The 126,107-nt window shown below is 42.9% G+C and overlaps 3 protein-coding genes and 1 pseudogene across 7 annotated transcripts; 3 read left to right on the top strand and 1 right to left on the bottom strand.

Annotated features, from left to right (window-relative positions):
* Window positions 1-8,917: 8,917 nt before the first annotated feature.
* LOC129857838 (E3 ubiquitin-protein transferase MAEA-like) lies at window positions 8,918-39,150 on the bottom strand. 4 transcript variants are annotated; one of them, XM_055926473.1, is made up of 10 exons: window positions 28,549-28,671; window positions 28,206-28,320; window positions 26,940-27,122; window positions 26,467-26,601; window positions 26,083-26,205; window positions 25,909-25,985; window positions 25,701-25,809; window positions 18,054-18,187; window positions 10,342-10,537; window positions 8,918-10,237 (listed from the first exon to the last, which is right to left on the bottom strand). In XM_055926473.1, the coding sequence occupies exons 2-10, from the start codon at window positions 28,272-28,274 to the stop codon at window positions 10,142-10,144; spliced, it is 1,122 nt and encodes a 373-aa protein (XP_055782448.1). In that variant the 5' UTR covers window positions 28,275-28,320; window positions 28,549-28,671; the 3' UTR covers window positions 8,918-10,141. The 4 variants fall into 4 exon arrangements, with proteins under 4 accessions (XP_055782448.1, XP_055782446.1, XP_055782447.1 ...); XM_055926471.1 differs by having other exon boundaries at window positions 26,398-26,601; window positions 28,549-28,668; XM_055926472.1 differs by having other exon boundaries at window positions 26,398-26,601; window positions 28,499-28,668.
* Window positions 39,151-65,213: 26,063 nt separating this feature from the next.
* On the top strand, window positions 65,214-105,460 carry LOC129857840 (C-terminal-binding protein 1-like). 2 transcript variants are annotated; one of them, XM_055926476.1, is made up of 10 exons: window positions 65,214-65,502; window positions 74,969-75,057; window positions 86,192-86,346; window positions 86,894-87,038; window positions 87,273-87,479; window positions 87,751-87,965; window positions 96,292-96,422; window positions 96,535-96,662; window positions 96,833-96,947; window positions 97,040-105,460. In XM_055926476.1, exons 3-10 carry the CDS (start codon window positions 86,209-86,211, stop codon window positions 97,227-97,229), a joined length of 1,269 nt encoding a protein of 422 aa, XP_055782451.1. In that variant the 5' UTR covers window positions 65,214-65,502; window positions 74,969-75,057; window positions 86,192-86,208; the 3' UTR covers window positions 97,230-105,460. The 2 variants fall into 2 exon arrangements, with proteins under 2 accessions (XP_055782451.1, XP_055782450.1); XM_055926475.1 differs by lacking the exon at window positions 74,969-75,057.
* Window positions 105,461-110,593: 5,133 nt separating this feature from the next.
* On the top strand, window positions 110,594-115,824 carry LOC129858616 (spondin-2-like; annotated as a pseudogene).
* Window positions 115,825-116,952: 1,128 nt separating this feature from the next.
* On the top strand, window positions 116,953-121,541 carry LOC129856713 (transmembrane emp24 domain-containing protein 11-like). The gene is made up of 5 exons (XM_055924443.1): window positions 116,953-117,466; window positions 117,797-117,888; window positions 118,027-118,152; window positions 120,882-121,028; window positions 121,270-121,541. The coding sequence occupies exons 1-5, from the start codon at window positions 117,337-117,339 to the stop codon at window positions 121,417-121,419; spliced, it is 645 nt and encodes a 214-aa protein (XP_055780418.1). The 5' UTR covers window positions 116,953-117,336; the 3' UTR covers window positions 121,420-121,541.
* Window positions 121,542-126,107: the final 4,566 nt, after the last annotated feature.

Raw genomic sequence — 126,107 nt, forward strand, 5'->3', positions numbered from 1 at the left:
AAATTTGAAATACTACAGTATATCCAATAATTGTATATATACAATTGTATTGTTTACTTCAGTCAACAGCTGCAGCTCCCGTCCTTCGGCAACTTCCAGTGAATTTGGAGGGCGCGCATTTCAAATAACTAATCATATAAATTATGGATATTAAACATTTAGGTACATACAAGTGTCGTATATCAGTTAATAGCTTACAGACTTGTTCATCTAACTGCACTGTCTGATTTACAACAGGCTTTACAGCGAAAGCATGCCATGCGATTGTTTGAGGACGGCGCCCGTCCAAGTCCAAAAAACACACAGACATTTTCCCAGCCAAAGATAACAGTCACAAAAAGCAAAAGTAGAGATAAAATTACTCACTAACCTTTGATGATCTTCATCAGATGACACTCATAGGACATCATGTTATAGTTCTGTTATACTCACAGACATAATTCAAACAGTTTTAGAAACTTCAGAGTGTTTTCTATCCAATGGTAATAATAATATGAAGTTGATGAAGATGTTTGTTGGTTAGTTTGGTTGGTTCTTGGTTAGTTAGGTTGGCTTTGTGCATGCTACCTGTGCTGTGAAAAATGTCCTTTTTTGTATTTGGTGGAGAGCTAACATAAATATACGTGCTGTTTTCGCTGTAAAACATTTAAAAAATCGGACATGTTGGCTGGATTCACAAGATGTGTACCCTTCATTTGCTGTATTGGACTTGTTAACCTGTCTAGGATCAGCGTGGCGCTAGCGGCACCCCCCCCACCCCCCCACTGAAAAACCAGTGCCGCGAAATTCAAAAAAAATATTTTTTTTAAATATTTAACTTTCACACATTAAAGTCCAATACAGCTAATGAAAGACACAGATCTTATGAATCCAGTCAACATTTCCGATTTTTAAAATGTTTTACAGGGAAGACACAATATGTAAAGATGTACATCTATTACCTAAAAACACATTAGCATAATCCACCATCTTTTATTTGTCCACCAACACCAGTAGCCATCACCAATTCGGCTAAACTAAGATATTTATAGCCCCTAACCAACAAAAAAACTCATTAGATGACAGTCTGATAACATATTTATGGTATGGGATAGGTTTTGTTAGAAAAAAGTGCATATTTCAGGTATATGGCATAGTTTACAATTGCACCCACCATCACAAATGGACTAGAATAATTACAATGAGCAACGTGTTTACCTAACTACTAATCATCAAACATTTCGTAAAAATACACAGCATACACGAATCGAAAGACACAGATCCTGTGAATACAGACAATATTTCAGATTTTCTAAGTGTCTTACAGCGAAAACACAATAAATCGTTATATTAGCTTAGCACATAGCAATTAGCAGCCCAGCATTGATTCTAGCCAAAGTGAGCGATAAAAGTCAACATCGCCAAAAGATATTAATTTTTTCACTAACCTTCTCAGAATTCTTCCGATGACACTCCTGTAACATCACATTACAACATGCATATACAGTTTGATCGAAAATGTTTATATTTAGCCACCAAAATCATGGTTAGACAATGTGAAATGTAGACAAGCTGGTAAAGAAAACGTCCTTGCGCCACTTAGACAGTGATCTACTCTTATACATAAATACTCATAAACGTGACTAAAAAATATAGGGTGGACAGGGATTGATAGACAATTTAATTCTTAATACAATTGCGTTATTACATTTTTTAATTTATCCTTACTTTTCAATACAGTTTGCGCCAAGCGAAGCTACGTCAAAAAACATGGCGTCCTAAGCCACTAAAATGTTTCGACAGAAACACGATTTATCATAATAAAAATGTCCTACCTTGAGCTGTTCTTCCATCAGTATCTTGGGCAAAGGATCCTTTCTTGGGAGAAATCGTCTTTTGGTGGAAAGCTGTCCTCTTGCCATGTGGAAATGTCAACTACGTTCGGGATGAACTGAAAAGCGTGCCCAACATTTCACATCGTTGCAAAAATAAATGTCCCAAAATCGCACTAAACGGATATAAATTGCTATAAAACGCTTTAAATTAACTACCTTATGATGTTTTTAACTCCTATAACGAGTGAAAAGATGACCGGAGAAATATAACAGGCTAAACTAACGCTTGGAACAGGTGCGCGCCGGTGTCCTCTAGGCTCATGACGCAGCTCCCAAAGAATGACTAGCTTCAGGGTTTTTTCATTTGTAGGGCCTGTGAACGCGCAATCGACCCCGTTGGAATCGTCATCACGTAAAGGCATCCAGGGGAAGACGTAAGAAGTGTCCGTATAGTCATAGCAACGACAGTGCCCTTTTAACTGACTTCAGAAGAGTGGCCAACATTTCTCAAATCTGACTCCATGTCAGGGAAATTGCTGTAGAATGGGCTCTGTTCCACTTAGAGACAAAATTTCAACTCCTATAGAAACTATAGACTGTTTTCTATCCAATAATAATAATAATATGCATATTGTACGATCAATGATTTTGTGGGAAGCCGTTTAAAAAATTAGCCAAATTAGCATAAATAGTCTAAACAGCGCCCCCATCCCCAACAGGTTAATGTGTGAAAGTTAAATATTTCAAAAAAATATATTTTGAATTTCGCGCTCTGCCTTTTCAGTGGAATGTGGCAGGAGTTCCGCTGGTGGAACGCCAGAGCAGTACAGGTTAATGGTACCAATTATATGCAAATCTTGGCTTCTGGGCCTGAGTAACAGGCAGTTTACTTTGGGCACGTCAGTCAGACAGGAAGTGGAGAAAAATAGACCCTAGCCTGAAGAAGTTATCTTCTTACGGCTGAGATCCTGTTAACGTTAACAGCCAGTGAAAGTGCAGGGCGCCAAATTCAAACAACAGAAATCTCATAATTAAAATTCCTCAAACATACAAGTATTTTACACCATTTTAAAGCTAAACTTTTTGTTAATCCCACCACAGTGTCCGATTTCAAAAAGGCTTTACGATGAAAGCACACCATCTGATTATGTTAGGTCAGTACCTAGTCACAAAAAACACAGCCCTTTTTCCAGTTAAAGAGAGGAGTCAAAAAAGCAGAAATAGAGATAAAATGTATCACTAACCTTTGCTGATCTTCATCAGATGACACTCATAGGACTACATGTTACACAATACATGTATGTTTTGTTCGATAAAGTTCATATTTATATCCAAAAATCTGAGTTTAAATTTGCGCGTTATGTTCAGTAATGTTTTGCCTCCAAAACATCCGGTGATTTTGCAGAGAGCCACATCAATTTACAGAAATACTCATAATAAACATTGATAAAAGATACAAGTGTTTAACATGGAACTTTAGATAAACTTCTACTTAATGCAACTGCTGTGCCAGATTTCAAAAAACTTTACGGAAAATGCACACCATGCAATAATCTGAGTACGGTGCTCAGACAGAAAAACAGGCCATACCCGCCATTTTGTGGAGTCAACAGAAGTCAGAAATAGCATTATAAATATTCACTTACCTTTGATGATCTTCATCAGAATGCACTCCCAGGAATCCCAGTTACAAAATAAATGTATTTTTTTTTCGATAAAGTCCATAATTTATATCCAAATACCTCCTTTTTGTTCGCGCGTTTAGTTCAAAAATCCAAATTCATGATGCACGGGCCAGACGAAAAGTCAAAAAATTCCATTACAGTTCTTAGAAACATGTCAAACGATATATAGAATCAATCTTTAGGATGCTTTTAACATAAATCTTCAATAATGATTCAACAGGAGAATTCCTTTGTCTTTAGAAACAAAAAGGAACGCAGCTACCTCTCACTCAGGCGCACCCCCTTTTTGTTGACATTCTAATGGAAGCCTTAGGAAGTGCAAAATGACCCCATAGTCACTGTATATTGGATAGGCAAACCTACAAACCTCAGATTTCCCACTTCCTGGTTGGATTTTTTCTCAGGTTTTTGCCTGTCATATGAATTCTGTTATACTCACAGACATCATTCAAACAGTTTTAGAAACTTCAGAGTGTTTTCTATCCAAATCTACTAATAATATGCATATCTTAGCTTCTGGGCCTGAGTAGCAGGCATTTTACTCTGGGCACCTTATTCATCCAAGCTACTCAATACTGCTCCCAGCCATAAGAAGTTAACCCACACAAGGTTATTTTTTCTTTGTTCCCCTTTCTCCCCAATTTCATAGTATCCAATTGGTAGTTACAGTCTCGTCCAATCGCTGCAACTCCCATACGGCCTCGGGAGAGGCGAAGGTCGAGAGTCGTGCGTCCTCGAGCCTGGACTCAAACCAGAATTTCTAGTGGCACAGCTATCACTCCAGTGCAGTGCCTTAGACCACTGCACTACTCGGGAGGCACCTTTGCATTAAAGTCTTAACTAGTCCACACAGGTCTAGTTTCCATCCGTTCCACACAGGTTTGGATGTTCATCCGGCACACAGGTTTGGATGCTAATTAGTTTTCATCTGCTAGATTTGGGTGTTAACGTTAGATGGCATCTCCCTCGGACCGCCACTGAAAAAAATAATAATAATGTTTTCAAGAAATGTCAGTCTCACCCTATTCATCTGTCTCTGTTCGGAACACCATAACCACCCGCCTGACTCCCTTCTTCAGATCTTAGGCAGATCCCTGGCTTCTCCTTCAGTGGAGCGCAGGTTTGCCTTGAGCCAGTTAGTGTGTCCCCCCGTGGACGGTTAAACCTAGGTCCTCAAGAGCAGTCAGCAGATGGCGTTTGGTGTCCCATCTGGATCGCCAAATATTGTGGTGGAATATTCTAATCAGGTGAGAGACACTTTGTCATTTCTTCAAACAATCATCTTTATTCAATATTGATTCATTATTGCAATAATGAGGCTGGTCAACCTAACACCCTTGAGTCCAAGAGTCTAACCTTTACAGGTTCTATAGGCTTGGCTCTCCCCACTGGAGTGCCAGGTTTAGCCAATCAGAGTTCGTTTTCCCAACAAAAGGGCTTTATTACAGACAGAAATACTCCTCAGTTGTTGTTTTTTTGTTTGTTAGTTTTTTTACCCCTTTTTCGTGACATCCAATTGGTAGTTATTGTCCCATCACTCAACTCCCGTACGTACTCGGGAGCGAAGAAGGTCGAGCTACATGTGTCCTACAAAACACAACCCTACCAAGCCGCACTGCGTCTTGACACACTGCCCGCTTATCCCAGAAGCCAGCCGCACCAATGTGTCAGAGGAAACACCGTACAACTGGTGACCGTGTCAGGGCATGGCCCGCCACAGGAGTAGCTAGAGCGCGATGGGATAAGGACATCCCGGCCGGCTAAACCCTCCCCTAACCTGGGCCAATTGCATCCCGCCTCATGGGTCTCCCGGTCGAGGACGGATGCAACACAGCCCGGGATCGAACCCGGGTCTGTAGTGACGCCTCAAGCACTGCGATGCATTGCCTTAGACCGCTGCGCCACTCGGGAGGCAAAATACTTCACAGTTTCATCAGCTGTCCAGGTGGCTGGTCTCAGACGATCCCACAGGTAGGTCCTGGACTGGCGTGGTTACAAGTGGTCTGCGGTTGTGGGGCCAGTTGGACGTGCTGTCAAATTCTATAAAACGAAGTTGGAGGTGGTTTATGGTAGAGAAATTAACATTCAATTCTCTGGCAACAACTCTGGTGGACATTCCTGCAGTCAGCATGCCAATGGCACGCTCCCTCAAAACTTGAGAAATCTGTGGAATTGTGCTGTGTGACAAAACTGCACATTTTATAGTGGCCTTTATTGTCCCCAGCACAAGGTGCATGTTACGTTCCCCAGTTTCTGTGTTGTTGTGGGTTTGTATGTGTTTATGTGTGTATTTCAGGAAATGACTTTCTGAAGTCTTAAGGAGCTGATTGGTCAGCCCCATTGATGATTGGAGCTCTGACCCCGCCCTCTCGTCAGGAGATACAGCTGTTTTCAATTACCGACTCCTGCAGCTTTAAAAGCCAGTGTTGCTTTGTTAGGAGGAGAGAGAGCTTCTTGGTATGTCCTGTGGTTTGTTGGTCTGTATGAATATTTGTAAAGTATTTTGTTGCCGGTCCTGCTGAAGTTTGTGTATGCCATAGGACTGTGTTTTTGATTAGGGAAATTGTTCACTTTAAGTTTGTATTAGTCTGTTTCATTTGTTCCCGAAGGGGAAGGCACCTTGGGAGTGCTTAGGCAAGAGGCCTGCGGCATACATATACATGTAGTACATACTATGTCTATGCACACTAGGTAAGACCTGGGTGGACAATCCCCTGTATTTTGGTTAGTGGGCCAGTTGTGGCTAGGTAGGTTAGGAGAGGGGGGCTCTTTAACTTTTACTTTCTTTGCTTTGGTTCCATCCAGCCCCTTTTCCACAAATTACCGTGACAATTAAATAAATTCCCTGTAAATGGTAATATATTCTGCCTCTGTCATCCTTACTCGCACCTGCAGTCACATACGTCTTTCACTCCACGGTGAGTTGAGTGTAGCAGGGTGTGATTAGATGTTAAAATGGTGCTGGAATAGTGGAGGCAGCTCCTGTTTTCTTTGATTTGCGATAACTCTCTGTGGTTCTAAATCAATAGTTTAGTAGTGAAAAAATGTTAAACATTACCTTGCTTAACCATGCTGTAGGTCTTGTAACTGTTTGTTACATGCGATATGTTTTGTGGACTTGACCGGACAGATGTTGCTCTGGTTTTGTAATGAAACATTTGTGGTTGACTTTATTCTGCCACTGTCTTCTTACTGTCTCAGCCTTAGGCCTATATATGACGTGTCAAGGCATATGAACTAACTGTTTTATAGAGCAAACACAATTATTACAACACGTAGGTTGTAATATGGCTTTTTTCTGGATTGGCTTTCCCGGTGATTTTACACATGCACCGTAACTACCCTTAAAACGAACCCAGTACTTTTGATAAACATGCTTTATCTGGCTTGGAAAATTCAAACATTTATTTTATAGAAAAGAGATGTTTGTATGTTTCTGGACGATAAACCATGCTCCCTTACTGACATGAACCAGCACTCCTCCCTCTCCGCTTTTGCCCGTTCACATCACAGTGCAGGGGAGAATGTCGGCCCCCTCTCATTGATGCCATGGAAGTTCAAGGCTTATTTGTGAACTTATATTAGTACACTCGTAACCACAAAGATTACAAAACTTCCGTTTGATCAAATAAGCCTAACGTATCAAAAGAGCAATACATTTTTATCTTGACTAAATTTGACTCATTGCGCCCAATAGAAAAACTCCTCACGTAATTACGGATCTGATTAACGTGGAACAATTTTGGGCGGAGTAAACCTTCTCGCTTCGCCTCTTCCGCTTTTATACTGACGATTTGTCGCCACAGATTGTTTACGTTTCTACTGTTGTGGCTAGATGGAGAAGGCCTACAACTCCATCTAGTGTTCACGTTGGGTACCAGTTGACAATTGGGGACCACGGTTAACAATTGTAGCTAAGCCTAAACCGTTTCCTAATGTTAACTTAATTCTCCAAACCTGCAATGTTTATTATCCTAACCTGATATGTAAACAAACCATGTGTGCTGACATATCATCAGTATCACCACACTGGTCAGGATTTTCTGCAATATAAATCAGGTTTCAAGTTAAGCTCAGTGGATTAAGTGCTCATGTTCAAAATTGTATTACTAGTAAAACACAACCCTGAAGAAGGAACTGCGTTGCGGAAACGTTGGTTATATTCACATAGTGTAGTATAGTCTGTCTACAGATACTTTTGTGTATATATAGTGTATGTACTCCTTCAAATTGGTGGATTCGGCTATTTCAGCCACACCCGTTGCTGACGGGTGTATATAATTACGCACACAGCCATACTGTGTAGCCTTACTGAACAGGTGTGACTTTCAATGTGGCATCGTCATAGGATGCCACCTTTCCAACAAGTCAGTTCGTCAAAATTCTACCCTGTAAGTACTGCTATTGTGAAGTGGAAATGTTGAGGAGCAACAAAGGCTCAGCTGCCAAGTGGTAGGCCACACAAGCTCACAGAACGGGACTGTTGACTGTTGAAACGCGTAGCGTGTAAAAATCGCCGGTCAACACTCACTACAGAGTTCCAAACTGCCTCTGGAAGCAACATCGGCACAATAACTGTTCGTCGGGAACTTCATGAAATGGGTTTCCATGGCTGAGTGGCCGCATACCAGACTAATATCCCCATGCGCAATGCCAAGCGTCAGAGTGGTGTGAAGTTCACCGCCATTAGACACTGGAGCAGTGGAAAGGCATTCTCTGGAGTAATGAATCACGCTTCACCATCTGGCAGTCCGACGGATGAATCTGGGTTTGGCGGATTCCAGGAGAACTCTACCTGCCCCAATGCATAGTGCCAACAGTAGTGTGGAAGATGAATAATGTTCTTGGGCTGTTTTTCAAGGTTCATGCAAGCCCCATTAGTTCCAGTGAAGGGAAATCTTAACACTACAGCATACAATGTGCTTCCAACTTGTGGCAACAGTTTGGGGAATGCCCTTTCCTGTTTCAGCATGACAATGCACCCCGTGCATGGAAATGGTTTGTCGAGATCGGTGTGGAAGAACTTGACTGGCTTGCACAGAGCCCTGACCTCAACCACATTGAACATCTTTGGGCTGAATTGGAATGCCGACTGCGAGCCAGGCCTAATCACCCAACATCAATGTTCAAGTCCCCACAGCAATGTTCCAACATTTGGTTCTAGGGAAAGCCTTCCCAGGAAGAGTGGAGGTTGTTATAGCAGAGAAAGGGAGGACTAACTCCATATTAATGCCCATGATTTTGGAATGAGATATTCAAGAGCAGGTGTCCATATACTTTTGGTCATGTAGTGTATGTTGCCAATTGGCATTGATTTAATCTGGGTATGCATAACTCGCTGTCATATTAAATCGGATAAAGCAGCACTTTAACTTCTATGGAGATATTGGGTGGATAGAAGGAAAGACAGGACCCAAATGTAGTAAAACAATTTTATAGTCAATAATTAATCTATCCTACCAATATAAACATGCATGATCAGTTTCTAAACAGTCTCTCTACAATAACAGTACTAAACAGTTCAGAAGCAACCAACCAAGATGGGGGGGAAAGGTGGGAGAGATGGTAGGTACTGAAACATATGTTAAGGTGACCCTTGCTCATTTCAAGGAACTCCTTGGACCAACTATAGCCCCTTGAGAAATCTGCAGCAATTTGTGTTAGTCATACAAAATGTCTTAAAATCTGCAATAGAAAACGAAGAGCAAAAAATATAATCAAAATTCTCTTTAATTACAATGCAATGTTCATCGTTGAAAGATATGTATGAAATTAAAAGTCAATCAGTAGTTTGACTATGTCAGAGTTGTTTAACTAAATATCAAATGTACACTGAATTAACCCATCCGTCTGAAAAAAGTTTATTTTTTCACCATTCGTCAAGGTCCACTTCGGGTGGTGATCAGACCTGGCATGTTCCCTTGTAAGACACAAATCCACAATGATACTCTCAAGTGTAGTAGAGTTTACATTAGGTCTGTGTACAAGGTTGCCATACCATATTTCAAGCAACAACAGTGAGACTGTTCAAGCCTGACCAGTGGAAGGTCTAGGGGGAGTTTTCTTTAAATGTTTCTTAAAACATTTTGAAAGACCTGAATCTGCACACAAATGATCAACGCGCTAGTATTTATATTATCAAGTGTATGGTCCCAGATCTGCAATCACAGGAGGGGACAAACACAATATTACCAATTTCAAGGTATTTCTATATATCCCCCACACGGCTACACAGAAATTATGTAAATGGTGCGCATCATGAAATGAGTGCCATCATGTAGCAAACACCAAGGTGATCAGCCTGTGATTCTGATTGAAGTAAGTCTGATTTATCTAAGGTAAAAAGGCAAAAGATAAGCTCCTATTATCATATTGGAGCAACACCGAGTTATAATGCGCCACACTGCTGGTTGAACTACAAGTTAAATAAAAGTCAGAACATCAACACTTTAAATATAAAAGTCTGTTAATTAGTCCAGTTTCACAAATCTACCCAAGGTGATTTTGGCCCTGTTCTCCATAGTGGGAGGCAAGTTTGGCAAGTCAGGGGGGGGGGGGGGGGGGGGTTTGGCTGAGTCACATGGGGGCTGGGGGATCCACTGCAGAGGTGTATGCATCACATGAGATCCAGTATCCACCCCATCACATGATGTACACCTTCTCAGCCTGAGAGAAGTTGAAGACTTCTTTGGTTCTGGGGCAGATCACCTTGTCATCTTGGCGAATGGATAGAAGAGACTAGAAAAGGAAGGACAAATTATTAACATCAATAATAAATGAAAACAATGAATATTATTCCATTACCATTGTAAATAAAAAATGTGTGGGATGTAGAGACTCACATTGTATCCATACACATAGCCGTTGGGCAGCATCATGGGTGGGTTGTTCTCGTTCATCACCTCCCCAGAGATTTTGCACACCAGACGGGAGTTGGCACAGTGTGCCATGGGCAGGGGCTGGGCCAGTTTGTTCAGGGACTTGCTGCACACGGGGCAGTCAGGGTTTATAGAGGTGCTATCTTCCTTATAGCACTGACTGGGAGCAGAAAGGTTAAGGGTTGAAATTTGATCATTTTGCTTTACATTCCATTACTTCACAGCTGGAGGTCTGTGGAAGAACACATTGAGACATATTAAGACTTATGTACCCTGATGTGCGGTTTTGGATAAGGTCTGCCATCACAACCAAAAGGAGACAGAAAGCACATCAGCAAAAAAAGCAGACGACAGACCACTGCTGCCAAGTGGCGCAGCGGTCTAAGGCACTGCATCTCAGTGCTTGAGGCCACTACAGACACCCTGATTCGAATTCAGACTCTATCACAACAGGCCGTGATTGGGAGTCCCATAGGGCGGCGCACAATTGGCTCAGCGTCGTCCAGGTTTGGCCGGTGTAGGCCGTCATTCTAAATAAGAATTTGTTCTTAACTGCATTGCCTAGTCAAATAAATAACTTGTGGACTTGTTTACGTGCTGGTGTGCGTTTTGTTGCTAGCGTTACTTTGCTACCTGCCAACATTACGGTTTTTACATTTTAATTACCGTTTTATATTTGAATTTGTTTCCCTCATTTGACTTGTTTCATTCAACTTTTTCACCCCGGACGCTTTATCTGTACATGGTTCTACAGGACCTCCACCAGCCGAAGCTAAGTAGTAATATTAACATTATGCCTTCTAATTGCAGTTGCTGTACTCATAATATATAGGAACAATCACCTTATGGTGCTGCAAGCCCAGCTTCAGACGCAATTGTTAGGCAAGGGTACTTTAAGTGTAGGAAAGGATGAAACAGCGTCTGTGCCACCAGTAAGTACAGATAGTAGTATAAATCCCCCCGCACAGTCCCCTCAACCGGACAACTTTCTCATGGCTTCTGGAAGGAAATGCTGTAGGAATGCTCAACTGGTGTCGCTCATTCAGCCGACAGAAACTTTCAACCGGTTCTCCCCATTAACTTCTCTAGGGTAGGGGGCAGCATTCGGAATTTTGGATGAAAAGCATGCCCAAATTAAACTGCCAGCTACTCATCCCCAGAAGATAAGATATGCATATTGTGCTGCCATCCTGTTAACAGATTATTTTATTACAATGGTTAAGATGGATTTTTATTGTGTTCCATGGTGTTATTTGCCCCCTAGTGGAGCTTTCTGGCAAACAGGAAGTAGAGAATTCGTTCTGCACGCATAGAAGCAGCTAAAAACAACGCTACGGTGCAGGTCTTTCAGTGTAGTTATTTCTTGTCACGCTTCAGCCTTGGAAAATATTTGTTTGTAAGTTCGATTCAAGCATTTAGCTAGTGATAATAATCTTGTTATTGATAGAGTTGTTTACATATCAATGTTGGTTGGTTCCATTTACTCACACAAATTGCAATGCCTTTCATGTATGCCGTTAGCTGTATTACTGTGCTCGTGCGCCATGCAAACGAATTGTAAAATATACAATACTGTAGTTTTGTTACCGATTCTAGTGTAATATGCTTTGTTATTCTACATAGATGGTTGTACATTATTAGAGTAATGAGAGGAGTTAGTCAATTACCATATGAGTAACAATTAGCTATATGGTTTGGCATCATGCCAGATGCATGGTACCTTAGCACGTGCTTTGTATTCATGCAACTTCAAATGTATAATGTACAGCTACAGTATGTCGGTCTGAATTGAATACTAAAGTATATTCTTTTCTGTATTTTGCAGTTTTACAACATAAACATTTTAAATATATTCATTCAAGAAAAGTCACGCCTTGGGAGTTTTATTGAAGACTTAGTTGTTAGCTATCTGTCTAGTTTTGCATGGGAACGCAACTCAAGGGCAGAATACATATTATTAGTGTATTTGGATTGAAAACACTCGGAAGTTTCTAAAACTGTTTGAATCATGTCTGTGTATAACAGAACTTATTTAGCAGGAGAAACCCCAAGGACAAACCATTCAGATTTTTGTTTTGTTTTGAGGTCACTCTTTTCAATGGTTTTCATTGGGAAACCAGATTTCGAAGGGACATGCTTGCAGTTCCTACCGCTTCCACTGGATGTCAACAGTCTAGAGAAATTGGTTGAGGTTATTCCTTTGTGTAATGAAGAAGTACGGCCATCTTGAACGAGAGTCACATTAAGTTTCCTTTTAGATAGAAGTGCGTAACCAGAAAGCTTGCTATAGTTGGTTTTAATCCTGTATTGAACACAGATCATCTCGTCTTCAATTTTATCGATTATTAACGTAAAAAAAGACCTAAAGACCAAAAGTAGTTTGACATTTTTGGGCAAAGTTTACAGGTCACCTTTGAGATATTTTGTCGTCACGTTTGAGCAAGTTGGAACGTGTTTTTCTGGATCAAACGCGCCAAATAAATAGACATTTTGGATATATATTGACGGAATTAATCGAACAAAAGGACCATTTGTGATGTTTATGGGACATATTGGAGTGCCAACAACAGAAGCTTGTAAGGCATGAATTTTATTTTTATTTCTGCGTTTTGTGTTAGCGCCTGCAGGGTTGAAAAATGCTTATCTCTTTTTGTTTACAATGGTGCTACCTTCAGATAATAGCACCGTATGCTTTCGCCGAAAAGCCTATTTGAATTCTGACATGTTGGCTGGATTCACAACCAGTGTAGCTTTAATTTGGTTTCATGTGTGATTTAATGAAAGTTTGATTTTATAGTAATTTTCATAGTAATGAATTTTATTTTGGCGCTCGGCATTTTCTCAGGCTTTTTGCCAAGTGAGACAGTAGCGTCCCGCCTAAACTCTGTTTTTTGGAAATAAATATGAACTTTACCGAACAAAACATACATGAAGTCCTATGAGTGTCATCTGATGAAGATCATCAAAGGTTAGTGATTAATTTTATTTCTATTTCTGCTTTTTGTTACTGCTCTCTTTGGCTGGAAAAATGGCTGTCTTTTTCTGTGACTTGGCTCATACCTAACAATCGTTTGGTGTGCTTTCATCGTAAAACCTTTTTGAAATCGGACACTTTGACTGGATTTACAACAAGTGTAGCTTTAAAATTGTGTAAAATACTTGTATGTTTAAGGAATTTAAATTATGGGATTTCTGTTGTTTTGGCACCCTGCAGTTTCACTGGCTGTTGACAAGGTGGGACGCTACCGTCCCACATACCCTAGAGAAGTTAAGCAACGAGTCGGAGTCAGAGGCTGAGCCTTTTCTGGTCTCTCTTCCACCTGTTATGGGGTCTGAGACACCGAAGCCTCCCACCATTAGCTCTGACAAATTGAAAACCCTAGTCATTGGCGACTCCATTACACACAGTATTAGACTTAAAAAGAATCATCCAGCGGTCATACACTGTTTACCAGGGAGCAGGGCTACTGACGTTAAGGCTAATCTGAAGATGGTGGTGGCTAAAACTGGCGAGTGTAGAGTATAGGGATATTGTTATCCACGTCGGCACCAACGATGTTAGGATAAAACAGTCAGAGGTCACCAAGCACAACATAGCCTCAGCTCGTAAATCAGCTAGAAAGATGTCGGCATCGAGTAATTGTCTCTGGCCCCCTCCCAGTTAGGGGGAGTCATGAGCTCTACAGCAGTCTCACAACTCAATCGCTGGTTGAAAACTGTTTTCTGCCCCACCCAATAGATAGAATGTGTAGATAATTGGCCCTCTTTCTGGGACTCACCCACAAACAGGACCAAGCCTGGCCTGCTGAGGAGTGACGGACTCCATCCTAGCTGGAGGGGTGCTCTCATCTTATCTATGAAAATAGACAGGGCTCTAACTCTTCTAGCTCCACAATGAGATAGACAGCCTGCCAGCTTAGTGGATTCTGCCACTAGCAGTCAGCTCAGCTATCCCCATTGAGACCGTGTCCGTGCCTCGATCTAGGTTGGGCAAACCTAAACATGGCAGTGATCGCATTAGCAATCTCACTGGAATAAAGACCTCCTTCATTCCTGTCATTATTGAAAGAGATTGTGATATCTCAAATCTCAAAATAGGGCTACTTAATGTTAGATCCCTCACTTCCAAGGCGGTTATAGTCAATGAACTAATTACTGATCATAATCTTGATGTGATTGGCCTGACTGAAACATGGCTTAAGCCTGGTGAATTTACTGTGATAAATGAGGACTCTCCTCCTGGTTACACTAGTGACCATATCCCGCAAAGGCGGAGTTGTTGCTAACATTTACGATACCAAATTTCAATTTAACCCCCAAAAATGACTGTTTTCGTCTTTTGATCTTGTAGTCATGAAATCTATGCAACCTACTCAATCACTTTTTATAGCTACTGTTTACAGGCCTCCTGGACAATATACAGCGTTCCTCACTGAGTTCCCTGAATTCCTATCGGAATTTGTAGTCATGGCAGATAATATTCACATTTCTGGTGACTTTAATATTCACATGTCAAAGTCCACAGACCCACTCCAAAAGGCTTTCGGAGACATCATCGACTCAGTGGGTTTTGTTCAACATGTCTCCGGACCTACCCACTAGCACAGTCATACTCTAGATCGTGTTTTGTTCCGTGGAATAAATACTGTGGATCTTAATGTTTTTCCTCGTAATCCTGGACTATCGGACCACCATTTTATTACGTTTGCAATCGCAACAAATAATCTGCTCGGACCCCAACCAAAGCTCATCAAAAGCCGTGTTATAAATTCTCTGACAACCCAAATATTCCTAGATGCCCTTCCAGACTCCCTCCACCTACCCAAGGACGTCAGAATACAACAATCGGTTAACCACCTAACTGAGGAACTTAATTTAAACCTTGCGTATTACTCTAGATGCAGTCGCACCTCTAAAAACAAAAAACATTTGTCATAAGAAACTAGCTCCCTGGTATACAGAAAATACCCGAGCCCTGAAGCCAGCTTCCAGACATTTGGAACGGGAATGGTGCTACACCAAACTGGAAATCTTCCGATTTGCTTGGAAAGACAGTACCGTGCAGTATCGAAGAGCCCTCACTGCTGCTCGATCATCCTATTTTTCCAACTTAATTGAGGAGAATAAGAACAATCCTACATTTCTTTTTGACACTGTCGCATAGCTAACTAAAACGCAGCATTCCCCAGGAGAGGATGGCTTTCACTTCAGCAGTGATTAATTCATGAACTTCTTTGACAAAAAGATCATGATCATTAGAAAGCAAATTACGGACTCCTCTTTAAATCTGCGTATTTCTCCAAAGCTCAGTTGTCCTGAGTCTGCACAACACTGCCAGGACCTAGGATCAAGGGAGACACTCAAGTCTTTTAATACTATATCTCTTGACACATTGATGAAAATAGTAATGGCCTCTAAACCTTCAAGCTGCACACTGGAACCTATTCCAACTAAACCAATTAAAGAGCTGCTTCCTGTGCTTGGCCCAACTATGTTGAACATAATAAACGGCTCCCTATCCACCAGATGTGAACCAAACTCACTAAAAGTGGCAGTAATAAAGCCTCTCTTGAAAAAGCCAAACCTTGACCCAGAAAATATAAAAAACTATCGGCCTATATCAAATCTGCCATTCCTCTCAAAACATTTTGAAAAAGCTGTTGCGCAGAAACTCACTGGCTTCCTGAAGACAAACAATGTATACGGTATACGAAACGCTTCGGTTTAGACCCCATCATAGCACTGAGACTGCACTCGTGAAGGTGGTAAATTAACTTTTAATGGCGTCAGACCAAGGCTCTGCATCTGTCCCCGTGCTCCTAGACCTTAGTGCTGCTTTTGATACCATCAATCACCACATTCTTTTGAAGAGATCGGAAACCCAAATTTGTAAATTTCGGTGTTCCTCAAGGTTCCGTTTTAGGACTTCCTATTGTTTTCACTATATAGTTTACCTCTTGGTGATGTCATTCGGAAACACAATGTTAACTTTCACTGCTATGCGAACGATACACAGCTGTACATTTCGAAGAAACATGGTGAAGCCCCAAAATAGCCCTCTGTGGAAGCCAGTGTTTCAGACATAAGGTAGATGGCAGCAAATGTTTTACTTTTAAACTTGGACAAAACAGAGATGCTAGTTCTAGGTCCCAATAAACAAAGAGATCTTCTGTTGGACCTGACAATTAATCTAGATGGTTGTACAGTCATCTCAAATAAAACTGTAAAGGACCTCAGCGTTACTCTGGACCCTGATCTCTCTTTTGACGAATATATCAAGACTGTTTCAAGGACAGCTTTTTCCATCTACGTAACATTGCAAAAATCCGAAACTTTCTGTCCAAAAATGTATCCCTGTCACTTCTAGATTAGACTACTGCAATGATCTACTTTCCAGCTACCCGGATAAAGCACTAAATAAACGTAATTTAGTTCTAAACACGGAAGCAAGAATCTTGACTAGAACCCCAAAAAATGATCATATTACTCCACTGCTAGCCTCTCTACACTGGCTTCCTGTTAAGTTGGTCATATGATTGAGTGTAGTCTGGCCCAGGGGTGTGAAGGTGAACGGAAAGGCACTGGAGCGACGAACCACCCTTGCTGTCTCCGCCTGGCCGTTTTCCCTCTCTCCACTGGGATTCTCTGCCTCTAACCCTATTACGGGGGCTGAGTCCCTGGCTTACTGGTGCTCTTCCATGCCGTCCCTAGGAGGGGTGTGTCACTTGAGTGGGTTGAGTCTCTGACGTAATCTTCCTGTTTGGGTTGGCGCCCCCCTTGGCTTCGTGCCGTGGGGAAGATCTTCGTGGGCTATACTCGGCCTTGTCTCAGGGTAGTAAGTTGGTGGTTGAAGATATCCCTCCAGTGGTGTGGGGGCTGTGCTTTGGCAAAGTGGGTGGGGATATATCCTGCCTGGTTGGCTCTGTCCGGGGGTATAGTCGGACGGGGCCATAGTGTCTTCCGACCCCTCCTGTCTGAGCCTCCAGTAATTATGCTGCAATAGTTTGTGTCGGGGGGCTAGGGTCAGTCTGTTACATCTGGAGTATTTCTCCTGTCTTATCCAGTGTCCTGTGTGAATTTAAGTATGCTCCCTCTCTTTCTCTCAGAGGCCATGAGCCCTAGGACCATGTCTCAGGGCTACCTGGCCTGATGACTCCTTGCTGTCCCCAGTCCACTTGGTCGTACTACTACTCCAGCTTCAACTGTTCTGCCTGCTATGGAACCCTGACCTGTCCACCGGACGTGCTACCTTGTTCCGGACCTGCTGTTTTCAACTCTGAATGATTGGCTATGAAAAGCCAACTGCCATTTACTCCTGAGGTGCTGACATGTTGCACCCTCTACAACCACTGTGATTATTATTATTTGACCCTGCTGGCCATCTATGAACATTTGAACATCTTGGCCATGTACTGTTATAATCTCCACCCGGCACAGCCAGAAGAGGACTGGCCACCCCTCAGAGCCTGGGGAGTTTTTCCTAGCCACCGTGCTCCTACATCTGCATCGTTGCTGTTTGGGGTTTTTGGCTGGGTTTCTGTATAGCACTTTGTGACATCGGCTGATGTAAAAAGAGCTTCATAAATACATTTGATTCATTGATTAAAAAAAATACAAATAATGATGTTCCTGCCCGGCAAAACTAAGGAGCACAGAGCGGTGACCAGAAAGGATACGGAGTTTTGATAGCAGACAAGCCGGCCTGGAGTGTGATGGTAAACACAGAGTTGTTGCCCAGCTGATGTAATCTGTAGTTGTCGTATCTGAACTGTTGGATCAGCATTTTCCAGCGGGCTGGATCCAGGAGATCCTGTGAGGGTTGATTGACAAAGAGATAATCAGACCATTTTTAAAAATTTTATTTCACCTTTATTTAACCAGGTAGGCAAGTGGAGAACAAGTTCTCATTCACAAATGCGACCTGGCCAAGATAAAGCAAAGCAGTGCGACAAAAACAACAACACAGAGTTTCACATAAACGTACAGTCAATAACACAATAGAAAAATCTATTTGCAAATGTAGAAGATTAGTGAGGTAAGGCAATAAATAAGCCATAGAGATGAAATAATTACAATTTAGCATTGACACTGGAGTGATAGATGTGCAGATGATAATGTGCAAGTAGAGATACTGGGGTGCAAAAAAGCAAAACGATAAATAAAAATATGGGGATGAGGTAGTTGGGTGTGCTATTTACAGGTACAGTGATCAGTAAGCGTTCTGACAGCTGATGCTTAAAGTTAGAGAGGGAGATATAAGTCTCCAGCATCAGTGATTTTTGCAATTCGTTCCAGTCATTGGCAGCAGAGAACTGGAAAGAAAGGCGGCCAAAGCAGGTTTTGGCCTTGGGGATGACCGGTGAAATATACCTGCTGGAGCGCGTGCTACGGGTGCCTGTTGCTATGGTGAACAGTAAGCTGAGATAAGGTGGGGCTTTACCTAGCAAAGACTTATAGATGACCTGGAGCCAGTGGGTTTGGCGACGAATATGTAGCAAGGGCCAGCCAACGAGAGCATACAGGTCGCAGTGCTGGGTAGTATATGGGGCTTTGGTGACAAATGGATGGCACTGTGATAGACTGCATCCTGTTTGCTGAGTAGAGTGTTGGAGGCTATTTTGTAAATGACATCGCCAAAGTCAAGGATCAGTAGGATAGTCAGTTTTACGAGGGTATGTTTAGCAGCATGAGTGAAGGAGGCTTTGTTGCGAAATAGGATGTCGATTCTAGATTTAATTTTGGATTGGAGATGCTTAATGATGTGAGTCTGGAAGGAGAGTTTACAGTCTAACCAGACACCTAGGTATTTGTAGTTGTCCACATATTCTAAGTCAGAACCTTCCAGAGTAGTGATGCTAGTCGGGCGGGCGGGTAGCAATCGGTTGAAGAGCATGCATTTAGTTTTACTAGCGTATAAAAGCAGTTGGAGGCAATGGAAGGAATGTTGTATGGCATTGAAGCTAGTTTGGAGGTTTGTTAACAGTGTCCAAAGAAGGGCCAGATGTATACAGATCATAGGTCTACAGTATGTTGACATACACAAATTAGGGATTTAACGATTCACAGATACGGATCGGTCCCGATCCAAATTAAGCATGCATCGGTAAGAAAACCTACTTTTTTCTGTCTTATTCCGAAAATAACTAATATTTTCTGACTGAATTTATGCATTCTCTCCTTCAGCCTATTAAACTTTTATGCATGAAACTGCGTATGACATTGACCTACAACTCAGATAACAACTGTGCTCACAGTGCAGGAGACGCACCTTCAGATGTTTGTAAATTGGTTTTTCGCAATATTAAGTCATAGGCGTTATTAATTGAGGGACAACTAATGTAATTTCCTGGGTCATTGTTTCCAAATGCACTGTAGAAAATTGTGTTTTACCAGCAGAGCTGTGGTAGGCAACCGGAGTGGCCACAACTCACACCCTGCTGAGTGTACATCTTAACTGCTGATTGGGACTTTTCTATTGCCAGGTTCCCCATACAAAATATATATTTTTTTGCAAATGTATAAAACATTTAAAACATAAATACCTTATTTACATAAGCATTAAGACTCTTTGCTATGAGACTCGAAATTGAGCTCAGGTGCATCCTGTTTCCATTGATCATCCTTGAGATCATTCTACAACTTGATTGGAGTCCACCTGTGCTTAATTCAACTGATTGGACATGATTTGGAGAGGCCTGTCTATATAAGGTCCCAAGGTTAACAGCGCATATCAGATCAAAAACCAAGCCATGAGGTCGAAGGAATTGTCCATATAGAGCTCTGAGACAGGATGGTGTCGAGGCACAGATCTGGGGAAGTGTACCAAAACATGTCTGCAGCATTGAAGGTCCCCAAGAATACAATGGCCTCCATCATTCTTAAATGTAAGAAATTTAGAACCACCAAGACTCTTCCTAGAGCTGGCCGCCCAGCCAAACTGAGCAAACGGGGGAGAAGGGCCTTGGTCAGAGAGGTGACCAAGAACCCAATGGTCACTCTGACAGAGCTCCAGAGTTTCTCTGTGGAGATGGGAAAACCTTCCGGGAGGACAACCATCTCTGCAGGACTCCACCAACCAGCCTTTATGGTAGAGTGGACAAACAGAAGCCACTCCTCATTAAAAGGCACATGACAGCCCGCTTAGCACCTAAAGGACTCAGAACATGGGAAACAAGATTCTCTGGTCTGATGAAACCAAGATTGAACTCTTTGGCCTGAATGCCAAGCGCCACGTCTGGAGGAAACCTGGCACCATACCAAAGTAAAGAGAGGTCCTTGGTGAAGCACGGTGGCGGCAGCATCATCCTGTGGGGACTGGGAGACTAGTCAGGATCCAGGGAACGATGAACGGAGCAAAGTACAGAGAGATCCTTGATGAAATCCTACTGGTGGTGTGGTGTGATGGTGTGGGGATGCTCTGCTGGTGACACTGTCAGTGATTTCAAGGCACACTTAAACAGCATGGCTACCACAGCATTCTGCAGCGATACGGCATCCCATCTGATTTGCACTTAGTGGGACTATCATTTGTTTTTCAACAGGACAATGACCCAACACACCTCCTGGCTGTGTAAGAGCTATTTTACCAAGGCGAGTGATGGAGTGCTACATCAGATGACCTGGCCTCCACAATCAACCAACCTCAACCCAATTGAGATGGTTTGGGATGAGTTGGACTGCAGAGTGAAGGAAAAGCAGCCAACAAGTGCTCAGCATATGTGGGAACTCCTTCAAGACTGTTGGAAAAGCATTCTAGGTGAAGCTGGTTGAGAGAATGCCAAGAATGTGCAAAGCTGTCATCAAGGCAAAGGGTGGCTACTTTGAAGATTCTAAAATATATGTATTTGTTTAAAACTTTTTAGGTTGCTACATGATTCCATATGTGTTACTAAATAGTTTTTATGTTGTCACTGTTCTACAATGTAGAAAATAGTAAAAGTAAAGAAACCCTTTAACGAGTGTGTCCAAACTTTTGACTGGTACTTTAAGTCAAAGCTGTAACTAGGCCACTCAGGAACATTCAAGGTCATCTTGCTAAGAAACTTGTGTATATTTGGCATATTTTTTGGGGGGGGTTATTGTCATGCCGAAAAGGTGGATTTCTCTCCCAGTGCCTATTGGAAAGCAGGCAACCAGGTTTTCCTCTAGTGTTTTGCCTTTGCTTAGCTCTATTCTGTTTTGTTTTTTTATCCTAAAAAAGTACCTAGTTCTTGCCGATGACAAGCATACCCATAACATGATGCAGCCACCACCATGCTTGAAAATATGAAGAATATTAAGACATGCTTCCCAACCGAAACAGTTCATGCATTTTGCAACGTTTTCCTTCATTTTGGTTTTAGGCTAGGGTTTTGTCGATTGTTCAGGCACACTTTCTTTTCTCAAGGCCAACCTAACTTTGAGAGCCGAAGTCTACGCCTCTTCGTCCGTGATTGGTCAACTGTAGGGGTGACGCGAGTTTATTCTTCTTGATGATTACATGGCGAACAACAACTTCAAGCATCGATTGACACATGAAGTAGAAAAGTACCTTCACCAATATGATTCTAGCCATACATGCATTATATAAAGACCAGCATGTAAATGCCAATTAATTTAGAGAGATTTCGGAGCATGCTCGGGTCTGACCCATCCACTTGTTCGAAAAAGTGGAGTAGGGTTCACAACAAGTTCAAGGCAAAGAAACAAGGATCGCAGTGGAGATGCTGGCCGTTGAGATGCTGCTTGCTTGTTTGGCACGTGAAGCATGGGAAGACTGAAAGCAAAATGCGGTCTTCACAAAAGAATGAGCTATGTTTTATTTTCTATTGTAGTCGACAAGAAGAGTAGCCATGTTTTGCAAACAAAAGTTAGCGCTAGCTACTTGGCTAGTGGCTAGCTAGCCTAGCAGCAGAGAAAACAAGCCAACTAACTAAAGATCTTTACAACTTTAAGAAATATTTTATCAGAGAAAGAAAATCAAAAGCTTCAAAATTGGCAAGGTCCAACTAGTCAAAATGTTGCAAACGTTTGAGCAGAGTTGAGTAGCTAGGCCAGGCCTACTGAACTCCGCTCAAACGTTTGCAACATTATATAGTCTATTGTCTCGGTTCATGATATTTGATGTTTATTGATCATCATGTGTACTAAATAGCCATCTACTTTATTTTTCAAGGAACAAACACCAGTGAATGGACAGTACCTGGTTGTTCACCGGCCACAAGCACCACCTCTGCTCCCAGTACTGATTGGTTATCGGCCTCCCACACTGAGCCGGCATGCACAATTAGAAACAATCTCCATTCAGGTCCTGGGAAGCTCTATCCTGACTATCACCTCCAATACCTTCTCCACTGGCTTGCACCTCCCAAATGCCAGAGCAGCAGCAAGGGTGTGAGAAAAAAACTGCAGACTCAAAGGCATTGAAGTCAGATGTCAAGAACATCATGCACCGAGCCACCAGCTTGTACCAGAGGTAAATACATAATACACTGCTCAGAAAAATAAAGGGAACACTTAAACAACACAATGTAACTCCAAGTCAATCACACTTCTGTGAAATCAAACTGTCCACTTAGGAAGCAACACTGATTGACAATAAATTTCACATGCTGTTGTGCAAATGGAATAGACAAAAGGTGGAAATTATAGGCAATTAGCAAGACACCCCCAAAAAAGGAGTGATTCTGCAGGTGGTGACCACAGACCACTCCTCAGTTCCTATGCTTCCTGGCTGATGTTTTGGTCACTTTTGAATGCTGGCGGTGCTTTCACTCTAGTGGTAGCATGAGACGGAGTCTACAACCCACACAAGTGGCTCAGGTAGTGCAGTTCATCCAGGATGGCACATCAATGCGAGCTATGGCAAAAAGGTTTGCTGTGTCTGTCAGCGTAGTGTCCAGAGCATGGAGGCGCTACCAGGAGACAGGCCAGTACATCAGGAGACGTGGAGGAGGCTGTAGGAGGACAACAACCCAGCAGCAGGACCGCTACCTCCGCCTTTGTGCAAGGAGGTGCACTGCCAGAGCCCTGCAAAATGACCTCCAGCAGGCCACAAATGTGCATTCAAAAGTGACCAAAACATCAGCCAGGAAGCATAGGAACTGAGAAGTGGTCTGTGGTCACCACCTGCAGAACCATTCCATTATTGTGGGTGTCTTGCTAATTGCCTATAATTTCCACTTTTGTCTATTCCATATGCACAACAGCATGTGAAATTTATTGTCAATCAGTGTTGCTTCCTAAGTGGACAGTTTGATTTCACAGAAGTGTGATTGACTTGGAGTTACATTGTGTTGTTTAAGTGTTCCCTTTATTTTTTTGAGCAGTGTATAATTTCACTGTCCTTTACGGATCACCTTTCCTCTAGTCCTTTTTCCTCCTCCACACTCCTAATCCCCCCCCCCTTCTCATCCTCTCCACAGGGCCCTGTACCTATAGCTGATTTCATGGATGAATTCCCACCAAAACTTTAGGAGGAATTCGATCACCAGCTGCATGATGGACCGAACGGGACCACAGTGACATGAACAACTTGGTCTGTTGATGTTCAGACATCTCAGGAGTTAAGACAATAGACACATCCATTTTATTCCAGACACTCGTTTACATGTCTGTTAATAGCAGACACTGTTTTACTCATTTCCCAAAAATATTTCTAGTGCTCATTAATATTTGTATATGTGTGTGCCACAGACTTTACAGGCTTCCTTCTACATGTGGCGTAGTTCATTATAATCAAACTGACTCCACACAGACATCAGGCTTCATTTTATTAACAAGAATAAAACTCCACATTTTAGTACAAAGTACTTTGGTTCACAGTGCACACAAATAACTGAGTCTATGCATCCATCAAGGGGTGTGTATGTGAGAAGTCCAAAGAAAGATCTATTATGCATCATTGATGGCCTTGGGATGAGTTGTCCTCTCTCCTAACCATGTCTTCCTGCTAATGAAGAGCTTCCCACTTGTTTAACTTGCAAGCCGTGTCACACTGGCTCTTGGAGATGGTTGTGTTAGGGGACAACCCTCTTCCACTCCAGGTTGGTAGTTGCCAGAAGGGAGGGGGTGTCAACAAAAGAGGGAGCCACGACTCTTGCGTTTGGCTCATGAGCTTAATCTGTGGAGGACAGGTAGTTCTGGAGGGCAACATAAACCCTTAGCCTTTTCAGGGGTAAACTCGATTAGGCGACCAAGAATCCTCATCCTTGCAGCCATGATCCCGAACGCATTATCTGACTCTCCGACAAAGAGTGGCGTTGGTTCCAGGTTCCCTCAGGTTCATTGAGAGACGGACACCTGTAAGTGAGAGGTAACAAGAGAATATATGTCAGATATAATATACATATGGTAAACAAAAACACCATACCATTTTCCAGAAACCATACTCCAAACGCCTTGATAAAATGTCATTTCTCATAGAGGTGAATACAAGTACGCATTAACAAGGGAAATTAGTTTCCAACATGCTATTATCAACATACCTGAATAAGGGCGCATGCGGTTCTCATGTAGGGAGAAGCTATCTCCCAGGAAAACATAAGGACTTGGCGTTGTTGTACCTGGCAGGATAGCTTGCGGTGGATAAATCGAGGGTCTTCTGCAGCAGTTTGGACCCACTTTAACTCTTGAAACACTCACCATAGTTCTCTCAGGCCATATACCCCTACATCCACAATTGTGAACATGTAGCGAGCATCTTCTCAGTCTCCGTATCTCACCTATCATGTGTTGCTTGGTACAGCAAATCTAGATCCTGGGGAATTTGCACAACTCCAGTCAAGTGTCTCTGTGAACTCTTATTCTCCAGCACAGTGTCTTCCTTGTTTGGTCATAGATGCTATTACCAGCTTATCCCCCTCTACTGTACCGGGGTAATAATGCCGCTTCTCCTCCAAATGTCTTTTTAGAAAGCACGCAAGCACACTCATTGCGCCCCCCCCCCAATCTGATAGTGGTAGATGCTCAGTCTGCTCTATGGCTCAGCTCACACTACATCATTCTCACACACACAGCTCAGAGAAGTCAGCTCAGACAGACCCAGCTCAGCTCCTGAGCATGATATTCATTTTTCACACTAAATGAATGTGTTCATGCAACAATTGTTAGTGCACCGAATCATTTTGAACCGCATCGAATAGTTTCAAATTAAAAGTATAATTCCTGTATCGGAGTCCATGTACCTAGACGCGTATCGAATTGTGCTTGTAAGGAAGGGGGATACCTAGTCAGTTGTACAACTGAATGCATTCAACTGAAATGTGTCTTCTGCATTTAACCCAACCCTACAAAGGAGGCATATGCGAGTGCATACACACTAGAGATCACTACTATGGTATTACCTTATAAGGGGAGATATGGGTGTCTGAGGGGAACGCCAGCATGCCCATAACCTGCCGCACTTCGTCCAACTGACCCCCCTCCGCTTGGCTGAAGTGCTTCCGCGCATGTCTGTGAAAAACATGGTTCATGATTGTTCTCATTTCAACTATGAATATATGTTTCAACATTAACATAGGATGTGCTATGGCAGTATAAACGGATTCCCACCTGACAGCATCCATGCGCTTGTTCTGTCGGATGAGCTCAATAAACTCCTGGATTCGCAGGCTAAACTCCAAGCAGCTCTGGAAGGAAAAGCATCAATGAGTTCATATATAACGTAATGTATGAGACACTGCCATTGCAATCTACTAACAGACATGGCATAATCCCTTGGCTCACCTTCATCTTGCGGAGGCGTGACTTGTTGTCATGGCACCAGGCCAAACAGGTGGCTGTTTCCTGTCGCTCCAGTGACTCCTCCACCTCTTTGGCTGTGAGGAACATCTCAATGTTGACCAGATCCTGGAGAACAGGGGGAAAGCGGGGTTATGTCAAATAGAGACAGCACACGTAGTTCTCTAAACAATTGAAATACAAGGAGCTCTACAAGCAATTTGAGATACCACAGAAGTCGCTTTCTGTAAGGAATAAGGAACTCGATTGTAGCATCCATGTATATAAGATGACACGTTGACAGATAGAAGTGGGATGCACCTCAATGCCACTTTGCCGTGCCAGTTTGACCGCTGTGTTGTAATAGCCACACCGCAGCAAGTGTTCTACCATCATGCGGTCCATTCGTTTCTTCTTCCAGACGTTGACGCCTGCTGGCTGGTCGCTGCTATGCTCCTTCAGGTGTTCAATCCTCCGCTTACACAGCTTAGCACTCTCATCCTCCGCCTGGATGGACTCAGCAGCCTACACAACATCCACCATTTAGATTTTGTATACTTACAGCAAGCATGCAGTATCTCTGTTCTGCTGGGTCCTCTCCTTGTATTGTACTGCTATATTTCTCTACTAACTTTCATGATGATGAATCATTATTCTGTCTTGGAAATCGCTCAATAAACATACATTATTTGACATGTGCTTGGATTTGAAAACATGTAAAGTTGGCTTATTTTCAGAAATTCTCCCTAAAATAACAGTAGCTAAGCTATCTGGGGTTGGAGGAGGAATACCATTAAAAAAAACATAAAATGCACAGTAACATTCCAATGCTAATTGTTCTGAGAGCAACTGGGTGAACCTACCTTTCTCTTCAGGGCACTGAGCTTCTCCACCACCCCATCGAGAAGAGACACCACAGAATCCACCACTGGGAAACTGCTGAGGGTCTTCTCCAGCTCTGCCACCACCATGGTTACGTGACTCGTCTCCCGGTCAATGTTCTTCTGTGCAGCTCTGAATCGCTTGTTCAGAGTTTCATATGGTACCTGTACAAATGAACAATGCAAAACCTAAGTGAGGTGGTTTCGGTAGTACATTCTGACCATCTAATAATCATTCTTTGGCTGAAGTTTCCAATTATTTGACCCATAACTTGTTGAGAACATATCCTCCAATAAATGACACTTTCCAACCAATCACTAAGGCATCAACACAGAACAGCAATCTTACATAACCGTCTAGTTATGCTAACATAACTACTCAAATGGCAAACTACTCTTGCAACCCTTAATGAATTAAAATTACTATTCTGATAAAATGGCCACAAACAAAGCAAACATTAGCCGTATGGCAGCAGCCACAGACCAATAGTGTCGCAGTGTGATATGGCTGCAGACAATCTTCTCAGCCATATTGAGGTAGTACCTTGAGGACATAGCTCGATAGGGGAAAAGCGCTATCTAGCTACTAGTCACGTACAGAGCATAATTATACAGCTACAAACGATCAACTGACTAGTATGCATCGTGTTGCTTTGGATTTACTAGAGAACTAACTACCTCGCAGCTGGTGACGACCCTTCATGCCATGTTGATTTCACTAGTTATGGTGAATTTGGAAACCAACGTGAATAGCTAACGTTACATGTCTCTATTAGCTAGTTATCTAACTAACGTAGTTACATTTATTTAAGACAGCAAATTGTTAGCTATGAATAGGTGGCTTCCCACGCCATAAAAGAATATCGACGGAGAACCAGCTAACGTTAGTTAAAGTTTGCTAGGTATCAACATAGCTGATTAAACTGTGTCTAGCAAAATTAATGACTACGAAATTATCTGTTTAGCTTACAAAGTTAGTAAATAACCTCCAATCGTCTCGATAATTGACTATCAACTAATAGGTTGAGATTGGTGTATCTGACCACACCATCAAATCTGCTCGTATTAATCTTCACCATCTGACATCAGCCGTTGTTTTTTAACCAACTTGCCCCCTGGCGTCGCTAGCTAACGTTAGTTAGTCATCCAAATAATCGAAATTAGTGCCTAGTTTGACAAATGTGAAGCTCATAGGCCTGCATCATGATCGGTTCGTCTCGATATTCGTTCAAATAAGCCATTTCAAACCTTCAAAGTGGGATATTCTTGAACCTTCAGAGCCATGGAGAGTTGGGCAGCTGTCTCTTGCACCGCCATCTTCGTTTGTGAATTTCTCCAGATACTTTTTCATGGAGCCAGATAGCTGCCAAAAGGTTGAACGCACGTATCGTTAGGATCGTAAGAAAATCCATACGTAAATTATTAGGATTGTAAGAAAATCCATACGTAAATTATTAGGATTATAAGAAAAACCATGCATGAAACGTAAACGTGAAATTTCATCTGAACATACAAAGACCATGTTACGATTATGGACTAACATTTTGGACTTCAACAAATCTTGTCTTGCAATTCTGACCTACAAAAATACCTTTCAGAGTGTTGGCAGTTTCATCTCACCAACAAAAAACGTACACCAAACAGCTTGTGGGGAGTGCCATTTAAACAAGCATAACGCAGTATAAAAAAACGGAAGTCAGGGAAACCGGAAAGAGATATCTTGGACGTTTTCAAGTTAAAAGTCTCCATTCTTTATTACTCGTCAGTTGAATTTACTTCACATTTAGGTAGATCATGTAATGGATTTGTTTGCCAGTTTAAGTCTAGATAGCACTAGGCTGTATTATGCCTAAAACAGTGACGTTTCAGTCCTTCAGTCCTTTATCTCTGGGTAATGTACACCCAGAGCATGCACCTTATCAAAACATGACTATCAATATTGCACCATCCCATTCTCAAGGCTTTGTATGCAATCATAACCAGTAGTATCTACCAGTAATAATGAACCAGAATAATACAAATAGATGTTTGGTGAATCTATGAATTACGTATGACCACTGCAGTCTTTGCCACCCACATTTTTTTTATATAACATTTTTAAATGTATTTAATAACTCAAAATCTTGCCAAAGCATATTCTGTAGGAGGGGTTAATATGAATTTAAAATAGTTTATATGAATTGGTTCATGAACATATGGACTTTGAGTCTGGCATAAGCCTATTTTTATTTGACCTTTATTTAACTTGGCAAGTCAGTTAAGAACAAATTCTTATTTACAATGACAGCCTACCCCGGCAATGCTGGCCCAATTGTGTACGGGACTCCCAATCACAGCCAGATAAGATGCAGCCTGGATTTGAACCAGGGACCGCAGGATTTGAACCAGGGACCAACCAGGGACCGCAGTGATAGAAAAATGCAGAAAAATAGAAAAATGCAGTGCCTTAGACCGCTGTGCCACTCAGGAGCCCCAGTTGAAGAGCTTGTGATCTCCATGCAGCACCCCTCAGCCCTTCTGGAGGAATGCAGCCATAGAGTCATTATACCCTAATGTAGAGGCCTATTTGCCTACTAGCCAAATAAAGTGTAGAGCATGCATGTGTAACAGGGTTGGTTATGTTTCCACTTGCCTCTAAAGAAAGGTGTATTTAATGTTTAAGCGTTCTTATTGGTTGGTTCAATTCCGATGACAATAAGGCGTGTTTTGCGAACGTCAGGTCTCCCCAGTATGAAAATGTGATGTAAGGGTTAGGTCACTTTCTGAAAACTATTTTCTATTTTTATATTTTACAATGTGTACAAGTTTGCTGTACATTGCTGATTTATACATGTGTGGGGTATATGGTACCTGTTAGGGATTGAGGGGCTTTCTGGTATGTGCTTTGGTATATGATTGCTAAATATATGTGTTAGCTAGCGTGCACCGATGTAATGGTCACATAAGCTCACTGCTAACACAGTTGTTTTCATGCTACAGATTTTACCATCGACACATTAAGCCCTGCACAACTAAAGTGCTGTTTCCTATTTAACAACAGGTATTTACACATGTTATATTTTGTATTGTATTTTGTTTATGCCCCAGTATGAAATGCGATGCTAGGGATTTTACCATCGACAGCCATTAACATCGTTAAGCCCTGCACAAGTAACGGGCTGTTTCCTATTTAACAACAGATAATAAATAATGTTCAACTGGGACCACTGGCTGGGGTGATTTATTTGGACAAAACACAACACAAGGAGAGTACGATTAACATCTGTTACACATGCTACCTGCAACTCATCATTCCAACATATTTGAACATTTAATTCTAGGCTGCATCTCATCTGGCCGTGAATGGGAGTCCCATAGAGGGATGCAAACTGGTGAGGGCCCAAAAAGGTGACACTTCCTTTTTTTTGCACTGAAACATGCAAAAAACCTTGACAGGGGAAAATGCAGGTTTTAACAAATTAAACAACAAAGAATACGATCTACATGATAAGTCTCTGTGTGTAAAATAAAAAGTGGTTAATGTGAACCTAACTCACAGCTAAAAAAATGTAAAGAATGCAATCTGATGATATTTGTTGCCTAGACTTTACTGTAAATGACACTCAAGTCTTGAGAAAAAAACAATACACTAATATTACAGTTAGCTATGACAGCCTTTATAATAGAATGCTTGTGACCACACATACATCTAAATATTGCACTTGGGGAAAAAAACATCTTACAGTATAAATAGAATGAAACAAACTTATTTTTGCTCTATTATAGTGGCCACTATAGACATCGATCAAGTGCACAAGGCTGCATGTGTCTAAAATAACATTCGCTAAGTAAAATATATACTGTATATAATCCCCCCTCACTCACACACACGTTACTGTCAAATTCAACACAACAAAACAATATCTTTGGGATACACTGCACATTATTCCATTGTACACTTTCTGCCTGTGGACATCTGTTCTACAATGTGCCAGCAAAAGTGAGAAAGAGGGAAAGTGTGTGGTGTTCCTTTCACCTCTATAGTGGCATCCAGTTTAAACCAGGCCCAGCTACAGCTACACTTAATCCCTGAATCCACATGTTTAACAAGCAACGCCTCATTGTCACCTAATTATCTAATTCTGAAAATGACCCACAAACTGTAGAGGAAAAACAGTTAACAGATAGTGGTTAGTTCGTTAGCTAGTTAACATTTCACACAGATTACCAGGGGTCCATTTATCAACTAACACGTTATAACTTGAGTTGAGGAACGGCAACGAGTCGGTTACCAGTTAATACTATAGATAATTGGTTAGGTTACTAATGTTAGCTCATCTGATGTTGTAACGTTAGCTAGCTAACATTAGCTGTCTGACTTTATTAGCAAGCTAATTTTCACACCATAAACTCAATTATTTGATCAGATAAATTGGCTAATGTTGCTCAACATTTCTCTGGCTAGCTAGCGGAGAATTCGATCCAGCTAGGAAGATACTTAACAATGCTAATACTTGTTCCACCAACATTTCTCCATCACCTCAAACTTTCAAAATGACAGTAGTTTTCCGGTTACAGCTCATGAAGTATGCTTCATCACCTTCTCACCCCCGTCTCCGTGGTCAGGCTTCTCACCGAACGTTACCTCGTCATTAATGTCATAAGGTGAATGCACCAATTTGTAAGTCGCTCTGGATAAGAGCGTCTGCTAAATGACTTAAATGTAAAATGTAAATGTAAATTAATGCTCAGGGACACGCTGCTGTAACTAGCAGGCTGACTTTCCGGAGCGCGCGCTGATGCTGTAACTAGCAAATTGGTTGTCTCTTCTTTCTTCAGTCGCTGCTGTGCTGCATTCTGTTATTATGTAAATGATTGGCTGAGCCTTGGATACAGCCAGTATTGCTCCAAACGCGCATCACTCGTTCGCTTACAGCCAGTATATACTTTAAGGTGCAGAAAGTCTTTATTTTAATAACGGAGCATTTTCTAAATTCAAACTAACCCCCTGCAACTGGACACTGACATTGTATGAGACTTCTGTTTCCCCAAATCGAGGACGAAGACGGCATCGCTAAGGTTGGTCGAAAATTCTCTGTGCTACACCAAACAGTACCTTTTGTTCTAGACCTGTTAACATTAGTTGTTTAGCACCCCCTAGTGGCAATTTAAATGCAGCAGTGTAGAATTTACCTGTTTGTGTCATGTGACAGGAAGCAGTTTCAGAAGTGAAGCAATGGCTCCAGTTCAAACACTTAAAAAGACACACCCTATCCCCTCAGCCCTCAAATTAATTGGACACTTCTGATAACGTATCATGATATCTGACGAGTATAAACTTGCAGGGCAAGGTGCGAAGGAGGAAGGAATTATTTTTTAAATGGACCACCCTTGGCTGAAAATGCCTCAGCCTTCAAAGACACACCCTATCCCTTCAGCCCTCAAATTAAGTGGACACTTCTGATGACGTATCATGACGTCTGACGAGTATACACTTGCAGGGCGAGGGAGGAAGGTTTGATTTTTAAACGGACGCCCTTGCCTGAAAATTCATCACTCGTTCATCCCGCGATGATTGTGTTTTCAGCCACCAGTAGCTTGTGGGTGCTTTATATGCGCTACAGTCAATTATGATTGCATGTCTAATTATTAATATACACCTACTGTATGATAGCTAATTCATTTGCTAGCTAACTAGCATTAGCCTGCCTAGCTGGAACATTTGAAGAAGGAAAAGGTTTTATTTCTACAATTTCCAAAAGACATATTTACTTTTTATGAGACGTGTTTGTGCCGTCATGTGCATTAGTAGCACAATTTCTAACTTATTTGCATTCGTTTTTACTTACACTGGTATGTTGACTTCTCCGTTGATGTTGTTTTTAAGTTTTGGCAGACTTTTCTTAGCGGATGTACAATCGTCGCAAACTGAATTATGGGGAGTTTCATTCCCTGGATAGCACATAATTGTACACTCAAACGCGACTAAAAACGTGGGCCGGGGGGCTTACGTTGCAAACTTCCCTTGCAACGATTCCCCCAAGTGCATAAGGCGAGGGTAAGTGGATGAGGGTGTGTCTGTCTTTTATGAGTTTGAGCCGAAGCCATGTGTAAGATGTGCAAGTGTGACTGAGTAGTTACAATCCTTCAACATCCTTCTTTATAAGCTTTGTAAAACGCAATGTCGGTAAGTACATTTGTTTATGAACCTCTCTTGGGTACGTGAGACGTTAGCGTCCCACCTCTTCAACAGCCAGTGAAACTGCTGGGCGCCAAATTCAAATACAGAAATACTCATTATACAAATTCAGAAAACAAAACATATTTTACATAGGTTTAAAGATTAACTTCTTGTGAATCCAACCACGGTGTCAGATTTAAAAAATGCTTTACGGCGAAAGCATACCTTACAATTATTTGAGAACATAGCCCACTAGACAAATCATTACAAACCGTAACCAGCCAAGTAGAAGAGTTAAACAAGTCAGAAATAGAGATAAAATGAATCCCTTACCTTTGATGATCTTCATATGGTTGCACTCAGCAGACATTAATTTACTCAATAAATGTTATTTTTGTTCGATAAGGTCTCTTTATATACAAAAACCTCTGTTTTGTTTGCGCATTTTCTTCAGTAATCCACAGGCTCAAACGCAGTCAAAACAGGCAGACAAAAAAAATCCAAATTGTAACCGTAAAATTCATAGAAACATGTCAAACGATGTTTATATTCAATCCTCAGGTTGTTTTTAGCCTAAATAAAATAATATTTCAACTGGACAATAACGTTGTCAATATAAAAGGTAAACAAGATAGGCACTCTCGGTCACGCGCATGAAAAAGCTCTGTGACACTTTAGGGTACCATTCATTCAGACTGCTCTTTCTTCCTAATTTTTCAGAATACAAGCCTGAAACAATTACTAAAGACTGTTGACATCTAGTGGAAGGCTTAGGAACTGCAATTTGAGTCTTAAGTCAATGGATACTGTAATGGCATTGAATAGAAAACTACAAAACCCCCCAAATGGATTTTTCTCAGGTTTTCGCCTGCCAAATCAGTTCTGTTATACTCACAGACACTATTTTAACAGTTTTGGAAACTTTAGTGTTTTCTATCCAAATCTACCAGTTATATGCATATCATATTTTCTGGGCTCAAGAAGCAGGCAGTTTAATTTGGGCATGCTTTTCATCCAAAATTCCAAATGCTGCCCCCTACCCTAGAGAAGTTAATGCAAGATTTATCACATCATTTTCATGTTTATGTAAAAGATGAAGAATTGAGTTAGATGTTAACTACTTTGCATTATCTTCAGTGCCATTTCTCCCTTGGGACACCTAGCTGAGGAATATCAAGCATACAGTTGCATTCTAGTAACTTAATTTTATATTTGACTCTAGATTGAGTACTCTTATTCCTGATTTTGTACATTTGGTGCAGTTATTGTGGAGAACATTCTGTGCTCTATACTATTGTAATTGAAAACATGCACTTTTGTGTTTGTTGCAGTTTCACACTGATTCAAGTAATCTTCCAAAACGGCACCCTGCTTATCACAGAGTTATTTGAATGAGTGTTTAGCTAACTGGATAGCTGGATAAGGGCTAGCTGGATAAGGGAACCTCCACTTGGAGCAGCAAGGATTCAAGTGTTAAGGGGCTGTCAGCTCGGCACAGAGCAAGCCATCATAACATAGCCAGCTTAAGTCTTCCCCTACGTGGCACACTTACCTCACATCATCATGGCAGTAAGTAGTAAGGAAAATGCTACACAGCAAGACAAAAACATTTAAGAGAAACATTTGATGCACAGCCTATTTTACCTTTATTTAACTAGGCAAGTCAGTTAACTTGTTATGGATAGGGGGCAGCATTTTCACATTTGGATGAAAAGCGTGCCCAGAGAAAACTGTCTGCTACTAAGTCCCAGTTGCTAATATATGCATATCATTAGTAGATTTGGATAGAAAACACTCTGATGTTTCTAAAACTGTTTGAATCATGTCTGTGAGTATAACAGAACATATTTAGCAGGCGAAACCCAGAGGGCAAACCATTCAGATATTTTTCTGTTGAGGTCACTCTCTTTTCAATGAGTTTCATTGGGAAACCAGATTTCTAAGGCGACCTGCTTGCACAGTCCTGAGAAATTGGTTGAGCTTATTCCTTTGTGTAATGAAGAAGTACGGCCATCTTGAACGAGAGTCACTCGACGTGTCAGTTTTGTTAGAGGCGCGAGACCAGAAAGAATGTTTGTTGTTTTCCTCCGGTATTGAACACAAAATGACCTCCAGCAGGCCACAAACGTGCATGTGTCTGCTCAAACGGTCAGAAACAGACTCCATGAGGGTGGTATGAGGGCCCGACATCCATAGGTGGGGGTTGTGCTTACAGCCCAACACCGTGCAGGACGTTTGGCATTTGCCAGAGAACACCAAGATTGGCAAAAATCGCCACTGGCGCCCTGTGCTCTTCACAGATGAAAGCAGGTTCACACTGAGCACATGAACACATGTGACAGACGTGACAGAGTCTGGAGACGCCGTGGAGAACGTTCTGCTGCCTGCAACATCCTCCAGCATGACCGGTTTGGCGGTGGGTCAGTCATGGTGTGGGGTGGCATTTCTTTGTGGGCCGCACAGCCCTCCATGTGCTCGCCAGAGGTAGCCTGACTGCCATTAGGTACCGAGATGAGATCCTCAGACCCCTTGTGAGACCATATGCTGACGCATGCACATTTGTGGCCTGCTGGAGGTCATTTTGCAGGGCTCTGGCAGTGCTCCTCCTTGCACAAAGGCGGAGGTAGCGGTCCTGCTGCTGGGTTGTTGCCCTCCTACGGCCTCCTCCGCGTCTCCTGATGTACTGGCCTGTCTCCTGGTAGCACCTCCATGCTCTGGTCACTACGCTGACAGACACAGCAAACCTTCTTGCCACAGCTCGCATTGATGTGCCATCCTGGATGAGCTGCACTACCTGAGCCACTTGTGTGGGTTGTAGACTCCGTCTCATGCTACCACTAGAGTGAAAGCACCGCCAGCATTCAAAAGTGATCAAAACATCAGCCAGGAAGCATAGGAACTGAGAAGTGGTCTGTGGTCACCACCTGCAGAACCACTCCTTTATTGGGGGTGTCTTGCTAATTGCCTATAATTTCCACCTTTTGTCTATTCCATTTGCACAACAGCATGTGAAATTTATTGTCAATCAGTGTTGCTTCCTAAGTGGACAGTTTGATTTCACAGAAGTGTGATTGACTTGGAGTTACATTGTGTTGTTTAACATTTACATTACATTTTAGTCATTTAGCAGACGCTCTTATCCAGAGCGACTTACAGTAGAGTGCATACATTTTTTATTACATTTTTTTTTTTTACATACTGAGACAAGGATATCCCTACCGGCCAAACCCTCCCTAACCCAGACGACTCTATGCCAATTGTGCGTCGCCCCACGGACCTCCCGGTTGCGGCCGGCTGCGACAGAGCCTGGGCGCGAACCCAGCCCAGCCTGTGCGTGAACCCAGAGACTCTAGACCACTGAGCCACCCGGGAGGCCCGGGATCTGCCTAGCAACTCAATTCAGATTCTCACTATTTGCTGACATCTAGGGGAAGGCGTATGCATCTCGACCAATAGAAGACATGCAAATTAATAAACTGACCCCAGAACAGCCTACCTGATTTCAGCCTACCTGATTTCTCACTTCCTGATAGGAACTTTGCTCCAACGTGAGTTCTGTTTTACTCACAGATATAATTCAAACGGTTTTAGAAACTAGAGAGTGTTTTCTATCCAATAGTAATAATAATATGCATATTGTACGAGCAGGAATTGAGTACGAGGCAGTTTAATTTGGGAACGAATTTTTTACAAAGTGAAAACAGCACCCCCTATTGAGAAAAGGTTGAAAGTTTGATTTTATAGTAATTTTCATAGTTATTAATTTTAATTTGGCGCTCTGCATTTTCTCAGGCTTTTTGCCAAGTGAGACAGAAGCGTCCCGTCTAAACTCAGATTTTTTTATATTAACTTTACCGAACAAAACATACATGTATTGTGTAACATGAAGTCCTATGAGTGTCATCTGATGAAGATCATCAAAGGTTAGTGATTAATTTTATCTCTATTTCTGCTTTTTGTTACTGCTCTCTTTAGCTGGAAAAATGGCTGTCTTTTTCTGTGACTTGGCTCATACATAATATAATCGTTTGGTGTGCTTTCGTCGTAAAACCCTTTTGAAATCGGACACTGTGGCTGGATTTACAACAAGCATATCTTTAAAATGGTGTAAAATACTTGTATGTTTGAGGATATTTCAATTATGGGATTTCTGTTGTTTTGAATTTGGCGCCCTGCAGTTTCACTGGCTGTTGACGAGGTGGGACGCTACCGTCCCACATACCCTAGAGAAGTTAAAAGGGTGTGGTACCTGAAGTCGAAGATTGCTGAGTTTTTGCAAATGTAAGGGAATGAATGAATGGGAACTTACTGGCACCGTACGAAACATATACATGGTGTACAATACCACTCAAATGGACGTCGTTTTATTGCAAATGCCATATGCCAAGTGTCACACAGCAAAAATCCAATAGAAGCTGAGCGTGCTCCACGGTAAATTTTCATATTGCAAATACACATCAAGTCAAGACCCAAGGGTCAAAATTTAAAAATGCGGGGGAAAAAAATCTAAAACATAGCACCCCCTTAAAAAAGTTTCTGGACCATTTTTTTTTGGTCAATTATACACGTATATGAACTGTATGAACATACTTTTGTCATATTTTATTATCATGTTTTTTTTATTTTTTATTGTCCATAAGACACATGTTTTGTCCATTTGCAATATGATTTCATAGGAAGTCAAAAGTCGTAGTCAAAAGTCAGATGCAATAAGAAATGTCCAAATGCAATATGAAAGTAGTGCCAAATCAGGATGTTATATCCATTTGCCATGTACGATCATAGGAAGTCGGTTTCCAAACCCCAAAGTCAGTGAACCATGTGCAAATGGCATTTATACTGCCCAAATGATATACAACACTATGTTAAGTCATGAATCAACCTAGATAGTCTATTTGTCATGTATGATGAGGGAGAAGTGGGACTCTGTTGTTTTTTTGAAAAATGTCCAAAATGACCAGGGGCGCCCCCTATTGGATGGGCACGGGTGGGGGGGGGGTGCTCCCTACCCAACCATAGAACCCTTGCACCCCCCAAAGGCCATTAAAAAACATTTTAAAAATGTGCTCCTGGTAACCCATTCCGATCACCAGGTGCACGGCTGTTCATTTGCAATATGTTTCAATGGGCATTTACCATCACGAATTTGACATGCTCAAAAATACTGCAGAAATGCAAAATTGACTGGCCCAGTGAACTCGGGATGGCCGGGCAGTGATAGTGGTTCCTCTCCATCGCTCGTTGGTGTTGATTTCAGAATGTAAATTTGGTGATGGTCTATCACTGTTTAAACATATCGCAATGGACAAAAGTCTGCCAGCAAGTCACCGTCCATCAGTCAATTCGATATCATTCTGACACCAAACTGATACAAACTGACACCACACCGACTTTTTCCAACTCGTTTAGAAGCCAATTGTCACATATTTCAGAGCAGGCCCAAAATTCACAGCGTATTTTGTTTAACCTTTCTCAACCACCCATCCCGGATCCGGAATAAGTGTCATCAGCAACGCTGAATAGCATAGCGCCACAGTCAAATAATATTACTAAAAATATTTATAATCATGCAATCACAAGTGAAATACACCAAAACACAGCTTTGCTTGTTGTTAATCCACCTATCGTGTCAGATTTTGAAAATATACTTTACAGCGAAAGAAATCCAAGCTTTTGTGAGTGTAGCTTTCTATGCTACATTAGCTTAGCCTTATATTAGCTTGGTTAGCTTGGTCACGAAAGTCAGAAAAGCAATAAAATGTATCGCTTACCTTAGATAATCTTCGGATGTTTGCATTCACGAGACTCCCAGTTACACAACAACTGTTATTTTTGTTCGATAAATATTACTTTTACCACAAAAAAACGCCATTTAGGTTGCGCGTTATGTTCAGAAAACCAAAGCCTTGTTCCGTTCGACAAATTCCAAAAAGTATCCGTAATGGTCGTAGAAACATGTCAAATGGTTTTTATAATCAATCCTCAGGTTCTTTTTAGCAAACATAATCGATAATATTTCAACCCAGACCATAACCTATTCAATAAGAGAGAAAAGCAAAATGGAGAGCTCCCCTCTGGCGCGCAGGCACTATTCAGAGGACACCTGACTACTTTTGAAAAATCTCATTCATTTTTCAAAATAAAAGCCTGAAACTATGACTAAAGCCTGGTCACAGCCCGAGGAAGCCATTGGAAAAGGAATCTGGTTGATACCCCTTTAAATGGAAGAAAGACTGGCCAGGAAACACAGAATTTAAAAAAATAATATCACTTCCGGGTTAGATTTTCTCAGGTTTTCGCCTGCAGAATCAGTTTGTTTATTCTCACAGACAATATTTTGACAGTTTTGGAAACTTTGGAGTGTTTTCTATCCTAATCTGTAAATTATATGCATATTTTACGATCTGGACCTGAGAAATAGTCCGTTTACCTTGGGCCCGTTCTTAAAAAAAAAAAAAGATATATATATATGACCCCTAGCGTTGAGGCCTCGACGCCATCTTTTTCGGGGCTAATAGCCCATTAGTCCAAACCTATGTTCACCAAGTTTCGTCTTTGAAGTCTTTTCCGTTTAGGAGAAATGGCTATGGCATGATTGGTGGTGTTTTGTACATTTGCAATAAGATTCCATTTGCCATCTGGTGGAATTTACCGGGATAGCGGAAAAATGACCAAAATGTGAAAATTTTATAAAACGGAAACCGTATGTCCGAGAGACTTGCCCCGGTGCACGGCCCGCCGCCGTCTGCGAATTTTACAAACATTCGCGGACATCTAGTAAGGAACCGTACATTTGTAATATGGAGTTTCTCATCAATCATACAGCAAATGCCAAAAAGTGCCCTTCATGTATGAAAGGAAAATATGTGGATTTCCCTCAACTGCAAGATAAAGAATGTTTGGCTGATTTTGCCTTCACCCTGGACATCATGGCTGAACTGAATTCCAAACTACAAGGTAAGGGCATTTTTGCACATCAGATGTACAGCCTTGTCAAAGCCTTCAAGGGAAATTTACTCCTCCTGACCCGCCAAGTAGAAGCCAACAATCTCAACCACCTTCCGACACTGCTAGTCTGTTCCCTATCAGATGACCAGCGGGAGAAGTATACGTCGCTGCTGCGCGCTTTTAATGGTGAATTCTCGTCGTTTTGAGGATTTCAAAGTGTTGGAAAATGACATGCTGTTGGTTTCCTCTCCTTTCACCTTCAATGTGGATAACGCTCCCACTGACCTGCAATTTGAGCTTATCGATCTTCAGTCTGATGCAGTGATTGGAGAACTATTCAAAACATTGTCACTGACGAGGTTCTATGCATCTCTTGATGAACAAAACTTTACAAAGATTAGGAGTCATGCTCAGAAGTTGTTTGTACTGTTTGGGTCAACCTACACTACCGTTCAAAAGTTTGGGGTCACTTAGAAATGTCCTTGTTTTTGAAAGAAAAGCACTTTTTTTGTCCATTAAAATAACATAACATTGTTCAGAAATACAGTATAGACATTGCTAATGTTGTAAATTACTATTGTAGCTGGAAACGGCTGATTTTTTATGGAATATCGACATAGGTGTACAGAGGCCCATTATCAGGAACCATCACTCTTGTGTTCCAATGGCACGTTGTGTTAGCTAATCCAAGTGTATCATTTTAAAAGGATAATTGATCATTAGAAAACCTTTTTGCAATTATGTTAGCACAGCTGAAAACTGTTGTTTTTATTAAAGATGCAATAAAACTGGCCTTCTTTAGACTAGTTGAGTATCTGGAGCATCAGCATTTGTGTGTTCGATTACAGGCTCAAAATGGCCAGAAACAAAGCACTTTCTTCTGAAAGTCTTCAGTCTATTTTTGTTCTGAAAAATGAAGGCTATTCCATGTGAGAAATTTCCAAGAAACTGAAGATCTCGTACAACGCTGTGTACTCCCTTCACAGAACAGCGCAAACTGTCTCTAACCAGAATAGAATGAGGAGTGAGAGGCCACGGTGCACAACTGAGCAAGAGGACAAGTACATTAGTGTCTAGTTTGAGAAACGGATGCCTCACAAGAGTTCAACTGGCAGCTTCATTAAATAGTACTCGCAAAACACCAGTCTCAAAGTCAACAATAAAGAGGCGACACTGAGATGCTGGCCTTCTAGGCAGACTTGCAAAGAAAAAGGCATATCTCAGACTGGCCAATAATATCTCAGACTGGCCACTCCTGGCACTATGTCATGTCCCCCCTCGGGAGTTATTCCCCATTAGAGAGTTGTATGCAATAGTTAAGCATTGTGTCACTCATAAAGTGAATGTCTGCTTTTCTCAAATCTAACTCGCCTGTATTATCACATTGTGCATTGTAGTAACTACCCATGCCCAGCCTGCCTTACACCCCCCTCCACAATACTTGAACTGTCTGCATATAAAAGAAACTCAGGGCTTTCCAGCGAATTACTCTATAAACCCATCAGAGAGCTGATCCAAAACAACTCACAACAGTCATGTTCAAGTAATGTGGTATCTGTAGGATACATCAGAGTAGCTGGATTACATGGTGTCTTTCAACTATAGCCATGTCCCACAGATCTTTACTCACTACTTTAGTAGCGTCCATAGCTTCCTTGCTAATGTGATATTGTTTTGTGCAAGGTGGAGCAACACCTGTCAAGCACACTGATTACATATCCAAAGTGCCACACTCATTTTTCTTCGTAGTACAAATAGCATGGTTCTGAACTATAGATTCCTATATAAACACAACATGTAAAGTCTTGGTCCCATGTTTCATGAACTGAAATAAAAGATCCAAGAAATGTTCCATATGCGCAACAAGCTTATTTCTCTAAAATGTTGTGCACAAATTAGTTTACATCCCTATTAGTGGGATTTCTCCTTTGCCAAGATAATCCATCCACCTGACAGGTGTGGCATATCTAGAAGCTGATTAAACGGCATGATCATTACACAGGTGCACTTTGTGCTGGGGACAATAAAAGGCAATCTAAAATGTGCAGTTTTGTCGCACAATACAATGCCACAGATGTTTCAAGTTTTGAGGGAGTGTGCAATTGGCATGCTCCCTACAGGAATGTCCACCAGAGCTGTTGCCAGAGAATGTTATGTTAATTTCTGTACCATATGCCTCCTCCAATGTCGTTTTAGAGAATTTGGCAGTACGTCCAAACGGCCTCGCAACCGCAGACCACGTGTATGGCGTTGCATGGGCAAGCGGTTTGCTGATGTAAAAGTTGTGAACAGAGTGCCCCATGGTGACGGTGGGGTTATGTTATGGGAAGGCATAAACTACGGACAATGAACACAATTGCATTTTATCTATGGCAGTTTGAATGCACAAAAATACAGTGATGAGATCCTGAGGCCCATTGTAAGGCCCATTTTTTAAGGGTATCTGTGACTAACAACTGCATATCTGTATTCCCAGAATGTGATATCCATAGATTAGGGCCTAATTTATTTATTTCAATTCACTGATTTTCTTATATGACCTGTAACTCAGCATGTTTCTTTAAAAAAATGTGTTCAGTATATTTCACTCTTGTTCCCCATACACCCTCCCCCTTATACAAATGTTTATCTTTCTCCCTGGCCCCAATCCCTCTCTCCACTGCATGCTCAGACTTATTTTCTTGAATGAGCAAGTGAACCCTCCACAAGCCTGTCTAGTTGAGTAATGAGCCATATTGTAAGGGTGGCAGGGTAGCCTAGTGGTTAGAGCGTTGGACTAGTAACCGAAAGGTTGGAAGTTCAAATCCCCGAGCTGACAAGGTACAAATCTGTCGTTCTGCCCCTGTACAGGCAGTTAACCCACTGTTCCTAGGCCGTCATTGAAAATAAGAATTTGTTCTTAACTGACTTGCCTAGTTAAATACAGGTCAAATAAAATTGTGATTAGTCTAGATAGTAGCCAGAGGCAGCCAACCTTGATTGGCTGTCTCACAGCTCCTATGATAGGCCAATGTTTTACCAAGGACATGCATAGTCTGGATTTGGAGACACAGAAAATGGTAATGCAAGGTTTGTGATTGTTTTTGACTCATATTGTGCTTCCTGTGTGCTGTGTGTGGTTGTCGGAGTTCACTAGTAGGCCAGGATGCACGTCAGGACGGCGTTGTGTTCAGTCAGGGAAAGGGAGTATGCCGATTGACACTGGGCATAGGGGGAGATGTATGGAGACTGGAGTTCCAATCAGTTGTAAATAGTATTGTGTGTGTGTGTGTTTTCAAAGTATTAGACCACTGGTACTCTATTGTGATACCATTTGCTGAGTTTTCTGGAGTCCCCAGCCTTCTGTCCTCAGAGACAATATCTGTGTGTGTACTGGATATGTGGTTTTACTATGAGTCAATAGTGGTTTTTGCAGGGAAACTCCAGTGTTTTTTCAAGAACAAGCATCAAGACATTTTGACGCAATCTACACGCTACTGAGTCCCACAACCTTTAAATTGTCTTAATCTGCAAAATAGGTCTGTTTGACCTCCCGCTCTCTCTCCATGTTATATCAGAACGTATACAACAGGTATGCCAAAACATTTATTTTTACTGTTCTAATTACGTTGGTAACCAGTTTATAATAGTCATAAGGGACCTCTGGGTTTGTGGTATATGGCCAATATACCACGGCTCCGTGGTACTCCGTGTTGCGTCGATCATAAGAACAGCCCTTAGCGAGGGGCGCAATGTGAAGTGTTTTTCGATTACTCGCGCAGTATTCTTAAAGTTTGTGAATTTTGCAGAAAAACAGTATTCATTTTCAAATATTAGTTTGTTGATCCCATTCCGTAATACACAAGACTACTTTGCTTTCAAATGTCAGTATGTCGATGAAACATAAGGCCAAAAACACAACTTTGAGAGAACCCAGCCAACAAGACCCATTTTTATCACCGCCCTATCCTGAGTCTGAGGGCTTGGAGACTCGCACTACCCGGGGGTGCGGGTTTGTCTTGAGGCACTGAAATGAACATTCGAGGCCATCGAGCTTCTACGCTCAGAGGTAATCGAAATGAAAACAGAGGTAGTTGCTACGATTGAGGCCCGAATGCAAGTTGTTTCTGATACTTTAAATAAATTCCATGTCTATTATTTCATAGTTTTGATGTCTTCACTATTATTCTACCATGTAGAACATAGTAGAAATAAAGAAAAACCCTTGAATGAGTAGGTGTGTCAACTTTTGACTAGTACTCAAGAACTGGAAGTTCCCCCATCTTATAAATATTGGGTGGGAGATGTTGTGCTCTCTGAAATTAGAAAAAAATGTAATTCAAACCACGTGGGAACTCCAAACTGATTTATGATGCTTGGGCTCCATTCCGGTCTTACTTTGAACAGTCCACACTGATATCATTCTTATTAAAACAAAAATATATCTGAATTTGACACCCCTGTGATTTACTGGTTGGAGGACCATTTTATCTGGGGGGGGGGGGGGGGGGGGGGGGGGGGGGTGTGGGGGGGGGGGGTCTGTTATGTGCCTATTGATTCTTATTGAATGTGACTTGTGGATGCCTTATTCCTCTTGCCCTGTCAGAGCCTAAAATGTGAGCTTGTTTTGCGTTTACACTTACATAGTAAAAAAAATATTTCAAAAATAAGCATTGTAAACTTTAAATGTAGTCCAATGGATTGGCAGTCTGTGGCCATGACTGTCTGTGAGTGGGTGCATTTATCCATCCCTCATCTGTTTACAGGAACAATGGTGAGGTGACCGCTCTGTTTCTGTATTAACTACAGGATGCCCTTTAACCTTTGTACCCTTCTGCCCAGTGTGTTTAACTTGTCTAAAGTACAGTATCTTTCTAGTTATATTTTTAGTTGACTATATTATTTCTATTGTTTGTGCTATCATGTGTAAAACTGAACAAACAAATAATAGCCCAGAGCTGTATATTGGCCATAGGGGGGACACCTTGATGTTATGGAGCACAACAAGATTGTGGGACAAAAACGAGCAACACTACTGACACAATCACTCCTCGCCGATTCTCAAAACACAATACAAAGAGTATTTAAAGTTACCCATTTGAGAGGGTAACTTTTTCAGCATCTCTGAAGCACATAAGCGTTCACACTGCTGTAACATATGGCTTAACTCCAACCCGTCCTCCATATCCTCTATTTCCCAGCCAGGCTTCAGCACCACCGCAGCCACACTGGAGACAGCAGGCTGGACCAGCTTACCTGAGGAGCATCACACACATAATATGCTTTCAGCATGTTAACATGACACAAGGGAAGACCAACGATCTGGGGTCTCTAATCACATAATTTGTGTCACCGAAGTTTCTTTTCCACAAGATATGGCCCAGAAATACGTGCCGAGAGATGAGCCAGGGATTGGCAACAAAACTTAAACTTGATCCCCTGGTGCAAAAGAACAGCCAACAGCCTCTCATGTAACTTCATGCATTTGAGACAAGGAGAGACTTTTGGGCTAACGCACATGCGGCGTGCAGTCTCTCCCGCATCTTACTGACATAATCCAACATTTTTAGGGGCGCTACTGGGGGCAGGAGATGCTCCTTCAATGCTTTTAGCGGACCCTGTGGGGTATGTCCAACAAAGTCAGCAGGGCTGAACCCTAAGGACTCTTGTATTTTTTCCCTGATAGCAAATAGGACAAAAGGCACCTCGTCATCCCAATCGGTACCGGTATCCATCGAGTACTTACATAGCATTGCCTTTAGTGTCTGATCCCAGCATTTGAGTGCCCCTTGACTCTCCGGATGATAGGGACTGGAGACCTGATGGGAAATACACATCTTCAACACATTTGAGAACAGTTTTGACAAAGTTTATTCCCTGATCAGTTTGGATTACTATAGGGAGTCCAAACGTAGAGAAGAACTTCACTTGTGCCTTCACCAGTCTTAGCCGTTATAGTACGGAGAGGGATAGCCTCTGGGTATCGAGTAGCACTGCACATTATTGTTAGTAAGTACTGGTTACCTGACCTGGTTTTTGGCAACAGACCTACATAATCAATTATCACTCGTTCAAACGGTTCCCCCACCACTGGAATCGGGCAGAGCGGCGCACAAGGAACTGTTTGATTCGCTTTCCCAGTGAGTTGACATACATGACAGGTTTTACAAAAGTAGACCACGTCAGACTTCAAACCTGGCCAGAAAAAAAATGTTGAAGGACTCGGTTATAAGTCTTCATGATCCCCAAATGTCCGGACCACGCCTGGTCATGGGCGAGTGAGAGCACCTGCTGTCGGAACGGTGTAGGAACAACCACTTGACACTCCAGTCACTAACAGTGTCATGAGCTGCCCATTTATGCATCAAAACTGCTGCTTCCATAAAGTAGGCGGTCTCCTTAGTTTTAGCTTCCTCAGTGGAAATGACCGAAGCAAAACACTTGCAAAGACTGGTGTTTCCTTTTTGACATTCAATCACCTTCTTGGGGGTGACAGACAAAAGAATGTCATGTAATTGGGGCGCGATTTCACTTTCCCCTGCCTTAGTTTTTACAGGGGTAAAAACTGTCTTGCAGAAGGAATACTCGGTGCATTGTCTTCTACCTCAACATTCTCAAAAATGGAACTAGACAAATCCACCACATCTCCAAGCTTGTGAGATTGTGCCCTCGTAACCACACAAGCAGGAAAAACATGGGGAAACGCTTGAAATAATTTACCTGTAGTTTTGATTTCTGTGTAGTCTACTACTTCTAACACAGGAGTGACATTACCACCAGCAATATCGTTCCCTAGTAGCAATGTGACTCCTTTTACTGGCAGTATGGACACTACACCAACACAGAAACATCCTGATATCAAGTCTGACACTAAGTGGACCCAGTGTAATGGTACAGGTACGGTTTTTGTTGCTATACCCTGTAATATGACATGCTAGCCACAATATGTTTCAGGAGATCAGGGTAAAGCATCAGTAACAATTACTGACGGCAACGCCCCAGTGGCAGAGATAAACGGAGCATAGATATTGATTCAGCATTTGGGAAATCGGATCCTTACTCTGTCCAACAGGTGAGCCAAAGTCTTTTATTTTATTTATTTTTCAAAACCAGGCAGTTTGCAATCACGTGACCCTTTTAGAGACAGTAAAAACATTCATGGATCTTGTGCGAAGGCATAGGGTCGGAGGAATAGCGACCCAAACGATGCACTGATGACGTAATCGTTCAGCCTTCAAAACGAGGGGCGCCAAAGAGTCTTGTGTCAAAGCATACTCATATGCCAAAGCTGCGGCCTGGGCCAATGTTGCCACTTTCTGTTCATTTAAATTAACTACAATGCTATCAGGGAGGTTCCTTTTAAAATCCTCCAACAGCATCAACTCCCAAATATCAGCAAAGGTGTTAGCGTTGCTGGCTGAACACCAGCGATTAAACAGAGACTCTTTGTCCCTTGCAAACTCAAAAGTACAGTGACATGGTTGTGGTTCCTGAAGCGCTGCCTACAAGCTTCAGGCACCAACTCATAAGCCCTCAATAAGGTTGGTTTAACTATATCATACTGTGAACTGTCTTCCAAGGAGAAAGCAGCTACTACTTCCTGGGCTTTCCCAGACAACTTACATTGTAACAGGAGCGGCCAAACCTCGACTGGCCAATGCAGCGCAGCGGCCACACGCTCAAATGCAAATAATTAGGAATCAACTTCCGACTCCCAGAATGGAGGGACTAAAGCAATATTTTTACTCATGTCGAAGTGGGCTTGATGACGGGCAGGTTGTGGAGTCGGATTGGCGCCAGCGTCTAGCTCCAGTTGTCGGATCCTCACCTCCTTGTCGTTTTCCATTTTCCTAATTTCTAAATCAAACTTCATCCGTCTTTCTCTCTTTGCTCCATTTCCAAACGGGCAGCCTCACCTTTGCTGTCCTATCTGAATGACCCAAAGCATAAGATAGAGTCAAATTGGCGCAATGTAAAGGGGGTACAACCAACCCCTTCGTTCTCCCTGTCCTCTGACTTTGCATCGGAAGGTCTACCCATCGCCTCTCCAGAAGCCTCCCTCATCTTCAACAAGAACATTTGCTCTCACTAAACCCTCCCTGACTAGCACCAAAAGCTCAGCCTTTAGGGCTCTCAGGGACAAAGAGTCCATAATGTTCAGCTATTGCACAAAGGTCTACTTTACACAACCCCACCAACAGAGGGCGCTTCAATAAACTTGGAGATTGCTGAGGCAGCCATTTTGTAGACAGCAGCCTACTGAACACACATAACTAAACAAGTCATCCAAACTCATAACCTACCATCACACCTCAATCACAGAGAGCTCAGAGCAGCAGGGTTTAAAGATCCCAGATGAGCCCCCGTTATGTTACACACGCCTCTTGGAGGGGAAACGCAACACCCTGCTACACTCAACTCACCATGGAGTGAAAGAGGTATGTGACCTGTGCACTTCCGCATTCAACAACCCGGTCGCATTCCGCTTCGCTCCACAGGTAGTATCACACTTTCACTTAATTTCATTACAGTACAACGGTTTGATTTGTTTGATCTTAGCTAGCTACATAGCCGTCTTTGTATCAAAGATAATTGTGTAGTTTAGAGCGATTTTCTAGGTTAGCTAGCCAGCTATTTTCGTCCTTTTAACGTAACGTAACGTAATCAACATTGCTAGCTAGCTAGCTAGCTACCGAATAGCAGCACTGTAGAATCTACTACATTCAACGGAACAACGGAACGACTTGATTAGTGTAGTGTTAGCTAGTTACACAGTTGTCTCTGCTGTCCTTGTATCTAAGATAACTGTGGAGTCTAGAGTAATTTTCGGTTAGCTAGCCAGCTATTTTCGTCCGCCGCGCTGCCGTTCCCCTACCTAGTCAATACTGCTGGTCAACACCGCTAACACTGCTAACACTGCTAGCTAGCCAACTTCTACCGAATAGCAGCACTGTAGAAACTATTACATTACAACGGAACGATTTGATTAGTGTAGTGTTAGCTGGCTAGTGTTAGCTAGCTACATAGTTGTCTTTGCTGTCCTTGTATCTAGGACAATTGTGTAGTTAGACTATTATCTGGCCAGTTACCGAGGTTACCTAGCCAGCTATCGAGGCTACCTGGCCAGCTACACTTCAAACAAAGTCAACAACGCAGCCACTGCTAGCCAGCCTACTTCAGCAGTACTGTATCATTTTAATCATTTTAGTCAATAAGATTTTTCCAACGTAAGCTTAACTTTCTGAACATTCGAGACGTGTAGTCCACTTGTCATTCCAATCTCCTTTGCATTAGCGTAGCCTCCTCTGTAGCCTGTCAACTATGTGTCTGTCTATCCCTGTTCTCTCCTCTCTGCACAGACCATACAAACGCTTCACACCGCGTGGCCGCGGCCACCCTAACCTGGTGGTCCCAGCCCGCACGACCCACGTGGAGTTCCAGGTCTCCGGTAGCCTCTGGAACTGCCGATCTGCGGCCAACAAGGCAGAGTTCATCTCAGCCTATGCTTCCCTCCAGTCCCTCGACTTCTTGGCACTGACGGAAACATGGCTCATCACAGATAACACTGCTACTCCTACTGCTCTCTCTTCGTCTGCCCACGTGTTCTCGCACACCCCGAGAGCTTCTGGGCAGCGGGGCGGTGGCACCGGGATCCTCATCTCTCCCAAGTGGTCATTCTCTCTTTCTCCTCTGACCCATCTGTCTATCGCCTCCTTTGAATTCCATGCTGTCACAGTTACCAGCCCTTTCAAGCTTAACATCCTTATCATTTATCGCCCTCCAGGTTCCCTCAGAGAGTTCATCAATGAGCTTGATGCCTTGATAAGCTCCTTTCCTGAGGACGGCTCACCTCTCACAGTTCTGGGTGACTTTAACCTCCCCACGTCTACCTTTGACTCATTCCTCTCTGCCTCCTTCTTTCCACTCCTCTCCTCTTTTGACCTCACCCTCTCACCTTCCCCCCCTACTCACAAGGCAGGCAATACGCTTGACCTCATCTTTACTAGATGCTGTTCTTCCACTAACCTCATTGCAACTCCCCTCCAAGTCTCCGACCACTACCTTGTATCCTTTTCCCTCTCGCCCTCATCCAACACTTCCCACACTGCCCCTACTCGGATGGTATCGCGCCGTCCCAACCTTCGCTCTCTCTCCCCCGCTACTCTCTCCTCTTCCATCCTATCATCTCTTCCCTCTGCTCAAACCTTCTCCAACCTATCTCCTGATTCTGCCTCCTCAACCCTCCTCTCCTCCCTTTCTGCATCCTTTGACTCTCTATGTCCCCTATCCTCCAGGCCGGCTCGGTCCTCCCCTCCCGCTCCGTGGCTCGACGACTCATTGCGAGCTCACAGAACAGGGCTCCGGGCAGCCGAGCGGAAATGGAGGAAAACTCGCCTCCCTGCGGACCTGGCATCCTTTCACTCCCTCCTCTCTACATTTTCCTCTTCTGTCTCTGCTGCTAAAGCCACTTTCTACCACTCTAAATTCCAAGCATCTGCCTCTAACCCTAGGAAGCTCTTTGCCACCTTCTCCTCCCTCCTGAATCCTCCTCCCCCTCCCCCCCCCTCCCCCCTCTCTGCAGACGACTTCGTCAACCATTTCGAAAAGAAGGTCGACAACATCCGATCCTCGTTTGCTAAGTCAAACGACACCGCTGGTTCTGCTCACACTGCCCTACCCTGTGCTCTGACCTCTTTCTCCCCTCTCTCTCCAGATGAAATCTTGCGTCTTGTGACGGCCGGCCGCCCAACAACCTGCCCGCTTGACCCTATCCCCTCCTCTCTTCTCCAGACCATTTCCGGAGACCTTCTCCCTTACCTCACCTCGCTCATCAACTCATCCTTGACCGCTGGCTACGTCCCTTCCGTCTTCAAGAGAGCGAGAGTTGCACCCCTTCTGAAAAAACCTACACTCGATCCCTCCGATGTCAACAACTGCAGACCAGTATCCCTTCTTTCTTTTCTCTCCAAAACTCTTGAACGTGCCGTCCTTGGCCAGCTCTCCTGCTATCTCTCTCAGAATGACCTTCTTGATCCAAATCAGTCAGGTTTCAAGACTAGTCATTCAACTGAGACTGCTCTTCTCTGTATCACGGAGGCGCTCCGCACTGCTAAAGCTAACTCTCTCTCCTCTGCTCTCATCCTTCTAGACCTATCGGCTGCCTTCGATACTGTGAACCATCAGATCCTCCTCTCCACCCTCTCCGAGTTGGGCATCTCCGGCGCGGCCCACGCTTGGATTGCGTCCTACCTGACAGGTCGCTCCTACCAGGTGGCGTGGCGAGAATCTGTCTCCTCACCACGCGCTCTCACCACTGGTGTCCCCCAGGGCTCTGTTCTAGGCCCTCTCCTATTCTCGCTATACACCAAGTCACTTGGCTCTGTCATAACCTCACATGGTCTCTCCTATCATTGCTATGCAGACGACACACAATTAATCTTCTCCTTTCCCCCTTCTGATGACCAGGTGGCGAATCGCATCTCTGCATGTCTGGCAGACATATCAGTGTGGATGACGGATCACCACCTCAAGCTGAACCTCGGCAAGACGGAGCTGCTCTTCCTCCCGGGGAAGGACTGCCCGTTCCATGATCTCGCCATCACGGTTGACAACTCCATTGTGTCCTCCTCCCAGAGCGCTAAGAACCTTGGCGTGATCCTGGACAACACCCTGTCGTTCTCAACTAACATCAAGGCGGTGGCCCGTTCCTGTAGGTTCATGCTCTACAACATCCGCAGAGTACGACCCTGCCTCACACAGGAAGCGGCGCAGGTCCTAATCCAGGCACTTGTCATCTCCCGTCTGGATTACTGCAACTCGCTGTTGGCTGGGCTCCCTGCCTGTGCCATTAAACCCCTACAACTCATCCAGAACGCCGCAGCCCGTCTGGTGTTCAACCTTCCCAAGTTCTCTCACGTCACCCCGCTCCTCCGCTCTCTCCACTGGCTTCCAGTTGAAGCTCGCATCCGCTACAAGACCATGGTGCTCGCCTACGGAGCTGTGAGGGGAACGGCACCTCAGTACCTTCAGGCTCTGATCAGGCCCTACACCCAAACAAGGGCACTGCGTTCATCCACCTCTGGCCTGCTCGCCTCCCTACCACTGAGGAGGTACAGTTCCCGCTCAGCCCAGTCAAAACTGTTCGCTGCTCTGGCACCCCAATGGTGGAACAAACTCCCTCACGACGCCAGGACAGCGGAGTCAATCACCACCTTCCGGAGACACCTGAAACCCCACCTCTTCAAGGAATACCTAGGATAGGATAAAGCAATCCTTCTGACACCCCCCCCCCCCCGCCTTAGAAAGATTTAGATGCACTATTGTAAAGTGGCTGTTCCACTGGAGGTCATAAGGTGAATGCACCAATTTGTAAGTCGCTCTGGATAAGAGCGTATGCTAAATGACTTAAATGTAAATGTAAATGTGACCTCAGGTGCAGGTAAGGATGACAGAGGCAGAATATATTACCATTTACAGGGAATTTATTTCATTGACACGGTAATGAGGGGAGAAGGGGCTGGACAGAATCTAAGCAAAGAAAGTAAAAGTTATAGCCCCCTCTCCTACCCACAACTGGCGCACTAACCAAAATACAGGGGGATGGGCCGCCCAGGTCTTACCTAGTGTGAATAGACACCGAATATACTACGGGTATATGTCTGCCCGCAGGCCTCTTGCCTAAGCACTCCCAAGGTGCCTTCCCCTTCCCCCTCTGGGAACAAAAACTGAATAATTACTAACATAAGTAAACAATTTCACTAATCAAAAACACAGTTCTATGGCCACAAAATACTTTACAAAAACGTATACAGACCAACAACAAAGCACATACCAAGAAACTCTCTGCGCAACAACCAAAACAGAACATCCAAGAAGCTCTCTCTTCCTAACAAAGGAACTCTGGCTTTTAAAGCTGCAGAAGGAGTCTGTAATTGCAGACAGCTGTATCCCTTAACAAGAGGGCAGGAGCCGACCTCCCATCTGCAATGGGGCCGACCAATCAGCTGCTTGGGAGAATCCAGGAAGCCATTTCCTGAAATACACACATACATATATACACTGCTCAAAAAAATAAAGGGAACACTTAAACAACACAATGTAACTCCAAGTCAATCACACTTCTGTGAAATCAAACTGTCCACTTAGGAAGCAACACTGATTGACAATAAATTTCACATGCTGTTGTGCAAATGGAATAGACAAAAGGTGGAAATTATAGGCAATTAGTAAGACACCCCCAAAAAAGGAATGGTTCTGAAGGTGGTGACCACACGCCACTTCTCAGTTCCTATGCTTCCTGGCTGATGTTTTGGTCACTTTTGAATGCTGGCGGTGCTTTCACTCTAGTGGTAGCATGAGACGGAGTCTACAACCCACACAAGTGGCTCAGGCAGTGCAGTTCATCCAGGATGGCACATCAATGCGAGCTGTGGCAAAAAGGTTTGTTGTGTCTGTCAGCGTAGTGTCCAGAGCATGGCGGCGCTACCAGGAGACAGGCAAGTACATCAGGAGACGTGGAGGAGGCCGTAGGAGGGCAACAACCCAGCAGCAGGACCGCTACCTCCGCCTTTGTGCAAGGAGGTGCACTGCCAGAGCCCTGCAAAATGACCTCCAGCAGGCCACAAATGTGCATGTGTCTGCTCAAACGGTCAGAAACAGACTCCATGAGGGTGGTATGAGGGCCCAACGTCCACAGATGGGGGTTGTGCTTACAGCCCAACACCGTGCAGGACGTTTGGCATTTGCCAGAGAACACCAAGATTGGCAAATTCGCCACTGGCGCCCTGTGCTCTTCACAGATGAAAGCAGGTTCACACTGAGCACATGAGCACATGTGACAGACGTGACAGAGTCTGGAGACGCCGTGGAGAACGTTCTGCTGCCTGCAACATCCTCCAGCATGACCGGTTTGGCGGTGGGTCAGTCATGGTGTGGGGTGGCATTTCTTTGTGGGGCCGCACAGCCCTCCATGTGCTCGCCAGAGGTAGCCTGACTGCCATTAGGTACCTAGATGAGATCCTCAGACCCCTTGTGAGACCATATGCTGACACATGCACATTTGTGGCCTGCTGGAGGTCATTTTGCAGGGCTTTGGCAGTGCACCTCCTTGCACAAAGGCAGAGGTAGCGGTCCTGCTGCTGGGTTGTTGCCCTCCTACGGCCTCCTCCACGTCTCCTGATGTACTGGCCTGTCTCCTGGTAGCGCCTCCATGCTCTGGACACTACGCTGACAGACACAACAAACCTTTTTTTGCCACAGCTCGCGTTGATGTGCCATCCTGGATGAACTGCACTACCTGAGCCACTTGTGTGGGTTGTAGACTCCGTCTCATGCTACCACTAGAGTGAAAGCACCGCCAGCATTCAAAAGTGACCAAAACATCAGCCAGGAAGCATAGGAACTGAGAAGTGGTGTGTGGTCACCACCTGCAGAACCATTCCTTTTTAGGGGGTGTCTTACTAATTGCCTATAATTTCCACCTTTTGTCTATTCCATTTGCACAACAGCATGTGAAATTTATTGTCAATCAGTGTTGCTTCCTAAGTGGACAGTTTGATTTCACAGAAGTGTGATTGCCTTGGAGTTACATTGTGTTGTTTAAGTGTTCCCTTTATTTTTTTGAGCAGTGTACAAACCGACAGCATAGAAACTAGGGAACGTAACAGAGTTATTGACCTCACAATAAACCAGATTCTGGCTTATTCTGGCACATTAGGGTGCTGAAACTTGAAGCAGCAGCCGCAACACAATCAATCGGAAATGGTCAGTTTATGGTGCAAATTCAAGTAGACATAATTAATTTCAACCACCTACATTTTAATTAGACTTCACTAATAACGAGGGCTATGTGTTGGAGCCTATTTCTTCCTATTTAAAAATGAAGAGGTAGGCCTACCTGTTTGACAGACAAAATTAGGCTATAGGCTGCTATATCCATAGAGTTGTCAGTCAATTCCTTACCCACCATACACTCTTTAAATAGCCTTCCTCCGTGTCAGTGAAGGGCTGTTAAGTTAAAACCATGACTCGAATTTAGGGGGTATGAGAGGGTATGCCATTGGCCTAACTTTTATTAAAGAAAATAACAAAAAGCACAGCCCTTCTCCATTGTTAACTAAAAAGTTTGAAGAAAAATGTAATGGATCAGATTATATAAAGTGATCTAAAACAGTGCTTTGGCCCACGATGATTTATCCTAGAAACAAGCAAAACGCATATGGGGATATCATTGTTTAATTTAATGGGGATATCACTGTCTCTGATTGAGAATCATACTTAGGTAGCCAGTTTTCTCACTATGGGTTGTGGGTAGTTATTTTCTGTGTCTGTGTTTCACCATACAGAACTGTTTCGGTTGTTTGTTTGTGTTTTTTTTGTTATTTTTGCTCCGTGTTCATGTTGATTTATTTAAAATCTAATTATGGACACTTACCACGCTGCACATTGGTCCGACCTTTCCTACTACTCCTCAGACGAAGAGGGGAATCGTTACATTGATATTGGTTATGATTATGACCATGGATGCATTCCAATCTCACAAAATTATAGGCATGACGGAAGATAGGATTTCAAACAGATGTAAATAACATGTATTCTACATCCAGCAAGCTAGTTAGCAAAGTTTACTAGCAAACAGTGAGGAGAAACAATAATACAACAATTTACTGTTGTAAATCTCTACAACTGAAGCTGGTTTTACAATAAAAAATATTTGCCTAAGCATGCTTGATAGACATGGCTGTATGTAGATACTGTCTACCTACCTACCTACCTACCTACCTACCTACCTACCTACCTACCTACCTACCTACCTACCTACCTACCTACCTACCTACGTACACATTTGTACGGTCCGGCCAATGTGTAAAGGTTGAGAGTTATGCCATAATTCCTTATATTAGGCTAGATATTGTTGTAAATGTAATCTCTGTGCCTGTGCACATGGGAAGGATGGTCTCGGGAATTGAGGTGCTTGGCAGTGCGGAAATATTCCAGGTTCTTGTGGTTGGTCCGCACAACCACAAGAAGAAGAAGGCACATGGATGGAAGAAGAAGGCGCAGGGATGTAACTTGAGGTCCAGGGCAAAACGCTGGGACAGGACAGCCCCCGCTCTGACATCCGAAGCATCGGCCTCCACCACGAACTGGTGGGACGGGTCAGGATGAACCACGATGGGAGCTGTGGTGAAGCAGTGTTTTAGATCCCAGAATGCCCGGTCAGCAGCTGGGGACCACGTGAGCGGAACCTTGGGAGAGGTGAGTGCAGACGGGGGAAGCCAGGGTGCTGTAACCCCAAATAAAGCGTCACTAAAAGTTGTCAAATCCCAGGAAATGTTGCAGCTTCACCCTGGACGTAGGCTGGGGCCAATCCACCACCACTCTCACCATTCTGGGATCCATCTGTACACTCCCTGCAGCGATGACGGAATTCGCAATTCTCTGCTTTTACAAAAAGCTGGTTCTCCAGGAGGCATTTGAGAACCTGTCGGACATGGATCACGTGTTCTTGGGCAGAGCGGGAGGAGATGAGGATGTCTTCGAGATAGACAAAGACGAACCGGTTCAACATGGCGCAGAGAACATCATTAACCGGAGCCTGGAATACAGCAGGGGCGTTGGTAAGGCCAAATGGCATGACCAGATACTCGTAGTGACCGCCGGCCATGATGAAGACAGTCTTCCACTCGTCCCTTTCCCGTATCCGCACCAGGTGGAAGGCATTCCGTAGGTCCAGCTTGGAGAACACAGTGGCCCTCTGGAGCAGCTCGAAGACCGAGGAGATGAGGAGTAGCGGGTAGCGGTTCTTCACTATGATGTTGTTGAGACCCAGGTAGTCAATGCAGGGGTGCAGGGTTTTGTCCTTCTTCTCCACAAAGAAGAACCCTGTGCCGGCGGGGGAGGCAGAAGGATGGATGAACCCTGCAGCTAGGGAGTCCTCAATGTAGGTCTCCATAGCCTTGGTCTCCGGATACGACAGAGAGTACAGTCGTCCCCGGAGTGGAGTGGTGTCTGGGAGAAGGTCAATCCCGCAGTCATATGGTCGGTGCGGTGGAAGCGAAGTGGCCCGGGCCTTGCTGAACTCCTCTCGGAGGTCCTGGTACTCCGCGGGAATGGCGGAGAGGTCCGGGGCAACTTCCGAGCCCCCAGGAAGACATCTCGGGGCAGGTTGCACTGACTTCAGGCAATCGGCATGGCAGAACGGGCTCCAGCCCATGATGGCACCAGCAGACCAGTCAATGAGGGGATTGTGCCGCTGGAGCCAGGAGAATCCCAATACCACGGGAACATGAGGAGACTTAATGAGCAGGAATTGGATTGTCTCGCTGTGGTTCCCTGACACCTATAGGTAATGGAGATGATATTGTGGGTGACCCGGTCTATAGAGCTGCTTTCCAGTGCTCTACCGTCCATGGGAATGGAGAGGGGCTGAGTGGGGCTGTCCAGCTCTGAAGCCAGGGTAGCATCCATAAAGCTCTCATCGGCCCCAGAGTCGATGAGTACCCGGAGAGATTTCGACTGGTTCCCCCACAGCAAAATGGCATGAAAAGGGGTGTAAGGGGAGAGGAAAAGTGCCCAAAAGCCAACGTGCAGAAATCCATTGCATAGTCTGCCACACTGTGGGAGTCTTGCTGAAGCTGGAGTAACTTATGGGCAGCCTCTCTCCCGGACAATGAAGCATCGAAACTTTATTTACCTCCGCCACAAACTCCTCCAGAATGAAGCATAATGCCGACTGTTGTTCCCATACTGCCATAGCACAGGTGAGAGCCCTCCCGGACATTAATGTGATGAGGTACGCTATCTTAGAACGGTCCTAGGGGAAGGAGGAGGGCTGCAGCTCGATGATGAGGGAACTTTGAGCGAGAAACGCCCGACAGGTGCCCGACTCTCCATCGAGGCATTCCGGGGGAGGTAAGCAGGGTTCCCGGGAAACCTGGATGACCGGAGAGGCGGCGCTGCTAACAGCTGGGTTACTGAGGGGCTGGGAGGTTGCTGTCATGGTCAGGTGCCTAACAGACAACCTGCGGAAATGCTCCAGCAATGTGTTCAACGCTTGGTCATGGCGTTCGGCCATGGTCTGGAACCCTTCCATAAGACCACGAAGCAACTCCTCATGCCTTCCAATGGTGGCTCCTTGGGAGGAGATAGCATTGTGAAGCTGGTTCGAGTCTGCTGTGTCAGTCATGGCCAGTTCGTACTATCACGTTTCAGTTAAGACCCAGATGCACACAGTGTAACAAAAGTGTATTACTAGTTCAGGGGAAGGCAAAACAACAGCTCAAGGGCAGGCAGAGGTCAGTAATCCAGATAGGGTGCAAAACGTCCAGAACGGCAGGCAGACTCAGGGTCAGAGCAGGCAGGGGTCAGTATAATCCAGCGTGGTTTGGCAAGGTACAGAATGGCAGGCAGGCTCAGGGTCAGGTTAGGCAGAATGGTCAAAACTGGGAAAAAATAGAAAATAGGAACTAGAACTGACAGGAGCAAGGGGGAAACCGCTGGTAGGTTTCACAAAACAAAACGAACTGGCAACAGACAAACGGAGAACACAGGTATAAATACACCTGGGATAATAGGGATGATTGGTGACACCTGGAGGGGGTGGAGACAAGCAAAAAGACAGGGGAAACAAATCCGAGTGTGACAGAACAAGGATATTTCAAGTTATTTTAAATTAGAACATAACAGTATGCTGCCATCTTGTCCATTTCAAGTATTCTCTCATTGACTGAGACAGGTCTCTGTCATCATGACAGGCAACACTTTGAGGTTGACATCCACCTATCTCGCTCAATGAGAGAAGACTTCTTTGGGTAAATCACATTATCTGGTGTAATAATCAGTAGCTACAGTTTTCTGCTCTTGTGTGTCTCTACACCCGAGACACACTCGGACACACTGAACTGTACTACACCTATTTTTTGTATGTTACTTTTACCATATTACATTATTGTTGAATACCCAGTTCTGTTGAGTTAGCATTAAATAGTGTACACTCCCCTGTATTTTTGGTTTTGACAAATAAACATTATTTGAATATCTGAATGTTTAGTATCTGTTTGATGCTACAGAGCCATGTACAGCTTATATAAATATATTTAGTGAATCCGTAAAGGCAGACACATTTCTAAGATTGATAGAAAATTGCCATATTTATTTTTTGGTGGTTCTACATGGTCTTATGCTGAGCCACATTAGCTGAGTTTACACAGACAGCCCAATTCTGATATTTTTCCACTGATTGGTCTAAATCACATCAGATCTTTTCACATCAGATCTTTTTCAGAACTGATCTGATTGGTCAAAAGACCAATTAGTTAAAAAAAATATCTTAAGGTTAGCGTTTTACACATTTTATGGAAGGGTTTCAAACAAATGGGACCGGCTAGCATATTGTTTAGGTACAATGAGGGACAGTGCGAATTGCTTTTGAGAGGAAAGATCAGTCAACAAAGTGAATGGGCTAAAGTTGTGAAAAGTCTTCGGAGGCCAGTTCTTACACAGTATGAATTGTTGTGTATGGGAGAATGAGGAGAAATGGAACATCTCAATCGCTCTCATATACAACAAAACAATAACTTTTTTTTTACTACCTTTTTCTCCCCAAATTCGTGGTATCCAATTATTAGTAGTTACTGTCTTGTCTCATCGCTACAACTCCCGTATGGACTCGGGAGAGGAGAAGATCGAGAGCCAGGCGTCCTCCGAAACACCCAACCAAGCTGCACTGCTTTTTAACACAGTGCGCATCCAACCCGGAAGCCAGCCGCTCCAATGTGCCAGAGGAAACACCATACACCTAACGACCTGGTCAGCACACTCTGCCCGCCACAGGAGTTGCTAGTGCACAATGAGACAAGGATATCCCTGGCGCCAAACCCTCCCTAACCCGGACGACGCTAGGCCCATGTGCCCTGCCCCATGGGCCTCCCGGTCGCGTCCAGCTGCGACAGAGCCTGGGCTCGAACCCAGAGTCTCTGGTGGCACAGAGACTCTTAGACCACTGCGCCACCTGGGAGGCACCCAAAAACAATTACTTTTAGCACAACCACAACCACCTTCCTCATCTCAAAGTAATGTCTGTAAACCTCCCCAGCCCATTGACTTTGACTGATCATTCTTGTCAATAGTAGCCATTTGCAGGGGATTTGTTTTTACCTTATCTTTGCATAGTGTTTTGAGAATCTGCAGAGAAAAGAATGAGGTGGTTGTGTCATTACTGTTGTAGTCATGATTTTTTACCTTTCAGTGTCCCTTGCTGGTTTCTGTCACACAATCTTTTTGTGCTCCATAACCGCAAGGTGTGTCCACCCCCTCATGCTCCTGTACCCACAATGCAGCCGCGGGGCACTGTGAAATGACTCCAGATAACCTACATTTTACAATGAGAAAGGTCAAAAGAGAAGAGGGGTAGAATAAATCTGAAACATGCATGAGAGCATCAGCTGTTCCGGACGACTGTGTGATCACGCTCTCCGCACCCAATGTGAGTAAGACTTTCAAACAGGTCAACATTCACAAGACCGCAGGGCCAGACGGATTACCAGGACCTGTACTCCGAGCATGCGCTGACCACCTGGCAAGTGTCTTCACTGACATTTTCAACCTCTCCCTGGACGAGTCTGTAATACCAACTTGTTTCAAGCATGCCACGATAGTACCTGTGCCCAAGAACACTAACGTAACCTGCCTAAATGACTACCGAGTCGTAGCACTCACGTCTGTAGCCATGAAATGCTTTGAAAGGCTGGTCATGGCTCACATCAACACTATTATTCCAGAAACCCTAGACCCACGCCAATTTGCATACCGCACCAACAGATCCACAGATGACACAATCTCTATTGCACTCCACACGGCCCTTTCACACCTGGACAAAAGGAACACCGATGTGAGAATTCTATTCATTGACTACAGCTCAGCGTTCAACACCATAGTGCCCTCAAAGCTCATCACTAAGCTAAGGACCCTGGGACTAAGCACCTCCTTCTGCAACTGGATCCTGGACATCCTGATGGGCCGCCCCCAGGTGGTAATGGTAGGTAACAACACATCCGCCATGCTGATCCTCGCACGCCCCCATTCTCGTCGACGGGGCAGGTTGAGAGCTTCAAGTTCCTTGGCGTCCACATCCCCAACAAACTAACATGTTCCAAGCACACCAAGACAGTTGAAGAGGGCACAACAAAACCTATTCCCTCTCAGGAGACTGAAAAGATTTGGCATGGGTCCTCAGATCCTCAAAAGGTTTTACAGCTGCACCATTGAGAGCATCCTGACAGGTTGCATCACTGCCTGGTATGGCACCTGCTCGGCCTCCGATCGCAAGGCACTACAGAGGCCCAGTACATCACTGGGCCCAAGCTTCCTGCCATCCAGGACCTCTATACCAGGCGGTGTCAGAGGAAGGCCCTAAAAATTGTGAGAGACTCCAGCCACACTAGTCATAGACTGGTCTCTCTGCTACCGCACTCAAGTGGTACCGGAGCACCAAGTCTAGGTTCCAAAAGGCTCCTAAGTAGCTTTACCCCCAAGTCATAAGACCCCTGAACAGCTAATCAAATGGCTACCCAGACTATCTGCATTGGCAATTTCTCGCATGTAATTGCCTTCATTTCTCAGAACAAGAATAGACTGACGAGTTTCAGAAGAAAGTTATTTGTTTCTGGACATTTTGATCCTGTAATCGAACCCACAAATGCTGATGCTCTAGATACTCAACTAGTCTAAAAAGGCCATTTTTATTGCTTTTTTAATCAGGACAACAGTTTTCAGCTGTGCTAACATAATTGCAAAAGGGTTTTCTAATCATCAATTAGCATTTTAAAATGATAAACTTGGATTAGCTAGCACAACGTGCCATTGGAACACAGGAGTGATGGTTGCGGATAATGGGCCTCTGTACACCTATGTAGATACTCCATTAAAAATAAGCCGTTTCCTTCTACAATAGTCATTTACAACATTAACAATGGCTACACTGTATTTCAGATCAAAATGATGTTATTTTAATGGACAAAAATTGAGCTTTTCTTTCAAAAACAAGGACATTTCTAAGTGAACCCAAACTTTTGAAAGATAGTGTACTGTGGCAGACCAGGGGGTTTGGTCAAGACGTTTACATAGATCAGACACGGACAGAGTATGATTAGTTCGGTTTCAAGGGTGTTTATTAAATAATAAATCAAAAAGAAAATAACAGGTCTCCCCCATGAGACCCTCTCCGGGATACCTTCTCTTGGGCTCCGGGTCTTCCTGTCAGGCACACAAACTCAACTCCTTCGGCTTAGCGCGGGTAACCGTATCCAACCACATGGAAGTCAGCTCACTTCCTCTAGTTCTTTCTCTGTGTGCTGCCCTTCTGGTAGCTTTATGGACCTCGCACAGCTGGTGAGCAATCTGCCCTTGATTACTCACCAGCTCCCAATCAGCCCCAATTAGTCCTGTCCGGAGAGCCCGTCGAGACCTGGCACGTCCAGCAGATGGAGCCACCACCTCGTGATGTATACTCCATCTGTTACCAGGCCTCGATGAGTCTCCCCCTGGTGGCTGACCTGCTGTACGCCAAAGTACATATTACCTCAATTACCTCGACACCGGTGCCCCCGCACATTGACATTGACTCTGTATTCTTATCTCTTACATTTTTTTAGGTATTGTCTTAAAACTGCATTTTTGGTTAATGGCTTTTAAGTAAGCATTTCACTGCTGTATTTGGCGCATTTGACAAATAAAATTTTATTTGATTTAAATTGATTGCATGGTCTCAAACTGTGTTTGCTAGGGATGGGGGAAAGTGTGACACCACTCCAGCCCCAAAGGATGGGAGTTGCCCATCCCTTTTCTGGAAGCTCTGGAGCAGGTTTTCACCAAGGATCTCTCTGTACTTTGCTCTGTTCATCTTACCTCTTGACTAGTCTCCCAGTTCCTGCTGCTGAAAAACATCCCCACTGCATGATGCTGTCACCACTATGCTTCACCGTAGGGATGGTGCCAGGTTACCTCCGAACGTGATGCTTGGCATTCAGGCCAAAGAGTTTAATCTTGGTTTCATCAGACCAGAGAAATCTTGTTTCTCATTGTCTGAGAGACCTTTAGGTGCCTTTTGGCAAGCTCCAAGTGGGTTGACATGTGTCTTTTACTGAGGAGTGGCTTTCATCTGGCCACTCTACCATAAAGGCCTGATTGGAAGGTTCTCCCATCTCTACAGAGAATCTCTGGAGCTCTGTCAGAGTGACCATTGGGTTCTTGGTCACCTCCCTGATCAAGGCCCTTCTCCTCCGATTGCTCAGTTTGGCCAGGTGGCCAGCTCTAGGAAGAGTCTTGGTGGTTCCAAACTGCTTCCATTTAAGAATGATGGAGGCCACTGTGTTCTCGGGGACCTTCAATGCTGCAGAAATGTTTTGGTACCCCTCCCCAGATCTGTGCCTCGACACAATCCTATCTTGGAGCTCTACTGACAATTCATTCAACCTCATGGCTTGGTTTTTGCTCTGACATGGACTGTCAACTGTGGGACCTTATATCGACCGGTGTGTGCATTCCCAAATCATGTCCAATCAATTGAATTTACCACAGGTTGACTCCAATCAAGTTGTAGAAACATCTCAAGAATTATCAATGGAAACAGGATGTACCTGAGCTCAATTTCGAGTATCATAGCAAAAATACTTATGTAAATAAGGTATTTCTGTTTTTTATTTGTGATGCGTTTTCAAAAATGTCTAACCTGTTTTCTCTTCGTCATTATGGGGTATTAAGTGTAGATTTTAGAATAAGGCTGTAACGTAACAAAATGTGGAAAAGGGAAGGGGTCTAAATAATTTCCGAATGCACTGTCTAGGCTACGTTCCATGTTGTTCCCTATAATAAAATGTCAAACATGGACACAACTATTCAATATAAAGAGAAATAATCTACACAATAATTTGTTAAATGGGCCTTTTCCTATAATGATAACTCAATCAGGCGACCGGTACTCAGTGCTGAACAGTGCTGAAATAGAAGCTGCGTCGGGTCTCGCCCCTCTATTCATCTGCTGATTACAAGGACAAGGGGAACCTGATTAGTAATCCTAGATAATCAATGCTACTCTGAGACACTTTGTGAATACAGGCCTAGATCTTCCCGAAATGTTAGGTGTGTGAGTAAGTAAGTGGCAGGTAGGGGTTACAGGCAGTGAGACAAGTATACTGCAAGTGTGTGTGTGGTGGCCTGGCCAGTCAAATTTGGGTTGTTTGTGTAGCCTCAGGCCTTTGGCTCTTAATCTGAAACTCTCACCATTCTCTGTACCTCTTCACTGTCACTGTTGAGAGATGTAATTCTGTGACACCTCTTCTCTCCTCCTTTCCTGAGCCATGCCCTCGACAGACAGGATAGCAACAACAGCAGAGCTACAGCACCCCTCATTCTGAAATGACACCTAAAATGTTCAGATTACCAATGGTTAAGTAGGTAGCTAGGATATATCAGTTAGCTAACCATTTACAGTAACAGCAGTTCATTCATAAGACAAAAAAACACTATCTGTGTTGGGACTACCTTATAATCTTAAATCTACATCAGAAATAAAGAAATATCACTTTATCTTGGCATTAATAGAAATGAATACATTAATTAATAGATATTAGATTCATACAATGAAGTTAAAGGGTGAACTATTTTGAAGGGACATGAAGTGTTGGCTGTGCATTTAGCAAATGACAGGCATTCCACATTTAATCCCACCCGCATGTAAAAATCAAAATATTCAGATATTGTTTGGTTTATATGCAAAAACGTTTAAAGCCATTTTTAGTTTTTCCGTAAAAAAAAGAAAAAAAATAAGTTTTCGTGTTGCTGATTGCGCCATTTTAACACAGAAAAGGAATTAACCACACGTACATGGGCCGTTACTGCATAACATGTATCATTTCGTATTCTTCAGGTAATCTAACCTAGCACGCATAAAACACGTCTGAGTGGAGTCCCCTCATCTGTTTTTCAGGGGAAACGGAAGTTAGGTCTGTATCCCTGAAAACCGAAAACATCCGCTTTTGACCGAAAACATCAGCTTTTTACCACACTGTGGAGAGTGTCTTTCAGGAAACAAAACATACATTTTGTTTGGCCTTAGCTCCACCCCATTCCTCTTATTTTCTTTCAGCCACCTCACACTTGCGCCCTTCTCTCTCTCTCTCTCTCTCGCTCTCCCACTCCCACAAATGCAGTGACAGTTGGATTCTGTGTGTGCATGCATGTGTGATAGAGAGAGATAGTCGAAATAGAAAGTGAGAGAGGGAGGGAGAGTGAAGGAGCAAAGGGGAATGCTTGCCACTGAGGGGCAGGGAAAAGGAATAAGGAAATTGAAGTAGCCGCCATATGCTGTGGATTTTTATGACTGTCTTACTGAAGTGAATATTCTTTTTTGGGGGAAAAAGATGGGAAGCTCGCATTTTCTGAACAAAGGCTTGCCTTTAGGTAAACATTTAGCTTTCCTTTGGTGCATTGGACCACATGTTAACTGTGATTGTGGTGTGTACACAGTGTACTGTACAGTATTCTTCCTTCCTTTCCCCCTCCACTCTCTCCCTCTCTCTCTCTCCATTATCTTCATCTCTACCATTCAGCAACTTACAATGCTGTAATAGCTTGCTTTCAACTCCGAATATGTTTCTGTTGATGCCTTGTATGCTTAGCCTATAGCTTCCTGTAGGGGTGAAGGACATACATACTATTTCCCTTCAAAAAATGTAAGGGCTGGCAAGGAGACACACAGCAGATACTTCCTAAATGGCCTTCCCGTTCATTGTGCAGTTGGGAACGGTGTTTCCAGTTCCGTCTGACTTGCTTCCTAATTTTCTTTTTAGGGAAGAAAGAAACATTGAATCCAGAACAGTCTACTATGGGAATACTTCAGATTCAGGAAGGATAGAAAACAGTTTTGTAGGTGCTTAGTAGTCATGTTAGTATTGTGAATACTTCCATGACTGATTTTTTTTTATTTTACCTTTATTTAACTAGGCAAGTCAGTTAAGAATAAATTCTTATTTTCAATGATGGCCTAGGAACAGTGGGTTAACTGCCTTGTTCAGGGGCAGAATGATAGATCTTTACATTGTCAGCTCAGGGATTCGATCTTGCAACCTTTCAGTTAATAGTCCAACATTCTAACCACTAGGCTACCTGCCGCCCCAGACTGGTGTCTGTTACTTGGATTTATTTTTTATTGTATTCACAACATCAGCATATTTCCTACAATGGGGGTCTTGTTTGTTGTTGGATCTTTTTCTATTATTATTCAAGTCTGGACTCGTAGGTGTGTTCAGTTCTGTGATCAATGGATCGTGTCTTATCTTGTTATTAAAATCAGGCTAATTGACACAGATACCAACTCACCCCTGGGGAGCTCAAATTGGCAGAATTACCCTAATACAAAGATCCCATATCAGTATTACCATGGAATGCCATGGATGTTGGTGATAAAACATTTCATTGTTTGTTAATTTCTTTATAATCTTTGAAGAAGACATGTTGGCTTAGCTAATAGTTTTTTTATTTTCATTGATCTAAAACACAAATGTCAAACGTGGCTGATAAAACACTCCAGTAATCGAGCTAGGCATATACATTCATCCTCATTTTCATGTTTGTAGTGAATTACACCCTGTGGCTGATCAGTCCAGTTGTGATCTAAACGCAGACAAACAAGACGTGGCTTAATGATTCTGTTTACCTGTGTGATTGTGTTTGTGTGTTTGCTCACTTGTGTGTGAGTGACTAGGTGTGTGTTTGTGCGCGTGCGTGCGTGCGTGCGTGCGTTCGTTCGTGTGACTGACTGAGTATGTGTATTGGTGTTTGTGTCTCTCGGTGAGTATGCATGTGTCCGCCTGCATGTGTGTATGATGGTGGCGGGATGAGGTAGGGAGGGAATGAGGGAGGGAGCTGAAGGAGAAGAGAGGGGTGTGTCTATACTCCCCTGGCTCGCCTAGGAGGGAGATTTCCTGTGGGAACAGAACAGTGGGTTGAGACAGTCACGCCATGTTTGTTCATGTCAGATTGGCTATGATCATAAATCACAAAGCCTGAGCTGCTCACAGGTGCACAGTTTCCCCCCCTTCTTTATGGTGGTTACCGTTTCTGATGCTACCTTTCATATCAATGGAAATATGGGTTTATTGGGCTGTATTGAAAAATTATGTATATGAGGACATCTTAAATAAGTGGGGAAAGAAATTAAATAGAGCTATGTTTGAAGCATTTCATATTTGCAGAGTAAAGGACAGCTCGGATCAAATCAAATCAAATTTGATTTGTCACATGCGCCGAATACAACCTTACCGTGAAATGCTTACTTACAAGCCCTTATTGACCAACAATGCCATTTTAAGAAAATAGAGTTAGGAAAATATTTACAAAATAAAATTAAAAGAAAAAATAACACAATAAAATAACAATAAACAATAACGTGGCTATATACAGGAGGTACCGGTACCGTCAATATGCGAGGGTACAGGTTAGTCGAGGTAATTTGTACATGTAGGTGGGGGTAAAGTGACTATGCATAGATAATAAACAGCGAGTAGCAGCAGTGTAAAAACAAAGGGGGGAGGGGGGTGTCAATGCAATAGTCTGGGTGGCCATTTGATTAATTGATCAGCAGTCTTTTGGCTTGGGGGTAGAAGCTTTTAAGAAGCCTTTTGGACCTAGACGTGGTCTCTCCGGTACCGCTTGCTGTGCGGTAGCAGAGAGAACAGTCTACGACTAGGGTGACTGGAGTTTTTGGCATTTTTTTGGGCCTTCCTCTGACACCACCTAGTATAAATGTCCTGGATGGCAGGAATCTTGACCCCAGTGATGTACTGGGCCATACGCACTACCGTCTGTAGCGCCTTACGATTGGATGACGAGCAGTTGACATACTAGGAGGAGATGCAACCGGCAGGATGCTCTTGATGGTGCAGCTGTAGAACTGAGGACCCATGCCAAATCTTTTCAGTCTCCTGAGTGGGAAAAAGCATTGTCGTGCCCTCTTCACGACTATCTTGGTGTGTTTGGACCATGATAGTTCGTTGGTGATGTGGACACTAAGAAACTTGGAACTCTCGACCCACTCCACTACAGCCCCGACAATGTGAATGAGGGTGTGTTCAGCTCTCTTTTTCCTGTAGTCCACGATCAGCTCCTTGCTTACATTGAGGGAGAGGTTGTTCCCCTGGCACCACACTGACAGGTGTCTGACCAACTCCCTATTGGCTGTCTCATCATTGTCGGTGATCAGGCCTATCACAGTTTTGTCGTCAGCAAACTTAATGATGGTGTTGGAGTCGTGCTTGGCCACGCAGTTGTGGGTGAACAAGGAGTACAGGAAGGGACTAAACATGAACCCCTGAAGGGCCCCCATGTTGAGGATCAGCGTGGCAGATGTGTTCTTGCCTACTCTTACCACTTGGGGACGGCCTGTCAGGAAGTCCAGTATCCAGTTGCAGATGGAGGTGTTTAGTCCCAGGATCCTTAGTTTAGTGATGAGCTTTGTCGGCACTATGGTGTTGAACACTGAGCTGTAGCCAATGAACAGCATTTTCCCATAGGTGGTCTTTTTGTCCAGGTGTGAAAGGTCAGTGTGGAGTGCGATTGAGATTGCGTCATCTGTGGATCTGTTGGGGCGATATGCTTAGTGGGTTTAGCGTTTTGATGGTGTTGATGTGAGCCATGACCAGCCTTTCAAAGCATTTCATGGCTAACGACGTGAGTGCTACGGGGTGGTAGTAATTGAATGTTCATTTTCTTGGGCACAGGGAATATGGTGGTTTGCTTGAAACATGTAGGTATTACAGACTCGGTCAGAGAGAGGTTGAAAATGTCCGTGAAGACACTTGCCAGTTGGTCCTTGTATGCTCTTAGTACATGTCCTGGTAATCCGTCTGGACCTGCGGCCTTGTGAATGTTGACCTGTTTCAAGGTCTTGCTCATATCGGCTACAGAAAGCGTGATCACACAGTCGTCCTTGTATCCTTGTTGAACACAACTCAGGCTTTCTGGGGTGCTGTAGTTTGACTGTATGAACGTAGATGAGGGTTCACAGGAGCAGGCTGAGGAGGGGCAAACCTTAGGCCAGAAGAGAGACACTGTTTAGAATACTGGACGTAAGGGTCGTTCGTACTGGTTCTCACAAGATCAGATGCTCCACTGGAATGACAGATATTTCCTTCCAGTAGGAACTGGGTCTCTAAATGTGTGTCACGTTCCTGACCGGTTTTCTGTTATTTTGTATGTGTTTGACGGTCAGGGCGTGAGTTTGGGTGGGTAGTCTATGTTATGTGTTTCTATGTTTGTTAAAGTGTGACCTGATATGGTTCTCAATTAGAGGCAGGTGGTTGTCATTTCCTCTGATTGAGAGCCATATTAAGGTAGGTGTTTTCACATTGATTGTTGTGGGTGGTTGTCTCCTGTGTCTGTGTTTGTCGCGACATACGGGACTGTTTCGGTTTGTTTGTCAGTTCGTTCTTTTGTGTGGTCATTTTTCCTGTTCGTGAGTTCTTCGTTTTATGTAAGTTCGCATGTCCAGGTCTGTCTACTCCGTATTGTTATTTTGTTAGTTATTCTAGTTAGTTCGTTTTTTGTCTTGTTAAATAAATTCATTATGTCCTATTCCAACGCTGCATTTTGGTCGAATCCTTGCTCCTCCTCTTCGGATGAAGAGGAGGAGGAAATCCGTTACAATGTGTCAGTAAAATGTGGTAGATGTGATAAGAAAACTGATAGGGATCTTTTCCTTTCTCACTAATTCTCCCATTTGATGTTATCAAAATAATTCCTTATAAGCAGGACTTCCAGGCATAAGCGATATAAGTGATCGCTTAGCCGGAAAAATAATTACAAAATATGTAGAATTGCGGTAAATTAGCTTGTGAAAATGTATTTTTTAAAAGCTTAACGTATTGCAGGCATCTACTGTATATTGAACAAAGATATAAACGCAACAGGTTGTGTTGGTCCCATGTTTCATGAGCTGAAAAAAAGATCCCAGACATTTTCCATACTCACAAAAAGCTGATTTCTCTCAAATGTTGTACATCCCTGTTAGTGAGCATTTCTCCTTTGCCAAGATAATCCATCTACCTGACAGGTGTGGTATATCAATAAGCTGATCAAAGAGCATGATCATTACACAGGTGCACATTGTGCTGGGGACAATAAAAGGCCACTCTAAAATGTACAGTTGTCACACAACACAAAGCCACAATGTAACATGTTTTGAGGGAGCATACAATTGGCATGCTGACTGCAGAATTGTCCACCAGAGCTATTGGCAGATAATTTAATGTTTTCTCTACCATAAGCCACCTCCAATGTTTTTTAGAGAATTTGGCAGTACGTCCAACTGGCCTCACAACTGCAGACCACGTATAAACACGCCAGCTCAGAACCTCTACATCCGGCTTCTTCACCTGCGGGATCGTCTGAGAACACTCACACAGACACCTGATGAAACTGTGGGTTTGCACAACCAAATCATTTCTGCACAAACTGTAAGAAACCATCTCTGGGCCTCCCGAGTGGCACAGTGGTCTAAGGCACTGCATTGCAGTGCTATCTGTGCCACTAGAGATCCTGGTTCAAGTCCAGGCTCTGTCGCTGCAACCGGAGACCCATGGGGTGGCGCACTACGGACAATGAAAACAATTGCATTTTATCAATGGCAATTTTAATGCAGAGTGATACAGTGACAATATCCTGAGGCCCATTGTCGTGCCATTTATCCACCGCCTTCCCCTCATGTTTCAGTATGATAATGCACAGCCCCATGTCACAAGGATCTGTACACAATTTCTGGAAGCTGAAAATGTCCCAGTTCTTCCATGGCCTGCATACTCACCAGACATGTTACCCATTGAGCATGTTTGGGATGCTGTGGATGGATGTGTGTTCCAGTTCCCGCCAATATCCAACAACTTCACACAGCCACTGAAAAGGAGTGGGACAGCATTCCACAGGCCATAATCAACAGCCCGATCAACTGTGAGAAGGAGATGTGTTGCACTGCATGAGGCAAATGATGGTCACAACAGATGCATATCTGTATTACCAGTCATGTGATATCCATAGATTAGAACCTTATTAATTAATTTCAACTGACTGATTTCTTTATACAGTTGAAGTCGGAAGTTTACATGCACCTTAGCCAAATACATTTAAACGCAGTTTTTCACAATTCTTGATATTTAATCCTAGTAAAAAATCCATGTCAGGTCAGTCAGGATCACCACTTTATTTTAAGAATGTGAAATGTCATAATAATAGTAGAGAGAATGATTTATTTCAGCTTTTATTTATTTCATCACATGTGGGTCAGAAGTTTACATACACTCAATTAGTATTTGCTAGCATTGTCTTTAAATTGTTTAACTTGGGTCAAACGTTTCGGGAAGCCTTCCACAAGCATCCCACAATAAGTTGGGTGAATTTTGGCCCGTTCCTCCTGACAGAGCTGGTGTAACTGAGTCAGGTTTGTAGACCTTCTTGCTCGCACACGCTTTTTAAGTTCTGCCAACAAATTTTCTGCAGCATTGAGGTCAGGGATTTGTGATGGCCACTCCTATACCTTGACTTTGTTGTCCTTAAGCCATTTTGCCTCAACTTTGGAAGTATGCTTGGGGTCATTGTTCATTTGGAAGACCCATTTGCGACCAAGCTTTCTGACTGATGTCTTGAGATGTTGCTTCAATATATCCACATAATTTTACTTCCTCATTGTGCCATCTATTTTGTGAAGTGCACCAGTCCCTAATGCACAAAGCACCCCCACAATATGATGCTGCCACCCCCGTTCTTCACGGTTGGGATGGTGTTCTTCGGCTTGCAAGTCTCCCCCTTTTTCCTCCAAATATAACGATGGTCATTATGGCCAAGCCGTTTATTTTTGTTTCATCAGACAATCTTTTTCTCCATGTGCAGTTGCACACCAAAATCTGTCTTTTTTATGCCGGTTTTGGAGCAGTGGCTTCTTCCTTGCTGAGTGGCCTTTCAGGTTATGTCAATGTAGGACTCGTTTTACTGTGGATATAGATACTGTTGTACCTATTTCCTCCAATATCTTCACAAGGTCCTTTGCTGTTGTTCTGGGATTGATTTGCACTTTTTGCACAAAAGTACATTCATCTCTGGGAGACAGAACATGTCTCTTTCCTGAGTGGTGTGACGGCTGCGTTGTCCCATGGTGTTTATACTTGCGTACTACTGTTTGTACAGATGAACGTTCTTTTTCTGAGGACTTGGCTGATTTCTTTTAATTTCCCCATGATGTCAAACAAAGAGGGACTGAGTTTGAAGGTAGACCTTGAAATACATTCACAGGTACACCTCCAATTGACTCAAATTATGTCAATTATACTATCAGAAGCTTCTAAAGCCATGACATCCTTTTCAGGAATTTTCCAGGCCATTTAAAGGCACAGCCAACTTAGTGTATGTAAACTTCTGACCCACTGGAATTGGGATATAGTGAGTTATAAGTGAAATAATCCGTCTGTTAACAATTGTTGGAAAAATGACTTGTGTCATGCACAACGTAGATGTCCTAACCGACTTGCCAAAACTATAGTTTGTTAACAAGAAATTTGTGGAGTGGTTGAAAAATGAGTTTTAATGACTCCAACCAGTGCATGTAAACCTCCGACTTCAACTGTATTTACTGTAACTCTATGAAATGTTTGCATGTTGCGTTTCTATTTTTGTTCAGTGTATACATGATAGAAGACATTAGCAGAATATTCTTTGATACCACACAAGTGGCAGATTTCAGGCTACTGTGCAACTCACTATTCAGGTAGGATGCAATTTTGGAACGTCATTCATCATTATTTTAATAATTTGTTTTATCATTATTATTAATGTATTTAATTGTTATTATTGTAGGCCTATTTATTCATCTGAACCAGGTCTTTAAAACATACTTTTACAAATGACAAAAACACTATTCCTTGTGTTTTGAACTTTATAGACAATTGTTTTATTGATTTTTACTTTCCTAAAACAATGATTGTCCACTTCACGGTAAGAATTAGCGTGCCAGATGTGTTGTTGCCTACACTTACCATCTGGGGGTGGCCCATCAGGAAGTCCAGGATCCAGTTGCAGAGGGAGGTGTTTAGTCCCAGGATCCTTAGCTTAGTGATGAGCTTTGAGGGCACTATGGTGTTGAACGCTGAGCTGTAGTCAATGAATAGCATTCTCACATAGGTGTTCCTTTTGCCCAGGTGTGAAAGGGCAGTGTGGAATGCAATAGATGTCATCATCTGTGGATCTGTTGGGGCGTTATGCAAATGGAGGGGGGGGGGGGGGTCTAGTGTTTCTGGGATAATGGTGTTGATGTGAACTATGACCAGCCTTTCAAACCATTTCATAGCCACGAATGTGAGTGCTACGGGTCAGTAGTCGTTTATGCAGGTTACCTTAGTGTTCTTTGGGCACAGGTACTATGGTGGTATGCTTGAAACATGTTGGTATTACAGACTCAGACAGGGAGAGGTTGAAAATGTCAGTGAAGATACTTGCCAGTTGGTCAGCGCATGCTCGGAGTACACTTCCATGCAATCCGTCTGGCCCTGCGGCCTTGTGAATGTTGATCTGTTTAAAGGTCTTACTCACATCAGCTGCAGAGAGCGTGATCACGCAGTCGCCCGAAACAGCTGATGCTCTCATGCATGTTTCAGTGTTACTTACCTCAAAGCGAGCATAGAAGTTATTTAGCTCGTCTGGTAGGTTCGTGTCACTGGGCAGCTCTTGGCTGTGCTTCCCTTTGTAGTCTGATATAGTTTGTAAGCCCTGCCAAATCCGACGTGCGTTGGAGCCGGTGTAGTACGATTCGATCTTAGTCATGTATTGATGCTTTGCCTGTTTGATTGTTCGTCGGAGGGCATTGTGGGATTTCTTCTAAGCTTCCGGGTTAGAGCCTCGCTCGTTGAAAGCGGCAGCTCTACCCTTTAGCTCAGTGCGAATGTTGCCTGTAATCCATGGCTTCTGGTTGGGGTATGTGCGTACAGTCACTGTGAGGATGACGTCAGCGATGCACTTATTGATGAAGCCAGTGACTGATGTGGTGTACTCCTCAATGCCATTGGAAGAATCCTGGAACATATTTCAGGTTGTGCTAGCAAAACAGTCCTGTAGTTTAGCATCTGCTTCATCTGACCACTTTTTTATAGACCGAGTCATTGGTGCTTCCTGCTTTAATTTAATCAGGAGGATAGAATTATGGTCAGATTTGCCAAATGGAGGGCAAGGGAGAGCTTTATATGTGTATCTGTGTTTGGAGTAAAGGTGATCTAGAGTTTTTTCCCTCTGGTTGCACATTTAACATGCTGATAGAAATTAGGTAAAACTGATTAAAGTTTCCCTGCATTAAAGTCCCCGGCCACTAGGTGTGCCACCTCTGGATGAGCGTTTTCCTGTTTGCTTATGGCGGTATACAGCTCATTGAATGCAGTTTTAGTGCCAGCACCAGACTGTGGTGGTATGTAGACAGCTACGAAAAATACAGATGAAAAATCTCTAGGTAGATAGTGTGGTCTACAGCTTATCATGAGATACTCTACCTCAGGCGAGCAAAACCTCGAGACTTCCTTAGATATCTTGCATCAGCTGTTGTTTACAAATATGCATCGGCCCACACCCCGTTACTTACCAGAGGCTGCTGTTCTAACCTGCCGATAGAGTGTATAACCCGCCAACTGTATGTTATGAATGTCGTCGTTCAGCCACGACTCTGTGAAACATAAGATATTACAGTTTCTAGGACATAGGTGCTTTCAGTTCGTTCCATTTATTTTCCAGCGATTGAATGTTAGCTAGCAGTACGGATGGCAAAGGCAGATTATCCACTTGTTGCCTGATCCTCACAAGGCACCCCGATCTCTTTCCGCAAAATCTCTGTTTCTTTCTCCAGCGAATGACGGAGTTGAGGGCCTGTACGGGTGTTTGGAGTATATCCTTCCCGTCTGACTCATTAAAGAAAGATTCTTCGTCTAATTCGAGGTGAGTAATCGCTGTTCTGATGTCCAGAAGCTCTTTTCTGTCATAAGAGACGTTAGCAGCAACATTATGTACAAAATAAGTTACAAACAATGCGAAAAAACTTGGTTGGTTAAGAGCCAATAAAAAGGCAGCCATCTTCATCAAAAAAGTGTTACGTTTAGGGTTAAGCTTAGGAGTTAGGTTAAAGGCTTGAGGTTAGGGTTAGGGGAAGGGTTAGCTAACATGCTAAGTAGCTCCAAAGTAGCTAAAAAGCAGTAAGTAGTTGCAAAGTTGCTAATTAGCTATAATGCTAAAGTTGTCCATGATGAGATTCGAACATGCAACCTTTGGGTTGATAGACATTCGCGTTACCACCTGTTTTGTTTAACTGTCTCAACAGAATGAAACAAAACATGTTTTTATAGGCTATTTAAAGGACATGTAATTGTGGCTAATTTGGACAATATGTTGGTGGTGGTGGCTGTGTGGGTGGACTCCCTAGTGGGTTAAACAGCCAATGCATACGGTACATTTCTCAAATGTCCGATACTTTAAGATCTTCCAGGTCACTTGTCTGGGCTTTTGGCTGATAAAGAAATTGGAAAGCTGATGAATAAAATTGCCACCAATTGACCAGGAGAAAAAAAAAAAAAAAAATGTTTTTTTGCCTTCTCATTGGTGAAAATACCAGTAAATGTAAATATATTTGACAGGTCGTGCTTATCAGTCTATGGGTTAATTTGCATAATTTAGTGGAATTAAATTGCCGTGTGTGTATATTTGTTATGTATTTTATTTATCACATGCGCACAGCTCAGTCTTTGAGCTGAAAATCTGTCAGACAGCCCAATCATTGCGCAAAAATTCTAAATGCAATCGTTTGTTAAAAATTGTTATTATGGCCACGATTAAAAAGAGGTACTATTTTTAGCCCTATTTCTCATGGTAGCCTAATTGATACGTGCTTCCCATTCCCCATTCAAATGCATATTTTATTTTTATTTTATTTAACCTTTATTTAACTAGGCACATTCTTATTTACAATGACGGCCTACCAAAGGCAAAGGCCTCATGCGGGGATGGGGGCTGGGATTAAAACAATTAAATACATAAAAATTTATAGGACAAAACACACATCATGACAAGAGAGACAACACAACAATACATAGAGACCTAAGACAACAACATAGCAATTCAGCAACACATGACAACACAGCATTGTAGCAACACAACATGACAACAACATGGTAGCAACACAACATGGCAGCAGCACAACATGGTAGCAGCACAAAACACGGTACACATATTATTGGGCACAGACAACAGCACAAAGGGCAAGAAGGTAGAAACAAAAATAAATCACGCAAAGCAGCTACAACTGTCAGTAAGAGTGTCCATGATTGAGTCTTTGAATGAAGAGATTTTGATTAAACTGTCCAGTTTGAGTGTTTGTTGCAGCTCGTTCCAGTCTCTAGCTGCAGCGAACTGAAAAGACGAGTGGTCCAGGGATGTGTGCTTTGGAGACCTTTAACAGAATGTGACTGGCTGTATGTGGAGGATGAGGGCTGCAGTAGATATCTCAGATAGGGGGAAGTGAGGCCTAAGAGGGTTTTATAAATTATCATCAACCAGTGGGTCTTGCGACGGGTATACAGACATAACCAGCTTACAGAGGAGTCTAGTGTGCAGTGATCTGTCCTATAAGGAGCATTGGTGGCAAATCTGATGGCCGAATGGTAAAGAACATCTAGCCGCTCAAGAGCACCCTTACCTGCCGATCTATAAATTACGTAGGATGGTCTTCTGAATCAGGGTTAGTTTGGCAGCTGGGGTGGAAGAGGAGCGATTACGATAGAGGAAACCAAGTCTAGATTTAACTTTAGCCTGCAGCTTTGATATGTGCTGAGAGAAGGACAGTGTACCGTATAGCCATACTCCCAAGTACTTGTATGAGGTCACTACTTCAAGCTCTAAACCCTCAGAGGTAATAATCACACCTGTGGGGAGAGAGGCATTCTTCTTACCAATCCACATTACCTTTGTTTTGGAGGTGTTCAGAACAAGGTTGAGGGCAGTTGGACACTAAGAAAGCTTTGTTGTAGAGCGTTTAACACAAAATCCGGGGAAGGGCCAGCTGAGTATAAGACTATCATCTGCATATAAAAGGATGAGAGAGCTTCCTACTGCCTTAGCTATGTTGTTGATGTAAATTGAGAAGAGCTTGGGGCCTAGGACCGAGCCTTGGGGTACTCCCTTGGTGACAGGCAGTGGCTGAGACAGCAGATGTTCTGACGTTATACACTGCACTCTTTGAGAGAGTTAGTTAGCAAACCAGGCCAAAGACCCCTCAGAAACACCAATACTCCTTAGCCGGCCCACAAGAATGGAATGGACTACAGTATCAAAAGCTTTGGCCAAGTCAATAAAAATAGCAGCACAACATAATAAATCAAGGGCAATGGTTACATCATTGGCAGGAAGACATGTTTCATCAGCGTGTAACACACCACTTTGCAATGATCTGGAGGCAGGATGCATTTTGAAAACATATGTATATTAATTGTTTGAAACCTGAACATTTTACTACCTATTATGAGGCACATTTTACTACCTATTATGAGGCATGTTTAACCTTGCTTCAAAGTATCCTAGGCAAAGTATGACCATATCCGTGGAGGCAATAATTTGATAAAGACTTCCATATGCCATTGAAACCAGTAGCCTATTTCTCTCACGTTCTATTGTTATTGCGTCTTTAGATTTCCCCTCTTTCTACATTTCTAATGGATATTTTAATCTCTGTCACTTCGACAACAGTGTTTTCTGCTAATTGTATTATGAAACTAACATTCGCGCGTAGCCTACGGCCTTGTGCACATTGCTGCGCTTATAATGTGATGAAATAATAGTTGATCAACATTTTAAGCTAAACATTCGGATCTAATGCATCAGACTTATTGCTTTTTTACTTTTTTTTTTTTTTAATGTAGCCTAGGCCTAGCCTACTGGTTGTATGAATTTGGGATCTATCGTTCCACAATTGTCCCAGAGTTTCTTAGGAAGAGGCTGTTTCTTTCTCGACAAGCTGACCAGCATAATAGGTCATCTTTTCTACTATGGGGCATAATAGATTGACATAGGCTAGTGATTTTGCTGTTCATTACTCGTCTTGTTGGCTGGGGAAAAGCAAATGTGTACAGCTATTCTAATATCTTCAATGCACATTGGAATTTGGTAAGAAGCCTTTCATTGCATTCTTGACTTGCATGTTTTGTTAAGATTAATTACCATAATTTAAACGTGATTTCTGTCATTCTGAGCACAGTGAATGGACGTCCTAATCAGGTTACGCACCTAATGCATATGGATCCGGTAAATTTCTCAAATGTCTGGTCAATTAAAATGCTGCCGGTCATATGTCAGGCACCACATTTTCATAACGGAAACCCTGGTCCTGCGCCATATACAGTGCATTCGGAAAGTATTCACACTCCATGACTTTTTCCACATTTTGTTACGTTACAACCTTATTCTAAAATTGATTAAATTGCTTATTTCCCCTCATCAATCTACACTCAATACCCCACAATGACAAAGCAAAAATGGATTATTTGACATTTTTGCAAATGTATTAAAAATAAAAAATGGAAATATCACATTTACATAGGTATTCAGACCCATTGCTCAGTACTTTGTTAAAGCACCTTTAGCAGCGATTACAGCCTCGAGCCTTCTTGGGTATAATGCTAAAACTTGTATCTGCACACCTGTATCTGCGGAGGTCCTCCCATTCTTCTCTGCAGATCCTCTCAAGCTCTGTCAGATTGGATGGGGAGCTTCGCTGCACAGCTATTTTCAGGTCTCTCCAGAGATGTTTGATCGGGTTCAAGTCTCTATGGCTGGGCCACTCAAGGACATTCAGAGACTTGTTCCCGAAGCCAGTCTTGTGTTGTCTTGGCTGTGTGCTTCGGGTTGTTGTCCTGTCGGGAGGTGAACCTTTGCCCCTGTCTGAGGTTCTAAGCACTCAGGAGCAGGTTTTCATCAAAGATCTCTCTGTACTTTGCTCCGTACATCTTTCCCTTTATCCTGACTAGTCTCCCAATCCCTGCCGCTGATGCTGCCACCATCACGCTCACTGTAGGGATGGTATTGGCCAGGTTGATGATCGGTGCCTGGTTTACTCCAGACGGGACGCTTGTCAATCAGGCCAAAGAGTTCAATCTTGGTTTCATCAGACCTGGAAATCTTGTTTTGCATGGTTTTAGAGTCCTTTATGTGCCCTTTGGTAAACTTCAAGCGGGCTGTCATGTGCCTTTTACTGAGGAGTGGCTTCTGTCTGGCCACTCTACTATAAAGGCCTGATTGGTGGAGTGCTGCAGAGATGGTTGTCCTTCTGGAAGGTTCTCCCATCTCTGCAGAGGAAATCTGGCGCATGGTCACCTCCCTGACCAAGGCCCTTCTCCCCCGATTTCTAATTTTGGCTGGGCGGCTAGCTCTAGGAAGAGTCTTGGTGGTTCCAAACTTCTTCCATTTAAGAACGATGGAGGCCACTGTGTTCTTGGGGACCAATGCTGCAGAAATGTTTTGGTACCCATCCCCAGATCTGTGCCTCGACACAATCCTTTCTCTGCGCTCTATGGAAAATTCCTTCGACTTCATGGCTTGGTTGTTGTTCTGACATGCACTGTCAACTGTAGGACCTTATATAGACAGGTGTGTGCCTTTCCAAACCATGTCTAATCAATTGAATTTACCACAATTGGACTCCAATCAAGTTGTAGAAACATCTCAAGGATGATCAATGGAAACAGGATGCACCTGAGCTCAATTTTGAGTTTCATAGCAAAGGGTCTGAATACTTATGTGAATAGGGTCATTGTGAGGTAGATCGATAAGGGCAAAAAATAGTTTTATCAGTTTTAGAATAAGGCTGTAACTAACAAAATGTGGAAAAAGTGAAGGGGTCTGAATACTTTCCGAAGGCACTGTATGTGGCGCCGGACCAGGTTTTATATATATTGCACCTGACCATTGTTTCCATTATGAAGATGTAGTGCCGGACATTTAACCTGCAGCATTTTAATTTAATTAATATATACTGTATAGTGAGTACAGTGAGCTCCAGACGGCATCCCTAGCCGCGTCCTCAGAGCATGCGCAGACCAGCTGGCTTGTGTGTTTACGGACATATTCAATCAATCCCGATCCCAGTCTGCTGTTCCCACATGTTTCAAGAGGGCCACCATTGTTCCTGTTCCCAAGAAAGCTAAGGTAACTGAGCTAAATGACTATCGCCCCATAGCACTCGCTTCCGTCATCATGAAGTGCTTTGAGAGACTAGTCAAGGATCATATCACCTCCACTCTACCTGACACCCTAGTCCCACTCCAATTTGCTTACTGCCCCAATAGGCCAACAGACGACGCAATCGCAATCACTCTGCCCTACCCCATCTGGACAAGAGGAATACCAACAGTTGAAGTCGGAAGTTTACATACACTTAGGTTGGAGTCATTAAAACTCATTTTTAGTGAGCACTACATGCTTCAGTATGGACTCAGGAGAGTGCATTTAGTGCTCAACTCTGACAGCTGAACCGTGAAGTGGACAATCATTGTTTTAGGAAAGTAAAAATCAATAAAACAATTGGCTATAAAGTTCAAAACACAAGGAATAGTGTTTTTGCCATTTGTAAAAGTACGTTTTAAAGACCTGGTTCAGATGAATAAATAGGCCTACAATAATAACAATTAAATACATTAATAATAATGATAAAGCAAATTTTTAAAATAATAATGAATGACGTTCCAAAATTGCGTCCTACCTGAATAGTGAGTTGCACAGTAGCCTGAAATCTGCCATTTGTGTGGTATTAAAGAATATTCTGCTAATGTCTTCTATCATGTATACACTGAACAAAAATAGAAACGCAACATGCAAACATTTCAAAGAGTTACAGTAAATACAGTTGAAGTCGGAGGTTTACATACACTGGTTGGAGTCATTAAAACTCATTTTTCAACCACTCCACAAATTTCTTGTTAACAAACTATAGTTTTGGCAAGTTGGTTAGGACATCTACTCTGTGCATGACACAAGTCATTTTTCCAACAATTGTTTACAGACAGATTATTTCACTTATAATTGTAACGTTCTTCGTCGGGCAAAAGAGAGGAGGACCCAAAATGCAGCGTGATGATTATCCATTTTAATAGAATACTTTAGCAATGAACAAAAACAATAAACCGACAAAATGAACTAAGACGAAACAGTCCCGTAACGTGAACAAAAAACACAGGAAACAGGAACAATCACCCACAACCCACAACAGGCTACCTAAATATGGTTCCCAATTAGAGACAACGACTAACACCTGCCTCTGATTGAGAACCATATCAGGCCAAACACATAGAAACAGACAAACTAGACATACAACATAGAATGCCCACTCAGATCACACACTGACCAAACAAAACATAGAAACATACAAAGCAAACTATGGTCAGGGCGTGACAATAATTCACTGTATCACAATTCCAGTGGGTCAGAAGTTTACATACACTAAGTTGACTGTGCCTTTAAACAGCTTGGAAAATTCCAAAAATTATGTCATGGCTTTAGAAGCTTCTGATAGGATAATTGACATCATTTGAGTCAATTGGAGGTGTACCTGTGAATGTATTTCAAGGCCTACCTTCAAACTCAGTGCCTCTTTGCCTGACATCATGGGAAAATCAAAAGAAATCAGCCAAGTTCTCAGAAAAATAATTGTAGACCTCCACAATAATTGTAGACCTCCACATAAAAATAGACCTCCACAAGTCTGGTTCATCCTTGGGAGCAATTTCCAAACGCCTGAAGGTACCACGTTCATCTGTACAAACAATAGTACGCAAGTATAAACACCATGGGACAACGCAGCCGTCACACCGCTCAGGATGGAGACGTGTTCCGTCTCCCAGAGATGAATGTACTTTTGTGCAAAACGTGCAAATCAATCCCAGAACAACAGCAAAGGACCTTGTGAAGATGCTGGAGGAAACAGGTAATAAAGTATCTATATCCACAGTAAAACGAGTCCTATATCAACATAACCTGAAAGGCCGCTTGGCAAGGAAGAAGCCACTGCTCCAAAACCGCCATGAAAAAAGCCAGATTACAATTTGCAACTGCACATGGGGACAAAGATCATACTTTTTGGAAAAAATGTCCTCTGGTCTGATGAAACAAAAATAGAACTGTTTGGCCATAATGACCATCGTTATGTTTGGAGGAAAAAGGGGGAGGCTTGCAAGCCAAAGAACACCATCCCAACCGTGAAGCATGGGGGCGGCTGCATCATGTTGTGGGGGTGCTTTGCTGCAGGAGGGACTGGTGCACTTCACAAAATAGATGGCATCATGAGGGTGGAAAATTATGTGGATATATTGAAGCAACATCTCAAGACATCAGTCAGGAAGTTAAAAGTTTGTAGCAAATGGGTCTTCCAAATGGACAATGAACCCCAATCATACTTCCAAAGTTGTGGCAAAATGGCATAAGGACAACAAAGTCAAGGTATTGGAGTAGCCATCACAAAGCCCTGACCTCAATGCTACAGAAAATTTGTTGGCAGAACTGAAAAAGTGTGTGAGAGCATGGAGGACTAGAAAACCTGACTCAGTTACACCAGCTCTGTCAGGAGGAATGGGCCAAAATTCACCCAACTTATTGTGGGAAGCTTGTGGAAGGCTACCTGAAATGTTTGACCCAAGTTAAACAATTTAAAGGCAAATACTAACTGAGTGTATGTAAACTTCTGACCCACTGGGAATGTGATGAAAGAAATAAAAGCTGACATTTCACATTCTTAAAGTAAAGTGGTGATCCTAACTGACCTAAGACAGCGAATTTTCACCAGGATTAAATGTCAGGAATTGTGAAAAACTGAGTTTAATTGTATTTGGCTAAGGTGTATGTAAACTTCCGACTTCAACTGTATGTAAGAATGCTGTTCATCGATTACAGGTCAGCATTTAACACCATCGTACCCTCCAAACTCGTCATTAAGCTCGAGAACCTGGGTCTCAACCCCGCCCTGTGCAACTGGGTCCTGGACTTTCTGACAGGCCTCCCCCAGGTGGTGAGGGTAGGAAAAAACATCTCCAACCCGCTGATCCTCAAACTGGAGCCCCACATGGGTGTGTTCTCAGCCCTCTCCTGTACTCCCTGTTCACTCATGACTGCGTGGCCAAGCACGCCTCCAACTCAATCATCAAGTTTGCACACGACACAACAGTAGTAGGTTTGATTGCCAATGATGACGAGACAGCCTACAGGGAGGAGGTGAGAGCTCTGAGAGTGTTGTGCCTGGAAAACAACCTCTCACTCAACGTCAACAAAACAAAGGAGATGATTATGGAATTCAGGAAACAGCAGAGGGAGCACCCCCCTATCCACATCGACGGGACAGTAGTGGAGAAGGTGGAAAGTTTCAAGTTCCTCGGCATACACATCACAGACAAACTGAAATGGTCCACCCACACAGACAGCGTGGTGAGAAAGGCTGAAGAAATTTGGCTTGTCACCGAAAACACAAACTTTTACAGATGCACAATCGAGAGCATCCTGTCGGGCTGTATCACCGCCTGGTACGGCAACTGCTTCGCCCACACCTGTTGCTGACAGGTGTATACAATTCGAGCACATGGCCAATTCGAGCACAAATCTCCATAGAGAAACATTGGCAGTAGAATGGCCTCACTGATGAGTTCAGTGACTTTCAACGTGGTACTGTCATAGGATGCCACCATTTCAACAGGTCAGTTCGTAAAATGTCTGTGGTAGGCCACACAAGCTCACAGAACGGACCGCTGAGTGCTGAAGCATGTAGTGCGTAAAAATCGCCTGTCCTTGGTTGCAACACTCACTTCCAAACCACCTCTGGAAGCAACTTCAGCACAAGAACTGTTAGTCGGGAGCTTCATGAAATGGTTTGCCACGTCCGACAGACGAATCTGGGTTTGGCGGATGCCAGGAAAACACTACCTGCCCCAATGTATAGTGCCAACTATAAAGTTTGGTGGAGGAGGAATAATGGTCTGGGGCTGTTTTTCGTGGTTCGGGATAGGCCCCTTACTTCCAGTGAAGTGAAATCTTAACGCTACAACATACAATGACATTCTAGACGATTCTGTGCGTCCAACATTGTGGCAACAGTTTGGGGAAGGCCCTTTCCTGTTTCAGCATGACAATGCCCCCATGCACAAAGCGAGGTCCATACAGAAATGGTTTGCCAAGACCGGTGTGGAAGAACTTGACTGGCTTGCACAGAGCCTTGACCTCAACCCAATCTAACACCTTTGGTATGAATTAGAACACCGACCTCACTAATGCTATTGTGGCTGAACGGAAGCAAGTCCCCGCAGCAATGTTCCAACATATAGTGAAAAGCCTTCCCAAAACAGTGTGCCTCTCGAGTGGCGCAGCTGTCTAAGGCACTGCATCGCAGTGAGGCATCACTACGGACCTGGGTTCAATCCCGGGCTGTGTCGCAGCTGGAGACCCATGAGGTGGCACAAAATTGGCCCAACGTCGTCGGGTAAGGGGAGTTTTTGGCCGGCCGGGATGTCCTTGTCCCATCACACTCTAGCAACTCCTGTGGCGGGCTGGGCGCATGCACTCTGACATGTTGTACAGTGTTTTCTTTGACACGTTGGTGCGGCTGGCATTCGGTTAAGGGAGCACTGTGTCAAGAAGCAGTGCGGCTTGGCAGGGTCGTGTTTCGGAGGACGCATGGCTCCTGACCTTCGAGTCCATACGGAAGTTGCAGCAATGGGACAGGACTGTAACTACCAATTGGGGGAAAAATTATAAAAGTGGAGACTGTTATAGCAGTAAAGTGGTGACCAACTCCATATTAATACCCATGATTTTGGAATTAGATCTTCGAGTAGGTGTCCACATACCTTTGGTCATGTAGTGTATGTTTCCAAAGACTTCTACATTAATGTGGATGCTACCATGATTACGGATAGTCCTGAATGAATCATCAATATTGAGACGTGAGAAAGTTACAGACATTCAAATATCATGTATGATGGGGGTATGATGGGGGGGATGATATTTGTGTGTCACTGTCAGTAGTACGCATTTGCATTCCAAAACGGTATTGTATTTTGAAATTTGTGAAAGGCAAATTCACACCCACAACTAACCATCTTATTTCAACCTTAGTGTGGAAAGATATATAAAACACAGTGAAATCTCTTTTTTGACTGCACTGGGCCGTTAAAACTGCAACATTTTCTTAACGCCCCATGTCATTTATAACTTAGTTCCCACTTTCACAGTAATTTTCAATTTGATTATTGCAACATCAGGGGGTAAATTTCTCATTTAGTGACACATTTTGAGAGGTTTTAAGTCACAGTATGAAAAGGTCTGCTTCTGGCGGCTTGTAATAAACGTACATAAAGATAACCTTTAACATTTTTAATTGCTTTCCAGAGTCATTTTTTAAAACTGGGAATAATTAAGAAACCCAAGTATGAGACCCCTTGTAGGATTTGTTTTACTAGCATGGGATTCATTAACATACCAGCTAACAACTGGATGTGTGGTGGATTGTAGGTGGAAAAGTATACCAAACATTAGGAACACCTTCCTATTGCTGAGCCCCCCCGCGCAAATGTGCTTCCCAAAGTCGTGTCAAGTTGGCTGGATGTCCTTTGGGTGGTGGACCATTCTTGATACACACAGGAAGCTATTGAGCATGAAAACCCCAGCAGCATTGCAGTTCTTGACACAAACTGGTGCGCTTGGCATCTGCTACCATACCCTGCTCAAAGGCACTGAAATCTTTTGTTTTGCCCTCCATGTCTCAATTGTCTCAACGCTTAAACATCCTTCTTTAACCCGTCTCCGCCCCTTTATCTACACTGACTGAAGTGGATTTAACAAATTACATCAATATGGGATTATTGCTTACACCTGGATTCACTTGCTCAGTCTATGTCATGGAAAGAGCAGGGGTTCTTAATGTTTTGTATATTCAGTGTATATGCTCATAAACACAACTGCAATTTTCTCACACTACAATGTCTAATTTACAACCCATTCCAGTAAATGATGTCAAATACCGTATGTTTTACCCGTCCACTCTCTCTGTATTCAGGCATTCGGCCGCCTATCATGAACGGGCCCATGAACCCACGGCCCCTGGTGGCCCTGCTGGACGGGCGTGACTGCACCATAGAGATGCCAATCCTGAAAGACGTGGCCACTGTGGCCTTCTGTGATGCCCAGTCCACCCAGGAGATCCATGAGAAGGTGCTGCCCTGCCAAATGATTATCTGTCTGCTCAGCTTCATTTACATGCTACCTCTTTCAAGTTAAAGCAAAAAAGACTCCCTGGCCTAAAACCAGTATTTGTTGACCATACTATAAGCAAGACCTTGTGCTGCTAAACAAGCTTGTTAACATACCATAACTAACGATGTCCTAAAAACAATGGCCAGGCTGTTACGACCATCTCTCTCTTTCTCAATACACTTTTAGATTTGTGTATTGTATTGTGAATTGTTAGAAACTACTGCACTGTTGGAGCTAGGAACACAAGCATTTCGCTACACCCACAATAACATCTGCTAAATATGTATATGTGACCAATACAATTTGATTTGAAAGATTAGCTACTACTACAAGAGCCCAACGGAGAGCCCATGTCAGGGCCTTTGGAGTAAACAACACAGCCACAGTTAATTCAGTTTGCTTTGAATTCTGATGACACATTAGTTCAAAGTGGTCTATTTCTCTTATTGAAGGGTGCTATATAACTGTCCCCTGTGTACTAAACCTGAGAGCTTTCTGTTGGCAGGTACTGAACGAGGCTGTAGGAGCTCTGATGTACCACACCATCACGCTAATGAGGGAGGACCTGGAGAAATTCAAGGCACTTCGGATCATCGTCTGCATTGGCAGCGGCTTCGACAATATCGACATCAAGTCGGCTGGAGATTTAGGTGAGGCCCTGCATTACTCTTTCTCAACTTTATACAGATGTTCACCCAAAGACTTGCAGGCTTACTAGGTCAAATATTATATCATTTTCTGCATGTTATGGTATTCCATTTAAAACAAAGTGCAACTGCTCAGATCTCCATAATAAAAACAACTTTTTGATATAGTAAACTATACTTACCTTACTCAACCTTACACTACGAGTAGCTGTTTACAATAGTCCTCTCCCTCAATAGGGATAGCAGTGTGTAACATGCCAGCAGCGTCGGTGGAGGAGACAGCGGACTCCACACTGTGTCACATCCTGAACTTGTACAGAAGAACCACGTGGCTTCACCAGGCACTGCGCGAGGGCACCAGGGTACAGAGCGTAGAGCAGATCAGAGAGGTGGCGTCCGGGGCGGCGAGGATCCGCGGGGAGACACTTGGCATCATCGGCCTCGGTTAGTCAGAGATCTTTCAGTACAATGTTGTATTACACTACCCAACTAACTATTAGCTGAAGATACGATTGTGGATAATTGGTTGTTTAGATATGGGATTGTTTAGTAGTGTTCGATAGCATTTCTATATGCCATTGTTTGCTGTGAATTGTTACAAAACAGGCATGTTATTTGCTGTAAGGATTTCACCTTTATTGCATCCCTTTGGTGTAACTACAGTATTTACATGTCTGTGAATTACTCAAATGTCCATGTTGTTGTGTATCCTCAGGTCGTGTTGGCCAGGGTGTAGCACTCAGAGCCAAAGCGTTTGGGTTCAATGTGATCTTCTATGACCCATACCTGTCTGACGGGGTGGAGCGAGCCCTGGGCCTGCAGCGTGTAAACACCCTCCAGGACCTGCTTTTCCACAGCGACTGTGTCACCCTCCACTGCAGCCTCAATGAGCACAACCACCACCTCATCAATGACTTCACCATCAAACAGGTCAGGGACATGACGCATGTACACACACAATCTAAATTAGGCCTACAAAAAGGGGGGTGACACATATTGTACAATACAGGTGGACAACTTTGATTTAAGAATTGGGGGGGTCACATATTTTATTTAAAAAATGTCTCTAGTCGGATAAACACTCCAAATAGCCTACCCGACAGCTCAGAGGCGTCCTCATAGCCCTAAAGCACTTTAAAAAAATCTAAAATATATTTAGTTTTAACAATTTTTTGGTCATTACTTGATTTCATGTGTGTTATTTCATAGTTTGATGTCTTCACTATTATTCTACAATGTAGAAAATAGTAAAAATAAAGAAAAACCCTGAGTAGGTGTGCCTCTGGTAAGACACGGTGCGGGGGCCTATGCATATTTGTAAACAACAGCTGGTGCACGTTATCTAAGGAAGTCTCGAGGTTTTGCTCGCCTGAGGTAGAGTATCTCATGATAAGCTGTAGACCACACTATCTACCTAGAGAGTTTTCATCTGTATTTTTCGTAGCTATCTATATACCACCACAGACCGATGCTGGCACTAAGACCTCACTCAATGAGCTGTATACCTCCATAAGCAAACAGGAAAACGCTCATCCAGAGGCGGCGCTCTTGGTGGCCAGGGACTTTAATGCAGGGAAGCTTAAATCGCCAGCAGCATACCACCCTGCATACCACTGCTGGCTTGCTTCTGAAGCTAAGCAGGGTTGGTCCTGGTCAGTCCCTGGATGGGAGACCAGATGCTGCTGGATGTGGTGTTGGAGGGCCAGTAGGAGGCACTCTTTCCTCTGGTCTAAAAAATATCCCAAAGCCCCAGGGCAGTGATTGTAGACACTGTCCTGTATAGGGTGCCGTCTTTCGGATGGGACGTTAAACGGGTGTCCTGACTCTCTGAGGTCATTAAAGATCCCATGGCACTTATCGTAAGAGTAGGGGTATTAACCCCGGTGTCCTGGCTAAATTCCCAATCTGGCCCTCAAACCATCTTGGTCACCTAATAATCCCCAGTTTACAATTGGCTCATTCATCCCCCTCCTCTCCCCTGTAACTATTCCCCAGGTCGTTGCTGCAAATGAGAACGTGTTCTCAGTCAACTTACCTGGTAAAATAACGGTAAAATAAAATAAATAAATAAATAAATAAATCCATGTTACCAAATTTCTATCAGCATGTTAAATGTGCAACCAGAGGGAAAAAAGCTCTAGACCACCTTTACTGCACACACAGAGACTTGTACCAAGCTTTCCCTTGCCCTCCATTTGGCAAATCTGACCATAATTCTATCCTCCTGATTCCTGCTTACAAGCAAAACATTTAAGCAGAAGCACCAGTGACTCGGTCAATAAAAAAGTGGTCAGATGAAGCAGATGCTAAACTACAGGACTGTTTTGCTAGCACAGACTGGAATATGTTCCGAGATTCTTCCGATGGCTTTGAGGAGTACACCACATCAGTCACTGGCTTCATCAAAAAGTGCATCGATGATGTCGTCCCCACAGTGACTTTTAAAGACCTTTAAAAGAAAGACCTTTTATAGACAGTCACAAGGCCGCAGGGCCAGACGGATTACATTACATTACATTACATTTAAGTCATTTAGCAGACGCTCTTATCCAGAGCGACTTACAAATTGGTGCATTCACCTAATGACATCCAGTGGAACAGCCACTTTACAATAGTGCATCTACATCTTTTAAGGGGGGGGGGGGGGCAGAAGGATTGCTTTATCCTATCCTAGGTATTCCTTGAAGAGGTGGGGTTTCAGGTGTCTCCGGAAGGTGGTGATTGACTCCGCTGTCCTGGCGTCGTGAGGGAGTTTGTTCCACCATTGGGGTGCCAGAGCAGCGAACAGTTTTGATTGGGCTGAGCGGGAACTGTACTTCCTCAGTGGTAGGGAGGCGAGCAGGCCAGAGGTGGATGAACGCAGTGCCCTTGTTTGGGTGTAGGGCCTGATCAGAGCCTGAAGGTACTGAGGTGCCGTTCCCCTCACAGCTCCGTAGGCAAGCACCATGGTCTTGTAGCGGATGCGAGCTTCAACTGGAAGCCAGTGGAGAGAGCGGAGGAGCGGGGTGACGTGAGAGAACTTGGGAAGGTTGAACACCAGACGGGCTGCGGCGTTCTGGATGAGTTGTAGGGGTTTGATGGCACAGGCAGGGAGCCCAGCCAACAGCGAGTTGCAGTAATCCAGACGGGAGATGACAAGTGCCTGGATTAGGACCTGCGCCGCTTCCTGTGTGAGGCAGGGTCGTACTCTGCGGATGTTGTAGAGCATGAACCTACAGGAACGGGCCACCGCCTTGATGTTAGTTGAGAACGACAGGGTGTTGTCCAGGATCACGCCAAGGTTCTTAGCGCTCTGGGAGGAGGACACAATGGAGTTGTCAACCGTGATGGCGAGATCATGGAACGGGCAGTCCTTCCCCGGGAGGAAGAGCAGCTCCGTCTTGCCGAGGTTCAGCTTGAGGTGGTGATCCGTCATCCACACTGATATGTCTGCCAGACATGCAGAGATGCGATTCGCCACCTGGTCATCAGAAGGGGGAAAGGAGAAGATTAGTTGTGTGTCGTCTGCATAGCAATGATAGGAGAGACCATGTGAGGTTATGACAGAGCCAAGTGACTTGGTGTATAGCGAGAATAGGAGAGGGCCTAGAACAGAGCCCTGGGGGACACCAGTGGTGAGAGCGCGTGGTGAGGAGACAGATTCTCGCCACGCCACCTGGTAGGAGCGACCTGTCAGGTAGGACGCAATCCAAGCGTGGGCCGCGCCGGAGATGCCCAACTCGGAGAGGGTGGAGAGGAGGATCTGATGGTTCACAGTATCGAAGGCAGCCGATAGGTCTAGAAGGATGAGAGCAGAGGAAAGAGAGTTAGCTTTAGCAGTGCGGAGCGCCTCCGTGATACAGAGAAGAGCAGTCTCAGTTGAGTGACTAGTCTTGAAACCTGACTGATTTGGATCAAGAAGGTCATTCTGAGAGAGATAGCAGGAGAGCTGGCCAAGGACGGCACGTTCAAGAGTTTTGGAGAGAAAAGAAAGAAGGGATACTGGTCTGTAGTTGTTGACATCGGAGGGATCGAGTGTAGGTTTTTTCAGAAGGGGTGCAACTCTCGCTCTCTTGAAGACGGAAGGGACGTAGCCAGCGGTCAGGGATGAGTTGATGAGCGAGGTGAGGTAAGGGAGAAGGTCTCCGGAAATGGTCTGGAGAAGAGAGGAGGGGATAGGGTCAAGCGGGCAGGTTGTTGGGCGGCCGGCCGTCACAAGACGCGAGATTTCATCTGGAGAGAGGGGAGAGAAAGAGGTCAAAGCACAGGGTAGGGCAGTGTGAGCAGAACCAGCGGTGTCGTTTGACTTAGCAAACGAGGATCGGATGTCGTCGACCTTCTTTTCAAAATGGTTGACGAAGTCGTCTGCAGAGAGGGAGGAGGGGGGGGGGAGGGGGAGGAGGATTCAGGAGGGAGGAGAAGGTGGCAAAGAGCTTCCTAGGGTTAGAGGCAGATGCTTGGAATTTAGAGTGGTAGAAAGTGGCTTTAGCAGCAGAGACAGAAGAGGAAAATGTAGAGAGGAGGGAGTGAAAGGATGCCAGGTCCGCAGGGAGGCGAGTTTTCCTCCATTTCCGCTCGGCTGCCCGGAGCCCTGTTCTGTGAGCTCGCAATGAGTCGTCGAGCCACGGAGCGGGAGGGGAGGACCGAGCCGGCCTGGAGGATAGGGGACATAGAGAGTCAAAGGATGCAGAAAGGGAGGAGAGGAGGGTTGAGGAGGCAGAATCAGGAGATAGGTTGGAGAAGGTTTGGGCAGAGGGAAGAGATGATAGGATGGAAGAGGAGAGAGTAGCGGGGGAGAGAGAGCGAAGGTTGGGACGGCGCGATACCATCCGAGTAGGGGCAGTGTGGGAAGTGTTGGACGAGAGCGAGAGGGAAAAGGATACAAGGTAGTGGTCGGAGACTTGGAGGGGAGTTGCAATGAGGTTAGTGGAAGAACAGCATCTAGTAAAGATGAGGTCAAGCGTATTGCCTGCCTTGTGAGTAGGGGGGGAAGGTGAGAGGGTGAGGTCAAAAGAGGAGAGGAGTGGAAAGAAGGAGGCAGAGAGGAATGAGTCAAAGGTAGACATGGGGAGGTTAAAGTCACCCAGAACTGTGAGAGGTGAGCCGTCCTCAGGAAAGGAGCTTATCAAGGCATCAAGCTCATTGATGAACTCTCCAAGGGAACCTGGAGGGCGATAAATGATAAGGATGTTAAGCTTGAAAGGGCTGGTAACTGTGACAGCATGGAATTCAAAGGAGGCGATAGACAGATGGGTAAGGGGAGAAAGAGAGAATGACCACTTGGGAGAGATGAGGATCCCGGTGCCACCACCCCGCTGACCAGAAGCTCTCGGGGTGTGCGAGAACACGTGGGCAGACGAAGAGAGAGCAGTAGGAGTAGCAGTGTTATCTGTGGTGAGCCATGTTTCCGTCAGTGCCAAGAAGTCGAGGGACTGGAGGGAGGCATAGGCTGAGATGAGCTCTGCCTTGTTGGCCGCGGATCGGCAGTTCCAGAGGCTACCGGAGACCTGGAACTCCACGTGGGTCGTGCGGGCTGGGACCACCAGGTTAGGGTGGGCGCGGCCACGCGGTGTGAGGCGTTTGTATGGTCTGTGCAGAGAGGAGAGAACAGGGATAGACAGACACATATTTGGCAGGCTACAGAAGAGGCTACGCTAAAGCAAAGGAGATTAGAATGACAAGTGGGCTACACGTCTCGAATGTTCAGAAAGTTAAGCTTACGTAGCAAAAAATCAATAAAATTACAAATCTTATTGACTAAAATGATATAGTACTGCTGGCTGGTGAAGTAGCCTGGCTAGCAGTAGCTGCGTTGTTGAAAGTGAAGCTGGCTAGGTGACCTCGACAGTTTCTCTAAATTTCTCTAAACTACACAATTATCATGGATACAAGGACAGCAAAGACAACTAGCTAACACTACGCTAATCAAGTCGTTCCGTTGTAATGTAAGTTTCTACAGTGCTGCTATTCGGTAGAAGTTGGCTAGCTAGCAGTGTTAGCTAGCAGTGTTGGCTAGGTAGGAGGACAGCAGCGCGGCAGGCGAAACTAGCTGGCTAGCTAACCGATAATTACTCAAAGTTACACAATTATCTTAGATACAAAGCTAGCAAAGAAAACTATGTAGCTAGCTAACACTACACAAAACAAGTCGTTCCGTTGTATTGTAATCGTTTCTACAATGCTCTTCGGTGGCAAGCTGGCTAGCTAGCAGTGATGGCTACGTTGCGTTAATTTCGAACGAAAATAGCTCGCTAGCGAACCTCAATAACGACGCAATTATGTTTGATAAAAGACGGCTATGTAGCTAGCTAAGATCAAACAAATCAAACCGTTGTACTGTAATGAAAATGAAAATCAGACCGTTGTACTATAATGAAATGTAATGAAAAGTTATACTACTATTCGGTAGACGGTGGACGTTTGCTAGCTGCTGGGCAGATAGCAGTGGACAACGAGACGACGAAATACGATAATTACGCAGTTATCTTTGATACACAGACGGCTATGTAGCTAGTTAAGAAGAAATTGCTAAGGTTGGACAAATTAAATCGTTGTACTATAATGAAATGTAATGAAAAGTTATAAAAGTTATACTACCTGCAGAGCGAATGCAAATGCGACCGCTCGCCCCAAACCGGATGTCGGTTACCAGGACGTGTACTTCGAACATGCGCTGACCAACTGGCAAGTGTCTTCACTGACATTTTCAACCTCTCCCTGTCTGAGTCTGTAATACCAACATGTTTCAAGCAGACCACCATAGTCCCTGACCACCAAGGACCCTGGAACACATCCGCCACGCTGGCATTTGGCATGGGTCCTCAGATCCTCAAAAGGTTTTACAGCTGCACCATCGAGAGCATCCTGACAGGTTGCATCACTGCCTGGTATGGCAACTGCTCGGCCTCCGACCGAATAGCACTACAGAGGGTAGTGTGTACGGCCCAGTACATCACTGGGGCCAAGCTTCCTGCCATCCAGGACCTCTATACCAGGCGGTGTCAGAGGAAGGCCCTAAAAATGTTCAAAGACTCCAGCCACCCTAGTCATGGACTGTTCTCTCTGCTACCACACGGCAAGCGGTCCCGGAGCGCCAAGTCTAGGTCCAAGAGGCTTCTACACAGCTTCTACCCCCAAGTCATATGACTCCTGAACATCTAATCAAATGGCTACCCAGACTATTTGCATTTGATTTGTGTCCAAACCTTTGACTGGTACTGTATATGCGGATGATAATGTTGGTCTGTCAAAACTACAGTCAGATTTTATAGCATCAACCGAGAATGTGATTAATAATAACATAAAATGTGTTTTCTATTGGGTGATTACAACATACATTTTACAAGTAAGAACCACTCACTGATATCTGACTTTTTTAATACTTTATACTCCAGCTATATGTATCCCATCATCTATAAGCCCACTAGAGTGACCAGTTTATCTGCCACCCTTTTTGATAATATTTTTTTACAAATTCTTTGAATAGTGTCGCTAATACAGGTTTACTTTATACTGACATTTCTGATCACTTTCCAATTTTCCACTTCTCTTTGGCAGCTGGAAATGAACAGATGGGAATGACTAGTAGCATTAAATGTAGAATATTTAACAAAATTAATTGTGCTTTAAGATGTTGATAGATGATATTTCTCTGGGAAAATGTTTATAATCAGGCCGATGTAGAGTCTGCTTACCAGACTTCTCACATCTTTCAACTCTGGAAACCTTGGTTTACAACCAGTCTCAAAAAATCCTCAGTAAGTTTTTAAAAAGTTGTGTAAAAAGTTTCTCACAAATCCCTCTCCCCTGAATTCTGCAAATTACCAAAAGTATGAGAACAAATGTTGGATATTCCCCAAAATATATTTTACTAACAAATTCCAAGAATCCTTAAAAAATATAAAGTCAGCTTGGAAAATCATCAAACAACTATCTCATCAAAGTGATGAAATCTGTTGGCATCTGTCACGACTTCCGCCGAAGCCGGCTCCTCTCCTTGTTCGGGCGGCGTTCGACGTCACCGGCTTTCTAGCCATCGCCGCTCCATTTTTCATGTATCCATTTGTTTTGTCTTGTTCCTTACACACCTGGTTTTCATTCCCCAATTACACTACATGTATTTATTCCTCTGTTCCCCCTCATGTCTTTGTGGTAGATTGTTTGTGTGTTATGTGTTTTTGAACGCACTAGGCTTGTGTGCGTTTTTCCCGTGTTATTTCACAAAGCCTGTTTTGTATACATTTGATGTGTTGTGACTGTTTTGCGCATTATACACTTTGCCTTGTTGGCTGGAGTTTTTTTGGATGCAGTTGCGTCCGTCTGTATATCTTTCCTGCCGAAATCAAGTGTGCGCCTGTTCACAATTCTCTGCTCTCCTGCACCTGACTTCAGCACAAGTACGCACACGCCTGACAGTATCATCAGAAATATTAGTGGTTTGGTTCATCAGGCTCGCTTCCTAACTCTTTACTATAGCTTAATTTACTCATATCTCATTTACTGTAATATTGTCTGGGCCAGTACATATGCCTCCAACATACACACATTACTCATCATACAAAAGACATGTGCAAGACTAGCCACCTCCTCTAATTACCTGGCTCCATCTGCTCCTTTGTTTAAGAAACTCAATATCTTGTCTATTTACCACATCAATGTATGTCAATTATGCATTTTCATCTACACATACTCATTCCTCCCAGACAGTTTACCTAAACCCTTCAATGGATTTGTATAGGTTAATTCTGAAATCCATCTATATAACACTGTGATAACCTTCACCCTCCCCACTGCCACACCTCACATAGTCAATTCTCTATCAAATACAGAGGTACCATACTCTGGAATTCTTATCTTCACATTGCCAAAACCTCATCATCCCTCAATAACTTCAAGCAAAGACAGGGGGTCAGCCTGATGGACCAAACTACTCATCAGTAATCTCCTCCATATATCCCATCTCTCACACACTCACATCCACACATGCACACACACATATAAACAAAACATATACTGTTTATTATTTTTTGTGATTGCTGAAAAGTTAATGTGTACATTTATGATTAGCGGGATTTGTTATCTGTTTTAACAAACATTTTACATTTTTGTACTTATGTATTAATAACCTGCACACCGTTTTTTATTTATTTGTTTTTATCTGTATTGTTGTTCATAACTTATTTGCTTTGGTGCAAATATATTAAACCTAAACCTACTAAGACATTTCATTTACAGTTGTGCACTGCATTGTTTACATATTTTATATGGTGTGTTGTAGATGCGCAAGGGTGTGTTCCTGGTTAACACGGCCCGAGGGGGGCTCGTGGATGAGAAGGCCCTGGCACAGGCCCTGAAAGAGGGGAGGATACGAGGGGCGGCCCTGGACGTCCACGAGACAGAGCCCTTCGGGTTAGCTCCCTTTACATTATTCTATCTTATACTGTCTTCATTTTGATAATATTTTTTCCCCACTGTGTTGAGGTGAGTCTAATATTACGCAACCATGTTTCCTCTTTCTCAGCTTCAGCCAGGGACCTCTGAAAGATGCTCCTAACCTGATATGTACTCCCCATGCTGCCTGGTACAGCGAACAGGCTTCTATTGAGATGAGAGAGGAGGCAGCCCGGGAGATCCGACGAGCCATTTCAGGTAACATACCTGTTACACTAATAATGGGTATTCTTGGGTTAATTATTGTTTTCCCCAAGGGGCAATGTATCAGGCTCCCAGGCTCCCCTCTCACTAATAAACAACAGCAAAGCCACAATAACGAACTCCCTAATAACGGCTGTGACTCAATGACTGTTTCCTGCTTCCAGGTCGTATTCCAGACAGCCTAAAGAACTGTGTGAATAAAGAGTTCCTGTCCCAGACTACTCACTGGGTCAATATGGACCCTGCTGTCATTCATCCTGAGCTCAATGGGGCCTACAGGTAATGAACCCACTGTTGATACATAATAACGGTACTGTATATGCATTTACAAGTGCTATAGCATTTTCTGATTCATCCTCTACTTGTCTCAGGTACCCTCCTGGTGTTGTGAGTTTGGCCTCTGGGGGGCTCCCTCCACCTATAGAGGGAATCGTTCCTAACGCAGTGCCCATAACACACTGCCTGCCCAGCGTCGCCCACCCCTCTCACGCCCCTTCGCCGGGCCAGCCAGGCAAAGCAGAGTCAGACAGAGAGCAGCACCCCAATGACCAGTTGTTGTAGCCCCACCCCACAGAGCTCTCTGTCCAACCAAAAGAACTCTACTGGTCTTCATTCGTCCGAAGAGGAATGAAGTTGAAGCCTCATAGGTTTCAAACAGCTGCCATGAAACAGACAGACTCACAGAGGTCTATTACAGTTCATCTGGTCCAACCATAGTGGTCATCTTTTTCAACAACAAAAAAATAGTGCAGAAAAAAATAAAATAATAATGTGGATTTGGGAAGAGAAAATACCTATATCCTTTATAGCGAATCCTGCTGTTTAGACTGTAGTTTGACCTAGTAAAGTGGGCGAATATCTGTTGCTGTGTCCTATGGGTTCATCGTTAAAGCAGACGTAGTTTATTATAACATGAATAACCTGTTTGTGTACAGTTTTTAGAACAATGAAAACAATATTTATATTGCAGTCTAAAAGAAAAATAAGGGTGAAAACTAACCAACTGATTATAAAAATATATATATTCCCCAACAAGCCCCAAAAGAGGAAGCTTTTGCACAACTTCTCAGGAAATTGAATTTCTCTAGTTATTTTCCGTTTATGCCAGATAGTGCTTTCTTTTTCTACCTGTTTTGTTTATATTAGCAAACATACTAACCCATAAGAGTAAGCCCTGTCTAAGCCGGTGGAGGAGGTGGGTTCTACTAAGCTATATGGAATTGTTTTAAGAAGGTCATACCAAAGATCATTTAGCTATTTAATTTTAAGACCCCTTGAAGTATCAACAAAAATAATAGATTGATAGATAAAAAAAAAAAAATGTAGTGATCTGTTATTCGATGCGTTTGTATGGGCTAATAAGCAGTAAGGCTAAATACAATTTTTTGGTATCAAAAAAATATATAAGAAATATATTTGATAGAAAATTGTATTTAGCCTTACTGCTATTAGCCCATACAAATGCATTGATTAACAGATGCACTACATGCAAAAACAGATTGTCACCCCCCCAAAGAATTTAAAGAAAGTGTCTGCCCTATACATGACAGGCCTGTGAGTCTTCTGAGGCCTGTGAGCAAAACAACTGACGTACTGATGTACAGTACCAGTCAAAAGTTTAGACACACCTACTCATTCAATGGTTTTTATTTATTTTTACATTTTCTACATTGTAGAATAATAGTGAAGACATAAACTATGAAATAACACATTTGGAATCATGTAGTAACCAAAAAAGTGTTAAACTAATCAAAAAATATTTTTAATTTGAGATTCTTCAAAGTAGCCACTCTTTGGCTTAATGACAGCTTTGCACACACTTGGAATTCTCTCAACCAGCTTCATGAGGTAGTCACCTGGAATGCATTTCAATTAACATGTGTGCCTTGTTAAAAGTTAATTTGTGGAATTTCTTTCCTTCTTAATGTGTTTGAACCAATCAGTTGTGTTGTGACAAGGTGTGTGTGTATGTGACCAATTTTCTTGGTCACATACACGTGATTAGCAGATGTTATTGCGGGTGTAGCGAAATGCTTGTGCTTCTAGTTCCGACAGTGCAGTAATATCTAACAAGTAATATCTAACAAATTACACAAAATATACCCAATACACACAAATATAAGTAGGAATGAATTAAGACTATATACATATGGATGAGCAATGTCAGAGCGGAACTGACTAAGCTACAGTAGAATAGTATAGAAAACAGTATATATATAAGAGATGAGTAATGCAAGATATGTAAATGTTAAATGACTAAGATACCGTAGAATAGTATAGAATACAGTATATACATATGATATGAGTAATGCCATATGATTAAACATTAAAGTGACTAGTGTTCCATTCCTTAAAGTGGCCAGTGATTTCTAGTCTATGCCTAGAGGCAGCAGCCTCTAATGTGCTAGTGATCACTGTTTAACAGTCTGATAGCCTTGAGATAGAAGCTGTTTTTCAGTCTCTTGGTCCCAGCTGTTATGCACCTGTACTGACCTCGCCTTCTGGATGATAGCAGGGTGAACAGGTAGTGGATCGGGTGGTTGATGTCCTCAATGATCTTTTTGTCCTTTTTGTCCTGTCACATCGGGTGCTGTAGGCATCCTGGAGGGCAGGTAGTTTGCTCCCGGTAATGGGTTGGGCAGACCGCACCACCCTCTGGAGAGCCTTTTTTTATTTTATTTTTATTTCACCTTTATTTAACCAGGTAGGCTAGTTGAGAACAAGTTCTCATTTGCAACTGCGACCTGGCCAAGATAAAGCATAGCAGTGTGAACAGACAACAACACAGAGTTACACATGGAGTAAACAATAGACAAGTCAATAACATGGTAGAAAAAAGAGAATCTATATACAATGTGTGCAAAAGGCATGAGGTAGGCAATAAATCGAATAATTACAATTTAGCAGATTAACACTGGAGTGATAAATCATCAGATGATCATGTGCAAGAAGAGATACTGGTGTGCAAAAGTGCAGAAAAGTAAAATAAATAAAAGCAGTATGGGGGTGAGGTAGGTAAATTGGGTGGGTAGTTTACAGATGGACTATGTACAGCTGCAGCGATCGGTTAGCTGCTCGGATAGCAGATTTTTAAAGTTGTTGAGGGAGATAAAAGTCTCCAACTTCAGAGATTTTTGCAATTCGTTCCAGTCGCAGGCAGCAGAGAACTGGAAGGAAAGGCGTCCAAATGAGGTTTTGGCTTTAGGGATGATCAGTGAGATACACCTGCTGGAGCGCGTGCTACGGGTGGGTGTAGCCATCATGACCAGTGAACTGAGATAATGCGGCACTTTGCCTAGCATAGCCTTGTAGATGACCTGGAGCCAGTGTGTCTGACGACGAACATGTAGCGAGGGCCAGTCGACTAGGGCATACAGGTCGCAGTGGTGGGTCGTATAAGGTGCTTTAGTAACAAAACGGATGGCACTGTGATAAACTGCATCCAGTTTGCTGAGTAGAGTATTGGAGGCTATTTTGTAGATGACATCGCCGAAGTCGAGGATCGGTAGGATAGTCAGTTTTACTAGGGTAAGTTTGGCGGCGTGAGTGAAGGAGGCTTTGTTCCGGAATAGAAAGCCGACTCTAGATTTGATTTTGGATTGGAGATGTTTGATATGAGTCTGGAAGGAGAGTTTGCAGTCTGGCCAGACACCTAGGTACTTATAGATGTCCACATATTCTAGGTCAGAACCGTCCAGGGTGGTGATGCTAGTCGGGCGTGCGGGTGCAGGCATCGAACGGTTGAAAAGCATGCATTTGGTTTTACTAGCGTTTAAGAGCAGTTGGAGGCCACGGAAGGAGTGTTGTATGGCATTGAAGCTCGTTTGGAGGTTAGATAGCACAGTGTCCAGGGAAGGGCCGGAAGTATACAGAATGGTGTCGTCTGCGTAGAGGTGGATCAGGGAATCGCCCGCAGCAAGAGCAACATCATTGATGTATACAGAGAAAAGAGTCGGCCCGAGAATTGAACCCTGTGGTACCCCCATAGAGACTGCCAGAGGACCGGACAACATGCCCTCCGATTTGACACACTGAACTCTGTCTGCAAAGTAGTTGGTGAACCAGGCCTTGTGGTTGCGGGTGGTGCAGTTGCCGTACCAGGTGGTGATACAGCCCAACAGGATGCTTTAAATTGTGCATCTGTAAAGGTTTGTGAGAGTTTTATGTGACAAGCTACATTTCTTTAGCCTCCTGAGGTTTGTTGGGCCTTCTTGACCCTGTGTGGGTGGTCCATTTCAGTTTGTCAGTGATGTGTACGCCAAGGAACTTGAAGCTTTCCACCTTCTCCACTGCGGCCCCGTCGATGTAGATAGGGGGGTGCACCCTCTGCTGTTTCCTGAAGTCCACGATCATCTCCTTTGTTTAATTGACGTTGAGTAAGAGGTTGTTTTCCAGGCACCACACTCTCAGAGCCCTCACCTCCTCCCTGTAGGCTGTCTCGTCATCATTGGTAATCAAGCCTACTACTGTTGTGTCGTGTGCAAACTTGATGATTGAGTTGGAGGTGTGCTTGGCCATGCAGTCATGGGTGAACAGGGAGTACAGGAGGGGGCTGAGCACGCACCCTTGTGGGACCCCAGCAGAGTGGAGGTGATGTTTCCTACCTTCACCACCTGGGGGCGGCTCGTCAGAAAGGCCAGGACCCAGTTGCACAGGACGGGGTTCAGAAGCAGGGCCTCGAGCTTAATGATGAGCTTGGAGGGTACTATGGTGTTGAATGCTGAGCTGTAGTCAATAAACAGCATTCTTACATAGATATTCCTCTTGTCCAGATGGGATAGGGCAGTGTGCAGAGTAATGGCGATTGCATTGTCTGTGGATCTAAAGGGGCGGTAAGCAAATTGAAGTGGGTCTAGGGTGGCAGGTAAGGTAGAGGTGATTTGATCCTTGACTTGTCTCTCAAAGCACTTCATGATGACAGAGGTGAGTGCTACGGGGCGATAGTCATTAAGTTCAGTTACCTTTGCCTTCTTGGGTACAGGAACAATGGTGTTCATCTTGAAGCATGTGGGGACAGCAGACTGGGATAGTGAGATGCCCGTAAACACACCAGCCAGCTGGTCTGAACATGCTCTGAGGACGCGGCTAGGGAGCAGCCTTGCGAGGGTTAACACGTTTAAATGTTTTACTCACGTGGAGAAGGAGAGCCCACAGTCTTTGGTAGCGGGCCGAGTTGGTGGCACTGTGTTATCCTCAAAGCGTGCGAAGAATGTGTTTAGCCTGTCCGGAAGCAAGACGTTGGTCTCGGCGACGTGGCTGGTTTCCTTTTGTAGTCTGTGATTGTCTGTCGTCCCTGCCACATACGTCTCGTGCTTGAGCTGTTGAATTGCAACTCCACTTTATCTCTACACTGACGTTTAGCTTGTTTGATTGCCTTGAGGAGTGAATAACTACATTGTTTATATTATTTTTTAATTATTTTTTTGTACCCCTTTTCTCCCCAATTTCATGGTATCCAATTTGGTAGTTACAGTCTTGTCCCATCGCTGCAACTCCCATACAGACTCGGGAGAAGCGAAGGTCGAGAGCCATGCGTCCTCTGAAACACAACCCAGCCCTGCTTCTTGACACAATCCCCACTTAAACCGGAAGCCAGCCGCACCAACGTGTCGGTGGGAACACTGTACACCTGGCAACTGTGTCAACGTGCATTGCGCCCATCCCACTACAGGAGTCGCTTGTGCGTGATGGGACAAGAGCATCACTGCCGGCCAAATCCTCCGCTAACCCGGACGACGCTGGGTCAATTGTGCGCCGCCCCATGGGTTTCCTGGTCGCAGCCGGCTGCAACAGAGCCTGGACTCGAACCAGGATCTCTAGTGACACAGCTAGTGCTGCGATGCAGTGCTAGAGCACTGCAACACTTGGGAGACTCACTGTCTATATTCTGCCATATTCCCAGTCACCTTGCCATGGTTAAATGCGGTGGTTCACGCTTTCAGTTTCGCCCAAATGCTACCATTTATCCACGTTTTCTGGTTAGGGTAGGTTTTAATAGCCACAGTAGGTACTACATCTCCTATACACTTCCATATAAACTCTAGATTATTTTCGTAAGCACCCCGGAACATATCCCAGTCCACGTGATCAAAACAATCCTGATGTGTGGATTCCGATTGGTCAGACCAGCATAGTCCTGAGCACGGGTACTTCCTGTTTGAGTTTCTGCTTATAGGACGGGAGCAGCAAGATGGAATCGGGGTCAGATTTGCCAAAAGGAGGGCGGGGGAGGGCCTTGTAAGCATTCCGGAAGTTTGAATAGCAATGGTCGAGAGTCTTAGCAGCGCGAGTAGTACCATCGATATGTTGATAGAACTTCGGCAGGCTAGTCCTCAAATGTGCTAGTCCCCAGCTACAATAAATGCAACCTCAGGATATGTGGTTTCCAGTTTGCATAAAGTCCAGTGAAGTTCTTTGAGGGCCGTTGTGGTATCGGCTTGAGGGGGGATGTAAACCGCCGTGGCAACGACAGAGGAGAATTATCTTGGGAGACAATATGGTCTGCATTTGTTTGTGAGTTATTATAGGTCGGGTGAACAAAAGGACTTGAGTTCCTGTATATTCCTATAATTACACCATCAGTCGTTAATCATGAAACACACCCCTCCGCCCTTCTGCTTCCCGGAGAGATATTTATTCCTGTCTGTGTGATGTACTGAGAATCCTGCTGGCTTTACCGACCCCGACAGAGTATCCCGAGAGAGCCATGTTTCCGTGAAACAAAGTATGTTACAGGCCCCGATGTCTCTCTAGAAAGAAATCCTTGCTCTAAGCTCATCAACTTTGTTATCCAAAGACTGAACATTAGCGTGTAATATACTCGGAAGCGGTGGGTGGTGTGTGCGCCTCTTAAGTCGAACAAGCAGCCCGCCTCGAGTGCCTCTCCTCTGCCGGCGATGTTTTGAGTCGGTCTCTGGAATAAGTTCAATTGCTCTGGGGAGAGTGAACAAAGGATCTGCTCCAAGGAAGTCGTATTCCTGGTTGTAATGCTGGTAGTTCTGGTGAGTTACCGCCGCTCTAATATACAATAGTTCTTCCCGGCTGTCTGTAATGACACAAAACATTTCCTGAGCTAATAATGTAAAAAACAGTACATAAAAAACTAAATACTGCAAAGTTTCCTAAGAGCTAGTCACAATGCTGCCATCTCCGTCGGCGTCATCTTCTGGCAAGAACAGCTCAAATAAGCAAAGAGAAACGACAGTCCATCATTACTTTAAGACATGAAGGTCAGTCAATACGGAAAATGTCAAGAACTTTGTAAGTTTCTTAAAATGCAGTCTCAAAAACCATCACTCTCTGATGAAACTGGCTCTCATGAGGACCGCCACAGGAATGGAAGACCCAGAGTTAAGTTTATTAGAGTTACCATCCTCAGAAATAGCAGCCCAAATAAATGCTTCACAGAGTCCAAGTAACAGACACATCTCAACATCAACTGTTCAGAGCAGACTGTGTGAATCAGGCCTTCATGGTTGAATTGCTGCAAAGAAACCACTACTAAGAAAAAGAGGCAATGGACATTAGACAGGTGGAAATGTGTCCTTTGGTCTGGAGTCCAAATTGGAGATATTTGGTTCCAACCGCTGTGTATTTCCCCACTGTAAAGCATGTTGGAGGTGGTGTTATGGTGTGGGGGTGCTTTGCTGGTGACACTGTCTGTGATTTATTTAGAATTCAAGGCACACTTAACCAGCATGGCTACCACAGCATTCTGCAGCGATACGCCATCTCATCTGGTTTGGGCTTAATGGGACCAACATTTGTTTTTCAACAGGACAATGATCCAACACACCTCCAGGCTGTGAAAGGGTTATTTTACCAAGAAGGAGAGTGATGGAGTGCTGCATCAGATGACCTGGCCTCCACAATCACCTGACCTCAACCCAATTAAGATGTTTTGGGATGAGTCAGACCGCAAAGTGAAGGAAAAGTGCTCAGCAAATGTGGGAACTCTTTCAAGAATGTTGGAAAAGCATTCCAAGTGAAGCTGGTTGAGAGAATGCCAAGAGTGTGCAAAGCTGTCATCAAGGCAAAGGGTGGCTATTTGAAGAATCTTCGAAGAATTTGAAGAATCTCAAATATGAACTATATTTTGATTTGTTTAACACTGTTTTAGTTACTAGATAATTCCATGTGTTACTTCATAGTTGTGATGTCTTCACTATTATTCTACAATGTAGAAAATAGTAAAAATAAAGAAAACCCCTTAAATGAGTACGTGTTCTAAAACTTTTGACCGGTAGTGTAATTATTTTGGGTTAACCAAAATCCAAAAAGAGATATTTGTGACTGTATGCATTTGTTTTAATAATTTTTTAAAATAATTTTTTTAAATAAATAAAAGTCCCTAAAATGTCAAATGTTATGTCTTTGTCGGTTGGCATTCAGTCCAAGGAAAATGGATACATTACCCAAAACTCGATGGCACAATAGCTGCCTGCAAGGCTGAAGGCCATTGTACCTATATCTGAATTCCCATGAGATTATTGTTTTGATTTTCAACAAACATATTCATGTATTTCATCTCAAGCATATAGGAATAAACACATATTCTTGCTTCGTGGGGGAAAAAGGCAAGTTGCCTGAAAACCTCTGATCTTGATGAATTACAGTTGTATATGTTGGAATACAGAAACACAGCATTTAATTATAGGAGTAGCATACTCAATCAAATATCAATCTACTCCGTTGTTCAACTTGTTCGTTTTTCTTTGAGGCAATGGGGTTACTCTTTTTTAGGGTGAATTATATTTGAATGTCAATAAAACATACATTTGTTTCACAAAGAATGATTTCTCTGCACAAATCTGACTTAAATTGCTCACTTACAACTAAGACACTATTTACAATCATGGCTGTATATTTTGTAAGTCTCTTTCCTAACAGGCTTGAGTCAGGCTGCTGGCATGGACAATAGAAATAGCTGTGTATGTGTGTGTTCTTGTCACTCTAAATTACAATCCCTGGAAAAGAGCAGCTGGAAGTTCTGATATTTCTTTCAGAGCATAAAAAGCAGATGGAGTTGAGGCTTGATTGGTATCCTACCTTGACTTTCTTCCTCTCATTTCAACCTGTCCAACAAACATGAGGCTCCTCACATATGGATGTGTTTGTGGAATGGTAGGTCCAGCCTTCACAGATAAGTTCAGCAGTGACTGAGATGCTGCCTGTCAGAATATCCAGACTTCCTCCCCAACTCTCTCTACCTCTCTGAGAAGAGCTGCAGTTGGTTGACATGGGGCACAGACAGGGAAATACACAAGACATTGAATGGAAATGTTATCTCCAAACTGTTATAGATCCATATACAGTGTTTTGGCGTTATTATACATATGACCAAAAATAAGGTGAGATGGTGTTTAGCCTACATAGCACATTGTAAAGTCTGGGAGCAGGAGAATGTGCTCACTTGGATGGCTGGTTCTCCTCTCAGCTCACAATAAAACTTCTGTGCTACGCTTTGAAAAGAAGGGCAATGTCTTAAACCTTGTTTCAACCCCTACATATCAAACATTTATACAGAAGCTAATTGTCCGAATTTTAACTAAAGAAAACGTAGAAGGAAGGCAGAGTCAAGTGCTTTGATATTTTTCAAAACATAATCCAAAAGACAAGAGTAATTCGCTCTATAAAATGTACATAAATCCTCAAATCGAATTTTGTAGACCCACATGACATTTTAGATTGAGCAACAGTTAACATGTAAGGTAAACAGACTATGGAGAAGAGTCATATGAGATTGGAAACAGGTCATCTTTAAGGTTGATACGGAGGGAGAGGGGGCCTAAAAAGACTACTAAAACAGAAGAATGATGTTTTATGTTTGGATTAAGAAAAGTCCAGTTTGGCTATGCAAACATTTAGGCCATATTTTTGTTTGATCCTCCATCGTTAATGGTTACGTTTTGCGAAATGAGACTGTAGGAGGAGATAGACCCACTTTCTGTCTGGTTTTGTTGCCCACCTGTTATTTGAACGGGAGCTGTTGTGTGTCATCTGGTTTCCATCAATGTCTCAGCTATTATGACTTCTGTGGTACCTTTACAAGCTCATCTAGAGAAATGGTTCGAGAGATTCCCTCAGAAAGACATTTGTCTTTTATTGAGGAAAGACAGTTTTAATGCCTGCTAACATCCTTTAGCCATCGAGCCCTCACAATTCTCAAGTTTTATTTTTTTGGCTATAATCTGAATGGTGACTTGTCAGCGGCGATGGGTTTGAATTTATGCCTCTTTTATTAAGCACTCATCTGAAACCATCTCAGAGTGAATTTCAAAGTTTTTCCAAAGCAAAACCACTAATATTCAAACATCTGAGGAGCAGCATTGTTTGAGAAAATCAGACTAGTTTCAAGCAGTCTTGTAGTACCGGTCTCAAGTAGGATCTCGAGACCACATATTGAGTGTGTCTTGTCTTGGAGTTGGATACATTTGTACTTGGTCTTGACTCGGTCTCTGACAGTGAGCACTCTTAATTCCTTTCCCAAGACCAGCCGAGACCAGTGGAGAAAAACACTCATAATTATCATCTTCCATTTAGTCAGCGCTTGAAACCGTTTCACCAGGACAAATATATACACTCCTTTCTTGGAACATTAATATCCTAAGAGCCTTATCTATTATAGACATGTTTGCGCAATGACAAACCTATAGGCCATCAATGTGTGACAGGATTCTGAAAGGACAGCAACCCATATAGGAGTGTGCATTTTTTTTAAAGTACAAAGGGCCAGTAGAGGAGGGTATATGTAAGTATAAACCGTATATGCACTTTTTTTGTGGGCATTGCTTATACTCTTTAATCACTACTGATTCGTACAAAAGTAGTGTAGAAGGTACTGTATACGACTTATCAATTATGTAGTACAATAGAGAAAGCATTCACAAAGTAGCCTACACAATCGCAAAGCACGTGAAATTTATTTACATGCACAACGCACGCACACATAGCCTAGTTTCAGCGGAATATCATCTGCAGGCAGCAAGAGTATGCAGCTCTCAACTGGTGGAGCAGCTCACAGAAGAATGACATCGGTATGCGGTAGGGTAGGAAAGATGTTTCAATTTATGATACCTACCAGTAAATGCTAACTAGCATGCTGACCACACTGCTCGCATCGCAAGGGCGAGCGTTGCAAAATAAATGTACACATACATGTTATTCAATCATTGCACCCACACTGCTCGCGCACGTCAACAAGCATCTGCATAGCCAGGCGCTCAAATAGAACTTGGTTCTATTTGTGATGCTAAACACACTGCAAGTCCTGCCTCTCCCATCTCCTCATTGGTTTTAGGAGCATATACCCACGTGGGTGATTGAAAGATGAACTGAGGTCCACACTCCAGTCATTTGTGGTAATGCACCTTAAAGTTGGTTGCCAACTGCCATATAAAGTCCAAAGAAGAAGCCTGTAGGAGGAAAGATTACTAGAAACAAACTTGGTTTAACGTTACCCTTTTATCTGTGGATGAATTGTCAGAGTAGAGGACTGTACATTTCAGGTAAAGTAACACCCCAATGTTTACATCCCAGGACAAATTACCTAGCAACAGCAAGCTAGGTATTGCCATAAACGTTTAATACTTTTCAACCTGCCCCCAATTAATATACAGTTGAAGTTGGACGTTTACACACACTTAGGTTGGAGTCATTAAAACTCGTTTTTTCAACCACTCCACAAATGTATTGTTCACAAACTATAGTTTTGGCAAGTCGGTTAGGACTTCTAGTTTGTGCATGACACAAGTAATTTTTCCAACAATTGTTTGCAGACAGATTATTTCACTTATAACTCACTGTATCACAATTCCAGTGAGTCAGAAGTTTACATACACTAAGTTGACTGTGCCTTTAAACAGCTTGGAAAATTCCAGAAAATGATGTCATGGCTTTAGAAGCTTCTGATTGGCTAATTGACATCATTTGAGTCAATTGAAGGTGTCCCTGTTGATGTATTTCAAGGCCTACCTTCAAAGAGTGCCTCTTTGCTTGACATCATGGGAAAATCAAAAGAAATCAGACAAGACCTCAGAAAAAAGGATGAACCAGACTTGTGGAGGTCTGGTTCATCCTTTTTTCTGAGGTCTTGTCTGATTTCTTTTGATTTTCCCATGATGTCAAGCAAAGAGTCACTCTTGCTCCTTGGGAGCAATTTCCAAATGCCTGAAGGTACCACCTTCATCTGTACAAACAATAGTACGCAAGTATAAACACCATGAGACCACGCAGCCATCATACTGCTCAGGAAGGAGACGTGATCTGTCTCCTAGAGATGAATGTACTTTGGTGCGAAAAGTGCAAATCAATCCCAGAACAACAGCAAAGGACCCTGTGAAGATGCTGGAGGAAACAGGTACAAAAGTATCTATATCCACAGTAAAACGAGTCCTATATTGACATAACCTGAAAGGCCGCTCAGCAAGGAAGAAGCCACTGCTCCAAAACCGCCATAAAAAAAGCCAGACTACGGTTTACAACTGCACATGGGGACAAAGATCGTACTTTTTGAAGAAATGTCCTCTGGTCTGATAAAACAAAAATAGAACTGTTTGGCCATAATGACCATCGTTATGTTTGGAGGAAAAAGGGGGAGACTTGCAAGCCAAAGAACACCATCCCAAACGTGAAGCACGGGGGTGGCAGCATCATGTTGTGGGGGTGCTTTGCTTCAGGAGGGACTGGTGCACTTCACAAAATAGATGGCATCATGAGGAAGTAAAATTATGTGGATATATTGAAGCAACATCTCCAGACATCAGTTAGGAAGTTAAAAGCATACTTCCAAACTTGTGGCAAAATGGCTTAAGGACAACAAAGTCAAGGTATTGGAGTGGCCATCACAAAGCCCTGACCTCAATCCTATAGAAATTTGTGGGCAGAACTGAAAAAGCATGTGCGAGCAAGGAGGCCTACAAACCTGACTCAGTTACACCAGCTCTGTCAGGAGGAATGGGCCAAAATTAACCCAACTTATTGTGGGAAGCTTGTGGAAGGCTACCCGAAACGTTTGACCCAAGTTAAACAATTTAAAGGCAATGCTACAAAATACTAATTGATTGTATGTATTGTATTGATTCCCAGTTCTGACCCACTGGGAATGTGATAAAAGAAATAAAAGCTGAAATACATCATTCTCTTTACTATTATTCTGACATTTCACATTGTTAAAATAAAGTGGTGATCCTAACTGACCTAAGACAGGGATTTCTAATATGATTAAATATCAGTGACAAAATGAGTTTAAATGTATTTGGCTAAGGTGTATGTAAACTTCTGACTTCAACTTTATATAATATACCTTTCTCAATGTCTATCTTAATGCAGTGAACAAGTGTTCTATGATGTCCCTAATTGCATTAGCTCATTTATATTAATGAATGCAAAAACATATGAATTGTCAGAGACAATTACTAGACTTTGATTGACACACTATATGATCAAAAGTATGTGGACACCTGCTGGTCTAACATCTCATTCCAAAATCATGGGCATTAATATGGAGTTGGTCCCCCCTTTGGTGCTACAACAGCCTCCACTCTTCTGGGAAGGCTTTCCACTCGACAATTTCAAGTACAATAATAATGAATGAAGACAAATGATCGTAAAAAGAATGCAGATCATAGATAGACTGCGAACACCTTAGGATTCTCTCAGTGCCGTTATTAATATAGACATCTAAGTTGATTTCAAGTCTGAATCGGACCTACTTCCCATGTAACTGTCATTGTTGCACTGGGTTTAGGCTACATCTGAGTTTCATTCTGGTGCTGTGGAAAAGATAAGGCAAAAATGATTTCCTCCTTAATCATATGGCCCACTTACTTTACACCAACACAGAGAGAGTGTGGTTGGTTGCCCATTCAAGTGGTGCAGATCAGAACCTGAAATCCCCACTATCTTTTCCAGCCTCAGTAACAAGCATGGAAAGAGTGAAGAACATGTGCAGCACTAGCAGTGTGGTGCACTGGCTAGCCAGCCTGACCCTGACCTTGACCCTGGTAGGGAGTGTCCACCCCATGCCTGTGACCGTAGACCCGGTATGCACGGCGGACGCCACTGCCAAGTACAGTCTGACATTTTCAGGAAAGTGGAGCCAGAACGCCTTCCCCAAGCAGTACCCAATCTATCGCCCCCCTGCCCAGTGGTCCCCACTCATTGGTAAGGCAAATACTCTTATTAGCTTGTGCTCCTCCAGAGGTGATGTAACTCTCCTTACGTTCCTATACTGTAATAGATTCCTATATTCATGAGTAAAACATGGTATGACAAAAAAAATGACACTCGTAGAAAAAAGGGTTCCAAAAAGGTCCCCATAGAAGAACCCTTTTTGCTTCCAGTTAGAACCCAGTAAGGTTCCATGTAGAAGGGTTCTACATGGAACCCAAAAGGGTTCTACCTGCAACCAAAAAGTGTTCTTCAAAGGGTTATCCTATGGGGACAGCTGAAGAACCCTTTAAGGTTCTAAATAGCACCCTTTTTTATCTGAAAGTGTAGACATCTGGTAAATGTATGGTTGTTGACAAGCACCTGGTACATTGATGGTAGTAGACATGCATTGCAGATGTCCCCTTTCCCCTACAATTTATAACCCTTTGAGCACATGGAAAAGTGCTATATGAATCCAATTAATTACCATTACTATTAGGTTACAGTGTGCCTGAAACGTAAACCCCTCAAATACTGTACAATCTGAGCTGCCAATTAAGAGCTAGACAAACATGAGGAAAGAATGTAATTTATTGCAATGTCTGATTCCTCCATTCCAGGGGTGACCCACAGTTCAGACTATCATATTTGGCAACGAAATTAGTTTGCCAGCAACGGGGTAAGGGAGTTCTCTGAGAAGGGCGAGGCCTGGACTCTGATGAAGGAGGTGGGGGCGGCGGTGGAAAACATCCAGAGTGTCTACGGGCTGTTCTCCACTCCAGCCTTGGTCAGGGGAACGGGTCAGATGACCTCAGAGTTCGATGTCTTCGCAAGGCACTCTTTCGTAAGTTTCTCAACCTTCACGCAGCTTTCAGTATCTACAGTCAGGTCCATAGATATTTGGACATTGACCAAGTTATTATTATTTTATCTGTCTACCACAGCATATTGGAGTTGAAATTAATTTGAGGGTATTTACATCCAAATCAGATTTAACGGTGTAGGAATTGCATACATTTTTATGTGTGGTCCCCACCATTTTTAAGGGACCAAAAGTAATTGGACAATTGGCTGCTCAGCTATTCCATGGCCAGGTGTTATTCCCTCATTATTTAATTTACAAGTAAGCAGATTAAAGGTCTAGAGTTGATTTCAAGTGTGGCATTTTCAATCTGTTGCTGTTAACCCTCAAAATGAAGTCCAAAGAACTGTCACTGCCAGTGAAGCAAGCCATCATTAGGTTGAACAATCAAAACAAACCCATCACAGAGAGAGCAAAAACATTAGGTGTGGCCAAATCAACTATTTGGTACATTCTTAAAAAGAAAAAACACACTGGTGAGCTCAGGAACACCAAAAGGCCCGAAAGACCACTGAAAACAACTGTGGTGGACGACAGAAGAATTCTTTCCCTGGTGAAGAAAAACCCCTTCACAACAGTTGGCCAGACCAAGAATACACTCCAAGAGGTAGGCATATCTGTGTCAAAGTCAATAGTCAAGAGAAGACTTCACCAGAGTAAATACAGAGGGTTTACCACAAGGTGTAAACCATTGGTAAGCCTCAAAAACAGGAAGACCAGATTAGAGACTGTCAAAAACATCTAAAAAAGCCTGTACAGTTCTGGAACAACATCCTATGGACAGATGAGACAAAGATCAACTTGTACCAGAATGATGGGAAGAGTAGAGTATGGAGAAGGGAAGGAACTGCTCATGACCCGAAGCATACAACCTCATCTGTGAAGCATGTTGGAGGTAGTGTTATGGCGCGTGCATGTATGGCTGCTAATGGAACTGGTTTCCTTTTATTTATTGATGATGTGACTGCTGACAAAAGTAGCAGGATTAATTCTGAAGTGTTTAGGGATATATTATCTGCTCAGATTCAACCAAATGCTTCAAAACTCATTGGATGGCGCTTCACAGTGCAGATGGACAATGACCCAAAGCATACTGCGAAAGTAACCCAATACTTTTTCAAGGCAAAGAAGTGGAAGGAATGTTCTGCATTGGCCAAAGTCAATCACCTGACTTGAATCCAATTGAGCATGCATTTCACTTGCTGAAGGCAAAACTCCCCAAGAACAAGCAGGAACTGAAGACGGCTCACAATTTAATTTATGATTATGTCAATTACTTTTGAGCCCCGAAAATTGGGGGTTATGTATAAAAATGGTTGTAATTCCTACACGGTTCATACAATAATTTTCACAAAACCCTTAAATTAAAGATGACAATCTACATTTGAAGCACATCTTGACTGTTTCCTTTCAAATCCAATGTGGTGGAGTACAGAGCCAACATGATGCAAATTGTGTCACTGTCCAAATACTTATGGACCTGACTGTATCTAAAAACATCTCATAATATCTATCTAATATACCTTTCGCAATGTCTATCTATCTAATATAATTTCTCAATGTGCACCTGTTTACTTGGAAGAACCTTTCTCAAGGTTTGTCTTTTCTAGACTATGCCAGAAATGAAGTATACTGTCAGAGAGATTACTCTTACATCTCTTATATAGAGAGATGTTAAGCCTACACAAAATATTCTAAATGTTGTGCCAACTTTTAATTTAAAAGGTTTTAAAGAGTGTCCCAGTAGTTATACCTAAGATTCATGTTTGCTGTTTATTTGCAAGCTCTCATCTATATGTCCCAAAGCTAACAACCATAAAAAACAGCATTCAGAGTCTGCATTTGGGACCAGTTAAAGTTTCTTATTATTGCCCTCCAGATATCCTATAAAAGATGCATAACTATGTCAGCAAAGAAAACTCTTACTGTTGGAACGCTCTGTTGGAAATTTAGTTGAGGAAAGCTCGGGAAAGACATGAGAGCAAGGATTAATGCAGTGCAGATCGAGATTGCTGATCCTTCAGCTTTCGCACCAAATTTGAGTTTACTGTTAGATGGATTACTAGAAACGTTCACATAACCCATACTACTCCTTTCTCTCTCCCCAGCTGTCCTTCGTAGTACGGATAGTTCCCAGCCCAGACTGGTTCCTGGGAGTAGACAGCTTTAACCTTCGTGAAGGAGAGCATTACACTGGAGCTGTACCCCTACGATGCAGGCACTGACAGCGGCTTCACCTTTTCCTCTCCCAACGTTGAGACCATTCCTCAGGAAAAAGTCACGCAGGTAAATCTAAAAGAGCCAATGGTTCATCATCATGTTGGTACTGTATGATAGTATCACTATCAGCTTCGGTAATCAATACCAGAAGTGATTATGACAACTCAACTTGATTTTGTCCTTTCCAGATAACGTCATCTTCTCCTTCTATTGCCCCCGTCTGAAGAATCTGCCCCCATGGGCAAGGTCACCCTGACAAAGATCAACAGCAACCAGATCTTTAGCATACTCATGGAGCCCACCCAGTTCAACCGGACTGGCAATGAGATTGCGGACTCTCTCATAAGTAATCAAGACACATGTAAGAAACAAATACAGTGAAAATGCATAAATAATATCTATTGGATATCTTCCAATCCTAACCCTCTGATCGAAAAAAACCAAAACATAATAAATATTATGATCTAAGATTTCTCAATTTAGCACTGTTAAAATGAAAGTAGAGAGCAAAGAATTGGTGCTGGCCATCTGGCAAAACATAGAGGAAATCTGTAGTAAATCGGATCCATTGTCCAACAGCATTGACATGGAGTCAGCAAGTGCTGGTCCTCTGAACCCATGGCAACCAGGCAACAAACAGGAGGCCAAAGGCATTGGAAGTTTCCTGCCACTCAACACGTTCGGAGTGTTTGTAATGGAACCAAAATACGATGTCAACTCGAGCCTTGCTTTTATTTCCATGTTCCATCCTTCTGTTTTTCTAATTATCCAAAAAGCCTCAATCTGTGATAGATATCAACATTTTACAAGGTCATAGCTTTGTAGGTGGGGGCTTGGCAAATCACATGATTTAAAAAACAAAGTCAAGTTATTCTAATTGAATTATTCAATAAAAGTCCATCCAGACTTAAACTGCAGTATAGCCACAATAGCCAGGAATGTACAGTTACATAAGAGCTTTCGATACACAAAAGCATACACTGAGTATACCAAACAGGAGTTCCTAATGTAAACCAAACATGTCATGTTTTTGCCAGTATTACAGCTATATTTTACATTGCACTTAGAAATATTGTATAAATATTTGATCTGTTTTTCAGAAAATTTACTTAAAGTTTAGTACCAGCCAATAAATCAAGTCTTCCCATTTTATATGAAATGGTGTTGGGTGGCTTAGCTGAATCAGTCCTTTTAACCTATGCCTGAGGGCATATCCGTGTGTGGCATGCTATAACTCTAACAGACCACCACACACACACAAAGGGGCACTAGAGCTTGGCTGGAAGAAGGCTCACTGAATTAGTATGACAGTATGTAGTATGACAAGTTTTCTGAGACCTCTGTAATAACCCAGTGTGCCTTAAGTTGGTTAAACCGTCACCACGGTTTGGCCGACTACGCCAACCACCAACCCTCTCCAACACCAGACAACAAAATAAACGAAACACAAGGTAAATATACACCATGATCTAAGGAATGTGGAATAGGATGATGGCCTGGAAAGCGAAGGAGGTGTGAGAGTCTGATAGGAGACTGCTTGCTGCATGCTCAAGTGTTCCAGGTCTCTTGTATCTGGGCTCTTGCAATTCAAGTGTTTGCTTAAATAATGTCTTCATGGATATTGCTAACAGAGTCTCTGGTGTCCTTCCCACTAGATTCCACCCCACTGGACTGCGAGGTGTCTGTATGGTCACCCCGTGCAAAGGCAAATGCGGAGACTCAGGTGTGCGCAACAGAACACGCTACATCCACCTACAACCAGCTAACAATTGGGTAGTCTGCCCCCCACTGGAAGAGGAGAAGAAATGCATCTCTAACAACTGCTTATGTCTGGCCGACAGGAGTAAGAAACAGAAAAGAAGAGGCCATGCAAGACGACGAAAGATACGTCCGTCATCTCCACTGGAGAAGCACAAGCTGTAAAGATAGACCATTTTCTCTCTGGGCCTCCTAGTGTATTCACTGGGAACATCGGAGGGTGGTGAAGGGAGGAATGCTCATAGTAATGGCTGGAATGGAATAGATGGAACGGTATCAAGCACTTGGAAACCATGTTTTTGATGCCGTTCCATTAACTCCAGTTGGCAGGAAAGATGGGAAAGCCACTGGAAAAGCCACTGGGAAAGATTTATAAATGGGTCACAGACAGGCAATTATTGGGAAGCCAGAGGAATGAAGAGGTTGTCTTGAAACTTTCCCCATAGGCCTAGTTTCTCCTTGTGATTGATGTTCCCCTACGTCATTGGGTTATCTGTGGTAGCTATCCATTAGTCTGCAAATGGAGGATGAATCATAAGTTCTAGATGATAAGGCAGTCAAGAGTTGCCAAAACCTCAGAGAACAGGGAAATCATGGTGCGTCAATGGATCCAGTACTTGCAATAGACCAGATTGGAGTTCAGAATTGCATTGTAAGATGCAGTTCAATTACAACTACTGTCCTAAACATTGTGCAGTGTGCATTGAAGTGTTTACAGATAAAGCATTATTTTCCATGATGATCTCTACTACAGAAAGTATATTTATTTACAGAATTTTGACCTGTACAGTATCAAGCAGTAGAAATACCATACTCAATCGTGCCATTGAGGTAATCAGAGAGAAATCGCTAAGTTAATTTGTGTGTCTGTATTTAAGTCCTGAAAACTAAATACATGTAAGATTGTAATTTTATTTTTGATTGAAGTAAAGCTAAAATATAACATACAATTTACAAAATAAATCATGCAGCACAACATACACCACAGTATAAAATAGGGCTATGAAGCACACCGATCTCAAAGGACTGTCCCTTTCATCAAAAGCTTTGTTACTCATTGACGTCATTTGCTATATATGCCAAAGCTTTCATAAGTCATACCTGACATTCTGTATCAAGCCATGTCCCATGATAAGATAATGCCAAAGTGTCAATTACAATGTAGCACATATTAGCTATTCCCTAGAAAACCCCTAAGCTACAGAAAACCAAAGAAATAAACTGACTCCAGAAATTCTAAGCAATAGCAATCATAACCTACATCTTGGCCATTGGTGGCTTTTGCTTCATATATATTCCTGGTTGTTTCTCAAGTTGGTCTTAATTCAAACCAATGACAACTGATGGAAAATGACTGGGAAAAGTAACAGGAAAAAGAGAAAGACAGGTTCTTGGCTTTTGATAAATGACAGTCTTTGCGAGTAGGTTTCACGATGGTACAGTGAACATTAGTTAATAAGTGAACTATTTCATGTTTCTTTATCAATACATGTAGGCGTCTACTACTTGCCAGGCTTATCAGTTTCTCTGTTGGCCTTGGGTACCCCCTCAAACTCACAGTTTGGCTGGTCAGTCGCAGCAACAGCAGGTGTACATTTTCACACCAGAGTCGCCTGCACACGAGCAACCATAAGGCTCATTATATTAATTTAAGTTGGTCACATCTTGTATGTCAAAATGAATGTGAGGGGCATTGGGCTGTGGATGCTGTGTTACCTAGTGCTGACGGCTGCTATGTACTTTGATCTGGGTGAGCAGGAGGAGAAATGCCTCATCGAGGAGATTCCAGGCGACATGCTGGTCACAGGTGAGTTCTATGGGCAGTTGGAAAAGAGGACACAGTTCTGCATGGTTGAATTTCACTGTGCTGTATCTCAGCCACCTATCAGAAAAACACAAAAAAGTTAAATGGATTAGCAGGGATCATGATGAAGTCATCCAGGAGGCATATGAAATGTGATATTCTAATAGTATTTACATCTGGAGAGGGACAGGCTTCATTTGCAAAATGACTCTTCATTTGCAAAATCTACTGTTTATGTAATAATGGTTTAACCCCAAGCAATCTAAAACACACTGAGTTGTAATAAAACACTTAGAATAATGCCTTATACTGTCTGTGTTGTGTTTTTCTCAGGTTATTTTCTTTTGGAGAATTGGGATGCAAAAAATAACCTTAACTCCCCTCATCTTGGCCTCACTATCACTGTGCGAGATCCAAACCATGATGTACGTAGGTTTACAGAGCAGTTTACTACCCAGCCCACTCCCTAAACAAAAACATATGTTTGCTTGTCCTGATTACCTAAAACTATTCCTTAAACAGAGAGAACATACTCTTCATCTTTTTCTCCTCTTTGGTTCCAGATACTGATGAAAAAAAGATATGGCAGATTTGGAAAATTCACATTCACATCCCACGCTTCTGGCCCACATTGGTTGTGCATGCAGTCCAACTCAACAAGGTTTTCAGTTTTCGCCGGTGAAAGGCTGGTGAGTTCATCCACACTTATACTTTGAATGCATGGAGTCTGCTGGACTGTGTTTGTATTTATTATGGATCCCATTAACTGCTGCCAAGGCAGATTTAAGGCAGTTCATACCATTTTAAAAACATTACAATACATTCAGATTTTAGAACACACTGTGTGCCCTCAGGCCCCTACTCCACCACATATCTACAGTTCTAAATCCATGTGTGTGTGTGTGTGTATAGTGCGTATGTTATCGTATGTGTGTGTATGCATGTGTCTGTGCCTATGTTTTTTTTTGCTTCACAGTCCCAGCTGTTTCATAAAGTGTTTTTTTATCTGTTGTTCAAAAAAAAATTTACTGCTTGCATCAGTTACTTGATGTGGAATAGAGTTCCATGTAGAAATAGCTCTATGTAGTACTGTGTGCTTCCCATAGTCTGTTCTGGACTTGGGGACTGTGAAGAGACCTCTTGTGGCATGTCTTATAGGGTATGCATGGGTGTCTGAGCTGTGTGCTAGTAGTTCAAACAGAAAGCTCGGTGCATTCAACATGTTAATACCTCTCATAAATACAAGTAGTGATGAAGTCAATCTCTCCTCCACTTTGAGCCAGGAGAGATTGATATGCATATTGTTAATATTAGCTCCCTGTGTACATCCAAGGGCCAGCCGTGCTGCCGTGTTCTGAGCCAATTGCGATTTTCCTAAGTCATTTTTGTGGCACCTGACCACATGACTGAACAGTAGTCAAGGTGCGACAAAACTAGGGCCTATAGGTCCTGCCTTGTTGATCGTCTTGTTAAGAAGGCAGAGCAGCACTTTATTATGGACAGACTTCTCACCATCTTAGCTATTGTTGTATCAATATGCTTTGACCATGACAGTTTCCAATCCATGGTACTCCAAGCAGTGTTGTCATCTCAACTTGCTCAATAGACACTCTGGTTTTACTCAAAGTCAGTGGCATATCGTTAGTAAAGATTGAAAAAATCAAAGGGGCCTAAACAGCTACCCTAGGGAATTCCTGATTCTACCTGGATTATGTTTGAGAGGCTTCCATTAACCCCTCTGGGATATTCGGGACGCTAGCATCCCACCTCAACAACAGCCAGTGAAATTGCAGGGCACCACATTAAAAACAACAGAAATCCCATAATTAAAATTCCTCAAACATACAAGTATTTTACACCATTTTAAAGATAAACTTGTTGTAAATCCAGCCACAGTGTCTGATTTCAAAAAGGCTTTACGACGAAAGCACGCCAAACGATTATGTTAGGTCAGCACCTAGTCACAGAAAAACACAGCCATTTTCCAGCCAAAGAGAGGAGTCACAAAAAGCAGAAATAGAGATAAAATGAATCACTAACCTTTGATAATCTTAATCAGATGACACTCATAGGAGTTCATGTTACACAATACATGTATGTTTTGTTCGATAAAGTTCATATTTATATCCAAAATCTTAGTTTACATTGGCGTGTTATGTTCAGTAATGTTTTGCCTCCAAAACATCCAGTGATTTTGCAGAGCCACATCAATTTACATAAATACTCATAATAAACATTAATAAAAGATACAATTGTTATGCATGGAATTATAGATAAACTTCTCCGTAATGCAACCGCTGTGTCAGATTTCAAAAAAACTTTTCGGAAAAAGCACACCATGCAATAATCTGAGTATGGCGCTCAGACAGAAAAAACAAGCCATACAGATACCCGCCATGTTGTGGAGTCGACAGAAGTCATAAATAGCATTATAAATATTCACTTACCTTTGATGATCTTCATCAGAATGCACTCCCAGGAATCCCAGTTCCACAATAAATGTTTGTTTTGTCCATCATTTATGTCCAAATACCTCCTTTTTGTTCGCACGTTTAGTACACAAATCCAAACTCAGGAGGCGCGGGCAAGTTCAGGCGAAAGTTCAGACGAAAAGTCATATTACAGTTCGTAGAAGCATATCAAACGAAGTATAGAATCAATCTTTAGGATGTTTTTATCATAAATCTTCAATAATGTTTCAACCGGAGAATTCCTTTGTCTGTAGAAATGCAATGGAACGCAACTAACTCTCACGGGAGGAAGCGAGACTGAGCTGGTAGCACTCTGCCAGACCCCTGGCTCAATCAGCTCTCATTCCCCCCTCCTTCACAGTAGAAGCATCAAACAAGGTTCTAAAGACTGTTGATATCTAGTGGAAGCCTTAGGATGTGCAAAATGAATCCATAGACACTGTATATTCGATAGATAATGACTTGAAAAACTACAAACCTCAGATTTCCCACTTCCTGGTTGGATTTTTTTTTGCCTGCCATATGAGTTCTGTTATACTCACAGACATCATTCAAAGAGTTTTAGAAACTTCAGAGTGTTTTCTATCCAAATCTAATAATTATATGCATATTCTAGCTTTTCGGACTGAGTAGCAGGCAGTTTACTCTGGGCACCTTTTTATCCAAGCTACTCAATACTGCCTCCCAGTCCCAAAGAAGTTAAAGAACACCCTCTGTGTTCTGTTAGACAAGTAACTCTTTATCCACATTATAGCAGGGGTGTAAAAGCCATAACACATACGTTTTTCCAGCAGCAGACTATGATCTATAATGTCAAAAGCTGCACTGAAGTCTAACAAGACTTAATTTTATCATCAATTTCTCTCAGCTAATCATCAGTCATTTGTGTAAGTTATGCTGCTGCTCCATAACCATTACTGAACAATGTTCTGATATCTCCATCACAGAGGATTCATTTTGATGTTCAGATGGGAGAGCACTCCATTGACCCCAGTGTTGAGAGACACAAAGACACAGTCCAGACCATGGAGTACAGCCTGGAGCACCTGAGGGACCAGATCCTATACATCACCAGGCAGCAAGACTTCCAGAGGGTAAACCCTACAGTCTTGTCAACAATGCAAAGTATCACACACATAGGAAATAATCAAACAAACACTTTATGAAAGAGTCATTTTCAAAAATTCTGAACAAAGCAGACTAGTATTTTGATCAGAACTACAGATGCATTGTTTGATGAAGACAACAAATATTGCATTGAGCTACTATGCCTGCCCTATTCAACTAAGAACGGTCCAAAATTAACTGTCCACCACTACTTTTTTTAATTCACAGGAAAGAGAGGAGACTTTCCGTCAAATCAGTGAAGAAACCAATGGGAAAGTTTTGTGGTGGGCTGTTGTGCAGACTTCCGTTCTACTATCAGTTGGATTTTGGCAAATCAAAAGACTGAAAGACTTCTTGATTGCAAAGAAGTTGGTTTGATATGCTTGGCTTTAGGGCAGGATTTATATATTGCAGTACAATGCAAAGTGGCTACTAGAGTCAACGGCTATTCCAAAACTAGACTTACATCAAGTGCTGATGCATCTATTTTACTGTACATTCTTCTTGAGACAATGTATGGATTAATAAAAATGTGCTTTGTTTAATCTTACACACCTATGATATGTTGTATTATTATTACTTGACTGTAATTTCTATGAATTATAACACACATTCTTTTTTATGGACGTAGATTTCTATCAATATTCTGTAAATATATACGTTTTGAGTCACAAACAAAAGAGATGTTGTGCAAATACGGAATTAAACATACACTACCATTCAAAAGTTTGCGGTCACTTAGAAATGACCTTGTTTTTGAAAATATATATATATTTTTTTATCCATTAAAATATCATCAAATTGATCAGAACTACAGTGTAGACATTGTTAATGTTGTAAATGACTATTGTAGCTGGAAACGGCTGATTTTTTATGGAATATCTACATAGGCGTACAGAGGCCCATTATCAGCATCCATCACTCCTGTGTTCCAATGGCATGTTGTGTTAGCTAATCCAAGTTTATAATTTTAAAAGTCTAATTGATCATTAGAAAATCCATTTGCAATTATGTTAGCACAGCTGAGAACTGTGCAAACAGTCTCCACGTCAACAGTGAAGAGGCGACTCCGGGATGCTGGCCTTCTAGGCAATGTTCCTCTGTGCTATTTTGCCCATCTTAACCTTCTATTTTTATTGGCCAGTCTGAGATATGGCTTTTTCTTTGCAACTCTGCCTAGAAGGCCAGCATCCCGGAGTCGCCTCTTCACTGTTGAAGTTGAGACTGATGTTTTGCGGGTACTATTTAATGAAGCTGCCAGTTGAGGACTTGTGAGGTGTCTGTTTCTCAAACTAGACACTCTAACATACTTGTCCTCTTGCTCAGTTTTGTACTGGGGCCTCCCACTCCTCTTTCTATTTTGGTTAGAGCCAGTTGGCACTGTTCTGTGAAGGGAGTAGTACACAGCGTTGTAAAAGATCTTCAGTTTCTTGGCAATTTCTCGTATGGAATAGCCTTCATTTCTCAGAACAAGAATAGACTGATGACTTTCGGAAGAAGGTTCTTTGTTTCTGGCCATTTTGAGCCTGTAATCGAACCCACAAATGCTGATGCTCCAGATACTCAACTAGTCTAAAGAAGGCCAGTTTTATTGCATCTTTAATCAGAACAACAGTTTCCAGTTGTGCTAACAAAATTGCAAAAGCCTTTTCTAATGATCAATTAGCCTTTTAAAATAATAAACTTGGATTAGCAAACACAATGTGCCATTGGAACACAGGAGTGATGGTTGCTGATAATGGGCCTCTGTACGCCTACGTAGATTTTCCATTTTCCACTGCATTAGTCATTCACAACATGAACAATGTCTACACTGTTTTTCTGATAAATTTGATGTGATTTTAATGTACAAAAAATGTGCTTTTCTTTCAAAAACAAGGACATTTCTAAGTGACCCCAAACTTTTGAACGGTAGTGTATGTAATGATCCAAAAGCAAATGAGTCATCATTAACAAAAATAAATTATGATTAGCAAATAAATGCAAATATGTTTTTTTCTGGTTAACACAACATAATTTAGAAACATATATCTTAATTTGCAAACACAACAGTGGTCAAAAATATGTTTTTGTGAATGTCAACATTTGTGACTCCAAAGATTTCATTTGTGAACCGCATCTTACTTCTTTGTATTACATTACATTTGTGAGTTGTGAGAAAGCAAAGGAGGAAAGGAAAGGGAACTAGGAAATGAGGAGAATAAGCCAGGGAAGGAAAGAGAGCAAGGAAAGGGGGAGAGAAATGGAAGTTAGGGAAGGAAAGGGAGAAAGAAATGGAGGAAAGGAAGCTAAGGTCAGAGGAAAGGAAAAGGTTAGAAAGGATAGGAGGAAAGAAAGCTAGGAAAGCAAAGGATGGGAGGAACGGAAGGAAAGGAATCAAGGTAAGCAAGCTAGGAAAGGAGGAAAGTAATATAGGAAAGGAGGAAAGGGTAATTGTGATATATTAATTTTAATCTCGTTTTTATTAGAACTGAGGATGTCCTACTCTGGATTCCATATCATATGTCTGCATAAACTGATCTGTAAAATGTAATTTACAAATATATGAGGCCATTCACAAATATGTGAAGCAACTCTCAAATGGGAGTCAGCTCACAAATGTAATGCAAGTCACAAATATGTAAAATGTAGGTCACAAATGTAATCTGTGGAGTCACAAATCTTGTCATATTCACAAAAACATATTTGACCACTGTTGTGTTGAATTTGTTTTTGTTAATGATGACTAATTTGCTTTTGGATATTGACATATGTTTGTTTAACTATATGGCATATTTACAGACTGTGAATTTTATTTAAAAGTTGCATTCTATATTTGCACAACATTTTTTGTTTGTGACTCACTACTTATATATTTTAAACATTTTGATAGAAATCTACCTCCATATTTTTACCCAAAACGTCAATGATGACGTAGCCAGCCAATCAGAAAGCGATCCAAAATCAAAACAAACCGAAAATCTGAAGCTAGTTAGTAGCTAGCTAAAGCCAGTAAAACGACACGGAAAGTCTTGTGAAAGCTTGCTAATTCCACAGAGAAACAAAAGGCCATTATGTAAGTCAGATGTTGATCAGTCTTAAATAAAATACCCGTTACTTTGAGTAGATAGCTGTACCGGGGCAGCTAGGTAACGTTAGCTATTCTTTCTAGCCAACGTTAGCGCAAACTAGCTAGCTAAATTAGTCTAGGTAGCAAGCAATCTGCTTTGGCTGATCTGTGCGATTTGAGGGCAAGAAGATAGAATATATTAATTTCTAGCAATGTCATAGTCTTATCTAATGATTTTACTACCTAACATTAACATTTTGCTAATATCTTAGCTAGCTGTAGAAAATGCCTCACTGGATCTGCTGTAACTCCTGCTTCAACCTCCCTGGTCCTGACTGCCAACTAGCTGTTGCCAGCTGTGGTCATGTCATCTGCAACGTGTGTTTTCAGAAAGGTAGCAAGTTCAGTCTCTATTTGATTGTGCTAATGCACCCTGTTATGTCTCTTGTGAAATTAAGTTCAACATATCATTGCCTAACTACTGATGATATATGAACGACATATGAACGAAAAATATATTACTTTGTCAGTTTGCTGCAGTTCTGTCTTTTCAAAACAGATACAGGCTAAACTTGAAAACACTGTCCTCTGCTGGTCTTTGTCTGATGTTACAGAGAGATTTTGGCCAAAATATAAAATGCTCCATGCAGTTTGAAAGCCTCCTAGTAGTGTAATATTCCGCTATTCTATTGTATATGGTATTGTTCCAATAAACACATTTTCATTTTTCTTTCAGGCAAGCAAGGGGAATGCATGATATGTAAAGCAAAATGTCAAGTTACTCCTCTCTCAGACAAAGTAAGCAGCGATATCTTATACATCTGTATTATTATAATTTTACCTTTATTTAACTGGCAAGGCTCATAAACAAATCAATTTGATGGCATACATAAGTCTATTTGATGGTAGCCATAACTTTACAATATTGACATTCACAGAGTAGTGCAGAAGTGAAGGCCCTCTTCTCTGACATCAATTCTGTTGCAACCAAACACTTCACAGAGATAAGCAAGGTATTGCTCTTGACGCTCATAGGCAAATAAGTCATTATTGATAGTAATTTTCAAACACAGAAAGGCTGTACTGCATGTTTAAAAACAACATATATATATCTACCCTATTTACTGTAGGTGTTACTATTCCAGGCAAGGCACCAAAAGAGGCTGTTGGTGCATTACCAGAATAGGGTAAGAGGGACATTTAGTCATACCTCTTATTATTATTATTATTATTATTAAACCAGAGGTAGCTCATATCTTGTGGTGTTACAATCTCAAACATCTGCGCAAATTTTTTCCCAACCCATTTAGAATGAAAAGTTAGAAGACGTTTTACTCAAGATGAAGCAAGAAATTCAGCAAATGTCCAAGTAAGAATGCAAATCATTAGCATAATTCAGTACCACATACAGTGCCTTCAGGAAGTATTCACATCCCTTGACTTTTCCCACATTTTGTTGACTTACAGCCTGAATTTAAAATGTATTCAATTGAGCTTTTTTGTGGTGATGCACTGATATTACATTTTTGGCCGATACCGATATTCGATATTTTCCTTGCCCCCAAAAAACGATACCGATAACCAATATTTAACATTTTAGAGGCCTTTTAAGCATTCTAGTATAGTTAAATAGTTAACACACACACATGGACACAGCGGTCTAAGGCACTGCATCTCAGTGCAAGAGGTGTCACTGCAGTCCCTGGTTTGAATCCAGGCTGTATCACATCCGTTTGTAATTGGGAGTCCCATAGGGCAGCGCACAATTGGCCCAGCGTAGTCCAGGTTGGCTGGGGTAGGCCGTCATTGTAAATAAGAACTTGTTCTTAACTGACTTGCCTAGTTAAATAAAGGTTACACACACACACACACACACACACACATTTTGTTGGCATTTACGTATGTCCTCATTACCAGTAAAACACATTTTTTTCACTTTCTGTGCTGTTTTGTTGTTCATTTGTTCAGTCATTTCATTCTCAACCAGGATTGCATCATACATGTCAAGCAGTGAAGT

Source organism: Salvelinus fontinalis, chromosome 6 (genome assembly GCF_029448725.1).
Source record: "Salvelinus fontinalis isolate EN_2023a chromosome 6, ASM2944872v1, whole genome shotgun sequence".
In the NCBI taxonomy this organism is placed as follows: domain Eukaryota; kingdom Metazoa; phylum Chordata; class Actinopteri; order Salmoniformes; family Salmonidae; genus Salvelinus; species Salvelinus fontinalis.

What these genes read in the sequence shown, in the direction of transcription:
- LOC129857838 (XM_055926471.1), bottom strand. Translation starts at nt 28,274, where the DNA reads ATGGCGGTGCAAGAGACAGCTGCCCAACTCTCCATGGCTCTGAAGGTT. An exon ending in AAGCGCATGGATGCTGTCAG is followed by an intron (nt 25,810 to 25,908) that starts GTGGGAATCCGT and finishes TGTTTTTCACAG; the next exon opens with ACATGCGCGGAAGCACTTCA. An exon ending in CCCATATCTCCCCTTATAAG is followed by an intron (nt 18,188 to 25,700) that starts GTAATACCATAG and finishes CAACCCTCACAG; the next exon opens with GATCTCCTGGATCCAGCCCG.
- LOC129857840 (XM_055926475.1), top strand. Translation starts at nt 65,463, where the DNA reads ATGGGAAGCTCGCATTTTCTGAACAAAGGCTTGCCTTTAG. An exon ending in CAAGTCGGCTGGAGATTTAG is followed by an intron (nt 87,039 to 87,272) that starts GTGAGGCCCTGC and finishes CTCCCTCAATAG; the next exon opens with GGATAGCAGTGTGTAACATG. An exon ending in GAGCTCAATGGGGCCTACAG is followed by an intron (nt 96,948 to 97,039) that starts GTAATGAACCCA and finishes TACTTGTCTCAG; the next exon opens with GTACCCTCCTGGTGTTGTGA.
- LOC129856713 (XM_055924443.1), top strand. Translation starts at nt 117,337, where the DNA reads ATGAATGTGAGGGGCATTGGGCTGTGGATGCTGTGTTACCTAGTGCTG. An exon ending in AGGCGACATGCTGGTCACAG is followed by an intron (nt 117,467 to 117,796) that starts GTGAGTTCTATG and finishes TGTTTTTCTCAG; the next exon opens with GTTATTTTCTTTTGGAGAAT. An exon ending in TTTTCGCCGGTGAAAGGCTG is followed by an intron (nt 118,153 to 120,881) that starts GTGAGTTCATCC and finishes TCTCCATCACAG; the next exon opens with AGGATTCATTTTGATGTTCA.